Raw genomic sequence first — 144,179 nt, forward strand, 5'->3', positions numbered from 1 at the left:
AGGCTGCTATAAATATTTTTGTACGTGTGGGACCCTTTCCCATTTTTATGATCTCTTGGGGAAACATTGTTCAGCCATTCTTAATGAATACATTTCTTAATAATGTAAGTTCTTATTATAGAGCTTTGAATAGCTCTTACTCATAATAATATTAATAATAATAGCTCTTAATAATAAAAAGCTCTTAACCCAGGGGGTTATTTTTTATATCACATGTAAACTAAGAATAACTGACATACGTAACATGTTTAAGATTTTCAAGACACTTGACTTATTTCATGTGATCCTCATAACATCCCCCTTTTACTGACAAAAGAACTGAGTCAGAGAATTTAATTGATTTATTCATGTTCACATAAGTACCAAGTGTAAAGGACTTTGAACTTAGGATTTTCTTGATTCCAAATTGAGCGCTCTTAGCGCTATACCATAATGCACCTCAGATTTTAGACTATTCAGGTTTGATGGCACACACTTCTAAGCCTTCTATAGGAGAGGCTGAACCTGGAGATCTCTTTATCTCAGGAGTTCTGAGTTGCAATGGGTTAAGCTGATCAGGTGTCTAGTTTCTGCAATAATGTGGTAAATGCCAGAGAATAGGTAACCACCAGGTTGACTAAGAAGGCTCAGACTATCCCATAGCAGAAAACGGCGTGCATCAAATTTCCCATGCTGATCAGAGTGAGACTAGGGTGGCCTCTGCACTCACAGTCTAGTTCCAGGGGATACAGGGTGACCCACATTTCAAATAAAACAAAACAAAACCTCCCAAATAACTAGGGAAAGTCCTTAGCTCAATACAGAAAAAAAGCACATTCAATCTGTGGGTAAGAAATTAACACTAACAAAGAAATCCTCAAAAACCTTTCATAGCTTAAACACTCATTTAGAGAAAGAATTCAGTTGGATTATCTTATCTTTATACTGTATAAATTTGCAAGTGCATTATTTTCAATGTTGTCTCACTCAATAGAATTTAAACTCTTTCCAGACAGAGAAATCATCAACGTCTATATGCTTTTGAGTGATGGTTTGTAAATTTCTCAAGTATATCCAAACAGACAGATGCTGCCAACTTCTCAAAAATATAGCTGTGACTCTGTGGAGGCAATAGGTCTACCACCTTCTGTGTATATGATGTCCAAATTTTATTACTTCAGGAGACAGAAAACCAAAATGATTAAGTAACTAGTGTCCCCTCCAGGACTCTACTCCACTCACAAAATGCACCCTTACTCCAATCTTCCACTCCAGAAAAAAAAAAAAAGAGTGGCATAGCCTCTCCTTCAATTTTATATTTTACATGAATCAAGGTAATTCTCTGTAAATTAAAAAGTCACATGCATGCATCAGGGTCATGTGATGGAGTCCTACTGTGCTATAAGAAATGATGACAGAGGTGGCTTCAGAAAAATATGACAAGACCTGTAAGAGCTGATGCAAAGTGAAGTGAGAAAAGCAAGATTATTGTTCACAGTAATAGCAATGCTGTAATGGAAGACTTGGCTGCTCTGATCAACATAACGATGCAAGAAAATTTTAAAGGACTCATGATGAAAAAATGCTGTCCAACTCCAGAAAGAGAATTGATGAACTGAGTGTAAATTAAAGAATAATTTTCTCACTTTCTTTATCTTTCTTGCTTCTTTTTGAAATATATGGCAAATATGAAAATGTTTTGCATGATTTAACATGTTAAAAAAAGAGTAATTAAAAAGAGTGATTTTTGTTTATCTCTATAAATTTGAGATTGAGATTGAGAAGAGGACTTTAATTTATGGGAGGAGAGAGTTCTCCAGTTTACTACAAGGTGGGGGTTGCTTTAATTAAAGAGCCTATTTCTGCAATTTTAGTAGTTCCAGAGCACAACTACCAGACTATTTTTGAACCCAGAGAGATAAAAATTAATAAGAAGATAAGTCAGCACTGGGTGGGTTGCAAGTTTTGAGAATTATTTTTGAAAGGACCTGAGACACCCCACAATGCAAGCCTAAATACTACAAAGGCTGAGATACAGTTACAGCAAAAGAAGATGGTTTTAATGCATTTTTAGGGAATCAATCATCAAGAGAGTCAGAGAAGGCTTTTTGGAGAAAGTGACATCTGCAATGATCCATGGTTTACTATTATTTTTTTCTCCCAAACCTCCTCTACAAGATGCTAGTGATACAAAGACATGCAACTCTAAACAAAAAGCACTATGGGATAGCACTTACCATCAGTAAAGCTGATTAAAATAAGACTGATGCTTTGAAAATAATTATCGAAAGTGATGAAATACAGAACAAATTAGTAAAAAACAACAATGAATGATGAATATTCAACTTCCAAGATTAAATGAAAACAAAAGATCTCGCGAAGGATATCAAGCAAAAAAGACTTGTTTCATATTTGAATATTGTCCTTCTGAAAATTAATTTTTTCTCCTGGCATACTTAAGCAAATTGAAGGTGTTCTCTTGCATCTGAATAAAATATCATGTTTGTACTATGTTTTATTAGTCAATGCCTCGTTCCTACCTCAGTGTCCAGGTTAATATGACAGTTTTTGATCAAAAGTATTATGAAGGCAGAGAAAGTGCTTTATTCAAATACATGCCACAGTGTCAGCTGCCGAACAGGGCTATAATAGTAAGTACTACATAAAAAGTGCTAAGCCTTATTCACAATGGCTCTAGGTTTCAATTTCCTCACCTGTAAAACATCAGAGAGAAAGTGTTAGATTAGATCTTTAAGGTCCCTTCCAGCTTTAACAGCTTGATTCCATAAGGTAACATGATTTTAAATTAGAGAGCCTGGAGATGATCCTAAGAGTATGTCTCATATAACATTGCTAACCTCAGGTTTCTATGACATATATTCCTTTCTTTAATGCCTTTAACATGTGGTTTATAGACTTTCTTTTTGGTACCTATCATCCTTGGTGACTTCTAATATTCATATTGATGGCCCATCTTATACATTGGTCTCTCAGTTCTTTAAGCACCTCAACTCTCATGGCCTCCTTCTCTCATTCTCATTCTCAGGCATCTACATGGGATGACCACAGTGTAGACTTTACCAACATTTGGAAGTGCTCTACTTCCAAGAATGAAATTCCTCTCTCTTACTACAGTCTACTCTCCTTTCACCACTCTCACTGTTCCATTATTCCCTCTCATTCATTGATTCTCATCCTCTACTTTTTTCTTCTCCAAGTTCAACACCCTTGTTTAAGTTTTACTTCCTCCTTTCACAGTCTTGATCCTCTGGTGAGTCATTTCAATGACATACATTTCTCTACCCTTGAATCTACTTGCCTTCTTGATCTTTCAATATTTCTTTCTCCTTATTCACCAGTGCAGTATAATCCCTAGTCTGAAGGGGTATCTCCAGGCTTCCTGGTCTATATCTGGTCACTGGACCCAGATGGCTCCAGAGGAGAGAGACTGGTGACTTTGCACAGCTCTCCCTCACTTAAATTCAATTCGCTTGCAAATCATGGCATCACCTTTCTGATGTCATGGTCCTCTTGAAGAAAGAAGGACAAGAAAGTGAGTACTAGTAGCTGCCCCACTGGGGAATCAACTTCTTTCCTTCCTTCCTTTCTTCCTTCCTTCCTGCCTTCCTTCCACCTTTCCTTTCTTCCCTTTACTCCTTCTGTCCACATAGGGTGCTTTGCCCAAAGGAGTATAAATTTTGATTGCTCAAACTTTACAAGATATCTTGGGGTTTACAGGCTAGATTTCTTTCTTAAGGACCATGCCTTAAGCCAAAATCACTCTGGCTCTCATTTATTGACCAACAATAGGCCCCAGCCCAAACTTCATTTGATCATTATTTGGGCCTTGATGGCTCAGGGTGAGTGTAAATAGCAATTGTTTCTATTTTGGCCAGAAACTCTGAAAGTCTTACCCTACCAAATTATTTATGTTTTTTGACTCGGTAAAAGAGGCCATTCTCTGCCTCATTTCTTACCTAGTCTTAATCATTGAATGGGTGTTGCCTTAGTCAAACAGACCTGAGAAAGACCTTAGCTTAAAAAAGCTAAGGTTGTCTACTGCATCCAGGGCCATTTGGGGTTGTCCTAATCCATGTCTTGCCACTGAACCCTGATGGCTCCGGAGAAGAGAATGAGGCTGGTGACTTTGCACAGTCCTGCCTCACTTAAATCTAATTCACTTGAAAGTCAAGGCATCATCTTCCTGATGTCATGGTCCTCTTTGAGAACAAAGGACAAGCAACAACCCCAACCCCTGATCTATTATCTTCTTGGTTTAGAAAGACAGGAAACCTTATTGATTAGGTCCTAACTTCAACTAGAATCTTACCTCTACTCAGTAATCATGTTATTAATCTCCTAGCATAATGTTTTCTCTGTACTATTTTCTCCAGACCTTCTCCTCTCTCCTTAAGCCTCTAAATTCTCCCTGTTATTTTGGGAGATAAACCTCTTACCTTGTTGAGAAAACTTAAGCCATCCTTTGTGAATTTCCTTACCTATTCTCTTCCATAATCCTAAACCTCTTCAGATCTTCTTCTGCACACTTCTCCCTTCTCCCTTTGCCTGTCATCATCATCTCATCACCTTTCGGCTCCTCCAGGACCTCTTACTGTCAGTCTCCACAACCTCTTCCATCCCACCCATCTCTCTTCTTCAATCTCTCTCTTCTGGATTTCTCCCCAGGTTCCGTTCTCTCCTTCTATTTTCTCTCTATGCACCCTAACACTTGGCAATTTCATGCAGACCAATGGTTTCAATTACATCTAGGAGGATGACTCCCACATCTGTAATGCCAAATCTAACCTCTTCCCTGAGCTCTAGTCCCACATTTCTAACTTGTGGTTGGACATCTAGAGATCCTCCCCAGGATGTCCTGTCTGTACCTCAAACTTAATAATTTTCAAACAATTAATTGTTTTTCCTCCAAAAGCAGCTCCTTTTCCATTTGTGTTAATGATACCACCATCTTTCCAGTCCTTTAGCTAAAAACTTCAGAATCCTTGAATTTTTCTCTCTCTGTACCAGCCCAATCCATTAAGTGGCTAAACCAAATCCTATCAATTCTCTCTGACAACAGCTTTGTTCCTTCCCTCTTTTGTGGCTAATAGACTAGGTCAAAGTCTTATTTCTTCTAACCAGGGCTACTGTAATGCTCTCCTAATTGGTCTCCCTGTCTTCAATTTCCCGGTTCTAATTCATTCTTCACCCTAAGGTCTCTATAATCTTTCTAATGCATATAATCATGTCATTCTTCCACTCAAAAGCCTTTGGTGGCTACCTACTGCCTATTGAGTAAAATACAACTGGCATTCAAGGTCCTCTGCAAACATATCAAACTCAATACATCCAAAACAGAAATCATTATTTTTTCCCCAAGATCTACTGTTCAAAATTTCCCTACTTATATCAAGGGTATCATGATGTGTCCAGTCAATAAAGTTCACAACTTTGATTTTACAATTGGCTCCTCCTCCCCTACTCCACCAATCCGGTCAGTTCCCAAATCTTGTGGTTTCTGCTTCCACATTATCATTTGCATCCATTGCCATATGCCTAGTGACCCAGCCAGCACACATGTTTAGTCCATCATGATCCCTCACTTGGATTATTATAATGACCTCCTAATTCATCCAAAAAGTGATTTTGTAAAAGTGCAAATTTGACAATGTCACTCCTCTACTTAATCAACTCTATGATAAAATGTAAACTCCTCAGTTTTGCTTTTAAATGCCTCCAGAAACTAGTGTCAATCTACCTTTCCAATCTTATACATTATTCTCTTTTCTATTCTCTCTGGTTTAGCCAAACTGACCTTTCCTCTCTTCGCATGCAATACACCCATCTTCTATCTCCATACATTTATATTTATATTGGCTGTTCCCTCATTTCTGGAATTCATGCCCTTTTCACCTCTGTTTCTTAGGATCCCTTGTTTTCTTCAAAATTCATGTCAAGCACCACCTTCTATGGGAAGCCAACCTCCCTTCCCCCCTCAATCACCTTGTGTTTATTTTGTATACAATTATATAAGTACAAGTCTCCTCCAATGAAATATAATAAATATATTGAAAATAGGAAGTTCAATTTTTTTCTTTGCATCCCGCATTCCTAGCCTGGTCCATAGATACATAATAAATGCTTGTTGACTGATTTACTGAGATATCTTTTGGAATACTCTCTTTGCTCTATCAGTCAATCAACTAAGGGCCTAGTGTTAAGCACTGTGCTAAATACTGGAGGAGGAAGGCAAAAACAAAATAAAAAACTGGTCCCTGCTCTAAATGAGCTCATAGTCTAATGGTGAAGACAGAAAGGCTTCTTATAGGAGATGCGACTACAGTTGCGACTTAAAGGAAGCCAGGGAAGAAGTTAGGAGACAGAGATGAGGCAGGGAGGCATTCCAGGAGTGGGGAAATGGCCAAAATAGAGAGATCTTCCTCACTAAAAGTCCCTAACACCACTAATCATTTTAAAAGTTCCTTCTCGGGGATAGCCAAGTGGTGCAGTGAATAGAGTACCTTTCCTGCAGTCAGGAGGACCCAAGTTCAAAGCAGGTCTAGGACATTTGGCACTTACTAGCTGGGTGACCTTGGGCAAGTCACTTAATCACTCTTGCCTTGCCTTTCCCCCCTCCAAAAAAAATAAGTAAAAGTTCCTTCCCCAACAGATGAAATAAAGCCGTTTCTTCTTCAGTACTCCAGAACGCATGTGAGATCAGAGGGATGGTACACGAGGCTATCTCTTATGGACAGAAGCATTATTGATGACGTGGGAATATCACCAGGTAGTTCTTTCCAGTCCCTGGAGACCCCTCCATCACAATTTCAGCGCTGAGGAATTTATGTCTTATTCCACAAGCAATAGGGAGCCACTGAAAGTTTTTGGAGTGGAAGGAAGGTCAACGTCGGGATGCCCTTATCACTGGACCAATACGCAAGCAGTAGGGTGCAGAGGCTGAATTAGGGAGGTGGGTAAACCCGCAGAAAGAACAGATGGGGAGGGGGCTGCCCTTCCAGGAATAGGAAAATTCTTAGCCTCTGGTGTTGGGATTTACAGTTAAAGTGGCCCCAGGAGGGGAGGAGGGTGTACTCGGGCTAGGGAGAGGAAGGGAGGGAGGAAACCTGGGGAGATCAAGAGGTGGGAGTGGAAGAGCCAACTTGGCCCGGGGCTGATTGGCTGCGAGACCCAGCCCTCTCCTACTAGTTTAAAAGAGTTGGAGAAGCCAGAGCTCCGGCCGCCTGTGCCCAGGAGGAGGAGGAGTCGCGGACCCCAGTTTCTCCAGCTCCCCGGCTCTCTTGTGACCTACCTCCGCTTCCACTCTCACAGTTGCTTTTGAGTTTGCCGCCGAGAAGGAGGTAGGAGAGGAGGTAAAAAGTGGACGCGGCTCGGGGAGCCCAGTGTGCCATGCGCCGCGCCAGCCGAGACTACACCAAGTACCTGCGGGGTTCCGAGGAGATGGGCAGCGGCAGCTCCGGAGTCCCCCACGAGGGTCCCCTGCACCCCGCACCACCCCCCGTCCCGCCCCAGCCCCCACCCGCCTCTCGGTCCATCCTGGTAGCCTTCATGGTGTTGGGGCTGGGCCAGGTCGTCTGCAGCGTTGCCTTGTTTCTCTACTTCAAAACCCAGGTGAGTGAGTGACCGCTTGCGCCAGTGCGCCCAGATAGCGCTTCCCGGGGCCACTCGGACCCTCTGTTTCATTCCACCACCACCCCTCCTCCGATTCCCCAAGCGGCCCCGAAGAGGGGTTTGTTAAATCTCACCACTCCTCCCTTTTATGTTCTTTTTTCTACTACTGTGTCGGAATTTAACTTCCCTCTGAGCTCCACCTTTTCCTAATCTAGGTAGTGTTGGACAGAGGACAGAATTAAAGTGACTTCAAAGCCAGCTGTTGGCCACTGGCTTCCCCACGCTTGGAGCCTGAACCAGACGGCTCATCATTTCCCCATCATTTCTCCCCACACCACCTGTGTCCCAGGGCTTAGACTCACCTGGTTTGAAATCTCTTCCTCCCACCCGCCCCACTAATGGGAAGTTTTCCCACTCTTTGCCCCCTCCCCCCCCCACCCCCGCCCCGCTCCACCCCAAGAAGATAAGATCACCTCAGACTTTGATTTTATTGCCGTCTTGGAAAAAGCACCAACCCAAATCCACCTCGCCGAAGGGCTGGCCTCACCTCACAGCCTCCTGCTCCTCGCTGCCTCGGGCTTAGTGGGGATGACTCTATTTTGGGTATTGGGTTTTCTTTTCAGGCACTCCCTCATCTCAGGGTTCCATCCTGGGTACTCGACAAACAGCTGCCTAGCTGTATCTCGAAGCGGAAGTTTCAGTGGCGCATGAAGCGCCAGCAGGCACTTGAAAAATGGGTCTAAGTTTAGGGCTGGCATCTTGTGAAGTTTTGGTGTGTGCAGAATAGAAAAAAAAACAGCATCCCATTATCCTGGTTCCCTTACCCAAAGTGGATGTTCCTGGGTTTTCTCATGAGCCTTTGCATGCAATGGTTTCACTGGACAATACACATGGTTCCCCTCTGTGCCTTCCAGAGTGGAGGTGAACAGTGAAGGAGGAGAGATTTGTCCTTCCTAGAGGACAATTTTGCAAACCACAAAAATCTAGTAAATAGCCTCTTTTCCTCCTCCTCCCCCATCTGTGTGACCCAGGACAAATTGCTTAACTTCTCTGTGCTTCAGTTTCCTCATATGTAAAATGAAGGGTTTGGACCCCATGACCTCTGAGGTTCCTCCCAGCTCTAAATCTGGGATTTTGTGATGCAAACACTGCTCTATGGATCAGAACCGTAGGGAGATAGTAAAAAGGCATGGTTAAGGCTGTAACATTATGCTTTCTGGTGGTTTATGCTTTTAAGTCCTTGTTTTCTTGGAAATTGCAGTGCAGCTGGTTGGGATTCATTTAAATCCCCTTGTCTGCTACTCTCAACTCTTTCTCAGAGGAAGTGGGGGGCTGACTGTGCATTTCTTTATGGGAAAAGAAAGTTGAAGTCTGGCTTCTTTGGCTTTCAGGCTCCTAGAAAGGTGATTACCAAAGTAGGGTGCACTAATTTGGGGAACTCTGTGCTTTGCTGGAGATGAGTGGCAGAGTGTGTGTGTGTGTGTATATGTATGTGTGTGTGTATGTATGTATGTGTATGTGTGTACATATGGATGTATTCACAAGTGTGTAGGGTTGAAAAGAGGGCAGTAACTCTTGGTTTGTGGGATTTTTGTTGAGTGTTCATTGAATAGTCTGTCTGCAGAAATATTTTTTGATTGTCTCTTAAAGGGAAAGTAGTTATATATATGTATATATATATATAAAATTTTGACATTCAAAATAGCAATATTTAGAATGTAACAAATTTGTCACTTTATGTTGAGATAGGATGCTTTTCCTAAGGGGGGGGGAAGTCTAGTTTTAAAATAGTTTACTTGAAATGTAAGCAATTGATGCCTTGATTAAAATCATTTCATAGCACAGTAGCACAGTAACAACGTAACACATAACACTATAACAATTCATTCATTGACTGACACTACTGATGCATATATTGTCCTAATGCATCATTTAACAAACATTTATTGAACTCTTATCTGTATAGTAAGTGATGTTGGGAGGTAGAAGAAAAACACATGAACCTTGTTTATAGCAACCATATGGCACAAATTCTCTATGACAGTCTTGGTTTCATAGTAATAAAATGTACTTCTAAGGAATATTCTTTGTTCTGAGTTTTGGTTCAGTTAATTAGATGGTCCTTCTCCAACCTCAAAGAGCTTACGATGAAAGATAGTCTCTCTCTCAAGGTCCCTAAAATCGAATTCAAACAAAATAGAATAATATTCAGAAAATAGATGGAAAATACAAGCAAGATCATATAGAACTTTGAAACAAAAGTAAACAACCTGAAGGATCTTGCGTTGGTTCTGCAGAGTAAGCTGATTGAAGGTTTCTTGAGGTAAGACGCTAAAGTGGTTGCCACATAGGGGAGGGGGAAGTTGAGGGAAGACAGGAGAGTAAAGAGGAACTCAGAGGACCAGTTATAGCTGGCTTCTTTGTCAGGAACAGAGTAAGAGTGGGTTGAGCAGTAACAGGAAATAAACATGGCAAGGTGGGAGGAAAAGAGCTGGTGGTGTGCTGGTGTCACTGATTTTTTTTCCTAAGATAGTAAGTCAGATTAGAGATGGTTGGTGGTATGAAACTTCCAACTGAATGAGACATTGTTTAGTGTAAGAGGTAATGCCAGTAGAATTTAAAAAATAAGCAGGTTTATGTACTTTTCAAAATTCAAAAGTACTGGGGTAGCTAGGTGGCTCAGTGAGTAGATCACAGGCCCTGAACTCATGAAGACCTGAGTTGAAAATCTGACCTCAGACACTTGACACTAGCTGTGGGACCTTGGGCAAGTCATTTAACCCCAATTGTCTTTCCTTCTCTCCTCCAAAAAACAAACAAACACAAATTTAAAAGTATTGCTCTGAAAAGAATGATCCCCAAATCTTTTTCTATAGTGTGTACATCTGTTGGTGAGTCAATGCAGTTCAGCAAATGAATGTTTGAAAAGCACTTAGTATGTGCAAGAAAAGTCATAGGCTCTATGAATACAAAAATGAACAATAATACAGCCTCTGCCCTCAGAAAGCTTGCATTCTGTGTATGTGTGAGGAGATGGTCTGAGTGGTGAAATAACAAACACATGGACAAGTGAATACAAGGTCATTTGAGGAGGAAGGAAGTATCAGGGGATTTGGACAAGCCTGTTGGATGTGGCCTATTGGAGGTGGCTTATTGGTATAATGTTGAAAGGAGATAAAAACATAAATATAATATATAAACGTATATATTATATGTAATATATATATAAATTTTAAGAGGAACAGAGTAGGGGTAGTATATTTTAGCTTATATAAAACATTTATTTATATGATATTTATCAGAAACAACTAGTTTGTCAACTTGGCTCAAATATATACATATATATTTAAATTTTATTTTATTTTTCTCAATTACATATAAAACTTTTTAGCATTCATCTTTTTAAAATTTTGAATTCTGAATTCTCTCTTTCTTCTACCCCCCTCCTTGAGAAGGCAAGCAATTTGATATAGATTACAAATGTGAAGTCATGCAAAACATTTCCTTATCATACATGTTGCAAAAGAAAACACAGAGCAAAAACAAAACACGAAAAATTTAAAAAAGGTACACTTCTATCACTATTCAGACTTCCGATTGGCTGAAATACAAAGGGCATGGTTAAAGTAATGTTAAAAATAACTGGAAAAGTTGACTTCAGCCAACTTGTGGAGGGTCTTAATGTCAGATCAAGTACTTTTTATTTTATTCTAGGGGCAATAGGGAGTCACTGAAGATTCTTGAGCAGGGAAATGACATGACTAGACTTAAACATTAGGAAAATTATTTGGTCAGCTAAGTGGAAGATGGATCCAGGAAGGAAGAGACTCCAAGAGGTGTGAATGGAGAGGAGACAGATTGGAGACATAAGATTTGGCAACTGATTAGATATGGGAAGTAAGGGAAAGGAATAATACGGATAATTCCAAGGTTACCAACGTGTTACCAAGTAGTTGGTGATGCCCTCGATAAAAATCTAACAGTTTTTAATGTCAGTCATCCAATTCCTAGAGGAAAGATTTCCTAAATGTTATTGAGGACTTGGTTTTCCATTGTACTTTCATAGAAGAGTAAATATTCATCGAATACCACGAACATGAAGCTATGCTGCATCATAGTAACATTTTACAAAGTTCATCTCCTAGGGGAGAAAATGTTGGAAGCAACTCATTTAAGCAAATATATTATGGAATATGTTTGCAAGTACTTTACGTATCTATGTAGAATTTCTGTTTAAATATCAGTAAGCCTATGGCTAACATGAGACCTTCTGTGAGATTTTTGGAGGAGTTTTCTATAATATAGAATGCCAGAGCTGGAAAGAACCTTAGAGATCTCCAAGAAGTCCTTGTCCTTAATTTTATATTTAAGTAAATTGAAGTTCAGGGAGATGAAATCCCTTGGCCAACATTACAAAAGTAATAAATGGCACAACTAGACTTTAAATACTTCATGCCAATGAATATAATGCTGGGCCTGGAGTCAGGAAGACTCATCTTCATGAGTTCAAATCTGGTCTCAGACATTTATTAGCTATAGTGACTCTAGGAAAATCACTTAACCTCTCCTTGCCTCAGTTTCCTCAACTGAAGAATGAAGATAATAATAGTATCTGTCTCTCTGGGTTGTTGTGAGGATTAAATAAACTAATATTTGTAAAGCACTTAGCACAGTATTGAAACATAGTAGGTATCATATGGATGCTAGCTACCACTTCTACTACCATGGCTGCTGGTGCTGCTACTATTAAATTCATGTTTCCTTTTGAATTTGCATTGGAATGTGGCGCCACGTAAAAGATCAAGAATATATTAGTTTCCACTGAATTTGCTTGTTTTGTGGCTTAATTTGGCATTTCCAAATCCATGGGAGCATGTGAGTGGCTAGTGTTAGATAACACATATGTGATCATCAGTTATATGTTATAGACAATTCCTTTGCTCTTATATTTCATATTATAGTCATTCATGTGTGTGGTATGTTCAGTTACTGAATTGTATGTTGCATTGGGTACAGACCTTGTATTATTTAATTTTGTTCTGTATGCCAATGCAGAATGCTCTACATTTATGGTTAAGAGGACAATGAGGAGAAGGTACTGAGTGTTGGTATTGTGGGTTTGATGTTACTCAGTCATTTTCAGTTCATGTCCAACTCTTTGTGACCCCTTTTGAGGTTTTCTTGGCAGAGATATAGGTGTGGTTTCCCATTTCCTTCTCAAGTTCATGTTGCAGATAAAGAACGGAGGCAAGCAGGTTTAGGTGACTTGCTAGTAATTGTCTGGGGCCAAATTTGAACTCAGGTCTTCCGGACTCCAAGTCCAATGCTCTATCCACTGAGCCACCTAGCTGTCGCCTAGGCAAGCAGAGATTAAGATGAAAACATTCATATTTAACATTGCCTGGGCTCATACAGCTAGTAAGTGAGGCCAAATTTGAACTCAAAAAGGTGAGTATTCCTGACTCCAGACCCAGTGCTCTGTGCTCTTTGGCACCACTTAGATGCCCTGGGTTAAGAATCACAAAATAGAAGCATTTCAGAGTTGGAAAGGACCTTGGTGGCCATATAGCTCAATCCAAACTGAAAGGAACCCCTTCTTTAATATATCCAACCAATCATTATGTAGTCTCTTCCTGAAGATTTCCAACAAGGAAGAACTCAGTAGCTCATCAAGACCATTTTGGACAAGAAGCCTTCTCTGATTCAAGCCTAAATTTGCATGTTGGCAGTTTTCATTGAATTGGTTCTGGTTTTGCCCTCTAGAGGATGAGCAAAACAAAGTCACCTACACAACAGCTCTCTAAACCCTTGAAGAAAGTCCTTTTATCCCCTCTCAGTCTTATTTCCTCTTAGCTTCACATACCTGGTTCTTTCACCTTCTCCTGGTATAACTCGGACTCAGGGTCCTTTGCATCCTAGTTACCCTTGACTAGACCCTCTCCACTTCATCAGTCTTCCTGAACTGTGGAAGCACAATGGAGCACAATACTCTAGATGTGGTCTGATCAGAGGTCAAAGGGGTGTGAATTCACCCACCGGATGAGGATTCAGAGGAGGTGGGTTCAAATCACAGTTCTGTGGCTTATTGCCCTGTGACTTGGGCAAGTCAATTAATCTTTCTGGGACTCAGTTTCTTCATTGTAAAATGAGAGGGTTGAACTAGATGACCTCAGAAGACCCTCGTAAAGAGATCCCTGTGACCTCTTTGAAGCCTTTCCTCTCCTAATGCAGCCCAAGATGGCATTTGTTATGTCACACAACTGACTCAGAGTTTATAGGGATCTCCAAAGAAGAGCTGTTGAACATACTTTATAAATTGTCAGCCTTAGTTTGTTCATTTAAAGGAAACTTAAGACTTATTATCTCCTATTTTCTTCATATGAACGTGGTTTGAGTATACATTTCTTGAGAGTAGGGATTGTTTCATTATTTGTACCTCCAGTCCTAGGATAATGTTGACGCATAGTAGGTGCTTAATATGTGGGGCAGCTTGGTGGCACAATAGATAGAGCACTGACCCTGAACTCAGCAAAACTGGTCTTTTTGAATTCAAATCGAACCTCAAGCACTTCTTAGTTGTGTGACCCTGGGCACGTCCCTTAACCCTGTTTGCCTCAGTTTCCTCTTCTGTAAAATGAACTGGAGAAGGAAATGGCAAACCACTCTGGTATCCCATGAAAAGTCAGATATGACTAAAAACAACTCAACAATAATAACAAAGTAATAAGGGAGTGTTTATTGATTGATTGATTTGAATATTAAAAATGAATTAGATTTAATGGCTTTTGTGTTATTCCAATATCTAGAGAAAAGAAAGTGATGTGTAGTCATCCTCCACCACCATTCACAGGGAAAGATAAAGCTACAGTTAGATATTTGCTGTTCACTCTTATATATACAAAGGGATATAATTCTTTGCAAATGTTGCTTATAAGTGAACATGCTATTTCTAAACCTCCCGAAGTTTAATTGGCTGCTCAAATGGGGCTGAAACTTTTCCAAACACTCAAGCTTTTACCTTTTCAGCATTGTCCCTTGTAAGCACAAACCACAGGAGTGCTGTGAACTTACGTAGAGCTATCTGATGCAGGGGTGTGGGGGCTGCCTGTTTGAACTCACAGATAACGCAGTGGTAGAAATGTCAAGCATCCTGCCTCACTTAAACCTTTTGAGAGGAAGAAGAAAGCTTTGATGAAATATGAAAAGGTTAGCTCCTTTTATAGGAAATATGGAAAGAGGTCATTGTCATTTACATTTCAGTCAGTTATAGAAATAATTAAGATACCAAGCCATCTGATGCTGTGCCATGTCAAACACGATCAGATATAATTATTTGGTACTCACTAAACATTATGAGGTTTTTCAAATAATTTACCTGAAATAGCAAATGATCTATTCCTCACACAGAAATTGTATGTTTGACAGAAATCTATTAATTGATTACTGAGTAATTAAACATAGTCAGAAACATAGACTTGAAAAAATTGCTTTTTGTTGATTATCAGCCTTGTGACTCATCTACGTAGAGGCTTAAGGGCCAGAAGGGAGTGCTGCTGGGTGGCTAAGGCCTTCACTCAGCTTAGACCCTTTCTTTAGTGTAGTCATCCCAACTTAGAAGCATTGGAATGGAAGTCCTCCTCCAGACAAGCCTGCACTCTGTCTTCACCTTTATCTTCAGAATGGTAAAAGCTGCATAGGTGAGCTATAAAGCACTAGGGCAAAAAAGTTGTAGGTTGTGGTTTTTTTTTTTTTTCAAATAAAATTAAAGTCAATGTTCATGTCTAAAGTATTTTAATTCAATTCTGAAAACATTTGTTAGGTGCTTACTCTGTACAAGGCACTGAGTTTGGTATAGAATATCTGAATTTAAAAAAAAAAATCTCATGACAGTTCATTAATTTACCTTTTCCTTTGAATCTCTGTATCTGTACTTATAAGAAGGGGACTGCCCCCTTGTAATTTGACAATGCATCGGTCACCTTTGCTCCCTTCCCACATTTATATAAAAGGGAGATAGACGAAGGGAAGAATTCATAGGGGAAAGAAAGGAAGGAGGTATTGTTTGGATTTAGGTGTGGAAACAAAAATTTTAATGAAGAGAAAAGGAGGGAGTTTGTGGGAAAACAGGAAGCAAATTTTATTTCCACACTTTGATGGGGAGTTGTGACCTAGCATGGACAGGTTAGAGGTCAGAAACTAATGCCCAGGCCTAAGGAGCTGTGTGAGGAAGAGCCTATCAGAGGAGAACATGAAGTCACATGGCCAGGGGACTGTATCTCGGGAAATCCAAAGTTCAGAATTCTATAAGGGTCCTGTCTCATCCTGACCTTGTTATAGTCCTTCTGATAGCCATGCTGGAAGCTACCCATTCCTTCAGAGGAAGGAACGTAGGTCTTCCCTACTCTGAACTCCGTTTTTGATAAATTTTTCTTGATACCTTAAAAAAAAAAAAATCACATGATCCTTGAAATCCAGGAATTTACTGAGGGAGATTGTATCTGCCCATTTACTTTGAGACTCTAATAAAACTGTGAGCTCTGCTGAGGTACTCCCTCCAAAAAGGAAGATGCCTACAAATCCAGGGTGACTCTTGTTCATGTCGTCCCATCAGTCTGACACTGGTGGCTCATTGGATAAGCCAATGAACGAACATCATACCATGCATATTTTAAAATATCTGTAAATAGAAGAAATTAAATGTGTTTATAAGAATTATTTTATGCATAAGACCACAACATTATTGTTGTTGTACAGTCATTTTTGACTCTTTGCCACCCCATTTGGTTTTTTCTTGGCAAAGATACCAGAGTGGTTTGCCATTTCCTTCCCCATTTCATTTTACGGATACAGAAACTGAAGCAAACAGGGTTAAGTGACTTGCCCAGGGTCACACAACTAGAAAGTGTCTGAGGCCAGATTTGAACACAAGGAGAGAAGTCTTCCTTTTTTCAGGCCCAACATTCTATCCATTGTGCCACCTAGCTGCCCATTAGAGCATAGTATATATCTGTATCTATATCTATATTTATATGTATACCTATATCTGTATATATTCATATCTATATCTGTACATATATCTATTAGCTTATTTAGAATACTTTTCTTTCTTTTTCCCTCCCAAAAGTTATGGATGAAGACATTTTATTCTTTGGTACAGATTATAACTCACCCATGATTTTTTTTCCTCCTGTGTAACTTTTGTCCATATTCTTCCCTAGATACTCTACAGATGATCCACCCACTATGCTGGAAGGCTTTTTCTAAGCGCATCACTGACTATCCATTCGTTATCCATTATTTTAATCATATGACTAGCCCATCTCCTTGTCCCAACTATACATTTCCCCAATGAGCATCACTGGAAATATGCTAGAACTTACTTCCACTCTCCATATATCTTTTCATTATCTACCGAATCATCCTCAATGTTGATTCTTGTGTTATTGCTGAATTGTAACATCATTTACTTCCATCCAGCATCACCATAAGAGTGTTTGTGTTTCTCTACTTGAGTCTTTTCATGTGTGTTTTTTGCAGCATTAGTAACATTTTAAATAAGTACTGGCCCTAATATTAAACTTCCCTTAAAAAGAAAAGAGAAAGATGGCTAATTTGTCACATATATTAACCGGTATAAAATCCTTATATTGTAGTAATATCATGTACACAGTAGGCACCTAATTAATGTTGGTTGATTAATATTATGATCTGTTGTGGTCATTTCTTTCACTTGTAGTCATCAATAGATAGATTTCTGCTTTCATTTCCAGTGATATCCAAAATTACAAAACCATTGTAATGACCACCAAATATAAATCAATCCCCACTCCCCTTATCCTCCCAACCCTCAACTCCTCTTGGCTGATATGACATCTAAGTGTGATGCATAATCAGTGTTATTTGTTATTGCATTTGTGGGAACATATGCATTTTTCCTTCAAAGAGATTTACTATTAAGAGTTCCAACTATATTTGGAGATAGTCCCTTTGAAAAGAAAAAAGAAAAGCCTGTTCATTTACTTTATGTTACATTCTCAGCACGAATTAAATTTGACTAGTATATGAGAATGCACTACACACGTTGGCATCTGCCATGTTTGTGCGGTGGCACAGTTTCCAAAAATTATGCATGTCTCTATCTCTGACACTTTCCCCAGTGTCTGATGATATAACAACCTTTTGAATTTGTTGTCTAGGATATTTTTGTTGTTGTTGTTGTTGGGGGAGGGAGGGGATGTTATGAAACTAGAAAAAGCATTGGACTAAGTTAGGAGATCTGGGTCCTATTCCTGTCTCTGAGGATTGCTAGCTGACTATCTTTGCATAAGTCATTTCATTTCTCTCTGGGCTAAGTGGCCCAATGGATAGAGCTCTGGGCGTGGGGTCAGGAGGAAGACCTAAATTCAAATCTGGTTTCAGATACTTTGATAGCTGTTTAACCCCAAGTTAGTCATTTAACTTAGCAAGTTTATCCCAGTTTCCCTAACTATAGAATGGGGATAAAAATAGCACCTACCTCCCAGGGTTATTGAAAAGATCAAATGAGAGCATATTTGTAAAGTGCTTAGCACACTATCTCCACGTAGTGGTGCTTAATAAAGGCTTGTTTTTTCCCCTCCCTCTCTCCTTCCTTCATTCCTTTGTTCTTTTGTTCCTTCCTTCCTTCATTCCATCCTTTTAGACTAAGTTATCACTAATGTCCTCAGGTCCTATATTTTCTCACTCTTAAGTCACACCTCATAAACAAGCAGTTGTTATTTGTTAGTCAAAGAATTTCCTCTTGGGCAATCCTATATCTTCTGATTCATGTCAGTTATTTCAAATGAAACATGAGAAATAAATATTGATCTTACATCATTGCTTTCCATATTCATCTTTCTTGTTAGTTAATCTATTACAAATGGAGATAATTTTCATATTGGCAAAGTTTAGAGAAGAAAATACATATAAGTGGTTGAACATAGTTAGAAGCTTTCTAATTTAGACTTCAGTTTTGCAAAAACTTCCAAGAATCTCCCAAGCCATTACTGTTGGAATTAGCAAGGTAACCTTTTCCCAGGTGAGCATCTCCAGTCATCCTGATCTGTAGCTTGTCATTGGACCCAGATGACTCTGGAGGAGAAAGTGAAACTGGTGACTTTGCACAGCCCTCCCTTACTTAAATCCATTTCAGTTACAAGTCATGGCATCACTTTCTTGATGTCCCAGTCCTCTTCAAGAATGAAGGACAAACAACCGTCTTTTCCCAGGAACATAGGGTCATAGATTGAAAGCTGAAACAGACCTTCGAGGCCACTGAATACATTTCCTTCAAGAAGTTAAGTGACTTACCCAGGGCCATCACAAGAGCCAGTGTTTGAGGGAGAATTTAGACTTGTGCTTTCCTGACTCCAATTCCAGCATTCTATCACCTATACCACCTAGTTGCCTCTTTCCCCACTTGAACTCTACTATCAAAAGTTAGGAATTTAAAAGAGAAGTGTTCAGAATTCTTTGGAAGAAGAAAGCTATTGGCATCATCATCATCATCTCTTCAGTTTTCTCTTCATGTCTGTGATCATGCAATTTTCATTTTTAAGTTTCTAGATAAAGATGTTATGGATTTTCTCACTTTTCATAAAGAAATTTATTCTGGCAGCTTCTGGTAGAATTACTTGAGTTTATTGCCTCACACTTCTGGCAAGTGAACACGAGTAGTTTTGAAAAGCAATTGTTTATTCCCTCCTTTACTAATCTGTTTAGTCTAGTTTTTTTTTCTTCTTTCAACAACTATTTGAAAGGCAACATGGTGTGAATCGAAAGATTTGGGGAAACAGGGTTCATATCTTGCTTCTGTAACTTTCCATTGGTGGGATCTTGGACAGTTCCCCTTCTTACATCTCTGTTTCCCCCTTTGTAAAATGGAGAGAGTTGTTTTTGAAGCTGCCTCCTAAGTATAATCCCTTGATGTGGAGTCAGAAATTGTGGGTTAAACAGCTGGATCTGCTTTTTGCCATCTGGGTGACTCTGAGCAGGTCAGTTAAACTCTCTTGGCCCTCCTCTTTAAAAATGAGGTGTTGGACTCAATGACTTCTCAGGTCCTTCAAAACTCAAGGTCCTTCTCAACTCAGATCCTCAACTTCAATTTGTGATTCTGTGATCCTAAAATGATCTTTTCTCTTAAGGAAGTTCTATCCCATTTAATGAAAGCAACACTTTCTAGGAATAGTTTAATTTCTACAATTCTTACTGATTTCTAAACTTTTATTGAGCCACTGAAATCTGAAAATAAAATTTAAAGACAATAACTAGTACTTGACATGTAGTAGGTGTTTAGTAAATGTTTGTTGATTGATTGAATATTATCCTGTAACCATAACAAGTGGGCTTTCACTTATTTTCTTTAGGACTGAAACTTAAATCTGTATTGCCCTTGATTTTTTTTTTTGTTATAAAATGTTTGTTGAAAGCAAAACACCCTAGAAATTGTTTGACCTACTTCTTCAAATTTTACTATTTTTATTGATCCCAAACTCATACTGTCTTATTGCAATACACTGATAAAATTGCTTTTGAAAATTTTAGAGAAAATGTTGCTTTTTGGATTTTTTCAATTTGAATTTTCCAACATTTCTTTCTATATCAAATTCGTATCACTTCTTTAAAAAAATGAATTGATTCTACTAATATTCCCTATTAACTTCTTTTATTTAACTTGTGCACATCAATTTCTAATGTTTCATTCTTTCTAATGTAGAAGGTGCTTTTTTTCTGGGAATGGATGGTTAGATTTGGTGAGATTAAAGGATAGGGGCCTTTGAAATTACCATCATTGTTTGAAGATGTAAACACACCAGTTGTCTCCCCCTTTAGATAGTGGAGGACCTCTGCTTGACCAAGTGTGGGGAGAAAGTTGGTCTGGGTATTTGTGGCTTCATTTGCATCTCATTGAGAATAGCTGATTGAGGATCTGAGTAGCTTTTTGGAATATAAAAGGGAAGAGGTAGATCAAAGGGAAAGAGCAGCTGAGCCTGAACACAAATAAATACACTGAATCGGGACTTCTTGGTTAGGGGTAAAATCTTTAAACTTGCACAAAATCCCCTGGGAAATTGTTCCTCCTCAAAGTTAGCATCAGTAAAGAGGCAATAGAACCTCTCAGTTGAAAAGATGATAGCGGATGGGGGAAGTAGTGAGCTGGTAAGAGTTCCTAGACCTAGCCTCTTAGAAAAAAGAGAGGGGATTTCCTCAAAAACACCAACTTCTTGAAAATAGCTTGTTGGACATAAGAGGGTCAAGGACATGAACTCAGAGGTATAGGACCACAAAAGACAGAGCCACCGTGTGGAACAGCAGAACAAGACCTTACTCTCAACTACTACTAGGAATTTTGTGACCTCTGCAAGTCTAATTAGATAGGAGTTGACTAACAAAAAAATTTCCTCTTTGTAGTGTAGCACTTTCTCTAAATCTAAGGATTATATAATTCCCTGGAGAAAAGCAGGGCTCAGCAGATGACAAAGGATTATTTCTCTGTTGGTCTTATAGAATTTCTTTTCTTTGGGCTTCTAAACCATGGGGTTAACTATGAATCTAGAAGACTTTCATCTTGAAAAGCACAAAATAAAAACAGCTAGTGGCGATTTGATACCTAGTATAAATATAGTGGTTGTGAAGAGAGCATCTAACTGCTTATGAAAGATTCAAATGAAATCTCCCAGATGAACAAATCCATATATACTGAAAATATTGCCAAATGTGATTGCTGACTTAAAAGATTGTGGAGAATAGGTATAGGGAAAAGACTGAATATCTTGATTTAAACAAATAGGGGATGAATAGGGTACATAAGCTATAGTCTATTTAACTTGGCTGTAATTTAAGCAAAAATAGAGAACACATTGTTAGAGGGTTGATTACTAGATATTTAGAAAAACTGTGATTATAAAGAGGCAGAACAAGAATAGGCCATGCAAACTAGCCCTTTTTACTTTTTTATTATTATTTTTGGACAGTATTCCTAAACTGGTAGATCAGAGGAATGATGTAGATTTAGTTTGTTCAGATTTTAGCAAAGTATTTATTTGATAACATCATGTCAAAAATTATGGACAGATGTGGCAGAGATGGAGTTGGGCTTGTTTGAAAGACAGCTAAACTTTAAAAAGAGTCAAAAGTATTTCAATGTCTACTTTGAAAGAAGTCTCCAGTGTGTGCTCTAGAAATTTGTGCTTGACCTAGAGGATTTAGGATTTTTATCGATAGTTCAAATAAAGGCTTATAAAATTTTCAGAGGACCCAAAGGTGGGGGAGGGATAGTTAAGAAAGTGGACGATAGTAAGGTTTCCAAAAGATCTTGATATGTTGGGCTGACATATAAAACGGATGAAGGTGAAGTCTCATATTTGGCTTTAAAAATTGCTTCAAAAATTCAGGGTGGGGATTGCATGGTTTCAGTTCACATGGAAAAAAATATCTGGGGGTTTAATGGACTGCAATTGGAATACGAGTCAACAGTGTGAGATAGCAGGTAAAAAGTCAAATTCTAATGTTCCTGAGTTGTGTGGGGAGACTTAACTTCCTGGAATAAAAAGGTAATCATTTTATCGTACTGTGTTCTAGTCAGAACATACATGGAATATTATCTTCTTTCTGGGCACCACAGTTTAGGAAGGACATTCATTGGTGAGCAGGAGAGTTATGAGAGGAAGGCAATGAGGATTGTGAAAGGACTTGAGTTCACGCCTTATGAGAACTAGGGATGTTTGGCCTGGAGAGGACTAAGAGTCACATAGTAGCTGTCTCAGATATTTCAAAGAGTTAGATCTTTCTCTCCTCCTCCTCCTCCTCCTCCTCATCATCATCTTCTTTTTATTCATCTTCTTTATTGTCTTCATCTTCTTTGTCTTCTCCGTCTCTGTCTTTTGTTTTTCTCTGTCTTCCTTTAAATCCTTTGTGAATCATTTCTATTTTTGATGAGGTGAAATAAAGTCTGTGATCTCTATCCCCAGATATCACCCACATGGATGAAATCACAGACACATTTGAATATTTGACTAAGAAAAAATAAGCTGTTCACTGTAAGGGACATTGTTTGAGTGCTTGCTTGGGAGCTGAAGCAGAACTGTTCTTTGAGAAGACAGACAATTATATTCCCCTGTTTCTAGGGTAGAGCTCAGATCAGGTAAAAATAAAGCAGATTCTAAGATTCTCAAGGGAAAACTTTGATGGAGGGAGTAGGTGATGAATCAAAGAGTGACTTATGGGAAACCTCTAAGACTGAACTAGGTCTGTGTAAACCCAGATTCTGGGTGCTGGGCCATGGGTTATATTAGTGCAAAAAATAAAGCAAAACTAGAATGCACCTTGCATGCTCCACCACCTCCTCCATGTGTGTTTTGTTTTCTATAATCTTGAGCAGCAAATATGTTATGGCTTACTACATGTTGCCTTCACCCTACGTAGATATGGTATTTCCCTCTGATTGCTGCCTTGGTTATTATTAAGAGATAGCCTGAAGCTGTGAGAATATCTAATACAAGGAAAAGAAGAGGGCTTAAGTAGATATTTATGCCAAGGTTCTATAAACATGGAAGTTATACCAACAGCTCCCACTTGTTACTTGGAAGCACAGATCCTCTCCACCTCAACCGTATTCTTTACTAAGAAAATAGCAGAAATTACACAAACAAATATAGTTAGCTAGAGAGAAATAATAATAGCTAGCATTAAAATAGTGCTTTAAGATTTGCAAGGCACTTCACAAATATTATCTCATTTGCTCCTCTCAACAACCCTGGGAAGTAGGTGCTATTATTATCCCCATTTTCCAAATGAGGAAACTGAGGCAGACAGATTAAGTGACTTTCCCAGGGTCACAGAGCTTGTAAATCTGTCAGAGAACAGACGAGCTCAGGGCTTCCTGACCCCAGGTGTAACTTTCCATCTACTTTGCCATCTATTGACTTGTTACAAGGCTGGCACTCTATATGCTACTCTGTGAGGTCTCTTTGGTATGTCTAGCATGACCTCAATTCAATTCACCAAGCACACATTAACTAAACACCCTCTTTGGGCAAGGTATTGTGCTATATACTGGGAATACAAAGACAGGAACAAAGGTCTCTGCCTTCAAGGAGTTTATAGTCTAAGGTTGCCACATGGATACAGATAGTGAAATAGAAGAGGAGGTGAAAAATGAAAGAGCAGAGCATCAGAGAAGTCTTCCTGTAGGAAGCTTTTCCTTACCTTCTTTCAGAAAGATGCTAAGATTTCTCATATATGGAGATGAAGAAGGGAATTCATCTCAAGAACAGCAGAAAGTCTGTGAAAAGGCATGAAACCAAGAGCTGAGATCAGGACAGCAAGCGAGCCGTTTTGAGTGCTGAGCTTTGAACAAGTCAAGTAAAGAGAAATAGTATGAAAAAAATTGGCTGGAAATGTTGGATAGAGCTGGCTTGTGAAGAGATTTAACTGAGAAGCTTAGGGGTTTGCATTTTATCCTAAAGGCAATAATCAGTGAAAAAAATGTACCTTTTCCCCATTTCCATTTGCTAAGCAATTGATGAATCTATTCATGCTTTCAACCAATGTTTCTCAAATACCTATGGCCAAGGTCGTGTGTCAGATACTATGGGGGATACAAAGAATAAGACATGCTTCCTATCCTCATGAAACTTCCAGTCACTCTCCATTTTCTGGTAATATTAAAATCTTTAATTTTGTGGCAAAAGATATTTAAAGAATTTTACTTTTGCTCAACACTCTTTGTGAGTAGGCAATCACCCTTCAAACCGAAATAAAGCAACTTGAATTATATTGCAGCGGGTTTTTAATATGCTTCTGGGGAAATGGGACAGTTTGAAGGAAAGCCTTTGTTGTACCCAAGTAACACTTTGCTAAATATTAGAATAAATAACAGCCACTCTAACATCCTTTAAAATATTATTTCAGATGGACCCTAACAGGATTTCAGATGATGACACCTGTTGCTTTATAAAACTTTTCAAACTTCATGAAAACTCAGATTTGCAAGATACATCTCTGGAGGGTCAGGATGCAAAATTAATGTCTGATCCCTGTCGAAGAATCAAACAGGCCTTTCAAGGAGCATTGCAGAAGGTGAGTGTGCCCACCTCTCTCTGTTGAAGGGTCTTTGGGGGTAGTTTCCTTTTCCAGTCTTCAGATTTAAATCCATTCAAATATAGTTGACTTTGATGATCCTTTAAGAAAAAAAAAAATCACTTGTAAAAGAACCAAGAAGCACTTTTGTGTATAGATCAAGATAGAAACATACTGGTCAGCACCTTCGCAACCTCACAGAATCTGAGAATTGGAAGGATCTTCAGAGGGTGTCTATTCCAATCTCTGGCTAGATAAGAATCCCTTCTGTAAGAGATTCCACCAAGGGTCATTAAACGGTCTTCCAGTGAAGGAGAACTCCCTCCCTCCTGAGTGAGCACATTGCGCTTTTGGATGGCTTTCTTTCATAGGATGTTTTTTCTTGACATCAAACCCAAGTTGTTTCCTTGCCGCTTCCACCCCCTGTTCTTGGTTCTGCCTTCTGGGGCCAAGCAGAACTAGTTTAATTCCCCATTTCCTGTGATGACTCATCAAATACTTGATAGTCCCCAGATTAGTTCTGAGTGAATCCTCCCATCTCCCATCTCCCCTCTCACTGTTCCTCCCCTCCTTTCTTTTTCATTTCTTTTTATTATTAAGATGATGTATTTGAATTCATACTTGGAGGAAATGCATGTTGGTTTGTGGTGAGATGATGGGTCAATCTGCTGGCTTGAAATCAGTGACCCAGAAATCATTGTTCTATTTAATGACTTCATTTCCTTTACATAGATATACATTTTTTTCATAATAGATTTTTCTCCCTTTCCAGTGAAGATAATCATAGCCCACACTTAAAAGTCACTTTCAAAAAATTATTTTATTTTTAATTCATGGAACAAAACAGACATTTCCACAAGATAGTACAATAAAGTAGACGATTGCATGTGCAACTGCAAATCTACCAGGTTTAATTTGCTACTCCCTTCAAACATACAACAAAATTATCATGTAAACATCTTTTCTTTTTCATTTTTTCCCTTCCCCCCACCCTAGAGATGGCCACCATTAGACACAAATAGGTATACACACATATGCAAAATTATTCTATACATACCTCTATTTATCAGTTCTTTCTTTATTTGGTCTTTATGGTTAATTTGAGTATTTATTATAGTCAAATTAACTTTGTCACCCATAGTTGTTCTTTGAAATAATATTGCTGTTACTGTATACAATGTTACAAAAACAAGAAAAGATTTGCACACACACAAAAATTAAATGTCACTTTTTCGTTTACAAAATACTTTATAGCAGCCATGTGAGCTAGGTACTACAGATAAGGAAACTGAGGCATTACAGAATTGAGTGGGAAGAGGAGTTGAAGTGATTTACCAAAGGTTACTTGGCTAGAAGGTGCTGAATTCAGGATCTGAACCCAGGTCTTCAGACTTCATCTCCAATGAGAAGGTGATTAGGTGATCATTAAATGGTTAACAATTGGAGTAGAAAATGATAGAAGATGGGGAGGGAAAAGAAGAGAGAAAACTCAAGAAAAATCTTAGTTTCCTTTTCTTTTAAGAAAAGAAAATAGGGAGGAGTGTAAGGATTAGAAGGGAGGAAGAAAAGGCAAAGATTAATGACATCACCTCTATAGAATTGGAGCTATTGAGAAAAGTGGAAGCAATCATGGATAAGCAGGGTAGCCTTGAAATTTACATGTTGGATTTATTATATTTATAATAAATATTTGATATATTTATTGTATTTAATTTATATTTAAATATTTATTTTGAAAGATTTTAAATATTTTAAAGATAAAATATTTACCTTTAAAAATTATATTTATATAAACTGTATTTTTAAAAGATGAGCAGCTGCACAGACTTGAGATTAATAGTTTCACTATAACCCTCTTTATCTGCATATAGAAATGTCCCTCTTTTAGTGTTTTGGTTCAGAATAAAAATATTTTTTAGAAAAAAGTCATAGGATATTTTAATTTTATTGCTTTGTTTATTTTAACTTAACTTTAGAGATTGTTGCTCAGTGGACAGAGCACTGGGCCTGGAGTCAGGAAGATCTGAGTTCAAATCCAGGCTCAGATACTTACAAGTTGTGTGACTGTGGACAAGTCAATTAACCTCTGTCTGCCTCAGTTTCCTCATATGTAAGGTGGGGATAATCATAGAACCTACTTCATAGTGTGGTTGTGGATTATATAAGATTATCTTTGTCCTGTGTTTTTCAAACCTTGAAAGTGCTATATAAATGCTAGCTATGATGACGATGATGATAAGGAGGAAGAAAAAGCTCAGAGTGGCGAATAGACTGTTTATGGTCATGTAAAATGAATGACTTCTCTTATGCTTCTAGGAGCACAGTTAAGGAATTTTTCTCAACTGGGTCCTTGCTTCCCTTGACATTGTTTAGCTGTCTGATCAAAGAAAAAAAATTGTATGTACCTCAGTGAATAGGGGACCTATAGCAATATATCCCAGTCTTAATTTTGTGGATGTTCCTCCCACCCCCAAGATTTCTTCGGTTCGTTTCATCATGAAAGTATTCACAAGTCCTCCCAACAAAATGAATATTTAAAAATTCCATCAGTACTTTTGGTTGGGTGTACATGTTAGAAGGTTCGGAAGAAAGAATCAGAGTCAAAATCAAGTCAAGATATCTCTGCAACTCCAAAAAGCTTGGGTTTTATTGGTCTAGAATATCTAAGTGGAAAGGATATTGGTGGTGGAAACCAAAATTCTCAACCGCATGGGTATGTTGTGGTATTTTATTTATAGAGTTCTGTGCTAACCTGAAATTTCTGTTTTCATACTTGGAAAATCGATAAGACTCCAGCACATCAGCAAGCTGGTTGGCTCTGTGGTTCTTAACAAAAATTGTAACCTAACATTGGGAAATTGCAGGCATTTAGAGGGAAAAATCCCCTCTATAAAGTTAAAGAAGTCATTTGTTCCCCCTGCCACCCACTACAAAAAAGTCATTTTTCTGAAAAAATAAACCGCAAATATCAGTAACTTCCTTTCCAAGTTGTTGTTACACTACAGAAACATAATTCTCTCGTGGGAGGAGCTTGAATTTGCAAACAGTTTAATCTGGACGAAAGCTTAATTCACTGCATGATATTACTCAACTGTCTTTGCATTTATAGATGTATTCCATCTTTTGTCTAATTGGACAGTCTCTTTCAAAAGTCAATAGAACCCGTGAAATTCTAATTGTCTTCCAAAGTTTTGGCCATGCTGTCATTGGCTTTTCATGTAAATATTTTAAATTTCTTCCACATGCTCTTCCTGATGTCTTGTATCATTAGACTAAGTGAACTCAGGCACTTGGCTAGAGTAAATACAACAAATTCACCTCCCCCCTCAAAAAAAAAATAGGACAGTAGACAACATAGTCCTTGAATATTCTTCTAAGTCTCTTACCTGACACCCTTTAAATCTGAGTGTATTAACCATTTCTTATTTTCACAGTCACATTTTTAGGAGGTAAATCCCATGATAATATGCTCTGGTGACTTGCTTCTAAAATACATCAGTAAATCTTATTTATCGACATAATATATGACTGCTTCTGCCCTTTGTATTTCCAGTACCTCACACAAGTAGGGGCTTAATAAATGCTTGTTGACTTGATCTTAAGAAAGAGCATTCCTCCTGAAGCAGTTACTTTATTGATTGTTAAATAAAGGAGAGGTGAGTTATTAATTTTGGCAGTATGATACTCATATTGACTAGAATTTTGTTATTTCTTCGTGTTGGCTTTATTTACTATGCTCTGGGCCTCATTTTCCTTATCTGTAAAATGGGGATAATTATAGTAAATGCCTCAGAGGGTTGTCATCAGAGATAATGTACATAAATCCCTTTGTAAACCTAAAGGGTAGTATCAATCATTATTGATCATCATTAATTATTAGTAGGAGGAACCATCATCGTCATTTGTGGCAGCATTGCTTTTTTCATGTTCAGTTTAGTCATTTTTCAGTCATGGTAGATTCTCTATGATCCCTTTTTAGGTTTTCTTGGCCAAGATACCAGAGTGGATCACCATTTCCTTTTCTATGTAATTTTTTTTACAGATGAGGAAACTGAGACAAACAGAGTTAAGTGACTTGCCTAGGGTCACACAGTTAGTAAATGTCCAAGGCCGAATTTGAACTCAAGAAAGTGGGTCTTTTTGATTTCAAGTCCAATGCTCTATCCTCTGTGCCATCTAGCTGCCCCATGTAGACACCGGTAAATATATTAGGATGGATATAAGAGCTGTATCTGAGAGGCTTTAGGTTGTTCTCTCTCTTTCTCTGCTTGGACATGAAGATCATGAATGTTGACATTTGGAAACTCATTCAGTGGCCTACTTCAAGAGACTGGGCATGGAAAGGTTTCAACATTACCCTCTAAATGCATTTGTTGAACTCTAACTTGTACTTTGCACTGAAGAAAGTGACTTAACTAGACATGAGCCTTCTTTAATGGTCTACAAAGTAAGACACATAATGCTAGAGAAGGTAAACGGGCTGTTCGAGTAATGGAAGAAAAGTACTGAACTATTAATAAACATTACAGTACAACAGACTCAGTATATCACTCTACTTGGGGTTTTCACTGCAGTATCATGATTTAGGTGAAGTAAGGAGCTTCGTTTACTAATAACTGACATATTTCCAAGAGGTTGCACGATCATCCCGTGTTAGACCAGGATGCTGATTATGTGTTTCATCAAACATCCCTGTATTTATAAATACTATTAAAGATCAAATGCTAGCAAATAGCTAAAGTATGGAAGAACAATTAACAAATTCATTAACTGAGTTATTATTTAGAATTCTAGTGCCAAGGCCAGATATTTGTTTAAATAAGATATTTTATCTTCATCAATGCCATTTGTGTCCATGAGTCAAATCAATATAGATTTAAATTTCCATATAGCTTATATTTCAAAGTTTAGACCAGGGGTTTAGACTAAGATTCAGTGATTACTTTTAGGTGCTGTTGCATATAATCAGGTCTGGCTCTGAGAAGACTTATTAAATTGGCCAAATGTCTACTGTTAAGTTGGTTAAAAAAACTTCAGTTTCATCTGACCTCTCCCTCTTGTTCAGGGTCTCCCTCTTTCTCAGATCCCCTTATATGTTTTTCTCTTAGATGTCCAGTGCCCGTATGCTATCTTTTCACTATTTAGAGATCCCATTATTTTTTCCCACTCAGAGCCTTTCCCTCCCCAGTCCCCAGTATCAAATCATCTCTGTTCTATTTCCCATTTCTCCTCTTCCTTGCCAAGGGACTGACTAGTGATAAATTTGTATTAAGGTGTTAAAGGAGTATCCTTAAGAGGAAATTATGAGTCCTTAAAATATTGAATTATAAGAAAGGTAGAAGTGATAATGACTTGTTAATATGTAACATTTGCATTTAAACAGAGCCCTTTGGGAGACACAGTCTAATCCCTTCATTCAAAGGAATGGCTCTAGCACTAAGAATTTGAGGTGCTATAAGTCAGCGAGGAGAAATTTGGAACAGCAAGACTTTTAGATTCATTCAAATCATATTATTGGTAATAAAAGCATAAGGTCTGATATAACCGGCAAATGATTATTCTTTGCAAGATAAAGACGTTTCTCCAATTTGCTAATTATTCTTCCTTGGGTGGTATTGTTGCTAGTTCATTTATCATAACTAATAAATAACACGGGGCAGCTAGGTGGTACATGAATGGAGTGCCAAGCTGGGAAGCAGGAAGACTCATGTTCCTGAGTTTAAATCCAGCCTCAGATACTTACTAGCTACAAGACCCTGGGAAAGTCACTTCATCTTGTTTTTCTCAGTTCCTAAAATAGGCTATAGAAGGAGATGGCAAACTACCCTGATATCTTTGCCAAGAAAACCCAAATGGTGTCATCAAGAGTTAGACATGATTGAAGTGACTGTACAATACATAACAAGGGTAAATTCTTTTGTGGGGTCAAAGAACAAAGAGTGTGTGTGTGTGTGTGTGTGTGTGTGTGTGTGTGTGTGTGTGTGTGTGTGTGTGTACTTTGGAAATCTCCCAAATGGAAGGGCAACAGGAAAAAAAAAAACCATCTCCTTTCTTCAACCAAAAAGCTTGCTTGGAGGAGGTCCTTCAGTCAATCAACAAGCATTTGTTACCTAGTAGTGTGCTTTAAGGAGTTAGTGAACTAACTCAATTATGCCTAACATACTGCATTTGTGTTGGGGGATAGTTATTACGTTGCATGAAATTTTGCACAAATCTTACAAAATAAGATTTTTTCATTTAAGAAATCTAGAATATGCTCATACTATCAATAGCCACTACATAGCACTTTAACAAAACACTTTATCTCATTTAGTCCTTACAACTACCTTATGAGTTCGGCAATGTAAGTATTTTTATTCTTATTTTAGAAAGGAGAAAGCTGGGGATCCAAGAGGTTAAATCACTTACCCAAGATGATATTCCTACTAGGTAGAAGAGCCGAGACTCAGACCCAGTTCTTTCAATTCAATATGTGTTCTTGCTGCTAGTCTCCCACCCAGGGATATTCAGATCTGTGTCATCAGTTCTAAGGGTGGATATAAAAGTAATCCTTAAACATTAATTTGGGAATCTGAACATAGGACGGTTACCTCAGATGTGATGAAGGGATCAAACTGTTCGTTGGAAATGGATACTGAGCACAATTTTACATCGGATGTGTTCATGAAAGAGTGTTTATGTAGCACGTTTTTGTTCAGACAAGTAATACTGTTTTCTTTTTCTTTTGTGGTTGGATTTTCTTGGCTTTTTTTTCCCCTTTAGCACAGAACTCTACAAACCTCTTAGTGATCCAATCTTACCAACTGCAATTTATAAAGTCTATTATAACAGTCTATGACAATTAAAAAAAACCCAACCTAGTACATATCTGGCACCCAATGTATTAAGTTATTTCATTTTTCCCCCCTTGTTTCCAGCTTTTGGCAGTATTCCCAGGCCTTGCTGTGTTGGGAGTGAAACAGCCAGCTTGGGCTTGAGCTCAGGAATCCCTTGCACAGCAACAAGACCTCCCTCTTGCCCATTCTTACCCCTAGTCCTTATAAAAGACCATTTGTTTATTTGCTGAACAAATATGGAACATACAGGGCTGGTGATAAGGTCAGGATTATGAGTTTGCTGGCTAGAAGACTATTCCCACTAGTACTTAGAGTCTCAGGCAGTGAGTTGTAGTTTCCACATTGGGTAACACCATTGGGAAACAAACCCTTCTTGAAAGATGGCATCACAGAAATTTAAAAGGATGGTCTGTACAGGGGCCAGGATCTCAAAGTTGCTTAGCTCTCTGCATTGTAGAGAGCTATTAGATCCTTGATTAGTGAGGGTGGCATCTAGGGGGTGCCATATATTGTTCTCTGGTTAATGTCTGTCTGCCTTCATTTTCTCACCAGCAAAACTAGAATAATAGTAGTAGCTACCTGCCAGGGTTATTGTGAGGATCAAATGAGATACATGTGAAGTTCTTTATAAACCTTAAAGTGTTACATAAATTTTAGCCATCATAGTCTTTGGAACCTGAGGCTTGTTGGACTGACAATTCTTTTTACTTATAAAATTGAAGTCAAAGTGTGTACACGCACTAAAAAACTGCATTAGTTCATTTCACACTTAGATGCTTCCTAGTGTTACTACTGCTAAAAGCAGTGGGCACCATAACCTGAGTAGGCATTCCACCCATGTTTTTTCCAACTTTTGTTAACATTTTTGTCCTTGATAATGCCAGTCTAGACCTGCTAAGACCATGGTAGTCTGCATGGCCAAATGACAGTCATATAATAATGAATGATTGTGGAGTGTATCCACTATGGTAGGTAGGAGTTATATAAGTCTCCATATATTGAAGGCCCACTCCCAACTCAATGGCACCATTGTACTAAGTTGTATTGTCTCAGCCTGGTCCTTCAGTATCATTGGGTAGGTGGATTGGGGTAACTGTAGTAAATCTTCCCTCCTGGTCAGGTCTATCTAAGACCTTTATTAGAGGCTTAATAAGCCTCCAAAGTACTTAGAGGAGAACTTGGAGAAATTTCAGAGGGTCAAGTTATTACACAGTGAAACCTCACCTGGAGTTTTTTCTTTATTTCACTTTTAGGAGAAATAGGCAAATTAGAGGAGAGATCTAAACAAAACAGAGACATGAAACAAACCACACTACGAAAATCTCAAAGAACATTTGCTTTGGAGTCAAAGAACCTGGGTTCAAATTATTCCTCCTCTCACTTAACACCAGGAAGACCTAACCAAATAACAACCTGTTCAGGCCTCAGTTTTTAAATCTTTAAAACAAAGGGGTTGCACTATTGGGCTTTATCTCCTGAAACTTCTCAAGTTCTGCACAAGGATGACTGATGAACGTAGAATCTTAACCTTGAGAACTGGCAAGGTTTTCTGTCATCAAAAAAATATTCAGTAATATTCACCTATACCCTACTTGCTAAGTCAGGAACATGGACCAATATATTTTCCCAAGGCTTTTAGCAAAAGGAGTTGAAACACAAAGGATTTTCTGCTAAATCCTGAGTTAAGCTTTATGGTTTTATTATACAAAGGTTAAAGAAATTCTGGATATCACAGAGCAGAAAAAGATTTAGGATTGATTTAATGACAGCTTTTAATCTTAGAGATTCTCATAAGATTCCTTTTAGGCTTAGGTATTTAGAATCTCTATGTATTCTTTGAGAGTTACCTACATATTTTTGCCTTCAAAAATTCAAGTTTTGTTGGATTTGGGAGCTAGAAATAAAACTAGAAATTAAACAAGTAAAGCTTTTTTGGAAGCTCTTTATTTGCACTGATCACAGCATCTCAATCTCAACTCTTCTAAGAAATCTTTTCCCATTTAAGCAAACTTCAGAAGTGAATAAGAAATTAATTAAATTTTGGAAGGTATAAAATACTTTATACAGCTTGATTGCTTCTGTGATTCTAATGAATGGAACTTTTAGATTCAAACCATGTCTTATTTTCTATATGGTTAACATACAAACACATACACAAGTAAGGAAAAGAAAGCACTCATTTTTTGTTGTTGTTCTCTTAGAGCATGCATCCCAAGGAGGTTTCTTCTAAACCCACAAGGAAACTTGAGTTTCTGGGGCCCTGGTGTTCCCAAATCAAGGCATTAGTCATATAGTGGTTTTCTAATGGGATTTCATTGTCCTTTGCCATAACACTTTTGGGAACTGCAATTCAACCCCAATCATGCTTAGTTTTTTGTGAAAGCTGTCTTTATGGGAAAGCTGAAGCAAGGCCCACATTTTTTTCCCTACAAAGCATCTGCCACCTTATTGCCTTTTGCCTAACATCGTGGCTGGGTGGTGCCCTGCATCTCAGTCAAAGGCTGAGAAGACAGGAGCATGTGCAAAAGGGGTATGTTGTAGACACAGTCTTGTGTGGGCTTGTGTGTGTGTATGTGTGTGTGTGTGTATGTGTGTGTATGGGCAGGGGTACAGTCATCCTGATGCAAGAGGCCGTAATCCAGGGGAAAGGAAAGACATACTGAGTTAAGAATGTTGAAGGAAAATGGGGCACACAGACATGGGAAGCAGCCAAGGGTGTGCTGGTAAATGTTTCACAACCCTGCCTCCAAAGGCATGACACTTTCAAAATTAATTTGCGTTATGAACATCTTCTCCATCACTTTCTTTTGCCTAAAAGTAAACAAAACAAGCCCTCATTTGTAGCATTTGTCAATTTCTGAGCAGTTAGGTGGCACCGCAAGCTAGGTGGTGCAGTGGATAGAGTGCTGGTCCTGGAATCAGAAAGACTCATATTTCTGAGTTCAAATCTGCCCTCAGATTCTTACTAGCTGAGTGACTCTGGGCAAGTCACTTAAACCGGTTTGGCTCAGGTTCCTCATCTGTAAAAATGAACTGGAGAAAGAAATGGCAAACCGCTCCAGTATCTCTGCCAAGGAAACCCCAAATGAGGTCACAGTCAGACAGGACTAAAACAACTGAACAACGAGAGGTGTAAACGCTCACACTGAAAATTTAACAACCTGCTCTTCTGAGAGAGCTTGCTCCAGCATCCCCTCTAAGATCTCTTAGGTTATATGATATGTCACTAAGGGATGAGCCCATGTTCACTGATGGAATGGAATATTCTAATTGTGATTGATCCTAGAGAGGAGTGTAGTCTGTGAAGGGAATAGCTTATAACATTTGGAAACCAAATGTTCAATATAATAGAAAGGGCACTATTGGTCTAGGGAGTCAGGAGCTATGCATCGACCCAGCTCAACAATGAACTCACCATATGAAATGGGGCACACCATTTCAAACCATCAATATGCGTTAATTAAGGACCTGTGTGCCAGACACTGTTCAATTATCCTTCAGGTTTAATGCAGTTTGAGATGGTTTTGGGGATTCCAGAGTTCAGTGTGAAGAAGGATAGGGACACGAGGAGACAGAGGCAGCAAAGAGAAAGGACAGTTGGGAAGTTTTATTGAGGGGAAATATTTACAATAAGAAAGAATGAATCCATGGGGTTGATGGGACAGATGGAATTGGGCATGAGTTTTTATAGGGTTCTTAACTGGGTCCAGCAGGGTCAGGAACTGGGAGGAGGAAGCCCAAATCTGGGGACTGCTGTGGATTCAGGCTGGGGAATGTTGGCTAGCGGATACTTGAATTCCCTGCCATTCAGAAGAGGCTTTGACAGGGTGATTCAGGGGTTTGAGCCTCTCAGGGTGGGAAGGCTAATCCCTAGTCACTAGTCTTTAGCATTTATACAGGATATCCTATTATATGAGTTGTGTTAATGTACTTTTAAGCTATTAAAGCTTCAAACTGTACTAAGACTTTTGGGACACCTTGTATGGCACTCACATTCTCACAACAACCTTGGGAGGTGGAGGCTATTACTATTCTCATTTTACACATGGGTAAACTGAGGCTGAGAGAGGATCAGTGAGTCACCCAGGGTCACACAACTAGGTGAATGTCTTGAGGCCAGATTTGGATGCAGGTCTTCCTGACTCAAGTCCCATAATACATTAGTCTTTGTACCACGAAATTGCCTTCTCATTTTCCTGAAGTACTTCCACCTGTCTTATTCACTCCTCTTGGTTCTTAAATGGACTTCCTTAGTGCTGTGTGCAGGACCCTCCAACATACAGACCATTGAATGCCTGATAAGGAACTGATTATTTCTGGAGACCGTAGAAGAAGATGGATAATTAATAATGTTGGTTTCTGTCCTTAGTGTTTTCTAGTAAGGGTATCTTTGGGTGTTTCATGGCCACATGTGGCTACCTTAGAAATGTTAAGAACTAATTCTGGACTATGTTCCTATTCTGGGACACGGCGTTCTTGTCTCTAAGCGAGAATGATGTGTCTCTTTTTCTTTTGGAACAAGAATAAACCAGGTGCATTAGGATAGATTGCATGTCTTTGTTGGCCTAGATTCCGGGTGCAAAGAAACAGTCTTCAATAGAGTGAGATCCCTTAATTTGCACATTTAATTTATGTGGATTCAAATATATGTGCTCAGCAGAAAAGTGAAGAAATACAGAGAGGGGAGGGAGAAATACTGATAATATCTACCATTTGCATACCCCTTTAAAGTTTGCAAAGCATTTTACATATATTATTTTCTTGGAGCCTCACAACAATCCTGCAAGGTAGGTACTATTGTTTCCCTTTTACAAATAAGGAAACTTGTGAAAAAGTTTTAGTGACTTGCCTAAGGTTATGCAGCTAGTAAGAGTCTGAATTCATGGGTTTGGACTCCATAGACTCAGGATTTGAATTCAGGTCTTCCTGACTCCAAGTTTAATAGTGTACCACCTAGCTATCTCCGTTTAAACAATTAAATACCTATTTAAATAAGGCAGAAATTCCACCTGCCATTCCACTCAGTAAGTGTATATACCATAGGAATGAGTGAACATGAAAATGAGGACATGAAAGTTTTTCCCAACCCTCCATATGGCTATGCCCACCTCCAGTGGATCCTTGGAAATCTGAGAAGTGGAGGTGCCTTATTCCTAGGTCTCAAACCTATCTTTAGGCCATGTGACCCAGCCCTCACCCTCTAAGCTTAGAGCTAACCTTACCTGGAGTTTCAAATCCTGCTTATTAAGACTTCCTTCATGTACACTGTTCCAACGTGCCAGTGGCTGCTCAAGACCTTCTTCAGAGAGAAGGTAATTTGCAGGAGAGTTTTAAAATAATTTAAGCACAGAATTTAGAATCTAGCGCCCCCATGAATGATGCATATCCCCCATCATCCAAAGAACAATGGACTTGGAGAAAGAAGATGCCAGTTTGCATTCTGCTTCACTTTGTGTGTTAACTTCTCTGTGCCTCAGTTTCTTCATTGTGCTATAGGAACTGTGAGCTAGTGGATCAGAAGTGGTATATACAAAATACTTTGTAAATGGTAATTTTCCATAGATATTTTAGTTATTTCTATTGTTATGTACTGTACAGAATAACTGTAAAGAGAGCACTTTAGAAGCTGTAGAGCATTATAAATATGAAATATTTTTGGAACTTAGGAAGCTTTGATTGTCCTTCTGGTTCTTGCTTGTATTAGCTCTAGTTCTGTGACTTCAGGGAAGGTACTGCACTTCTCTGGACTTTGGTCTGCTCATCTATGGAATGAAGAAATTAGATCAGATAACTGCACTTCAGATTCAGATTATTGGTCCTATAATGATAGAATTGTTTATTTTTTGTTATGTGCTCTACATTCTCTAAAGTCAGCACCCCTACCTCATTTCTTTCTGGCTTCATGTGGCACATTATCACTTCTTTGTTATTGGTGTTCGATTATATCTGACTCTTCCTGATGCCGTGAGGAGTTTCCAAAGACACTGGAGTGGTTTGCCATTTCCTTCTCCGGTTCATTTTTACAGATGAGGAAACTGAGGTAAACAGGATTAAGTGACTTGCCCAGGGTAACACAGCTAATAAGTATCTGACGTCAGATTTGACCTCGGGAAGATGAGTCTTCCTGACTCCACTGCACGACTTAGCTTCTTTCTCAGAGCATAATTCTAGGGAGCCAGAAATTTTTCTTGTACGGTCACTCCCCGTTCAGTTAGCCATTCTGTCAGGGGGATATGGAGTCTAGAGAGCGGGGATAGACTTAGGTGCTAAGCTGCAGTTATTCTGCCTAGGCTTAAGATTAGTCTTTTTTAAAAAAAACATAGTAACTTAAGACATTTTTAAAAATTGGGCTCTTTATGAAGACTAATATTGCTGTCAAAAACCTACTTTATGAAAACTCAAGGGGACCTTTAACTGTAGCAGAAACTTCCTCATTTAAACAATGAAGGTTAAACAATAAAAACTAATTTTCTGTTCCCAGCTTGCCCATAACACTGCCAAGAATAGTGTTGTGCTACCTTATGAAAACAAGGCCATGATGTTCTTCAGCCCTTATATATGCATCAAACGTTTGTTTTTTAAGACACAATTTTAAATCAGCAACTTTCTAGCTGAGAAAATGGTACCTTTCATAAATGCATTCCAAGTATATAGCACATAGTCTGGAGTAATTCTTTACTAAACATGCTAATTTGTGTGCTGCTTCTCCAGCATACAGTCGAGAGTCCTTCGTGGAGGAGGCTACACTTAACTGCCCAAACAGCAGGTGTTGGTGGATCATCTTTAAAGCCCTAAGAGTCTTGGACATGTGGGGTGGAAGCAAGCAGTGAATCGTTCTAGGCCAGAGTGAGCTGTCTCAAAGTAACAAGGTGTGAGGGGCTAGAGGTGGGAGATACATCTGTGAACCCAGTGTATAGGGCAGAAAGATATCAGTGGTGGAATCCAAAGGACAAAATAGGAAAACACTGAGGCAAGCAAAAATGTAAGAAACCAACTTAAATAGAATTGAGTTTGTGAAAGAGTGAGTTCAAATTTGACTCAGTGTTATGACTGTGCCAACATCCTAGTGTTTGAAGACAACCTCAAGTCGTTTGATCTAAGTGAGCTTCAGTCCTATACAGTTCCCCACAGCTGCTAATTTTTCCCACAGGGCAAACAGCTATATTTGTGTAGTGCTGGAGGTTATGTAGATGTCAGATTCATTTTAGAAAGGGAAAAACTATTTTGAGAAGAACCTGGCCTTGTGCTGAGAGAATTCCTTAATGCTTTGTATTAAAATATAGAACTTTGATTAACAAATTTAATAATAGAGTTGTAACATCAGAAATGACTCACCTCAGGGAAAGGGGTGGGTCTGTCCTTTATATTATCAGAATCCTTTCCATAGATTTGTTTTTCTTGCATATATTTCTAAGGATATTCAGAACTCTCTTTTTTTTAAATCCAGGAATTTAGTACTCTTAATTTTCACTTTGAAAATAAAGATGTGTGTGTATATGTGTGTATATACATACACACACGTGTGTGTATACATATATTTATATATATATGTATATCAAGTATAGGATTAAAGCATACACTGATTACTTCAGGAAAAATTGAGTTCTGAGACAAATACAGAAGTATCTGGAAAATTGGTCCACCCAGTTAACTACTTTGAAGAGGATCTTACATCAAAGGCTCTGGAATTTCATCAGTGTGAGTGCTTGCTAACAATGCAGGTTGCATCCCATCATGGGGTATGTTTGAGGAACAGTCACTAATTCAATTTAACTACAGTGTAAATTAACTACATTCAGGTAAAGCAGCGGGAGATAAGGTTGTAAATGCTCATGCTGTGGTGGGTGTTGAATTTTAGAGCAGGAAGCCTATTTTTTGTTGTTGTTCAGTCATTTCAGCTATGTCCAACTCTTCATCACCCCCTTGGGGTTTCCTTGGCAAATGTACTGGAGCAATTTGTCATTTCTTTGTCCAGTGCATTTTACAGATGGGTAACTGAGGCAAACAGGGTTAAATGACTTTCCCAGGATCACACAGCTAATAAGTGTCTAGATTTGAACTCATAAAGATGAGTCTTTCTGATTCCCAGCCTAGTACTCTATCCGCAGTACTACCTAACTGCCCCGCAGTCTATTTTTACTTTATTCAATAGGAGATGGGGGACCCAAACAACATTTTTAAATTGGGGAAGAGACATGATTGGAAGGTAAAATATCAGCAGTTCGTGTGTAGTTTGGTTTGGAGAAAGGCTGAAGATGGGGAGACCAGTTGAGGAGGCTATTTTATTACAGCAGGAAAGAGGCAATGAGGTCTGGTTTACGTTGGTGTCAAAGGGAACATAAAAGATAATGAATGGCAAAGACATTAGTTACAAAGATCTGTCTGTGTTTGTCCTTTGTTTTCGAAGAAGACCGTGACACCAGAGAAATGATGACATGATTTGCACTTGAATTTGTTTTGAATGAGGGAGGGTTGTGCAGGTCACCAGCCTCACTTTCTCCTTCTGAGCCATCGAAGATACAAAGATACATTAGATACAAAGAATTGATGAGGCTTGGTGCCTGATTGGATATGAGAAAGACAAATGACTCATGATTCCAAGGTTTTGAGCCTCCATGACTAGGAAAGTTATGGAGTCAGAACAGTAAAGAGGAAAAGCTAGGAGTTTTTGGGAGGAGAAGTAACTAAGGAAGGAAGAATACGAATTCATTTTTGGACATGTACTTGAGATGCTAAGAAGAAATTTAAAGTTAAATAAAAACTTGCACTGGGTTTTTGTGAGGATCAAAAGATGTAACAAATACAAATCACTTTACAAACCCTAAAACTCTTAATGTATGTTATGAGGATGATGATGGTGATAGCATGCTGCTCCAGAACTCATGACAGAAATCAGGGCTGGAAACATGAATTTTGATGCCGTCTCCATAAGGTGATATTTGAAGTCACGTTGATGGATGAGAGCATTGAGGTAGAAAGTACAAGAAAGGAAGAGAAGACAGGTTAAGGAACAAGGAATGTCAAAATGAATGAGATGCTCTGGATCCTCACATGTTTCACAAAGATTGAGAAAGGTGAAGACTGAGAAGAAAACATTGGATTTGATGATTGGGTCATTTGTAACCTTCAAAAGCGCAGTGTCAACGAAATGTTTGGGGTGGAAGACAGATTTCAATGAACTGAGAAGTGAGTCAATGGTAATGAAGTAGAGTAGGCTGTTAAAGAAGCTTGATGTAGGAAGGGAGGTCAGAGATGGGAACATAACTTGGGGGAACAAGATGCAGGAAGGATTTTTTTAGGATAGGAGAAATCCAGGTTCTTCTGGAGGCAGTTTGGATTAGCCAGAGAGGGGCTGTTGCTAAATTTTGAGTGTGAGCATTTATACCTCAGAATTCAATAAATGTTACCTACAAATCAGAGCTCGGTTTATTGTTTTGTTGACTATCTAGACGAGAAAGGGATGTAGAAAATGTTAATGCAAATTAAACTCAGGTGTGTCAAATGTATATCTTTCCCTCTGAAGAGCTGGTTGTTAAATATTTACCAGCACACTCCTTTAGAAAACTGAACGTATTTGCAGTGAAAGGGGGAGGACAAGTAGAGAGGTAAGACTGAAAATGTAAATGAAAGAGTGAATGATTGATAGAATAAGCTTTCCAGTGGAATCAGAGGGCAAAGGATCAAAAGAGGGCCAGCGAGGACAAATGATTAGCCTCCAGTCATAAAATTGGTTAATGGTAAAGCCAGGACAGCTAGGTGGTGCAGTGGATAGAGAACCATCCCTGGAGTCAGGAGGACTTGAATTCAAATCTGGCCTCAGATACTTGACATTTACTAGCTGTGTGACCCTGAGTAAGTCATTTAACCCCATTGCCTTGTCAAAAAGTAAATGAATGAATAAATTGCTTGCATTCCTTCCAGTGTTATACAAATACTAGCTATCATTATTCCTCCACTTCTGAAGCATATATTCTCCCCAAAGCTTGGCTTGTTTGCTTATTTTTTAAAAATGGCAGCAGCACTGGGGATGTTTGCCGTAGCAGAAGAGGAATTGGGAAGTGTGGGAACCCAGTTCGTTTCATATTTGGGATATTTGCCTGATTTTTTTTCTCCTAAGTCAATGACTGTATGAAGAATTGACTGTTCATTTTCAGAAACAACCAATGTGTAACAGTCATATGCTAACAACGTTCAGTTGATTGGAAATCTTAATACACTAGGCTTGTCACAGGGTTGTAGAAGAATTAGGAATATGGCCTCATTAAGATGTTAAAATGAATGCATTGCATATGTTAACAAGTGGCTGCACCCTGTGATATATCTGGCAATTGGGGTGTTAAATCCTAATTCATCTAGCCAGATGTCCCTGCAGCTGCTACTGGTATTGCAGAGGGAGGCAGTCACCTGAGACCCCAGCTATGAGCTATGAGCTGGTGACAGTGGCTTCAGCAGCATCTGGTTATACAAATGCCTTTTTTGGGACTCTGATTGACAGGTACCAAATGGTTTGTGCATGTCCTGTGTCATCATGAGTGTGTTGGGATTTTTAGATAGATAAACCCAATTTTCAGACTGTAGGCCCTTGACCTTCTTAAGTCGGAAAGTCCCCCAGTTGTAGCTTAAACCTGTTTACTTTTATTTTGGATCTCTAGAACATAGTGAGAGCTTATTAAAATCAAGTGAATAATATTCACTGCTAAACTGGAAGAATGTCAGAATTCTGTTTTCAGACAGTGATGCAGCTGAGCTTGCAAAGGGAGCTTTACAATTTACTGTAAATGTTTAAATGTCCTGCTGCAAAGTTCTCAGTACTACTCAGAAGAAGGGAAGGTGTGTGGATAAACATTTTGCTCTATTTATATAGTATAACTTTTTTTTAATATAAGGCCTGCATGTATCCGTTGGGAACTCTTTCCTCTCCATCCCTTTCCCCACTGAAGGTACGCTCTTGATTCCCCTTGAAACTTAATTCATGTTAGGGTCTTACATCGATATGGTAAGTCCCTGGGAATGGTGGGCCACCAGGCTAAGGAGGAACAAGTCAGTCCAAGTTGGAAAAACAAAGCAGGTTCAGATTTCTCCATTGACCAGTACTGGGAGTAGCCTGTCAGTTGCTATTACTATATTTCCAAGCCAGGCTAAATAAGGAGACCTAGTGTTTTGTTTGTTTGTTTGTTTTTAAATCCCTGTGCATCTTTATATTGCACAACAATGTCCTCGGCCCTATTGGGCCTCATCAGTTCCTGTTCCATGTGTTAATGAAGGGTCCAAAAGTTTTCCTTCAAATTTCCATACAGTTGAACCATTCTAATCCAAATTATTTAGAACAGGAGACTGGCCATTTTTCATCCTATTTCATGGAGAATGAAGCCTAAGATTGGTGGATGTCAGATTAGAAATGAATCCATGAGAAGGGGCCAACAGTACTCAAGGACTTAGCTCTTTTGTGTCCTTATTTACTAGAGGAGAAACTGTAAAATCATAGGCATTTTATTGTGAGATGAAAAGTTAATGCATCATAAAGAGGAAAAAATATCAGTTACTCCTATACAAAATTTTCCTTGTCCCCCAACACTCGCTAACTCACGAGTATTTTGTTCGATTTTGGGGATGCAGGAGGGAAATGCATTTACAAAGCAGGAGAAGGCAGCTCATGCATGCCAAGGCCTTCTCGTAATATAGAACTGCCACAAGATGGCGGTGTGTCAGAGGAAGACTTGCATTTTTTGACTTGGCAATGTTTTCTTAGGTCTCCTGCCAAGACAGTATGGCTATTCGATTTTTAAAGGTTAAGTGGACAGTATCGTAGCTTAGTAAACCATAATTATGCTTATTTTTTAACAAATGGTATTTTCCTTCTCCTGCGGATGTTACTCGTCATGAAATTGAGCACATCGGCAATTCTCTCTATATGTAGTGTGTCATTCATTCCCATGAATTTGCTAAAGGAATTATAAATAATGACACCGAATTTCTTGGGAAGCTATTGGCTTCCTTGACAGTCACACCTGGACCAGGCTTAGTCTCTTGCATGTAATAGAATAGCTGGCAAGTAGATTGCAGTTGGGTGAAAATAGTTGGGAAGTCTTGTTTTCCTGGATGGTGGAGTGTTGTAGGCAGTTTAGCAATGGTAGTTATATAGGAGCCTTTGCCAACAAAGATGAGACACCAGGATGTGTTGTTTACTTGGCTTCCTCACCCTTTTCCTATGCTGGAAGCTATTTGATTTAAAGGCTACCTCCCCTACTTTATGCAAATCTACTGGAATTTGGTACTGGAAGAGTTCTGATCTGTAATTGTACTGGGTGTTTAAAAGAAATAAAAAAATAAGCTGACCAATTAAAAAAGTTATTCACAGCTGCATTGAAATAAGGAGGAATTAAAAGCAAATTTTTTTCTCTATCTGAATAATTTATTCATAAGGAAGGATGTTCTTTGTGGCATTTCCACCTTCTCTACCATATAAAATCATTGTACTTAAGTTGAATATTATTCATTCAAAGATACCTTCCAGAATTCGATGACAATACCCAAAATATAATTAAAAAAAAAAACCCCAGTGACTTCAAAGAGCCCTATGATTAAACCAGGGGCTGGTTCTTTACCTTTTTAAGATCATGGGTTCTTATGATGGTCTGCTGAAACCTACAGACCCCCCTTCTGAGAATCATGTTTTTAAAGGCATAAAATGAAATACATAAAATTACAAAGGAGACCAATTATATTGAAATATAATTATCAAAATATGGTTTTTTTAAAGTCCTCAGACCCCCAGTTAATAATCCCTGCCCTATCTGAAATCTTTTATAACTGTCCATTGTGACTACCACCTGTTTTTCTACTAGACTCAATACCAAGTGATAGAAATACAAATCCCTGCCCTTGGTGATCTACATGCTAACAGAATGAGCTTGATTTTAAAAGGAATATCTATATCCAAAGAAATAAAAAATATCAGGATGGAGATAGATAAAAGGAGGATGAGGCTTCTGCATTCATTCTTCCTCCTTTGTATTAATCATAATAGCTCACATTTTGGTGGCATTTGAAGTACTTTTCTCAAAGCAATCCTGGGTTGTTGGCAAGAATCTGCTGGTAAATGTTTAACAATCAGCTTTCTGGAATAATTGTACTTACAGCTTACTTTTAAGTTTCATATGCATTATTAATATTTTCTTCATCATTCTCTTAAGTGTAGACAATTAATAAAATAATAAATCAATCCCTAATTCATAGCTTTTCTCAATTTCTGTGGTGTAAATGCCCACACTGAAAATGTAGTAATTGACTCTTAGGATTGGGTTCCACCCATGTCCAGCTCACTCCTGGTCATAGGTACTATGTGTGACTTCTTTTAATAAAATGATGTATAGAAGCAGGGTGGTTTCTCATCATGCAATTTATTTAGCTATGAGCATGTGTGGATTTCAGATGTAGAACAGAATCGTATTTTATGATTATTGGTGTACGTGGGGTAATGGTCAGGAAACTGTCTCAATGGCGTCCTATTCTTCTTTGAAAGAGCCCAGATGGACAGCAAATCCAGCTGAGTGTTTGGCCTCTGGAAATCCTGGACAGTCATTTGTTCATTTTCTCTAGTCAGAAAAGTAGTTTGGGAAGTGAAGACTTGTTTGGTTTTCTCCTTTTAAAGCTGGTTCAGTTCACTTTCCTAAAAGTAGGTATAATTGGGCATTGATATTGAAATCCAATGATCAACAACCACAAGTTTTGAAAATGATATTGCAGACCTAATAAACTTTCAGTTCAGGGTTCTAAGTTTAAAAGCAACCTGGACCTCATTGATGTCAATACAAAGGTGCCCTAAGGGTCAAGTTACTCTTTCCCTGGTTTATTTTCTAACCTGAAGGTGTCTTAACATCTCTTCCCCTTATCTTGAAATACCACAAAACTTCCCCCTTATCCTGAACCGTAAAATTCCTTGTCTCCCCCCATTCTGGGTCATAAAATTTCCCCTGTCTCCCTTATCTTGTGTCATCCATCTTCCTCATCCTGTCCTGTCCCTAGATCTCCAACGCCCATTAGAAACCCTAAAAATTACATCATCATCCTACAGGCTGTATAGCTTTCTGTCTATTTAAGTCTGGTTCTTTTCCTATATGAGTGCCTTTGTTTAGCTCCTTGTTAAATCTCAGATCTACATGTTTTTTTGTCAATAAAGCTCCCGCTGGCTAAAAAGAAGGTCTAAGTGAATTCTTTCCAATCTGACCCAGCTCTCCCAACTCTGACCTTAACATCACTTTGTCCAGTAGTCACATTATTTCAGTCACTGGAGAGATCTGTGCAGTATCAGACTCCCATTTTCTAAGAACCACCATCTTTAGAGTTTAAAGACCAAAGTTTATAAATAAGTGTAAATATATATGCCTTTAGAAGTAGTAAGTAGATGGTCACCCACAGAGCCAAGCTCACTTCTTAGAGATGTTGTAGAAAAGTCTACTGAGGGGGGTACACTGGAGGGCCCTTCTAATTCTGGAATGTTATGATTTGAAGTTGGACCCTAATCCCTCTATTCTGTGCTGTTGAGGCTCTTGGGATTCATTTGTGCTGTTAGCTGAAGATGGACTCTTGTCACCATTCTGTAGTCCATAGACTGGGGGCTGCCCCAAACCATCGCTCTGGTTCTTTTCCCTGCATCCTGTTCCTGGGTGTGAACAAGTTCTGTCTGGCTACTTTGGGAGCATTCACTAACTAGAAAGATGTAGCTGTCGTCTTGCTGTACTTCATATGACTATGGAAATGTCGACTTGTAGGAAAAGGAATTGAAATTTAGGCATTCTGATCAGTAAAACTCAAGTTTTTTTCTTCTGCTTAGTCCCACCTACTGTTTGATTTCTCATCCCTAAGATTTAATGTCCAGCAACATATGAACCATAGCACATAATTATGTTCCAATAGCCTGTACCTGCAAAAATTTTGTCCAAAAAGCACAAATATAGTGGAATATTATAAAATATGAGAATTGTCCCCAACTCAGTAAAAAAGAGTCTTAGAAAAATGTTGGGAACATTCAGTGTTACCATCTGTTAAAGTGAGTGGGAGAGATTACCAAACTCATAAAGAAAGGATACAAGGGTAGATACTGGCAATATGTCAGTATAATCTCAGGTCATAGACATGTGGATATCTATGTTTTCAATAAAATTTCTCTATAGTGTTCTTGAGAGATAGATGCTTTTTTTAACATTCCTTTATAAAGTAATATAAGACCAGCTTTGCTTTATGATTCCTTAATTGATATTCTTAATCAAGCTGGAGTCATATATGTAATAAAACTTTAAATTGGTAAAAAAGTAAGGAGGAGACTTGACAGAAGCTTTGGGGAATTTCCATATAGAGAATCCCATATAGCTTAAGGTTTCATTAGGACATATTCAGTATAAGATAGTCCCATTCTGAAAGAAAAGAAAGTCTTTACAAAATTCACATTATGCTGTTAAACGGTTTACTTGAGCTGCAATGGATATTGCTTTTATTTTTTTTTTTTAGTAAACAAGCATTCATTTTCTTCCCCTCTCTCGCCTTTATCCTGCTAGTAAGAAGAAAGAAAAACAGAATTCTTATAACAAATATGCACACTCAAAAAATACCCAAAATCACCAAATTCCCACATTGTCTCTATCTATCTATCTATCTATCTATCTATCTATCTATCTATCTATCTATCTATCTATCTATCCACATACATATATATGTATATATGTGTGTATCTTTGTGTGTATATGTAGATACATGTATGTATGTGTGTATGCATACATATATACATACATATAGCTTTACCCTGAGTCTGTCACCTCTGTCAGAGGATAGGTAGCATGCTTCATCATTGGTCCCCTGGAATCCTATATGACTGGATGCCAATAACCATCTTCTGGTGGGACATTCATTACTTAGAGTTCTTAAGTTTCTCAAAGTTGTTTGTACAGTGTTGATACAACATAGATCATTCCCCGCGTCCAGCTCTGCTTAAGTTCATACAAGACTTCCCAGGTTTCTTTGAAGCTATCTATTCCATAGTTTCTTGTGGCACCATAGCATTTTGTTGCACTCCTATGCCACGTTCTCTATCACCACAAAAAAAGCTACTATTCCTATTTTCATACATATGGTTCTTTTATTTCTTTAATCTCTTTGAGTTATAAGCCTAGCAATAGTATTGTTGGCTCAATGCGTATACGTACTTTGGGGGTTATGGTATTAAATTGCTTCCTAGTATACCTGTATCAATTTATAGCTCAACTAAGATTGTATTGATATGCCTGTTTTTCTGCAGCCCGTTCAACCTCATTCATTTTCATTTTTTGGTAAAGTTTGTCAATCTGATTAATGTGAGGTAAAATCTCAGAGTCGCTATAATTTGCAGTTTTCTAATTGTTAGTGATTTGGAGCATTCCTTCATATGGTTTTTGATAGCTTGGATTTCTTCCCTTGAGAAGTACAGCATTTTCTGTCAGTTGGTGAATGGCTTTTATTCCTCCACATTTGAATCAGTTCTTTATATATCTTGGAAATGAGACTTTTATCATAAAAATTTGGTACACAGATTTTTTTCTCCACTTGCCTGTTTCTCCTTTAATTTTACATTGATTTCATTTGTACAGAAACTATTAAATTATGTATAATAAAAATTGTACATTTTATCTTCTGTGATCCTCTTGGTCCCTTATTTAATTTTGAACTCTTGCCTTAGTCATAGGTAATTTCATACTTGCTCCTCTAATTTATGATGTGACCTTGAAGCTTATCTTGACATATGGTATGACATGTTGGTCTATACTTAGTTTCTACAAAATTGCTTTTGTTTTCCTGGTAGTTTTTATCGAATACTGAATTCTTGTATCAATAGTTGGGGTCTTTGGGCTTACTGAATGCTAGTCTCCTATTTTTGTTTGCTTCTACATGTTGCAAATTTAATCAGATCCACGGATTAAACTCTCTAGCATTTAACCAGTACCAAATATTTAGATGATCACTGCATGGTAGTGCAATTTGACATCTAGTATTTCTAGGCCCCCTTTCTTCCCATTCTTTTCATTATTTTCCTTGAAATTCTTGACCTTTTGTTCTTTCAGATAATTTTTATCATTTTTCTACTTCTATAAAGTAATCCTTTAATAGTTTGATAATAATGTAGAGAGTATTGTCATTTTTATTATATTGGCTCAGCCTTTCCATGAGCAATTACTATTTCTTCAGTTATTTATGCCTGCCTTTATTTCCATAGTGTTTTATAGTTGTATTCATATATTTACATGTAGTTGTATATAACTATTCACATGAGGCAGCTAGGTAGTGTAGTGGATAGAACACCCAGACTAGAGTCAGGGAAGCTTGAATTCAAATCTAGCCTCAGATACTTGCTAGGTGTGTGACCCTGGGTAAGTTTCCTCATCTGTAAAATAGGAATAATAACAGCACCTACCTCACAGGGTTACCGTGAGGACCAAATGAGATAATATTTTAAAAGCACTTTGTAAACCTTAAAACTTTATATAAATGCTATTGTTTTTGTTATCTTTACTGTGTTATCTTGGTTAATAAATGATCTTACCTTAAGGGGGTACATAAAGTTTTCTAATTCCCCCTCTCCCCAACCTTGTCCATAGAAGTACTACTAAGGTGTGCTAGGTATTGAAATCTGTTATCTATCTATCCCCCCATTCGCTCTCGCTTTCTTTACACACACACACACACACACACACACACACACACACACACACACACACACACACACACACACACACACACACAAACACACACAATCTGGAGGTCATGAGGAGGGACCCCTTCTAGCCTGAAATTTAGTCAGTAACTTGAGACTACTGCTCTGTGTTTTTATCTGTTGGAAATCTGTCCACTAGCAACTAAACTTAAACCTCAGTTTCCTCATCTATACAATAAGAAAGTTGGAGTGGATGACCTCCCTTCCAGCATTATGATTTTATGACAGTCAGCTTTTCCTACCTCTGAGTTGTAAGGTGACAATTATTTTTCTATATGATTCCTCATGTTAAATATGAACTTAGAGGTTTTGTTTTTGTGTTTGGCCTTCATTGCTGAAGAAGACCATGCCATCAGAGAAATGATGACATGACTTGCACTTGACTTTGTTTTGAGTGAGGGAGGGCTGTGCAGGTCACCAGCCTCACTTCTCCTCCAGAGCCATCTGAATCCAGCGAGCGGATATTCATCAGGATGACTGGAGATGACCCAGGATGCACTGGGAGACCTTGACCCTTTTAGGCCAAGGTCTTTGCAGGTACTCACTTAGGGTGAGGCAACGCCCATTCATTGAATAGAACTGTTTAAGAAGTAGCCATGGCATGACCCCTTTAATGAGGCCAAGAAAAAGAAAGACATCAGGTTGGGAGGGCTCCTCCCCTCTCCTCTCTTCTCTTCCCCTCCCCTCCTCTTTTCTCCCCTCCCCTCCCCTCTCCTCTCTTTTCCCAAAACCTTAAACCTACAGCACTCTGAAGCTGGGATGCCAATGGGCCCCTGCCTACGGGCTCTTCTGGACCCTCCTGGCTTTTGAGTGATTATCAATAATAAGTGTTGCTTTTTCCCTCCCAGCCTGATGAACTTAGAGGTATCCAAGAGATGAAAGACCAGAGAGTCTAGCCTTCTGAATCTACCCAGCATGGAATATTCCACTGGACTTTTAAAGCACTTCCTAAACTTCTGTATGTGCTTCTGGAAAATGAAGTATCTAAAGACATATATTAAATATGGAATGATTTGATTTTTAATGGACTCCTAAGCTCAATGACCTCTCAAGGGTTATCTAATATGAAATATATAGATATGCATGAATTATGCCTAATTTCTAACTACACATGTAAGAGACATCATCAATTAAAGAAGATGCAAAATCAGTCCCCACAGAATTTCAGCAAGGACAAAAATGAGAGAATTGTAGGATTTAGTGCCCAGTGGGGGCTGAGGGAAGAAACTTAGGGACTGTAGTGTACCAGTAGAACTTGTTAAAGATCTGAGGAAAGGCTTAGATCCCAGATGGGAATGAATCTTTTGACCTTAATGGGATTGTGATTCATTTAAAACACCATACTGGGTTACTTAGGAAGACAGTGTGATTCCTCAAGAGGGATCTTTAAAATAGAATAGATTCTCATCTCTCTGGGTGACCTGTTATGTTCCTGCTCAAGGTCAAGGACATTTTTATTCCTTTTGATATCTTCCAGCTTTATAATTTTAGAGGATATAGTTATTGCTGATGCTTAGTAATGATGTTATGTTAGGATATTCTTTCTTAGAGAATTGCAAAACATTTGACTAAATGGTATATATCCCATCCTTTGAATGAATATCCTTGCTAATAATTGACATAAATTAACCATGCTGGTTTAATAGATAGTTGAACTAAGTCAAAGGAGATTAAGGACTCTCTCAAGATTATATAAAGCAGTTACCATTTAGGTCTGGATTCAAATGGGGACTAAATTTTCAGCTGCTCCCTGAAGGATTAAAACTGGTACTTTCAATGCACAAATCCAGTACTTAATGACTTGACTAGCAGGGCATCCAGAAAAGGTCTCTGAGTGGGTTAGATGAAGTAGCAGCCTTGAATTGAGATGCAAATACCTGTCCTCTTGGTGGACACCAGTTTACTTCCTTTCTCCAGCCTGCATTTCTAAACTTTTATTTGCAGCAATATTTGAAGTTAGTTATAGGCACTCTAAAAGCTCCCACACTTCTGTGTAGTACTTTTTAATGCACTGTGATTAAAAAGAAATTAACCACTCGTTGTTGACCATCATTCTCTTCTCTGTGGGCTGCGCATAACTGGTATACCAGTCATGTGCTCTAATGAAAAGGACATAAAAAGTATTCCCCCAAAGATTTAAGAGAACCACATATTCTGCGTAATTGTTATTTTCCTGTTTAATCTCCTCTCCATTTGTGTACCTGCTGACTATTTTTAATTATGCTTCAATTACCCCGTGTTTTATAAATAACATGGTTTTTTTTACCCTCTTATTAGCTTGGATAGTTTGCAATGCCCTGTGTTGGTATGCCAGCGTTGTATGGTTTCCTCAGAATAGCCAGGTAATTTTCTGTGGTGAATTTTTTTAAATCAACAGTACAAGTAGTCATCAAAATACAAGAACTTTATGCATCTAAAATAGTAGGACAGGAAAGAAACATTTCATCATTGTACACTTGCATTCTTGTATTCTGTCCACTTTATGCAAAAGATGATCATGTTCTGTCAAGTGAGCGTCCAAGATTGTGGTGAGGACGTCATGAGACAATGAAATTATATAAACACACTTCAAAGAGCTGTAAGACATTGTGCCAATGTAAAGTGTTGCTATTGCATTAAAATTTTGTGTTCTTTTCCTTTTAGGAACTAAAGCTTATGGTTAGGGCAGAAAATACAAGAGCAGAGAGAGGTGAGCACTGGCCAATATAAATATTTGACATCCTGATAGATTGATGTTCTTGGATCTAACCTGACTTCTTTCATCTCCAGCTATGATGGATCATCCTTTGTTGGATTTCTCCCGGAAAACTCAGCCGTTTGCTCATCTCACTATTAATGGCACCAATATTCCTTCAGGTAAGTTGTCTGGGCATCTAGCCAAAAAAGCATTTCAAAGACTTATCAACCATACTTAAAGCTCCCAACTGGTCACTAGATAACTCAAGCTCTTTGTCCCACCAAAGGAAAGATCATTTACTTTTAAGATGATGAACATTGAAACGCTCCCTAGAAATTGATTCTTACCTTTACCAGAATACATTTCCTTCGAGTTTTCATTTTTAGCCAGTAGTCAGACATATTGCTAACAGGTACTTATTGATACTGTTGTGATCCTTGAGTCTTCTGTACTCACTTAAACTAAAGTTCAGGCATTCCCATTGTTGAAGAGGGTAATAAATGTCTTTCAAGTGACTAGATTGTTGTTGACTTAGCTGTCTCTTGCAGTGGTCTTGCTGGAGTCATGGGAAGTAGGCTTCCAGCTAGTGAAAAACTCCCTGCCTTTCTTAAAAATGAACCAGTTACTTAGGAAGTCATCACTTTACGTTGCCATTCCTGCAGGCAATTTTTTACATGGTTTCCATAAGAAAGATTTAGTTTAAAAAACTGTAGTTTTTGGCAGCTATGTGATGCAATGGATAGAGCACCAGTCCTGGATTAAGGAGGACCTGAATTCAAATCCAGCCTAAGACAATTGACAGGCTATGTGACCCTGGGCAAGTCATTTAACCCTAATTGCTTTTAAAAAAATCCACAAATTCTCCTGATCAATTTTCTGAGAGATGAGAGGGTCATACCTGAGACATCAGCATAGAGAGCTCTTAGATTGGAATCTCCCTCCAGTGGTACAGATACTCAGTTAATTATGTCTTCTAGAGTTGTCTGGGGGACTGAGAGATTAAGGGAGTTTCCCACAGACCAAAAACTAGAAAATGTCAGAGGCAAGACTTGAACCAACCAGGATATTATATAAATATATAAATCTAGATGTTTTTCCATGATGTCATGTAATATCTAATAATAAGAGTGAGCCTTGGCTAGCTAATACCCTCAAGAAATGAGTTGTTTTACATGGCTACAATTTTCAGGTTAATGAGAATTTGTTCCTTTAATTACCAAAACTTCAAAAAATCCAATTTTGCATTGAAATCTTTATAAAATACATATTTTCTTGCTGTAATAAGTAAAATATACTGAATATCATTTAAGCTTTTCTTGGTGACAGGATCATAGTGATGAACATTATCATTACTCTATTAATGTACCATGACATCATCAGGCCTGTTGTTGTATATACTAAATGGCTTAATTTTTCTTTGCTTTTGGTACTTGTGCCTGTTTTTCTATCATAGTTTCAGCTTCCAACTTTCTCTGCTATCAGGAATAACCTTCTTCCTAGTTTTATTTTGTTGGCCCTCACTTTCAGTGGGTTTAGAAACCAGAAACCAGACTCATTAGAAATGTGCCCAAAATAAAAGTGTGGCAAATAGACTCTGAGTGAGGATTTGAAGTGTTCTCCTATCACTAAAGTACATGGGTTTTATTTAGCATGCACAGATCTTGTAACATCTGTTTTAAGTTGAGCTGAACCTTATTATCCTCTAGCTCTTGGATATTACCAGATAAATGAGGCTTCCAGACAGCTGTGTTACAACACTAAATATCTGGCTACTTTTGAGCCCAATGTTTCGACTCAATTTCTGAAAGCATGGTGACATAATTGGTGCAGGAAAGTTTTCTGTGAAATATTCTGGGATGAGATAATTTGGTAGCAGCCAATGGAATATTTTCTTTGAGGTAAACCTTGTGCAGTTTGTGGTAGAATATGAAAATAGGGTTCTTCAGGTTTCCATATGATCTCCTTACCAAGGAAACGGGACTTAAATATGTTTCATTAACATATTTTATCTTTAGTTTCTCTGCATCTCCAAAAAAACTATACTAATTTGCTCTAATGACTGAAAGACTACTTTGCATATTAGCACATTTTAAATGCAATCAAATTAATAATGAAGCATCACTGTGTACAGTAGGAAAATATTATTCTACATTTATCTTTTCAGGTTGTTTTAAGTAATCTGCGGTAAACCTTAGACTGGACGATATGCTGAAGTCTGTTTGTCAATAGCAAACATACTTTTAGCTATAAAAATCTCTCTACAGGCATCTTATATAAAATCATTGTTGAAAAAAGAGAGCAGAATGGTTGGATATTTGTGAGGTTTATTGAGTTTGACCTGAGTGAAATGAGTCAGTACACTTTACTATTTAGGAAAATAGGATTTGCTCTTCTGACATAGACCATTTCCCCAAGTCCACTTATTTTTTAGTTTCAACAGTGGTCAATAATCAACACTTCAGAGGAAGACAGCTACAAGTATTTTTATTAACTTCTTGGGGCAATGAGAGGCAATCTGGGGTAGTTGATAGTGTTGGACTTAGAATCAGGAACGCTAGGAGTTCGAATCTTCTCACTGATTCTTACTGGCTTTACCATTATAGGCAAATCACTGAACTTTTCTGAACCCTTAGAAACTCTACAATATTCTAAGTATGAGATGTACCATGATTTACATTAATGAAGGTAATTTCCATCTGAGGTATCCCTGGAGCTCCCTGGTCAACAAAATCAAGGTCCTTGATGATCTTCTGGGGCTATATTTTGCGTTATGTGCATAGCCTCTGCTATGCTACAAAGAGAAATGAGAACCCGGCTCACACAGCAATGTAGAAGTCTCAGGCTTCTGAGGGGGGCATACACATCACTTTGTCCATATAATATTCATTGCTTAATTTTGTTACTCAGGCTATTGATTTCCATTGGCATCATTTCATCTTGCTTTCAAATTTGCTACAGTCATGATGTTAGTGGTTGAGGTGAAGCATCAGTCAGTCCCCATTAGCACCAAGTTCCTTGGCCAGGCATTCCAAGTTCTCTCTGGCCTGGACCCCATTTATCTCTTCAACCACTATGCTCTCTGAAGCCACTTTTTCAGCCAGACTGATCTACTTAAAGTCCCTCTAGCTTGTATCCATTCTGATGGCTAGACCATCATTCTTACCCTTGGCCCAGCCTGGAATGCTCTCACTCCCATCCTTCTCTGCCTCTCCAAATTTCATGCATCCGTCTCAGTGAATCCTTTCCAGATGCTCCTATCCCTTGGTTATCTCCCCTGCATTTACCTAGAGCACTTGTTTAACATCAATGATATTTTATTAATTTATATTACAATGTAGTACAGTAGAAGGAACATTGGATTCACATTCACAAGTGAATTTTGCTACTTACTAGCATTGTGACCCTGGGTAATTCTTTTTAACCTTACCCAGGACCTCAGATTCTATATCTGTAAAGTGAGGATAATGTGACTTGCCCTGCCTACTTTATAGGGTTGTGGTGAGGGTCATATGTAAGCAGAGGAAAGTGCTTTGTAAAGTTAGACGTTGCTATAAAGTGAATGTGAGGGGGAATAAAACCAATTAACTTTTCCTATTTCTCTGTCCCAGTTGCCCAGCTGGATTTAAGTTCATTGAGGTTAAGATGCCTATTTTATCCCCACAGTATATTTGCAATATGTTATTGCTCTTCAGCCCTGTCCAACTCTTTGTGACCCTCTTTGGGGTTTTCTAGGTAAAGATACCAGAGTGGTTTGTCATTTCCTTTTCCTGCTCATTTTACAGATGAGGAAATTGAGGCAAACAAGGTGAAATGATACGCCTAGGGTCACTTAGCTAGTAAATGTTTGAGGCTGGAATTTGAACTCAGGAATATGAGTCCTCCTGACTCCAGGCTCAGGGCTCTATCCTTTGTATCACCTAGTACAGTACCTATGTAATATATATTGGTTGAATAAAGATAGAACTTTCTGTAGTCTTTGGGAAGAAAAGCTCCCATTAGTACATTGTAGGAATGTTGAGGCTCAATAATCACCTTTTGCCATCCCCACTTAACTCCCTTTTCCAAAGCCCTATAACTTAGATATTCTGGTCTGTCTTGATCTACCCTATACACAGAGAAACCAGCTTTTCCTTTAATGTTCCTAATGCCACTTGTGCATTTGACCTGGTGAAGCATCACAGAGGAGGGGACATGACATTCAACGTGGTTTGTTGTTATTCATATAAATAGTCTTATTGTATGTAGTATGTCATGTCAGAGTAAAGTCCTTCTCTACTCTTACAGCCATGATAAAGAAGGAACCCTGATTCTCAAAGGCTACATCAACAGAACCCAAGTTAAATGTCTACCAAGCCAGAAAGTCTGGTGATGAACTGTGTCTATTACCCAAGTGCCAAACTAGCTAAATTCTTGGTGGCTCATCACCAGAAGGCTAGGTAACCTATGACTATTTTTTCAGTCACAATTAAATAGACCATCTCTAAATATGGACAGTGAGAGGAACAGGGCACATCCTGTATTTGTCAAGGAAGCACTCACACTGATAAAATCACAGATCTTTTTAAGTAATAAAGAATGGCAGGCTTGATCCTAAGGGATGAGTTGAGTAGATGAGATGAAAGGAAGACTTCAGAGGAGTAAAATGTCATGAACTTCTTTCAGCTTCTTCAGGGCACTATGCTGCTATTTACAGTCCTGGAAGAGTGAAATATCCAGCAAGAAATGATGACTAGAGAAATTTTCACTCTCATTTAGCTATTTCACCTTGGGACCATGATTTTAAATAATGAGTTTGTGTCTGGAACATAAAGAGGTAGTCCTGACTAGGAAGTATTAATAAATCACTTCAGTGTGAATCAGTCCCTTTATGTGCTTTGTTTTCCTCACCCCTTCTCTCCCACTCACATTTTCCCTCACTCCAACCCCACCATAAATTCTTCTGATTCGGTAACAATGACAACTAGCATTTACATAGAGCTTTAGAATATAAATATAAAATGTGTTATATCTACAGGGGCATCCCATAAGTCTCATTTTAAGTTTTGATAGTTTAAAGCTTTACGAAGACTTTTGAAACACTCTGAATTATCTCATTTGAACCTCACAACCACCCAGTGATGTAGGTCCTATTGATATTGTAAGTATTTTATTAGAGTTGAGGAAATGGAGACTCAGAAGGATTAAGCGATTTATGCCTTGGTCACTCAGTAAACATCAAAGGTGAGATTAGAATACAGGTGATCCTGACTTGTAAGTCCAGCACTGCATTCCTACCTGACTTTTCTGTACCTTGTTCTTGGACATCACTGGACAACAGGACCAACAATTCATACTTAAATTTAAAGGTGGCTCCCTCCAGAGTCTCCCAGCCTGAAGGATGTCTGTGAAGGAATATTGATCTTACAAATATCTGAGTGGTTCTGTACCAGTCTGCAGAGCCAGTGAGGATGTGGAGCCAACAGGAAGTCATTGGGTTTATGGTGTTAGGCTTGGTGAACCTTTTGAACTAATTCAGATTCTATCTGAGATGACCTGATAGTTTTGAACCAACTCAAAAAGATGGTAAATCGTAATGGATGCCTTGGAACTGAAACTTAAGTCTAATTAAAATCTTTGGAGGGGGGAAGGCAGAAACCAAGAAGAACCAAGATGGTGGTATATAGGCAGCAACCCAACTGAACTCTCAATCACATTTCCTTTCAAACAACTTTAACTTCTCAAATCAAATTTTGGGTTGGAAGAGCCAATAATAGATCAGAATGAGATATTTTCCCAGTCTAAGATAACTTGGGAGATCAGCAGGAGAGGTCTATGACACCAGGGTGGGGACTAGACCAGAGTGGCATGACAGCAGGCAGCACTAGTAGCAGTTTCAGGCCTTGGAGGCAGCTATGACAGTGAAAGTAGCAGCTTTGGAATCCTAGAGATGATGGTAAGGCAGTCATACATTTGGTCAGAAAGAGATTACAGGGGGCCCTTTGCTGGCATTGGTTGCAGTTGACACTGATTGGAAAACATTGCCCATACACAGTTTTGAGTCACCATTCTAGGGTGAACAGGAACACTTTCAGGACTTCCAGGTATTTGTGATGAAAAGCCTGGAACTGAATAGAAAATTTGACATTCAAGCATAAGACTCAAGAGATGCATAAAAAATACAAGAATAAGCATAAAGGACTTACTAAACTGTTTACTTTCCTATTTGGGAAGATGATACATGTAACTCCTAAGAGCTTTATCATTAGCTGTTAAAAGGAGCTTACATGGACAGAGAGCATGAGTATGAGTTGATTATATTAGAATGATCTCCCCCCCAAAAAAATGAAGCGATGAGGAAGAGAGGTGTACTGGGAGAAGGGGAAAAGGTGAGGTAGAAGGGGGGACACCTTCCTCTCATAAAAGAGGTGTGGAAGGAAGAGCTTTAATGGTGGAGGGGAAAAATTGGGAAAAGTGGGCAATGCTTGAACCTCACTCATAAGAATTGGTTGAAAGAGGGAAGAATATATACACCCACTCAATTAGGTATAGAAATCTATTGTATTCAATGGAGAAATTGGAGGGGGAGGGGATAAGAGATATGGGCTGGACTATGAGGAAAAAGAGGGTAGATTAAGGGAGGCAGTGATCAGAAACAAAACAGACTTCTGATGAGAGACAGAGTTGAATAAAAAAGTGAGATGCAGGGAAATCACAGTTAGTAATCATAACTATCAAGGTGAATGGAATGAACCCATTGATAAAACAGAAGTGGATAGAGGAATGGATTAGAAACCAGAATCCAGTGATGTGTTGTTTAAAAGAGACACGCTTTAAACAGAAAGACACACACAGTTTTAATGACGAGCTGGAGCAGAATCTATCATGCTTCAATGAAGTAAAAAAGACAAAGGTAGCAATCATAATCTCAGACCAACAAAAACAAAAATAGACCTAATAAAAAAGATAATCAATGAACCTACATTTTGCTAAAAAGAAAATACCATAGAAAGTGAAGAAACATCAAAAAATTTTATAGCAAATTTCTCTGATAAACTTCTCATTTCTCAAATATATTGAGAACTGAGTCTAATTCATAAAAATAAGATCCATTTGCCAATTGATAAATGGTCAGTGGATATGAACAGGCAATTTTCATAAAAAGAAATCAAAGCTATCAGTACCATAAAAATAATCTCAATCACTATTGTCAAGAGAAATGCAAATTAAAAAAAAAACTCTAAGGTATTACCGTACAACCTATCAGAAGTGACAAGTACTGGAAGGGATTAGGGAAAATAGGTACACTAATAAGATGTTGGAGTTGTGAACCGATTCATCCATTCTGGAAAACAATTTGTAACTATTCCCAAAGGACTATAAAACTGTGCATATCTTTTGACCCAGTAATACCACTGCTAGGTCTGTATTCCAAAGAGATCAAAGAAAAAGGATTCATATGTACAAAAATATTTATAGCAGCTTTTTTTGTGATAGCAAAGAATTAAAAATTGAGGGAATACCTTATCAATTGGGTAAAGGCTGAACAGGTTGTGGTATTTGGTTGTCATGTAAATACTATTGTTCTCTAAGAAATGATGAGGGAGGTGATTTCAGAAAAAAATGTGCAAGACCTATATGAACTGATATGAAGTGAAGTGAAAACTGGGGATCATTGTGGACAGTCATAGCAAAGTTGTGATGATGATCAACTGTAAAAGACTTGGCTACTCTAATCCATAAAATAGTCCAAGATAAAGCCTCATGATGAAAAAATGCTCTCCACCTCCAGAGAGAGAACTGATGAAGTCTGAAGGAAAATTGAAGTATGATTTTTTCTCTTTATTTTTATTTTGCTTTTTGGTGAGATGTTGATATGGAGATATGTTTTTCATGATTTCACATATATAATTAATTGATGTCATTTTACTTGCCTTCTCAGTGAGTAGGAGGGAGAATTTACAACTCAAAATTTAAGAAGAAAAAAATTTAGAAAGAAATAATAAATTAAAAAAAAAAAGATTTAGTCTTCAGGTCTGTCCTTTCTCCCCTACTTCTCTACCCAAACTGTCTCAAGTTTATAGGATTGACTGGCAGGGAATAAGGAGATTCTAGTAGTCACAGAAATAGAACTTTCTGGCATTAACCTAAAAGATTGAGGAACTGATCTTATATTATCTATTTTGGCGATATAAATGACTATTTTAATTGAGCGGGAGAGAGATTATTTATGCAGATTTCCTAGGAGATGGAATAAAAGTTTAGATTTTGCACTGTGAACTAAAGGGAAGTCTGTTTTCTGCATTGAGCAGCATTTCATATAGTATAAAATCTTTCTTATTTGGCGTGGTGGGATTTAGTTGTTTTGCTTAATTAGTTCTGATTAATGTATGACTTTTTGGGGAGGAGGGTGATACAGATATGATGTTATTGTCATAGGCAACTCCCAGTAAGAAAATTTCCTCTTCTAATAAAAATTAACAAGTTCTATAAGTTATGTAGTCAGTGAGTTGCCTGGAGACACTCAAAGGTTTAGTGAGTTGTTCAGGGACACATTGTATGTGTCAGAGGCCATACTTGAACCTTGGCCTTCCTAACTCAGGCCAATTCCCTATACACAATGCCTTAAGAATTACTAAATGTGTTTGTTATTCATGAGTTATCAACTTGCAATGAATTTGAATATAATAAAAATAATCTGAATATAATTTTGTCCCTGATTTAGGAAGTATTTCAGACATTCTGTGAATATCAGTTATCATGATGTAAATAGAATTATGAAATTGTTCATTAGTATAGAGTTTGAACAATACTGAACACTAAATAATAATGGCTTTACCAATTTTTGCCACATAGGATTAAATGAATTGTTCTGATGAGCGATACTCTAAGTAGAAAGTGAATAAATGTGAAGGGTTCATATGACATTTAATAGAATCATAGAAATTTATGACACAATCCTTAGAAATCTAGTCTAATCTCTTCCTTTTGCACATATAGAAACTGAGGTCCAAAGACTAATGGTTTGTCCATTTTCATATAGTATATGAAATATAGTGTTTTAGAGACAGTGTTAGAGTCACATCCCCTGATTCCCAGTCAAGTACCATTCCTAATATTCCCCATTGCTTCTTGAGTGCTAAGTTAGTTTTTTCCTGTGTTGAACTGTAGGTCTCCATTATGAGTACAAGTTAAGTTTGAAAGGGGAAAAAAAGAGAAAAGAGAAAGGAGATTGTAGACAGCAACATACTCACTACTCCAACTCTTTCCTTAGAGCTATTGGAATCCAGTTTCTCCTTTCCTTTTTACACACCTCAAATACCTCTTCATGAATTGAAAGTGAAGGTTGAGACAGTTGAAATGTACAAGTAAATGAAACTGTCAATTCTGGTGCAAGTTAGGAGGTTCAATTCCATAATGCTTTGGAGTATTCATTGGTGATTTGCTCCCAAGCTCAAAGACCTGTTGAATTCTCAGAAAAGGAACTAGATTTTAATTGTTTTTCTCTCTTTTGCTCAGGCTCCAGAAAAGTGAATCTTTCTTCTTGGTACCATGACAGAGGTTGGGCAAATATATCAAATATGACTTTCAGCAATGGAAAACTAAGGGTCAACCAAGATGGCTTCTACTACCTCTATGCCAACATTTGTTTCAGACATCATGAAACTTCTGGTGGTCTGGCCACAGAATCTCTTCAGCTGATGGTGTATGTCACTAAGACCAATGTGAAAATCCAAAATTCTGATACTTTGATGAAAGGAGGAAGCACTAAATACTGGTCAAAAAAATCAGAGTTCCATTTTTACTCCATAAATGTAGGAGGATTTTTTAAACTGAGGTCTGGCGAAGAAATAAGTATCCAGGTATCCAACCCTTCCTTACTGGATCCCGCTCAAGATGCAACTTACTTCGGGGCTTTTAAAGTTCGAGATATAGATTGAACCTCAAGTTTTACTGGTAGTAATTATACATTTCTTAGGATGTGTGTTAATTTTTAAAAATATGTCAGAAAGATGTTTCATAGCTGTGTCAGACTACTAGGAGACATGACTTAGAGCCTTCTGAGCAGAATTTTACCCTTGGATGTGTGCATTTGACTCTGTGTGTACACATACAAAGGGAGTATCTGGACTCAAGATATATTCCAACATACAGGCTTTATTACACAATGGTTTATATATTTCGTAATAAATTCCTAGAATTAAACTGGAGTGTGGCATTTATGGTTACCTTCATGAAACGCTGCATTTGGGCTGTTAGAAGGGGCTACACTTGACGCCTTGTCTTGCTGCAGTTTCATGCCACTAGGAGGCCAAACCTGATAGGATTTTATCCTAATTACAAGAGGGGATCATCTGAAGAGTTGAGTTCTTTTGAATTGTTACATCATGCTAGAACCTGCAAATAATTTTTTTCTAAAGAGGAAAGAAAAAAATATGTATTTTTATATAATATCTAAAATTATATTTCAGATGTAATGTTTTGTGCAAAATATGTAAATTATATTTGTGCTATAGTATTTGATTCGAAATATTTAAAATGTCTTGCTGTTGGCATATTTAATGTTTTAAATGTACAGACATATTTAACTGGTGCACTTTGTTAATCCCCTGGGGAAAACTTGCAGCTAAAGGAAAGAAAGATTGTTTGCTAATAGCAAATGTAATATATTTCTTTGTTCTTTTTAACTTAATAGATTTTTCAGACTTGTCAAGTCTATGCAAAAATTAAATGAATTCCATGAATAACGAGTAGAATGTTGGTCACCAGGTGCCTTTCAAACCCAGAAGCTAATTGACTTTAGGAAACTGACATTGCCAAAACGAATACATAATGGGCCACTGAAATCTGTCAAGAGTATTTATGTAATTATTGAACAGGTGTTTTTTTCTACAAGTGCTGCAGATTGTGGATTTTGGATTTTTTTAAAGTGTAAAGTTATCAGAGGCATATTGGCCAAAGAAACCATCTTCAATTTAGTGTGGATAATTTTATACTATACAAAAAAAATTCCTTTTTTCTTTTGGTATAAAAATAAATTTATATGAAAAGATGCTTTGAGATGCTGTGGTTTCCTGTTATACGTGTTTTTCTTTGTGATCCTTTTCTCCTCATCATACCATTATATAGCTAATAGCTCTTCCCAAATTTTATTGGGAGAAATGTGGATGCAATTAAAAGTAAGGAGCAAAGTCCATTAAATTAATGAACCCTTGAATTCTGATAAAATAAATGATGAGATATTTGCATGTGTGTTGGTAATCACAAGTCAAAGAGGCTTTGCAAGTTAAAAAAAGGGGGACGTATACTTACACTGAAGACCAAAAATACTTAACACCAGGTCAGAGTACCCTCAGGGACAATCAGCAATTTGCCCAGTGACCTGTGGGATCACCTGCCATTTTTATACTTTTTTTTTCATTGTGGAGGAGGAAGCAATGAGGGCCTCATGGACTAGTATCATGGGAGTTTGCCTTTGGGAAGCTATTTAATGCTAGTGAACTAATTAAAGGCAATGATATAAGGAAATGAGCCACCTGATGAAGATCAGTTTGCAATAATTATGGTGTAACCTTAGCGCTAGCAGACATGGAGTCCTAATGGTAGTGACATGAAGGAAGATAAAAACAAATGCTATCAGAAAATATACTGAGTTTTGCCAAACCTAGAAGTAATGCCAAGATCCAAATTACACCTAAAATATATCCATCCAGTTTTATTGTTTTAAAAAATAAACTAGCCCTGTTCTTCAGAGAAGCTCAACATATGTTCATAGAAAATAAAACAATAAACTTCAAAATAAATCTGTGAGGTAGATTGGTCTAGTAAAAGCCACATGAGGGCAGGGATATTTTAGTTACTTTTGTCTGTGCATCCTAGAACAACCTTGCTGAATTGAGATGCTATAAAATTTTTCTTCCTGTAAAATGTAATGTAAATAAAATGTAATCTCCATGAGGGCACGGGCTAAGTTCATCATCATATCCCTGGTCCTTAACACAATGTATTTCATGTGTGTGTTCATCCTTCATTGCTGAAGAAGACTGTGCCATCAGAGAAATAATGACATGACTTGCACTTGACTTTTGAGTGAGGGAGGGCTGTGCAGGTCACCAGCCTCACTTCTCCTCCAGAGCCATCTGAATCCAGTGAGCAGATATTCATCAGGATGACTGGAGATGACCCAGGATGAGGCAACTGGGGTTAAGTGACTTGCCCAAGGTCACACAGCTAGTCAGTGTCAAGTGTCTGAGGTGAGATTTGAACTCAGGTGCTCCTGACTCCTGCACTGGTGCTCTATCCACTGCACCACCTAGCTGCCCCTTACAGTGTATTTCATATATTATATGATTAATAAATGCTTGTTAGATTGGATTGAAAATAGAAAGTTTTTTTTCCTTTCCAGCAATGATGCTTAGACAAGCCTGATCAGGGCATCTAAAGTGTTGCCTGCAACCCCATAATATTGGTTCCCCCCTTTCTTGTACCTATCGAAAATATCTTTGTTTTTCTTTCATTCAATTCTTTTTTTTTTATTTAACTTTTGACATTTATTTTCACAAAATTTTGGGTTACAAATTTTCTCCCCTTTTATCCCCTCCCCCCCCCAAACCCAAGCATTCTAATTGCCCCTGTGACCAATCTGCTCTCTCTTCTATCCTCCCTCTCTGCCCTTTTCTCCGTCTTCTCTTTTGCCTTGTAGGGCCAGATAGCTTTCTTTACCCCTTAACCTGTATTTCTTATTTCCTAGTGGTAAGAACATTACAGTTGATCCTAACACTTTGAGTTCCAACTTCTTTACCTCCCTCCCTTCCCACCCCTTCCCTTTGGAAGGCAAGCAATTCAATAAAGGCCAAATCTGTGTAGTTTTGCAAATGATTTCCATAATAGTTGTGTTGTATAGGACTAACTATATTTCCCTCCATCCTATCCTGTCCCCCATTACTTCTATTCTCTTATGATCTTTTCCCTCCCCATGAGTGTCGACCTCAGATTGCATTCTCCTCCCCATGCCCTCCCCTCTATCCTCCCCCCCACCCTGCTTGTGCCCTTGTCCCCCACTCTCCTGTATTGTGAGATAGGTTTTCCTATCAAAATGAGTGTGCATTTTATTCTTTCCTTTAGTGGAATGTGATGAGAGTAGACTTCATGTTTTTCTCTCGCCTCCCCTCTTTATCCCTCCACTAATAAGTCTTTTGCTTGCCTCTTTTATGAGAGATAATTTGCCCCATTCAATTTCTCCCTTTCTCCTCCCAATATTTCTCTCTCACTGCTTGATTTCATTTTTTTTTTAAGATATGATCCCATCCTCTTCAATTCACTCTGTGCACTCTGTCTCTATGTATGTGTGCGTGTGTGCATGTGTGTGTGTGTACTCCCACCCAGTGCCCAGATACTGAAATGTTTCAAGAGTTACAAATACTGTCTTTCCATGTAGGAATGTAAACAGTTCAACTTTAGTAGGTCCCTTATGACTTCTCTTTGCTGTTCACCTTTTCATGGTTCTCTTCATTCTTGTGTTTGAAAGTCAAATTTTCTTTTCAGCTCTGGTCTTTTCATCAAGAAAATTTGAAAATCCTCTGTTTCATTGAAAGACCATTTTTTTCTCTTGAAGTATTATACTCAGTTTTGCTGGGTAGGTGATTCTTTTAGTGCTAGTTCCTTTGACTTCTGGAATATCCTATTCCACTCCCTTCGATCCCTTAATGTAGAGGGTGCTAGATCTTGTGTTATCCTGATTGTATTTCCACAATACTTGAATTGTTTCTTTCTAGCTGCTTGCAATATTTTCTCTTTCACCTGGGAACTCTGGAATTTGGCCACAATGTTCCTAGGAGTTTCTCTTTTTGGATCTCTTTCATGTGGTGTTCTGTGGATTCCTTGAATATTTATTTTGCCCTCTGGTTCTAGAATCTCAGGGCAGTTTTCCTTGATAATTTCATGGAAGATAATGTCTAGGCTCTTCTTTTGATCATGGCTTTCAGGTAGTCCCAAAATTTTTACATTGTCTCTCCTGAATCTATTTTCCAGGTCAGTTGATTTTCCAATAAGATATTTCACATTATCTTCCATTTTTCCAATCTTCTTACTATGTTCTGTGATATCTGTCTTTCTCACAAAGTCCTTAGCGTCCATCTGTACCATTCTAGTTTTGACAGAACTATTTTCTTCAGTGAGCTTTTGAATCTCCTTTTCCATTTGGCTAATTCTGCTTTTGAAAGCATTCTTTTCCTCATTGGCTTTTTGAACCTCTTTTGCCAATTGAGTTAGGCTAGTTTTCAAGGTGTTAATTTCTTCAACATTTTTTTGGTTCTCCTTTAGCAGGGAACTGATCTGCTTTTCATGCTTTTCTTTCATCCCTCTCATTTCTCTTCCCAGTTTTTTCTCCACCTCTCTAACTTGATTTTCAAAATCCTTTTTGAGCTCTTCCATGGCCTGAGCCCATTGGGTGGGCTGGGACACAGAATCCTTGATTTCTGTGTCTTTGCCTGATGGTAAGAATTGTTCTTCCTCATCAGAAAGGAAGGGAGGAAATGTCTGGTCTCCAAGAAAGTAGCCTTCAATAGTTTTATTTCTTTTCCCTTTTCTGGGCATTCTCCCCAGCCAGTGACTTGTCCTCTGAATATTCTCCTCACTCCCACCTCACCTCCTGGTCCTCCCAGCCAGCGTTTGGGGACTGAGATTCAAATGCTACTTCCCACCTTAGGGCTTTTGGCGGGGGCAGGGCTGCTATTCAGTGTGAGAATTAAGTTCAGGTGGTCAGGTTGGGGCAGGGCCGCCTCTCAGGCTCTGTTCCCTCAGGGGGTTTATGTACAGACCTTCCACAATGGATCCAGGCTCCCGCCCGCTTGGGGAGCCCTGGTCTGCAGCCGCCTCTCAGCTTCTATCTCCCGGGGGGGCCCGAGCCATGGGGGCACCCCACTCCCCCCTCGACCCTCCAAAGAGACTCTCTCACCGACCCTCATCACCTGTGGGTGGCGGGACTTATGCCGCCGCTGGAGATCCCGTCCCTGAAGCCTGCTCGGATCTGTACCTCTCAGAGCCGCGGCTGCCGTAGGTCTGGGCTGGGCTCCACGTCTGCAGCGTGATGGACCTTTTGTGAGAGGTTTGCAGGTCCCTCTGTGGGTGGAGGGACCCGCGTGGCCGCTGGAGATCCCGTCCCCGAAGCCCGCTCGGATCTTTTCCTCTCTGTGCCGCAGCCGCGGCAGGGCTGCCCTCAGCTCCCAGTCCCGGCGCCCAGTCCGCAGCGTGAAGGACCCCCCGCAAGAGGTTTGCAGGTCTCTCTGGAACAGAAATCTCCCTCGCTCCAATATTCCGTGGCCTCTGGGTGCAGAATTCACTGTGAGTTGGTCCCCTCTAGCCGTTCTGTGGGTTGTGGGTTCGGAGCTATGTGTATGTGCATCTTTCTACTCCACCATCTTGGCTCCGCCCCCCTCATTCAATTCTTTCCTTCCTTTTGCAGATTTTCTTCCTCTTCTATCTTTTGTTTTATCCTTTCCTCAAAGGGCTGTTGTAAGAAAACATTTTGGAAGCTATTAAGCCCTGAGTAAAGGGGATTAGTATTCTCCCATGTCCATGCCTTAGGATCCTCATAGGCATGGATGAGCATTGCTTCTCCACACAAGGGGTCCTCAGGCTCAATGAGCTACCTCTGGGGAGACTCTTAAATAGGGTTCTGGCAAAAGCTGGAAACCAATTATCTAAGAAGTTTAGTGACAGTATCAATCATGTATAGGAGGAAGCCAGAAAATGAAAGCTTATTAAGTCTTGTGACAGAGAATTTTGTCTTTTCTTAGTATAGTGGAATGAGCATTGGGTCAGAAGTCAAAAGGCCTTGGATGACACTAGCTATGTGAGCTTGGGTAAGTCACAATTTTTATAGCTATAAAATGGGGATAATATCTACCTGCCCCAAGGTTATTGTGATGAAAGAGGTTTATAAAATGCTGTATCAATGTAAATTCTTGTCCTTGTTACTCTTCTACTTAAGAGATCTCTTCAGTTAAGCTCAATGAACATTTCTTGTCTTTGAACAGTGCCCATATCCACAGTGATGTGCTAAAAATACTGGCCTCTTTTTTCCTGAATAAGTTTCTAAAACATATGTATTCCATGCTGCTGAATCCTTTATGATTATGGAGAAAGTTCAGTCTTTTCTATTCCTTCTTTTTTTCTTCCTTCCTTCTTTTCTCTTTTTTCTTCCTTTTTTTCTTTCCCCTCCCTTCCTTCCTTCCCTTCTTCCTTCTTTCTTACAGTACAGAGTAACTTTTCCCTTCCTTCCTACAATACCTGTTCATTTCATAGCCATAGTACATGGGAGCTCCATTTCCCCAGTTCTGTAAGCTGTTATTGGACCATCTTTTGCCAAGTGTGTGTGTTGTATTGATACCTTTAGTTTGGCTTAAGATGTTAATTATTGGTCATATATTTACATTTCAATTTTATTTTTACATATGAAATTAAAATTCCTCCATATCACCAAGACTATTCCATTAGAAATACCAAGAGTCTCTAACCAGAACCACTAATATAAATGTTCTTACATTCACCAGAATCTGTCTTGTGTCATCGTAGGATTTTTAAATGTTTGATCTGACACCCAGACGTATATTCAAATCACACAAACACATACAAGTATACATAGTGATTTTTCTTTGAAAATTCAGATTGATATTCATCAAATACATAGAACCAAAACACATATTGATTACTTTGGAGAAATTTTAGCTCTAAACTAAACACATTAATTTACCAAATATTATCTTTGTATGGGGAATTTTAGCCCTAATACAAAATTCTAACCATATTTTTATACAAACACACATGCATTCAAAAACATAGAGAAGAGTTATATATCTTCCCAAAATTTTGATGTAGCATTTGACTGCATGTTACAGGCTACTAGAAATACCAATGTTACCAAGCATAGGGGGTGAACAGTGGAGAAAGACAAAGACAAAGAGGAGAGAGACTAAAATGAATAGACAAGTAGGGACAATTGGAAGCATTTATCTTCCAAAAACAGTGTCTTAGGTGAGTTAAAAGACAGAGAATATCTTGCCAGGAGTCTGGTAAATTATTTCAGCTGTGAAGATCTGCTTCTGACCATCGTCATTCATAGAGTAGTGGGCCGGGTGTGTTGGAACACCCAGCCCATACTTTATGTAGAACTATATTTCTGAGCCAGAGAGAGCAAGTATTTTCCAAAGAACCAGGGAAAAACAACAAGCTAAATTAGTGAGATCAATAAAACAATAGGGTAATATCTAGCCTTCCAAAAGTCACATTCTTTCATGATGTTGCTTCTTAGAAATTAGGCAGGAAGCAGAGAGGAAGAGGATAATCAAAATCCTATGGTTTCACTTCTCAATAGCCCATTGTTCTCCATTTGGTAATGGTGGTGAGGAGTTGATATTGCACTTTTTGCCTAGATTTAGGTTTCCTTAAATCATCAGCTTCGGAGTCGGGGCAAGGTATACTGTACCTGTTGAAATTTCAAAGTCAGCTGAGATCAGAGAAAACTATCTTACTATGTAGAGAAAGCAGTTTCTGTATTCAGAGGCTCATCAAGCTCAATTTGCAAGAAAACCCAGTGGCTGTCTGATTGGGCCTTCTCGTTTTAGAGATGAAGAAACCAAGATCCAGGAGGCTATGACTTGCTCATATTATGTACCTCGCATTAGAGATTGGAACTGGATGCAGGTCATCTGACTCCAGAACCAGTGACCTTTTGTTTCATGCTGCCTTTACTCCAATGATATTGCCCAAGTAACCATTCTTATACATTTACCCCACTGCTACCACCACCATGCATGCTCTATGAAGTAGCTAGAATTCAACAAGGCACCAGTTAGTTCACTGGCATCCTATCTGTTGTAGTTATGCAGCACATGTCAAGAACAGAGTTCTTTTCACTTTGGGTCCTATTAATCAATTATCCAGCTTTACTTCTCTGAAATTGAAGTATGTCTCCCTGTAGCTGCATTTATAAATGTTAATTAGCTATTGATTCACATTATTATGATTTAGTCTTGTGTCCATTTTTACAATCAACATTGTGTATACAGTGAGTGTTAGATTTCTGTTTTATGTCTGAAAAATCTATCTTGTCAGAGCTTGTTGATTAATAATGTTTCTAGGATACCCCTACTCTTCCTAATTCAATCCCCCTCCCTCTTTTCTTCTTCCTAATCACTCTGTACTCTGATAAATGATTTCTTTTTACAAGGCTATGACACAGTTCCTTATTGACCACATATTTTGGCTAACCATAGTATCAATCTTGTTGATATTATCCAAATGTTGCAGTTATGACATTGCTAATAGAGTTCAATATTCTTCTGAAGGAACCTAGACTGTTTTCCCTAGATGAATTTTAAGAAGCAGGATGTTGGGAGAGAGGGAGGGGATGAACTGAGCCAATTATTATCTAATGGGGTCCTATCTGCAGCAGTGAACAGTGGTAGCCCCAATAGAGGTTCCTTTAATGGGACTTATGGGGCATCAATAAATAAATTTTCCTTTTGAGTAAATGATTCTCAACTAAGTGGCTCAAAGCATAGACTGCTGGCCCTAGAATCAGGAAGACCCAAATTCAAAAGCAGCCTGGGCACTTATCCCTCAATGTCATTTCAATGCCTCAATTTCCTCAATGTAATATAGGAATAAAAATGACACCTATCTTACAAAGTTGTTGTGAGGATGAAATAAGGCATTTTTAAGTTACTTTAAATTTAAGTAACTTTAAATTACTAACTCATAGTAGGCTTTTAATAAATACTTGTTTCCTTCCTTCTGGGAACCATGAACTTTTATTTTCATATCTCCTCTTGGGGTTCTGTTAAAATTTATTTTTTTTCAAAAGCCTAGGCCTGGTTTAGATTCTTTCTCTCACACTATTCCATCCTATTCTAAGCTCTATTTCCTTTACATTTTTGCTAATTCTACTTCAGTCTCCTCTCCTCCTAGATACACAAACTAGTGCCTCATCTTATAGATTTGTGGCTATGGAGCTGGAAGAAACCTCAGATGCCAACTAGCCTAAACGATGGAGAAGTGGAGGTCCAGGAAGGTTAAGTGACTTGCCTAAAGTCACATAATCATGAGAGACAGAATGTGAACCCAGGTCTTCTGACTTCAAATCCAGTGTTCTTTCCTCCTCTATCACACCCTAAACAAAACAAAGACCATTTTTTTTTCCAGGTTGAATCTGATTTGGGGTTTGAAAGAGGGTATTGTCCCTGGAATCATTCAGAAAAGGGGTGGGAAAGGTGTTTGAGGACTGTGTAATTGGAAAATGATAGTAATGTTTAAAAATAACTAAAGAAAATAAAAAATTTTAGAAAGGAATTCAAAGTTGGGTAATTTTTTTTCTTTTAAATGAAAACCATGAAAATTATATTCTTTTTTTAATTTTATTTTTTCTTATTTATTCATTCATTCATTCATTCATTCATTCATTTAAAGTTTTCAACATTCATTTCCACAAAATTTTGAGTTCCAAATTTTCTCCCCATCTCTCCCCTCCCTCTACCCCAAAAACTCTTGTGTTCCAATTGCCCCTTCCACCAACGAGCCTCCCTACTAAGACCCTTCCCTTATCCCCATTTTCTCTCTTGTCCTGTAGGGCAAGATAAATTTCTATACCCCATTACCTGTATTTCCTATTTCCCAGTTGTATGCAAAAGCAATTCTCAATATTTGTTCCTAAAACTTTGAGTTCCAACTTTTCTTCATTCCTCCCTCCTCACCTATCCCCACTGAGAAGGCAAGCAATTCAATATAGGCTATATATGTGTAGTTTTGCAAATAACTTCCATAATAGTCATGTTGTGTAAGACTAACTACATTTCGTTCCAGCCTATCTTGTCCCCTATTTCTTCTATTCCCTCTTTTGACCTTGTCCCTCCCCAATTGCGCCCTCCTCCCATTGCTCTCCCTTCCATCATCCCCCCACCCTCCTTCTCCATTTCTCCCCTACTTTCCTTCAGTGTAAGATAGATTTTCATACCAAATTGAGTGTAGATGTTTTTCCTTCCTTGAGCCAAATGTGATGAGAGTGAGCTTCACTTTTTCCCTCACACTTTCTCCTTTTCCCCTCTATTGCAAAAGCTTTTTCTTACCTCTTCTATGAGAGATAGTTGCCGCATTCCATTTCTTCTTTGTCCTCCCAATATATTTCTCTTTCACCCCTTAATTTTATTTTTTTAGATATGATGCCTTCCTATTCAACTTACCCTGTGCTCTCTGTCTCTGTGTGTGTATGTGTGTGTGTGTAATCCCTCCAAACTACTCATATACTGAAAAAAGTCTCAAGAGTTAAAAATACTATCTTTCCATGTAGGAATGTAAACAGTTCAACTTTAGTAAGTCCCTTATGACTCCTCTTTCCTGTTTATCTTTTCATGCTTCTCTTCATTTTTGTGTTTGAAAGTCAAATTTTCTTTTCAGCTCTGGTCTTTTCATCAAGAATGCTTGAAAATCCTCTATTTCATTGAATGACCATTTTTCCCCCTGAAGTATTATACTCAGTTTTGCTGGGTAGGTGATTCTTGGCTTTAGTCCTACTTCCTTTGACTTCTGGAATATCATATTCCATGCCCTTCGATCCCTTAATGTAGAAGCTGCCTGATCCTGTGTTATCCTGATTGTATTTCTACATTACTCAAATTGTTTCTTTCCAGTTGCCTGCAATATTTTCTCCTTGATCTGGAATTTGGCTCTAATATTCCTAGGAGTTTCTCTTTTTGGATCTCTTTCAGGAGATGATCTGTGGATTCCTTGAATACTTATTTTGCCCTCTGGTTCTAGAATATCAGGGCAGCTTTCCTTGATAATTTCATAAAAGATGATGTCTAGGCTCTTTTTTTGATCATAGCTTTTAGGTAGTTCCATAAATTGTCTCTCTTGGATCTATTTTCCAGGTCAGTTGTTTTTCCAATGAGATATTTCACATTATCTTCAATTTTTTCATTCTTTTGGTTTTGTTTTGTAATTTCTCATAGTCATTTGCTTCCATCTGCTCCATTTTAATTTTTAAAGACCTATTTTCTTCAGTGAACTTTTGAACCTCCTTTTCCATTTGGCTAATTCTGCTTTTTAAAGCATTCTTCTCCTCATTGGCTCTTTGAACCTCTTTTGCCAATTGAGGTAGCCTATTTTTAAAGGTGTTATTTTCTACCGCATTTTCTTGGGTCTCCTTTAGCAATCTGTTGACCCACTTTTCATGCTTTTTTTGCATCTCTCTCATTTCTCTTCCCAATTTTTCCTCCACCTCTCTTACTTGATTTTCAAAGTCCTTTTTGAGCTCTTCCGTGGCCAGGAACCATTGCATATTTATTTTGGAGATTTTGGATGTAGAAGCCTTGACTTTTATCTCTTCCCCTGATGGTAAACATTGTAATTCCTCGCCTGAAAGAATGGGAGAGAATACCTGTTCACCAAGAAAGTCACCTTCTATAGTCTTATTTTTTTCCCTTTTTTAGGCATTTTCTCAACCAGTTACTTGACTTTTGGGTCCTTTGCCAAGAGTAGGATATACTCTGGGGACCTGTAAGTTCTCAGTTCCTCCAAGGTGGCACAATCAAGGCAGAGGAGTTAACTCCCCAGCCTGGCTCAGGCTGAGATTCAGATCAGCTGCTCAATTCCCCCAGGGACTTTAAGCTGAATGCTCCAATGATGGAATAATGGATGCCAGCTTCTGCCTGCTGTGGCCACCACAGCTGGTGCTGTCTGCCCACCACTGCTGCTGCCTGGGCCTGGGGCTAGTGAAGGACCCTGCTCCTTTGTCCCAGAGGTGAAAAAACCCTCTCACTGACCTTTGAAGTGTCTTTGTCACCTGTGGTTTGAGGCTTCCACCCCCAAGGCCTGTTCTGGCCCTGCTCCTCCTGATACTGCACGGCCAAAGCTGGGCTGTGTTCAGCTCTGTGTCCACTGTGGCAGACATTTTCTATCAGCCTTCCAGGACACCTTGGGCTGGAAATCTCATCCACTCCATCATTATGTGGTTTCTGATGCTTTAGAATTTGTTGAGAGTCTTTCTTTATAGGTATTTTATGACCTATGGGGGAAGAGCAAGAAGTTGTGTCTTTCTACTCTGCCATCTTGGCTCCACTGAAAAATTATATTCTTAAGAGCATCCCAATGAAAACTGTAAGTCCTGCTTATTTTGCATGGGTGAGAAGTGAGGATGGTCAAATTATTCAGCAAATAGGACAAAAGCTCTTCATGTAGCTTCTTCACCTCCTCTCATCTCTTCTCCTTCATTGTCTGTCTTACTTCTTACTCAAGGGTAACCTTACTTGGGATTTAAAATCAATCTATTCACTTAACATGGTAGATTTAAATGCTGAAAGAACTTAGGAATAGTCAATAAGAATTATTAACTTTTGAAACAACCCATCCCAGGGCCTAATGAAAGGTGAGTCAGCATGGAAGAGTGAGAATTGTGGAGAAGCTGCTTTTTTGGCACCTGGAGAACTGACAACCCCTTGTTGACTGCTCTCTACTATTTAAAAGCTTTGGTTAATGTCCAATTTGGAAACTGTTGTTGGCTAACGTGTTATAAAGTCAAGCAGAGAGTCAAGAACTTCCACCATCTTGTATTTCATTATACTTGATTTTTCCCCCTCTAAGTTTTCTCTTTCCCCCTACTTATGTTTACAAAAAAGATTTCCTGTCCCTCAACATGGGTTGAGTTCCAGACCAAGACCATGAAGAAGGTGGTGAGAATCATCACTGAAAAGTACTATACCTGCCTGGGCAATGACTTCTATACCAATAAGAGCATGTGCTTCTCCCATCCCCTGGGAGAAGTTGTGCAAGAAGATTGGGGAATATGTTACACATCTGATGAAGTGGATGCAGAGAGGCCCTGTGAGAGGTGTCTCCATCAAACTTCAGGGAGAAGAAAGAGAAAAAAGGGATAACTATGTCCCTGAGGTCTTTGCTTTGTTTCAGGAAATCATTGAAGTGGACCATGATACCAAAGAAATGCTGAAACTCTTGGACTTTGGCAGTTTGTCTAACCTGCAAGTTACCCAGACCACAGGTGGGATGAACAAAACACCAAGAGGAGATGTTTAATATTTTCTTTTGTCTTCTTTTCAATAAACATGGAAACCACTCCCCCACCAAAACAAAAGAAAAAAAAATTGATTTCCTACATTGGCTATTCAAAGGAATTTGGAAGAGTGAGATTGATTATGACCTTGGTGAGAAATGTTTCTACTAATTCTTCTCCCACTTCTACTCCTAAAATAAATTTCCCAGGGCTATTCAAAGGCATTCGGAAGAGTTGGATTAATTATAACTTTAGTGGGAAATATCCTTCCTATTTCTTAAAAAAAGGAGAGAGAGAGATTCAGGGTAGATTTTTTTTTTTTATTGTTGTTGTAAAGTTGACAGCTTCTACACCTTGCTTCTTGTCATCAACAAGGAATTAAACACAGCAGACAGAAACAATTTAATTGAAATGAATACTAAACATGCAAGCTGCCTGGGCAAAGACTGTGACTGCAAAGTATGGCTGCTCAACGAAGCATGATTTTTTTCATTTTTTCATTCTTTATTCATCCACTCATTCATTTACTTGTTTGTTTTATTTTTAAAGGCATATTGGAAAAGAATTCATACAGTTGGGCACATATTTTTGCCTGAGATTTAATTAAGCTTTGAGAGAAATGCTTATTTTTAAAATAAATTTTTGTCCATTTCAATCTAATAATGTGGCATGATTGCATGGTAATTTGACAGTGCTGACATGAATAGAGTGTTTATTGCCATGATAGGTGGTTATCCTCTGGACCAGACACAGGTACTATCTCAAGTGTGTCACCAAAGAACAGCTCCTCTAAGTTATGTCTGGCTGATTAATGAGACAGGCAAGTGAGATATGAACTAGCTCACTATGATCGATCTACCTTTCCTATCACTCTTATGGTGAATTCCTTTACAATTCTTAATTAATCATGAATATTAATGAAACCACATTATTAGTTATTCAGACAACCCACAACTTCAAGAGCTCAGTAAGACTCCTCAGTCAACAATGGACATTAAAAGGAATGTGTTTCCAAACTTAAGAGGTTGGATGTATTTCACAAAACTACGTAAGAATGATTATATGTTCCAGTCAGAGCTTCCAGAGAAAATAATTTCCCTTTCCACTATGGATAAGAATTTTAAATTGTCCAAAACACCAATTCTAATAAGTCCTGTCTACTTTGTCTTGGGTAGAAAGAACATGTGAGACACATATAACCTTTTCTTTTCTCCATGAACATTCAGAGTACGTATCATGTTCTTAGCAAAATTATGAATAATGACTTGCTTTTGGTAACTTTCCTTTCTTGCTGCCCCCAGTAGCCTTTGCTCATGCCAAACCCCCCTTCAGAGAATTTTCCCCCTACTTCCTACAGAACTACATTCTATTCAATCTTTATGACGCAGCTCAAATCTCACATCTTCTACTAAGCCTTCTGTGACTGCTGTAGATCCCATTCACTTTTCTATCTCTAAATTCACAGCACTTACTGTATGAACCACATCAGCTAACATATATATTCTAGTAGTATCTATATGGATATTAACTCTCAACAGTTTCCTCACTATTTCTAGCATTTTTATAATATCTTGCCTTTCCATTTGAATGGTAAGCTTCTAGAGAGCATGGATCATATTCTATATTTTTTTCATATTATGTTCCTGTTCCCCATAGGTCTTAACACAGTAGCTCACATGGTAGACACTCAGTAAATACTTACTAAATGGATGAATGAGTTTTGATTTTGTAGTCTTTGAGTAGCTGTCACACAAATATACTGCTTATTCTGCCAAGTCTCTCCCACCTGCTCATCATGCTAACTTCCCACTCATACAAGTCAAGAATTGATTATGTGGGAGCTGGACTTCTATGAACCCTGCAGGAGCCATGTGTCTCTCAGCTCAAGTAGCAGCATTCTATATGGTGTGGTAGAGGAAAGCACTGGGCTAAAAAGTTAGGAACTCTGGGGTCTAGTCTTAGTTCTACCTTTATCTAGCTTTGCATGCTTTCTCATCTGTAAAATGGGACCACTGACTTGAGAGGATTGTTATAGGAATGAAATATATAAATGGGCTTTGAAAATTGTAATGTATTTTGCAAATATAAGGTACGATTATCATTATTATTATTCAGCACCAGGCTAGAATGTCTCTAAGCCATGTGGACAACAGTGGGGGCAGGGAATAATAATAACTCATATTTATACAATGCTTCAAGCTTTGAAAAGTGCTTTCTTCATCACTCCCTACTTCATTCATTTATACTAGCCTGGGGCTGCCTTTTTCTGTCTGACTATGAACAGTGATCATTGCAGGCCTAAAGGATTGGAGGGTCTTGTTGAGGTCAATTCATACTCTGGTCTCTATAGCAACACAGATACTCAAATCAATTTTACTTTTTATTTGAAATTTTAAATGGTTTTGCTCCTAGTCAAGTTCCAGTCTGGCATTCAGGAGACTAGGATCATCAATTCCAACCTTTCCTTTTTTAAAGTAGAAAAGGAAAAGGCAGAGGGGAAGTACATTTTAATAATAGTTGCAATGGATCACTTTCTTTTTATTTCCTGGAGGCAAAATAAAAATGTCCTTAACATGAAAATGAATTAGGATCTCAGGGTCAAATCCATCTTGTTCTACATCTTTCCAGAGCACTTTTATTCTTTCTCTTTGCCTACCCACTGGAACTGCTTTAAATCATTAAAAAGAATCTTAGGGAAATTTTAGAATCCAGAAGGATATAAAGAAAAGAAGGAAGTTGAATGAGAGTGTGGCAGAAGTTAGATCTGGAGTCAATAACAAACAATTATGAACATCATACCAAGTACTTGGTGGGTTTTTTTTAAGCTTAGATTAAGATACAATCCAAGTCCTCAAAGTTTAGTAAGAGGAAAAAGATACCAACACAAATGGTTGTAATACTCATTATTGCATGATAAGTGACATAATGTTTCCATTCATAGATCTTAGTCATTTCATGGGCTAGTCTGTCTGGTGGTAAACTACTGTCATTTACATTTAATAAGTCCAGTGATATATAATTATTTTCCTCTTTTACTATTGTGCTATGAATTGGCATCTGTTCAGGAAATATTTCTGTAAAAATTTAACCTGTTTATCGTACAGTCTGAGGACATCTATCAGTTTTCTTCCTCCTTTTTGATAAGAAAATGTTATTCTTCCTATAGATGCCTTGGGGTAATGGACCTTGTGGTTCTTAATATTCTATGTATTTTTCCTAAATCTACTTTTATCCGTTTTGCTAAAGGTATTCAAGTTAAGACTGGTATTGTAAAGGTATTAATTCTCTTCGTATTGAATTTTGACTTCAGGATATCAGTAAATCCTTTGACACATAGAGCTAATCCTTTGCCCTTCATAGCTTGGGGTTAATGTATTTTACCTGGAGAAGATATTATGTGATATTTAGAAGCTTTATGTTTTGCCCATTGATTTTATTTGAACTACTGAATGTTTTCAGTGTCTTTTGAAAAAAAATTATTCACATTGTGAGTTTTATATTGAATCCAAATGACATTTTGATAATATTGGAGAGATTTTGTTTTTGATGGAACCATACAATACGTCATCGATCTATACCAAATGATTAACATAATGTTTTGATGTTCTTCTTACTTTGGTTTGCAAGCTGTGCTAAGTTCTATTTTAAGTTATACAGAATCATGAAAGGCTTAGGCTGTCCCCCTGAAAAAATTCTGTACTTCAATACAGTTATTGTGTTAGTAGTATTTTCAAATAGAGAACAGTTCTCTACATAAAAATCAATTGCTGCAGTGTTGCCACCATGTACATGAATAAGCCATGAGTGCAGAACTGAGTCTACAACTTTATACTAATGACTAACAGCATTATGCATGTTAAGGTGCTTTTCAGCAGGCTTACTCAATAGTTATCATCAATAATAAGTTGCAATTTACATCCCTGAGAATATTTGTTCCCCTTTTTTGATCTTCATCCAGTACATCGCTTCTTTTATTTAAAAAAAAATGTTGGCGGGTGAAACAAGATGTATATTCTTTGAACAGATGACACAACCATATAATTGTCTCATATTTGAATATGTCATTGGTATTTCCATCTTTTGTTAATAGGTATGTGATAACTTCTTTTGAGAAAGATGGGATTTGTTTTGTGTGTGAAATGAAGCTGATGAAGCATTTTGATAGAAATTCATTTGCTACTTTACAGCATTAATGTCAATAATTATCAATTGTCTCTGGACCTCCTATTTTCAAGTTTTGCAAAAACCCTAGTTGCGTTCAGTTATCTTCCTGTAAAATTCCTGTTGTATTAAGAGCATCAAAACTACTTACTTTACATTCATCCAGATTGTGTTTTCAATGGACATGGTATCTTTATAACCATAAATATTTTCATATCTTCCTTCTTCAGGGATTCTTTCATCTAATTTCTTTACTTCTCAAGTTTGTATAGTAAAGTTTTTGGTTGAAGTTAAATTGTTTATTTTGTTCTTTGTGCTATGCTGACCCCTTATTTACTTTATTTTTAAATGACATCCAACATAAAAGAATAGGAAGGATAGTATATTTTTTATGGAAAAGAAAAGCTAGATTTAAGATTTCTCTTTCAGTTGTTGATTGAAGGAGGCTTTTTGATTGATTATATACAAAAGAGACCATAATAAGATTATGAGAGAAATAAAATATCTAGAAAGAGTTAAGAAAAGAAAGATTGTATTTTCATCTAAGGAAGATCAGGCACTGCTTCTTGGAGGAGAAACAGGCATTATAACTGAATCTTGAAGGACAGGTAGGATTTCATGAAACAGAGAAGACACCCATGGCTGATGTGCCAAGCATTGCCATTGTGGATCAGGCTTTGCTAATATGTCTTGGGAGTTAAAGGAATTTTTTCCCTTTTTTGTGAGCCACTCCCCTGGAAATAGAGATAATGGCCCACGAGCCATTCTATGCAGTGTGCTGAAAACAAAGAGGTAGTTGGAAATAAGATAAGAGGAAGGACAGATGACCAATGTCTATTGGTCCCACTGGGAATTTGTCATCTCAGTCCAACCAGGAAAGGGGAGGTAGGGATGGAGCCTGGGAGCACAATACCAGAATCAGGGATCAACATTCTGGTAGGGAACTTTGCACTTAGAATGATTCTTTCTCTGTGAAAAGCCAGGGAGGCCAGGCCTGGGGAAAAGAGCAAATCACTGTGCCCTCTCTTATGTAGGGGACCCAGACACAGAGGACTGGTGGTGTTAACAAGAAAGATCAATGAAGTACATCAATAAGCTGATCCCTGGCAAAAGAGCGGAATGGCCTATCATGGAATCAAATGGTAAGCAAAGATAGATGAATAGGAGAATGTTGGTTACATATGAAATACACCCACCAAAGGAATTTGGCTGTAGTGTATGCATGGAGAATAGAAGGTGCTTAATAAACACGAATGAAATTCAATTAAATGCAAAATTCATCTTGCTAGATCATGCCTTCCAAACTCTAGCATGGCCTCATGTTCTGATATCACCCTCATTTGAATGTGGGAGTGGATGAAAGAGCCTAGTAAAAGAAAAGATGGAAATATGCCATATCATCTGGCCCTTCAACTCAAACCAGAGTTATGCACGTTTTATCTTTGATTCCTTGGTCCCTAGACAGTGCCTGGCATATAGACTCACTCAACCCTGGGCAAGTCACTTAATGCCCTCTAAGTTCCCTTCTAGCCCTAAATCTATGATCCTATAATATTTGTTGACTATTTACTGAATGATTCACGGTACCAGAATATCCAAACAATTAATATCTTCCTGAATTTAAGGAATGTATAAGATCTGATCAACTTCTGTTTGTCCAATCCTGCCTGGACCCCTGGTTACTTTGCTTTTAACCTCGTGCTGTTTATCTTTTTGTCACTCCCTGGTTTGTGCCTTTCTCTGAGGGTGGGGCACAGCAGAGGAGAAATAGGAATTAGGCATTTCCTGTGAGAAAGATTTTTAAAAATATGGGCAGAAGGTTTCTTTTTTTTTAATTGCTTGTGGCTGACAAAGTACCCAGTTTACTCCCCACCCCACTATCCTCCACTCACCCCTTCCTCCTTACACAAAAAAGCAGAAGTTGGATTTACTCTCATTCCAGGCAATAATCCCTCAAGAAAGCCATTATCTAGTTCTCATGGAATTTTATCATCCGTTTGGGATTAAACAAGGGGAGTTAATGTCCAGTCTCTGGGCAGAACCAGCCTTAAAAGTAGGGGGTGGATGGTGGAGGAAAGAGAAAGTGGATATTGAATTGCTGAAAAGGGGAGGGGTGCACCCACAGAAAAGGGAGGAGAGATATTGGGGATACTGAGGACATACTTCTGACTTCATGATTATTCAGGAGGTTGGCGCTCATTCAGTGACACATAATTGCTTCACCTTTCTTAATACTCAGTTGCAAAGTTTCAGTGTTTCAACGTAAAAAAGACCCTGACTCCCCTGCTTAGAAGGGGTACGATTTAATCTATCTTTGGTCAAGTTTTGTTGAATTGGAGAAGTATCTCTGAGGCATTGTTTCATTCACTATATTTGTATATTTGGATCCACAGATCCAAATATCACACAGTGCTTAGTATACAAGTGCTTAATACATACTTATTCCCTTTTCTTTCTTTAGTAGGTGATTAATAAAAGCTTGTTGATTGATTGATCTCAAGTCACTAGTCCCTAGATCCCTCTCCTTTCCTTTCAAAGGAAGGAAAATATGACAAAGTCCTCCTTCCCCCATCATTTAGCACTCAGCTTTTGCTACTGGAAGGATGTGATTGCCGCTGTCCTCTTTCTCCTGGTTTTGAAGTGCAAATGCACTTAATAAAAACATGGTGATAATAACAACAACCATCCTGAGCTCCTCAGAGGCCTCAGACAGCCCAGAGGATGAAGAGAATGAAGCTCAGTAAAGCCCACAACTAGACTGAAGCTGGAAGTCAAATGAGGATAGAGGCAGCAATTCTCCTAATTGCCTCCAGCATCAAAACCTCAACAAGAACCAGAACAATGCTGGCAATACCTTCTCTGCTCTTTTTCCCAAGGAGTACTGTCAGCCTGGTAGATCCTTCCATAGCGAAACCTTTAGGTGGTAATCTACCGACAGCTGAGTGACCTTCACCTGAGCTTTTCTAACTGGGTTTATCTGAATTAAAAGTTATGTAATATATTTGGGTTGACTTTACAGCTAGAATTCTGCACCATCCTCATTCTCATCATTGTCCATTCAGTCAAAACCTTCCCTAACTTTATCTAGCTATTTATCAACTTTCTGAGAGCACAGGAGACAGAAATTCTGGTCTATAATTCTTGGGCTTTTTATTTTACATCCCAAGCTTGTCTTGAATGTTTAGAGGTCATAACTTTATGACCAAAAACACCAGACCTCAAATCATGTAGTGTTTCTGGCTATCTAAGCATCCAGATTGGATCAGTTGCATGACCGATCCCAATGACTTTGTAGAAATTGGCCATTAAGATGACAGAAAAACTTTCAACAAAAGAACAATCAATTTGGGGACAGTATATTGACACGGTCACAGTGCCAACCTGGCGCATTTACCCTTATGACCCCTATTGCACACACACACACACACACACACACACACACACACACACACACACACACATTAGTTAGGACCAGGGACAGACCAGAACTAGCTCATGCTAGCTCTCAAAAGCCAGTTTTTAAATTTTCAGTGAGAGCATTTATATCTTGGAAATAGCAAAACAGCAAATAACCAATCAGGAATGGATTTATTGTTTTGTTGGTTGTCTAGCCTTTAGAATGTGATGGGCAAATGTTAATAATTTAGATTAAACCAGTTGTTGATCTTTTTTTATTTTAAAAAATTTCTTACTTATTTTTAACTTATGGAATAAAACAGGCATTTCTGTAACATAATGTGTTAGTGTGTGTCTGTCTGTCTGTCTGTCATGATTGCACATAGATTGCTAATCTATTATGTACAACTTGTTATTCCTTTTAAATACAGAATAAAATTATCATGTTTTATCAAGCATTTACCAGCACACTGCTGCATAGGAGCACAGATAGAAGAAAATATTAGTAAGTGGAAGAGTCTGTTAGAACCTTTCATAATACAACAGGAAGATTTTTTTTTTTTTTAGAACAACTGATGTGTCTCCGTGCTTCCCCTATCTTACCTATATGAAGTTAATGTTTTTATTCCCAAGTGCAAGACTTTACATTTACCCCTATTGCATTTCATCTTCTTACAGTCAGCTCAAATCCCAACTTTGTATCATCTGCAAACTTGATGAGAATATCATCTACACCATTATTTAAGTCTGGGATAAAAATGTTAAAAACCAGAAGACCAAGTACAGATTTCCGAGGCACTCCACTGTAGACATCTTTTCACACTGATGCAGAACCATTAACTACTCTTTTAGTCCAGTCATTCAACTGGTTTGGAATACATCTGATCGTATCATCACCTAATTCGCATCTTTCTGTCTTCTCCACAACAATAGTGTGAGATACTTTATCAAAACCTTCATGAAAATCAAAGTAAATTGTGTCTACACTATTGTCCTCATCTACTACTCTTAAGAATCCTGTCAAACAAGATTTTCCAAGGGCTTTCTTGGCTATGCAAAGATATTCAAATCATCTCTGCCCTCATTCTTGGAAGTTGTCCTGAGTGTGGTCAGTTATCCTTCCCCAATTCCAACTTCCTTATCCCTAATCCTTTCTCAGGGACTTGAACTCCATCCAGTGGCATTTACATCTCTTCAGTGACTCTTCATGTATTCCTTCTGATCTCCTTATCTCAAATGATTACAATCAGCGGCCTCCCCACCTTCTCCCTGCCCTCCACCTGGCACCTTCATCTCAGCTCCTCCACTAGTCTCTGGGCAAAGATAACACTGGTCTCATCGGGCTGTATTCCCCTCATTCTCTGACTCTGACTCTGAAACTGTGGCAAATTTTCTGCAGAAGAAACTCAGGTGGAGTTCTCAGCTGTTGAGTTAATTGATGTTATTCTCCCACTGATCTCCTTTTTTGATTAAAAAATGTCTGACAAGTACAGCAGATAAACAAATCTTAGTAGTAGTTATGGAAGACTGAGGCCTCTGGGTCCAATGCCACAAAAAATACATACTGTCTTTGTCCTAAAAACCTTTGGTGTTACACAAAGAACTAGGGCCATATTCTCCCTGTCTGCATCCCTGGAAGCTCATTCTATGAATCAGGGTCTTTTTCTAATCCAGCGATTTGGGATGTTTCTCTAAATCACAAAGACGTTCTTGATGTGTTACAATATTTGAAATTTCCTCATTATTATTTAACATTGAGGGTGGAGAGAGAAGATAGGATGTCTGGATGTATGTTTCTGTGTAGATATGAAATGTGAATAGAAGTGGAGGGCAGATAGTGGATTTATGTAAATAGACGATCATAGAAGAGATGATGCCTCCCTTGTATGTCTCAGAAAATTCACAGGTGTATGGGGTTATGATTTCACTGAGGTACCAGTTGAAGAAAATATTAGGAGGTCTAAGAAGTCAATGAAATGTCCCCAAATGTCTCATTACCACATATCGACTTAGATATAGAAACCTCATGACCATTCTCAGGACTCCAATAGCGGGCTTGGTCTTAAGTGTGAGAGAAAACTGAATGGTATTAATGGTCACTTGCCCTCTGAGTATTTATTCATTCTAAAGGAGCATACTCTAAATCAGGGCTTCCAAACCTGAGATCTGTAAACTTAAAAAAAGAAAATTTCGAAAGCTTTATTTCAGTATAATTGGTTTCTTTTCTAATTCTATATCTCTTATTTTATATATTTAAAGACATGATTCTGAGAAGGGGTTCACAGACTTCACCAGACTGCCAAAGGGATCCATGGCACAAAAAATATTAAGAATTCCTGTTCCAAGCAATCATCTAATGACTGAAGGACTGATAAATGAATACTATGAATAAAAATGTATGGAATGTTAATAATATATATTATATACACACATATACACAACACACATATATGCAACTATATATACCTGTGAATATACACTTATGCATGCATATTTATAGTAAATATACACCCTTATTCATGACCGATTTTATCAAAGAATTTTAGCTATTAGGGGATAGTTTAAAGCAGGTATTCTTAACATTGTGTATTATAGACTTCTTTAGCAATCTGGTGCAGCCTATAGATTCCTTCTCAGAATTACACTTTTGCATGAATAAAGTACGTGGGATGACAAAAGAAGCCTCTTTCTATTAAATTGATTATCCTCTCTATCAACTGTCTATGTGATAGTTATTCAGTTTAAAGGTCAATGCATCCCCTAGTAGAGTAATGAGAATTAGAATAATTAAAAGAAAAATAGCTGACATTTATATAGTTCCTTACATTTTACCAAATGCTTTTCACATAATATCCCATTTATCCTCATGATATACCTACACCCCTGTGAGGCAGGTGTTATTATTATCCCCATTTTCCAAAAAAGGGCACTGAGACTAAGAGGTTAAGTGATTTACCCAGTGTCACACAGCTCTTAATTAGGTGAGATTCCAGACCAGGTTTTCTTTACTCCAAGTCTAATGCTCTACTTATTAGGAAGTAGGTGTGTCTAACACCCTATGTCTGTATCAATCATTTGGCACTTAGCATATATTGTACCTTATTTTATGGGGGGGGTGGTGTACATTTTTTTTAATCTCACTTACTGGAAGATAAGTTCCTAGGTGTCAGGCATCCTGCCTTACAAATAATTTCTTTGTAGATTTCATGTAGAAAAGTGGATAGGGTGCAGGACTCAAGTTAGGAAATTTTGCTGTAAATACTATCTCAGTTGCTTATTAGCTGATTGGCCCAAGGCAGGTCAGTCAGTCAACAAACATTTATTAAACATCAGGCACTGTGCTAACTGATGGGGATATAATATGGTCAAAGATAGTCCCTACTCTTAAAAAACTCATAATTTAATGGAAGAGATAACTTGGAAAAAATGTGTGCTAACAAGATATATACAGGATAAATTGTAGGTAATTAATAGAGTGAAAGCATTAGCAGAAATGGGGATCACGAAAGGCTTCTTATAAAAGATAAGGTTTTAGCCACAACTTGAAGAAAGTCAAAGAAGCCAGAAAGTAGCAATGAGGAAGGAATGTATTCCAGATGCGGGGAACAATCAGAAAAAATTCCCAGAGCCTAGAGATGGAGTGTCAAATTCAAGAAACAGCAAAGAGACCATTATCACTGGATTTTTGACTGGATCATTGAGAGTATGGAGGGGAATAAAGTATAAAAAGATTGGAAATGGGTCTGGAAAGGCTTTATCTTTAATTTTTGTAATTCTTTCCTTTTTTGGTTTTAAAAAGGTAACATCACTCTGCCAAAACAAAGTGAACAAGATCCAGTCACAAGGAGTTAAATACAGGTCCAAGGAACAGTGCTCACAAGAGGAAACAATGTGGAGGACACTTGGGAAAGACTAAGCTGCATAAGTTCCCATGAACTTCCTTAACATAGCCAGGTCCTGACCTTTTTTCTCTTTTCTCTCTGCTCTTTGTGAAGATGGGGTGATGATTGAGAACTGTTGAAGTGAGTTCCTGCTCTGTATGACAGAGGTCAAGGAAGTGAATGTGGAGAAAAGCTTCAAAGGAAATGGGTCAAGTATTAACTTAATACCTGGGTCACATGCTACAAGTGTCCTATGGTTAACTGCAAAATCACCTTTGGTTTAGAATTTCTGCACACTGTTAAATAGAGTGGGTTTCTAACCAAAGTGCACTTTTGCACAAGAATTTATTTCTGCCTAATCACAGGACTAGATGGAATCTGGATTGTTCTTATTTCCTTCCTCACTATTCCTAGTTTCTTCATAAAGTCTCTTCTTCAATCAATGATTTCCCCTACTGCCAAAGCCTCCATTCACAGAATAACTAAGACTGAACAGGGCAGCACAGGATTTCATCTAAGGCCAAATCCTCATCAATTCAACTTTCTTTTCCTTTCCTCCAATATAGTATTCCATTCAAACCCATTCTGGCCACTGAAAAGCTTAGTCCATATAACTTCTCTTATTCTTTTAATTCTATATCTGCCCAGTACAGGAAAATGAGCTTACATAATTAAAATAACCATGATTTGTAAATGATTAAACTTTAGTAATATATTTCTAAACAGAATGGGCTGATTCCTATATATAGTGCCTGTGCAGAGTCACCCACCATGATAGGGCATTGAGTTTTCTCCATAATTGAGGGAGGAAGGGGAAATAGGCAACTTGCTTCTAACCCAAAACCACAGTTTCACTAGCTCAAAATATTTCACTGTCAATATAGTCCTGGTTGAAATTGTATGTATGTAGTTGTATTGTATGTAGCTTTTCCTTGAAAATTTAAAACTTATGGAAATGAATGTTGAAAATTGAAAATTAATTTATAAAAAAAGTTATTAAAAAAATTCCTAAGACACTGTCAATTTGGAATGTAGATGCTGGGCAGAGAGCAACTCAGTTCACACTAAAAACAAAAATCAACCAAAAAACTCCAAGTGCAGTGCAAACGGAGAGGTGTAGAAAGGCGGCTCCTGTTTGGGTATGTAGAATCATGGCCCCTTGACTCTGACCTGGACTGGGAGTAGCCACAGCTGGTGCTTCTTTCTGGATAAACTCTGATACAGGAAGTTTCACCCTCACCTTAACGGAATTTGGAGTCATCCAGTCTACACAGGGCGTATTCCATATCTTCCTTGTGGAGGCCCTCAGGGGTCCCCATTCCATCTTTCCGCACATCTGCATAACGCACATCCACAGCTTCTCACACAGTATCCTTCAAATCCTGCCAGTTGCCTGGAGGAGGAAGACCTGAGACAAGAATCTGAAATTCAGATCTTCTGGATGATGGTCCAGTCCTCCCACAGGATTTCTGGGTAACTCCACATAAAGCCAGCACCTACCGTAATGCTGTATCGTCTGCATCCCTGGGATTTTCAAAGCATTTCTTGAACTTGATGTCCATGATGTACTTGTCCTCCAGGTGTTTCCCCAACTCGGACTCTATCCTGGAGGTGGATTCCTATTGCCTCCAGAAACAAATACAAAATGCTGTTTGGCATTCAAAGCTCTTCATAACCTAGTCCTCTCCTACCTTTCCAGTCTTCTTACACTTTGCCCTTCAACACATACCCTTTGATACAGTGACATTGGCTTGAGGGCTGTTCCACAAGTAAGACCCTCTAGCTCTCTGCACTGGGGATTCTCTACAGCTGTCCCCAACCCCTCATCCACTCCAGCTATTAGTACAGACTGCCTTTGCCTTTTTTTTTGTATCCACGTTTAGTTTAGTGCCTGGACCATATTTGTTCCCTGAATTATAGTTTTATTGAATTGAAAGACATCTGAGCTTTAGCAAAGTCACGTTGATAGCTGTATGGAGACAGACTTATGACAGGGAAACCAACTAGAAAGTTATTATAATTCAGGCAGGTTAAGTCACTTAACCTATCCGAACTTCAATTTCCTCATCTGTAAAATGGGGACTATAATAGCACCTATCTCAAAGAATTGGTGTACAGGTTAAGTGATTACATTTAAAGAATGCATTTCAAGAAATATATTAATGTTTCCAATACTGAACTCAATTGTATCTGTGATATTATCCATGTGCATTCTTTCTCCAGTGACACAGACAAAGAAGATATAATGGCCCATCCTAGGTGATTCTTGTCCATGCCTTTTTATGTTAATGGCAGTTGTCCTTTGCTCTTTCTCACCATTTGAAAGATGCTAGAGGTATGGTACACACAAGCTTTCTGTCACCATATGTCCTTTGCTCTGACCGCTTGAACAGTCCATTTTCTTTTTTATCCACACCCATATTTCTATGATAAAATACATCGTATATCTTCCATAATTCTTGGTCTTTAGCAAGGTACTTGTAACCTGCTTGCATCCCCATGTTTCTCTTCCTTAATTTCAACTCATTGGAGATTCTACTGTTTTAGAATTCATGGCAATATAGAAGTATTGTTATTATTTGGATCTCCCCCCTCCTTATCCCACCCTTTGCACTGGCACAGTGCTGCATGTATGGTAGGTATGCTAGATTTCTATTGATGATGAAGGCAAATTTGCCCAAGATTTGACGTCCACTCTTATTCTTGGGGAAAATCGTTTCTCATTCCAGGACAATGATTGTAGTGGCTTAGAACTTTGCAAAGTGCTTTACATATGTTATTCTGCTGCATCTTCACAATAAAACTGTTATCTCATATCATTTTACAAATGATGAAACTGAAACTGAGAGTGTAAATGACTTGCCTGGGCTCACATGGCTATAATGTCTGAAGCAGGATTCGAAATTTCTGATTCCAACTTTAGCACTTTTGCTACTACCTAGCTACATCCAAAGTGATTCCAAGTTCAGGGACTTTAACTTTCTTATCCAACTGAAATTGCAAGTAGTCAGTAGCCCAAGATGGCATTCTGGCCTTGCAGCATCCATTTTTTCATCAAGACTTCTGAAGTTTCACAAGGATGTCATGGACTGTCACCTCCATCATCCTTATCATCAGCAAGAAATACTTAGGTGCCTTTCTGCCCAGTGAGCTGTATCAGGATACATATAGTACAGAGAATGTTAAACAGGCCAAGACTTTGCCATTGCAAAATTCAGAATCTAAAAGTCTGATGAACAAATGTATAAAAGTAAACAGCAGGAAACAGATGGAGTACCAGCTGTGGTCCAAAGTCAGGTTTTTATTTTTATTTTTAAATATAGTCACAATATATGCAAACAAAAGGGCAGGCTTATTTTGTCAGGAAGAGAACAATGCCTTTTGCAACATTTGGACAGGATGAGGTTTTGGGGTTGTTTTGTTTGGTTTTTTTTGTGGCAGCGGGGGGAGTTCTCTACCTGACTTTATCCTAAACCACCTCTTCTGAAGGGCCCTCATCCTCAGCTGGTGCTGAGATGGCCACGGTATTGTGTTTGTCCTTTGCTCTCAAAGAGGACCATGACATCAAGATGACATGGCCATGGTACCAAGTGAGCTAAATAGACAAAGCCCTTACCTGCAGTTAGCCAAGGAGGGACAACATGGAGCCAGCCAAAATCAAAGAACATACGGTATAGACCACGGGTGGGGAACCTGTGGCCTCGAGGTCATATGTGGCCCCTCAAGCGGAGCTCTTTGTCTGAATCTAAACTTCACAGAACAAATCGCCTTAATAAAAGAATTTGTTCTGTAAAGCTTGGACTCAGTCAAAAAGCCACACCCATATGGTCTCCACCCCTGGTATAAACAAGTAAGCTGATATTGATGATGGGCACAGGTTAAATCAGCAAATAACAGAATAACTCCTTCAGGGAAAAAAGAGGAAGAGTCATAATGTGCAGTGGTGGAGGATTTGCTAGCAATGGATGAATGATTCAATATAAGATTGGCCAGCCAACTAGATTAGAAAGGATTTAGAGGAGAATATAGTTACATCAGAATTTTTTGTCTTTGAAGAGTAACTTTAAAACATAGAACCCATCATAATGTTCTGATTCAAGACCACCCACTATCTCCATCCCTGTGCTCATTTCTTACGCTATTCTTGAAAAAGCTGTCTTTTCCAAAGTCTTTGCTTTCCAAAGGGAAATTTTGATGTCTGGCCTTCCCTTTCAGCCAATCAGTCAACAAGCATGAACAATGACTATGCTCAGCGAGCATGGGGATACAGCGAAGCTTTCACAGATCCCAAAAGACATATGCAGGATGGAGGATGCAGGTCAGTAGACTTGAAAAGAATTTGGTGTGATTTGGAGGGACTTTATAAAGGGTGAAACCAAGAAGATCCTGGTCGATTTAACAAGGTTAAAGGGTGAGGTCTCCTTGGCCATCCCTACTGATAATATGTTTGGGAGCTTGGCCTCTCTCATATCCTTGAGGTATGAAGGACATCCTCACTGGGAGGACTTGTGGACTCCCGGAATTGGGTCTTTCAGAGATGGCTGACTAAGCTGTGGCTTTTGTAGAACTATTCTACATCCTTATATTTAACTTTTAAAAGATAGCAGACAGATCCAAGAGAAAACTGAGTTGGAATTAGAAACCAGAGAGACAGAGTTGACAACAGAGAATGAATCAAAAGCCAAGTTTAACTCGAATTTGAGTCCCTGGAAAGGAAGAGTCTGTTTACCCACTAAACCCTACCCAGAAAAACCCAAGAGATAGCAGCCAAAGAGAAGCAGCAATAGGAATTCTTGATCCCAGAGACAGAGAGTGGTAATGACATGGTGGAGAGGTTTCCAAAAAGCAAACCACGTAGCCCTAGAATAAGACAGAATCACATGGGCCAAGAAGTGGTAGCACATAGTGGAAGCTGGGGCATGACAAAGATTCCTAGATCCAGTCCTCAGAAAGAGAAGGAAGATTCCAGCAGAACCTTTGAGTTCCTGAACAAAAAAGAAGAGTAAGCATAAAAGCCCAGAGCTAGAGGAAAAGCAAAGGACAGAACCATGATAAGGAGAAGCAAATCTAGACCTCACCCTAATAACAATATTACATAATACAGTATTATGTGATATGATATAAAATAAAATAATAGCATTATATGATATGATAGAACAGAATGGAAACAATATCACTCTTAGTGTGCTTTAAAGTCTGTAGAACCCTTCATAAATGGTATCTTCTTCGAGCCTTACAATAACCCTATGAGGTAGGTGCTATTATTATCTTTATTTTACAGATAAAGAAATTATGGATGATAGAAGATAAATGACTTGCTCAGTGTGACATATCTAGTGAGAGTCTGAGGCAGGATTTTAAATTCTGGTCTTCCTGCTTCCAAGTCCAACACTCAATCCACTATGACTCTTAGTTATGGACTCATGGGGGAGGAAAGGAGTTGATTCTAGCAACTCCAAGTATGCCTCTTTTTGGGGGAAATGTAACCATAAGATGATAACACCATAAATCTAGGACTCCATAGGTCAGTAGGGGAAGTGGGAATGACAGGACAGAGAAGAGTTGTCTTAACTGATTGTGGGCTTCTCTGAGTCCTTCTAAGTTTTGTAATTTCTGTGGGGTAATTTCTGTAATTTCTATAATAATAAACAGTATATACTGTTAACCCTGAGTGATCACATGTGGAATGTCAGAATTATTTTTACTTTTTCTATAGAGACCTAAATATGAGCCTAAATCTGATATTTGCAGGGAAAATCCCAAGTAGGAGCATGTTACAGAATCACAGAATCTTAGAATTGACTGGGACCTTACTTGCCATGTATCTCAATTTATATCTGTAAAGGAATCTCCACTGTAACATACCCAACAAGTAGTAATCTGACTTCTAGTTGAAACCCTTCAATGAAAGGGAACCTACCACCCCCTCAGAAAGTCTGTTTTGCTAATGGGTTAGCTCTAATATCAGGAATGTCAATTGATGACAATTATCCCTGACATCCAGCCTAAATTTTAGGACAGTTAGGTGGCACAGTGGATATAGTGTCTATCCTATAGTCAAGAAGACTCATCTTCCTGAGTTCAGCTCTAGCCTCAGAGGCTTACTGGCTATGTGACGCTGGGCAAGTCACTTCTCCCTGTTTGCCTCAATTTCCTCATCTGTAAAATGAGCTGGAGAAGGAAATGGCAACTCAGTCCAGTATCTTTGTCAAGAAAAGTCCAAATGGGGTCATGAAGAGTTGGATACAACTGAAAAGACTAAATATATAACAGCCTAAATTTGTCTCTTTGCAACTTCTACACATTGTTTCTGACTGGATATTGGATTTCTGTTCTCTCTATAGCCAAATAATATTAATCTAATCCTTCTTCTACATAACAGCTCTTCAAATAGTTGAACATAGCTTTCATGTCTCTTCAACTCTTCTCCAGGCTAAGCACCCCCTATTCTTTTAATTGGTGCTATGACATGGCCTCAAGATTCTTTACCATCATGGATACTTTCCACTGAATTCTTTACAATTATCCAGTAGCATCCCTTCTGAACTGTGATTTTCAGAACTGAACACAATACTCCAGATTTAGTTTGACCAGATGAGAATACAAGAAGATTATCCAAGATTAAATCCTCTTATTCCTGAAAAGTATGCTTTTCTCTAATGCAGAGTGCATTAGCTTTTTTGATTACCATATTATCCTTCTAACTCATATTGAAACCACTAAACTCTCCCAGATTTTAATGACAAGCTGCTGTCTAAGCAAGCCTCTCCCAAGCTGTATTTGTGATTTTTCGAGCCCAAGTGTAAAGTTTCATATTTATTCTTAATAAATTCCACCTTATTAGAGTCAGCCCAGTAGTCTAGCTTGTCAGTTTCATTTTGGATCCAGACTCTGTCATCCATTGTATTAAACTATCCCTTCCAGCTTGATACTAACTCAAAATTAGATAAGCATGATATCGAATCCTTTTTATAGCACATAATTGTGTACAGAAGGTTCTGATAATTTTTTCTTTGGTTTGCTCTCTACTGAGATTACAACTCAGGTTGGTTTGTTTTTTTTTTTAGTTTTGAAAATTTGATTTGGCTCCCTCTTTTGATCAGATTAATTAAAGGCTTATTCATTTTTGTTTGTCATTTTAAACAATAGACTTTTATCTTTGTCATTTTTATACTTTAAAAACTTCTCCTCTAATTTCCAGATGTTCTCTTCTGTGATTTTAGGTTTATTTATTGACTCCCTCATGTGAATGTATGGCTTTTTTTTTTCCTGTCTTCCCTCTAGCAGAGGGCGCTTCTTAAACTAGAGCCAAAATGCAATTTACAGGATAGAAAATCCAATCAAAATATAATGAGTAGAGTCAGGAAGACTCATCTTCCTGAGTTCAAATCTGGCCTCAGACACTTATTATCTGTGTGACCCTGGGCAAGTTATTTAATCCTGTTTGCCTCAGTTTCCTTATCTGTTAAATGAACTGGAAAAGGAAATGGCAAACCCCTCCAGTATCTTTGCCAAGAAAATCCTAAATTCGATCCCAAAGAGTTAGACATAACTGAAATGATTGTAAAACAACAACAAAATACAATACATTTCCTTGAGAATCTGAGATCTGGGAGTCCTCTCTTCAGGAGACAAGCAACCTCTAAACAATGAGTCCAGAACACACCAAGAGAACAGATAAAGGACTGGAATTGGTGAAGGTAGACAGCTCCTTAGCCTTGCACTGCCTGGCTAGCTGCTAGATGATAACTAAATTTATTGCATTTACCATATGCCAGGTGCTGTGCTCTTACTTCATTTGATCGTCACAACAGCCTTGGGAGGTAGTACTATTATTATACCCATTTTACAGATGAGAAAATTAAGGCAAATAGAGGTTAAGTGACTCACCAGTGGTTACACAGCTAGTTAATATCAGAGGCTGGATTTGAACTCAGGTCTTCCTGACTCAAGGACTAGTGCTCCATCCACTGCATTGCAGAGCTGCCCCTAATAAATATTTTCAGAGTTTCCCTCCTCCTTCCCTACCATACCCTCATGACTGCTTTAGCTCATCCTAGATATTTTGTTAAATTGTTTCATAGTCATTCTCTTCTACATAGTTATTTTTTCTAGGAATTTTTTTCTTCGACTTGCTCATTTTCCAGTATGCCATCATTAAGTCTCCATTTCAGTCTGTATCTTTTTCTTGTGTTTCTTGTGTTAAATTACAATTTTTATTGTGATATGGTCTATAAATAATGCATCCATTATTTCTGATTTTTTACATTTAGTTACGATTTCTCTGATTTTTGACACATGATTGAGTTTTATAAAGGTACCACAAGATAATTAGAAATGTGTATTTTCTCTAATGTTACCATTTATAAGATCCCATAAATATTTTAGTTCTACCTTCTCCAGCAGCACATTAGTTTTTCATTTCCTTTTTATATTTCTGCTAAGTTGTCCAGTTCTGAGAAACAAACATTAAAATCAAATAAAATTGTTGCATTACTAGTCATATTTGTTTAGATTCCGTGTTATTTGGCATATAGATGCATGTATACATATATCCAGACCTATATGAATATGGTATTGATATTGGCTCATTGCCTATGTGTCCTTTAAAAATAACATATTTTTCCTACTTATCTCTTTTCAACATTGTTAACTTTTATTTTTGCTAATGGAGTGATTGCAGCACCTACTTTTTTTGTAATCACCCAGTACATAGCAAAGTTTCTTCTGGCCTCTCACTTCCATTCTATATATGTTTGAAGTTTTCATGTGTGTTTCTTGTATACAACAAATTGGTGGGTTTTATTTCTTATCCATTCTGTCACTCTTGTTTTCCTGATTTGCAGAATCCGTTCACATTTTGAGTTATGATTATCAAGGTTATGCTTTCTTCCATTTATTTCATTTCTATTGATTTTTATCTCCCACTTTTAAATCAGTGTATTGTTGTCATGATTAGTTTTGCTTCTACTCCATCATGGTCACGCTCAGGGATCTCTGACAAGTGATATAAACAGGGCTATTTTGATTCTCTTACCTACAAAGCAATACTGAGGTCAGAGAAGATATTAATAAGGTCAGGCTCCTTAGATGATGCTGTAAAATAATGAAGATAACTAAAATGTTTTAATGATGAAGCTTGGCCTTTAGGGAGTCAACTATGAGATTCCTGTGTACTGGAGTTGGCTGTTGGTACTTGGTTTGACCTCCCTGAGACAGCTCCAGTATGTCCCTTGAGCTGAGTAGTGAGCCAGTGACTTGTATGCCAGTCTAGAAATCATACTGTGAAAGAAAAAACTTCTCAAATATGGTCCTCAGTTCTTTCATCAATAATTTCAGCTTTAGCCCTGACAGACACAATTAGACTAGCAGTAAGTACAGCTTTCCAGGAAAGCTAGATCTGGTTCAAGCAGTAATAAATCATTCAGAAGCACAAGGGAGCTTGGTTTTCTTCTCAGATTCTGGTCTCAAATCATCTCGTACTACATGCCCCCAAACTGGCATATTTTAGCTGACTCCAGAAAAGCATAATATATCAGAAAGTCAATTTGCCTGTAACCTGCACCCAGTGATGAAATCTGTGCCTCTTACCACTCTCATTTGAGGCCTGAAGGAAAAAAATAAATGTTAACGGAAAATGAAATAACATAAAGATCATCCAAGCAAGAGAATTCCTCTTCTTATAGCCTCCATCCCCCATAGGTCAGTTATCTCCCTCCATGTTCCTACCATTCACAGCAGAAAGACCACAGATTGCAGTTCTTTATGGTCTGGTACTTCTAGTTTTACCCTTCTTGTTCACCAGCAAAGAATATAAATTTAAGAGATATAGGAATTGTGGTCTGTTAGCAAAACCTTTATAATGTCTAGATGGGGACTAGCTACTTTGTGGATTTTCTGTGACCAGTTTCAAAGCCCAGAATGGTTTTCTTCCACTGCTTGCTAGTTATTTATTATGCTTAAAAAAAAAATAAAATGAAATATTACAGTGGCTTTGCTTGTACATTGTTGCCATTTCTGAATATACCTGCCACCTTGTGGATTGAAACCTTACTTGTAACAGAAACACCATTCAGCAAAGACAACTGATGCAGTCACCATTATCAGCTAGGTCTTACAGTGGATAGAGTGCTGGACTTGAAGGTGGGGCAGACCTGAGTTTAAATCCAGCCCCAGATAGTTCCCAGCTATGTGACCTTGGGTAAGTCACTTAAACCTCAATCTGCCTCAATTTTCTCATCTGCAAAATGGGAATAATAATAGCGTTGATCTCCCAGGGTTGTCGTGAAGATAAAGTGAGATAATATTTGTAAAGCCCTTTGCAGACCTTAAATACTAACTTGTTGTAGTTACAATAGTCATAATTATTATTATTCAATCTGACAATGTATACAGGGTTCAACTTCTGTAATCCTTTTCTTCTCTGAAGAGAAGAGAGAAGGAAATACACTATATGCTTCTATAGCTCCTCTCTATTAGTAGATGTGTACTCAGAGAGGACAAGCAAATTCTAATTTTAAGTAAAGCATAATTGAAGAAATAATATGACCAACAACAGATAGAACAGCTGATCTGGTCTTGAGTACAGGAACACTTGGGTTCAAATAATGTTGATCACACTTTCTGGTTATGAGACCATGGACTAGTCATTCAACCTCCCAGTGCCCTTGTCAACTTTCTAAGATCTAATATACAAATAACTTGCTGATCTGCATCTGTCAATGGACTGTTCATACTAGAAATTCCAAATTTCTCTCATGAAAAGAAAAAAATGATTTAAAGAACAATAAAAATGCAGTTCAAATTTCAGACAAAAATGATTTGGAGACAATCTGTGTTGATGTTCCCTTTATTAACTGGAATCATTAAATGCTGACTCCATGTCGTCATGGGGTATTTGGAAGGGTGGAGACAAGGAAGCACTTTTGTCATGTAGAATAGCAATTGTGGAATACTTCTTGAAACAGTGTTAATTATGATATGAGAGCCCTCATTCACTTGCAGACTAGGTACTATAGGTGATTAGATATGCTTGGGAAAGAGCTGGAGATATCCCCTGACAACCTCCTTTAATCCCAGTACCTAGGTGAAGAAGTATCATTGCAGAAAACACCTTTCTCCTAAAGTGTTGTTGTTTTTGTGTTCGTCCTTCATTTTTAGAGAAGACCATACCATCAGAGAAATGATGACATGACTTGCACTTGACTTTGTTCTGAGGGAGGGCTGTGCAAGGTCACCAGCCTCCCTTTCTCCTCCTGAGCCGTCTGGGTGCAGTGACCAGATATTCATCAGGATGGCTGGGGACAGCCCAGGATGTAATGAGAGACTGTACTCTCCTGATCTTTTGGGATACAAATATCCTCTAATTTCTTTACCATCCTTCTCAGTATAAATGACCTACAAATCTGATGAGCTATTTTTGCTTTAATCCACACATCAATGATTAAAATGTTGATTAAAACCAAAGACAGATTTTTATGACAGGCACCCTTGTCTTCACTCCACCCTTTTTTTGCATCTTTTCTCTTCTTGGGATCAACTAAGCTTCTCTACCAAAGTGAATGTCCTTCTCTAGTGCCTAACCCACTACCTCCTCAGGAGAAAGTCTATTGAACCTAATGTGTTTTTTGCTATAAGGATTTGGTCTCCCCTGCTGGGTTAATGTTCAGCTGGGTCTATGTGAGACCCATGATGTACTTTGTCTATCTCATTTACTTCTTATGAAAATGCTTCCAAGCTCGCCTTTGAGCAATCCCAGATTTTCCTCTGGCCAGATCTCTCTGTCTCTCTTTCTTCTCCTTTCTTACCCCCTCCCATTCTCAATCTCTTTTTTTTGTCTTGGTTTCTGTCTCTATTGTTTCTCCCATTTTCCCCTCTCCCTCCCCCCAGTCTCTTTGTTTTGTCTTAGTCTTTGTCTTCTCTCTGTTTCTATTTCTCTTGTCTTTGTCTCTGTGTGTCTTCCTGTCCTGGTCTCTCTCTCTCCCTCTCTTCCATCTCTCAGTAATCCAGGAAAGTAAGGTCTTCACCTCTTGGGACCTCAATTTACTCATCTGTAATAGCCATGTAGTGGCAACAATGGGGATACTCAGGGAGAGAGAAATGTTCCCCTGGAGATAAGTGTGCCTCTGCCAAGGCAAAATGTGCAAAGGAACAAATGCCAATCTACATTTCCTAGTTATCATGTTATTTGAAGCTGTGCAGATGAGCTCAGAGTCTCAGGGTGTCTGTTTTCTGATAAATATAAAGTATTGTTAAAAAAAAATCCTTCAGGGCTTTGACTGATCCATTAGCATAGGAGGTACACTCAGACTTTGGGGATGTTAAATGCACCTTTGCGGGAGACAGAATTAAGCAGATCTGAGTCCAAGACTGATTCCCTGAAGGGGTAATAGAGCTCACTCCGTACAGCTATCAGTGTTTCTCAATGCCAATGTTCAAGACACGGCACTGAGAAAATTAGGTGCAGTTTGCCTTTTAACTAGGTCACACTTTCCATTCAGGCTATTTCCTGACTTGTCTTAAGAAAATATGCACCATAGTGCAAAATCTGGTCAACCTTTATAGTGAAGTCCTCCTACTAATAATGAACTTATCCTTTTAAAATAGAAGTTATTCATAACTTTAATTTTTATATCCAAATATATCCCTCTTAACTTTTCTATCCAGAGAGTTATCCCTTGAGGCAAGGAATTTACAGAGAAAATTTAAACAAAACAGTTTAACAAAACTAGTCCAACCATCAAACAAGTCTGAACAGCATATGCAGTATTCCACACCCATACACCCCCACCACTGCAACGAGGTAGGCAGTACCATTTTCTCTTTTCTTCTTTGGGGTCAAGCTTGACCCATCAGAATTACACAGTGTTCAGATTTTGTTATTTGTTCTTTACATTTTCATTTTAAAAACATCTTTAAAATTCTTTGGAATTTTGAGCAGCATTTCTTAAGGACCAGGAAGCTGAAAAAGAAGTTTTCAATCAATTAATCATTTATCTAGCCTTCGCTATATATCAGGCACTGTGCTAAGTCTTGGGATACAAAGAGAAAGCAAGAACAACTGCTGACTTCAAGGACCTTACATTTTAGTGAGGGAGGCAACATATATAAATCAGAAGAGAGAAAGAGAGAGAGACAGAGACAGAGACAGAGAGACACAGCAAGAGACAGACAGAGACAGAGAGACAGAGAAACAGCAAGAGAGACAGAGACAGAGATAAAGAGACACAGCAAGAGACAGACAGAGATAGAGAGAGACAGAGAGAAAGAGAGAGTTCAGATCATGGGGAAATCATATTAGAGGATATTGTACTAGTATTTGGGAAAATAGAAAAGGCCTCCTGGAGGTGATAGTCTTAAAAGAAGCCAGAAATTCTAAGAGGCAAAGGTTAGGAACACTGGAAGCAATCAAGTGTCAATAAAGAGATGGAAGATGGAGTCTCATCTATGATGAAGAGGAAGTAGGCCAATAGGACTGGACCATTGAATTTGTGAAAGAGTGTAGAATGTAAGAAGATAGGAAAGAGAGGAAGGGGCAAAACTATAAACATCTGTCTCTGACTGTCTACTTCCTATATCCTCTTCTCCTGAAAAGTAAACTCTCTGCATAACTCCAGTGCTAGGAGCTGCTCATTCATTTGGTTCCATGGGGCTACTGATTCTTTTCCCTTATGTATAATCATCACTCCAGCACAGTTTATGAAGAAAAGGAAAATTGCTGTTTGTGAGCAAGAAAGAAAAATAACTGCTACTTTCTTTATCTCATATTTACTAGAAAATATCCAAAGAATATACAGCTCATAGGATCTCTGAGTGGGAAACATCTGAGAGATCATTTTGTCTAGCTCAAGCTCCCTTCAAGACTACTGCCTACAAGAAGCTTTCCTTGATTACCCCACTTGTAAAAGGTCTGTCCCTGAAATATGGATTTACCAGCATGTATATGTTACTGCATGCACTTACATGCTCTTATGGGCTACCTATTTTATCCTCCCAGTAGAATGTAGGCTCCTTGGGGGCAGTCATATATGTTTTTCATTATGTTCCCAGCACATAGCAGATGAATAATGGACACTTAGTAAACTGAATTTAATGGAATTGAGCTAGAGGTCCTCCTTATTGCACAGATTCTTCCAGCAATATCCTCTGCTTGGGAATCTCTTTTAATCTGCCATATCAGCACAGAAACTTATGTAGATTATAAGCTGAAAGAAACCAATCACCTTATTTTACAGAAGAGGAAATTGAGGCCCTGGAGCAGTTAAGTGATTTCCTTAAGGTTATAAAATGACTTGGTGTCAGAGCCAGGAATTAAGTGGTACAGTGGAAGGAGCATTGGATTTTGAATTAGTTGGTCTGTGTTCAAATCCTGACTTTTCCCTTTACTTCCTTTGTGACTTTAGGTAAGTCATTTTATCTCTTGTGGCTTCCATTTTCTCATGTGTCAAATGAGAGGATTGATGAACTAAGTTGGTATTGTTGTCCCTTCCAACTCTGAAAAGGCATTAAGAGAAAGTGGCATCATCAGTAAAATTCATGACCAAAAAAAGATGAACCAGTCACATAGGAAAAGTGAGAGATAACTAATGGACAGTCTACATGTTCCATTGATGCTTGTCATCTGTCTATTAGTATCTATTCAATATTAAGAGGATGGCTTCGAGCTCCATGGATGATACATGAGATGGTATGGGCAAGATCTGTGCAAGATGGATAGATATGCATGGGTAATGTTGTATATCATCGGTGGGATTATCCATTGAATCTCAATGATGAGATTGCAGATCCATCAGTTTCCATGTGAATTGACACCTAGCTCATTTGGATTCAATGGGAAATGTATGTCATTAGGAGAGCCATAATTATACAAGTTTTTGTTTCTTTGTTTTGTTTTTTGAGTATAATGTAATGGAAAGAGTTTTAATTTGAATGAGGAAAGACCCAACTTTAAATTCAGGTTCTGGTACTTATTAGTTGCATGACCTAGAGCCTCAGTTCTGCCTTCCAAAAATAGAAATGACAATATGCGCACCACCCACCTCACAGGGTGGTTTTAAGGAAAGTACTTTTTTAGAAATTTATGGTTGCAAAAAAGTGAGTTGGTTGCTATGATGGTTGTCATTGTTCATCACACAGCTGTGTTCATATCAGTTCTCAGTAAGGGTGTGGGGAATAGCTAATGATTTTCACTTCTGTCTTCTTTTCTCTTCTCCTTTCCAAAACAGGCAGGAGCTCCTTTCTCTCTTTCTGATGGTGAACAAGCATGATTTGACAATTCTCATGCTGACTCAATCACCAACAGACAGAGGACCTAGGAGGCAGAGGAGGAAAAAAAGGCGTCTGATGAAAGGTTTAGAGATTCTTTGCCCTCATTAAAAACCTGGCTCTCCATCAGTATCCAGCAGCTAGGGAAAAATCTAACTTCTCAGTTTTTGGCTCCCAATTCTTATTTCCATGGAAACATATTCAATCTGCGAAAACAACTGAAGTGTTCTAATAGATCCCTACCAAATGACTAAGGGAGGCTTCCTTCCTGTTAATCTATATTATCTGTATTTCCAGGGAGAACCGAGAGTGAAAAATGTCGTCCAGCAAGCAATGGGAGGCAGGAATTTGCTCTCTTAGCTGGCCAAGAATGGGTAGCATCAATTTCCAATTATTTTCCAATTTTCAGCAATGACCGAAAACAAAATGTCTACCCAAGAGGGAGTATAATATAATGAAAGACTCTTCTACCCAGGAAATTGGGACTTGGATGCTAGCTCAGACATTTCCTTGCTGTGTGATCCTAAATAAGTCACCTCAGGGTCTGTGAGCCACAGCTTCTTAATTCATAAAAAGAAAGTAGTAATGCTCAGAGTGTTGTTGCGAGAAAATCGAAAGCCTCACGTAAAGACAAGTGATTTATTTAAACTTCCTAATTTACTTCTGAGTCATCAATAAGAGGCACTGACACCTCATTATCATTATCAATGAAATTTATTCAACAGCATTGTGGTGCTGCTTAATATAAATATTAATCATCTGCTAATTTATGAGGTGCAGCAACAAAGTGTCCGGGAACTTTGAGGGAAAAAAAAGATTCCTGTGGGCTAGGGTGGTTAGGAAAGCTTTCGTGAAGAGATACTTAAAATTTCCTGAATCAATGATGTTCTGTCATTGTAGAATAATAGTTCATAGTCATATAGCACCTCTCTCCACAACAATGACATATGATGGGAAGGTATATAATTTGTGATCTAGACTGGTGGTGTTAAACTTAAGTAGAAACAGGCAACTAATCTGTATATATACATCTCTGCAGGCCACATTTGACTTATTGTTTAAAATGTAATGCTATCTATGTTTTGTTGTATTTTGTTTATTTTGTTATATATTTCCCAATTATATTTTAATCTAGTTCAGGCTCTATATGGTAGTGTTGACACTTATGGTCTGGACCACAGCTTAGGAGCAGTCCCAGGGACTTCTCACGCATTTCTTTGATCTGGGCTTATACCTAGGATCTATACTAGAAACAATAGTACATAGCTCATGCCTAGTTCTCTAAGGAAATGATAAAATAGCTGTCAGTTCCCATGCAAGCACTGAGATTAACAAGATATCAAATATATGGTAGGTTATTTTTCCCTGATCACAAAAACAAAACATGAAAGACTTGTGTTGGAGCCTATAAATAGCCAAGACTTTTCTTCTCTCTCTGATGAACTCCACCTTCCCCAGGGACCTATAGCATTCTCTAAATTTATGCTTTGATTTTAGGGTTGAGTTTCCTTCCTGCTTCCCTGCTCCCTTCAATTAAAGAGGAAAGTACTTGGTGTTGCTAGAGGGTCAAACCCTTCCCCTAGATTTGGTGGCTAATGGTAGTAGTAGGGGTCTCAAAGGCTGGATTTTAGTTCCACATCAAGGCTGTCACTTGTTATTTCTTAGCTCTAGCTCCTACTTGTTCCAAGACTTCCTTTGGTTGGTCCAGGAGCTCCTCATTCAGGAATTCCTCTCACGTTCAGAAGCATTGCTACAAAAAAACCTCTTTCCTCTAGAAATGACCCTGCTACCATCTGAAGGGAGACCTTTTCTCCTGGGACCATATGGCTTCCCCTTAGGTACTGTGGAGTCAGGCCCACAGACTTCCCTACATGTGTTAGACCATGTTTGATTTTTCTATCTCAGCTGTGGTTATCTTATTATTTTTTTCCTTTTTAAAGACAAGAATAAGTGTGTGGTTCAGATATATACTAGCCAAAATTCAATCAATGAACATTAATGCGATATTTGTGGTTGGTCCTTTGTTTTTGTAAGAGAGCCAAGGATATCACAGGTGATGTCTTGACTTGTGTGTGAATTAAATTTAAGTGAGGCAGAGTTTCACAAAGTCATCAACCTTACTCTCTTTTCCTGAGTCATCAAAGTCCAGGGGCAGGACAAAGCTCAAGATGACTGGCAATGGGTCAGGATGCAGTGGCTGATCTCAGTGTCTTCAATGCCTGACCAAGCTCTAAATGCTCCATAGCTATTCTTTCAGTTGCCCTCATGACCTCTGAAACAAAGAGTTTCCTCATCTGCCCATTCTGACAGGTGAAGTCTTCGCATAGACATCCCTCTAATTTACCTGTGGGTCTGAGGTCTATTGGTAAACCTCAACCTGGTTTGGCCAGTCTGTTGAGACAGTTTCACTGGGGTGTGGCTGCTGTGCATGTTACAGCTTTTTGGATTCCCAAGTGAGAGTTGGGTAAAAAGGTAGACACCAAAGATGGATGAGCAACTCTGAAAAAGACTTGATGAGCCTTCACACCAGAAGTGCTAATTTTCTCTGAACACTGTATATACACCATTAATGTGGCATTAAGGGGCCACATTACTACCTAGGGCAGGGTACTCAATCAACAAACTTTTATTAAGTACCTACTGTATGTCAGGTACTGTGGTAGATTCTGGGAGTAAAAAAAAAAAATTCTTGCCCTTAAGGGGCTGACATTGGTGGAGTAGAGTGGAATGGAAAAAAATGTTTACACATATCAATGGTGGTATATGCAAATTTTAGAGGGTGTGGGGAAAAACTGAGGAGGAGATACAGGGATGGGGATAGAAAGTAGAATTGGATTTGAGCTTTGAAGGAAGCTAAGGATTCTAAGAGGCGAAGGTAAAGAAGGAGTGTATTCCAGGCACAGAGGACAGCCAATGTAAGTGTGTGAGACTAAAGGTCTGTGTGAAAGACAGCAAATAAGCCAGCTTGTCTGGACCATAGAGGGACTGATGGGAAAACATATGTAATGGGTCTGAAAATGCAAACATGAGCTAGATTATGAAGGAATTAAAAAAAAACAAAACAAATGGGGTAATTTATATTTTTTTTTTCCAGGAGACAATTGAGAGTCAAAGAATCTTCTTGAGTAAGGGAGTGACTTGTTTATCACTGAGCTTTAGAAATATACTTGGGGAGATATGCTGAGTATGAATTGGAAAACAGAAACACGATGGGAAGGGAAATGAATTAGAATGCTGTTGCAACAGCATGGGTAAATGGTAGGTCTTTGGTAGGCTTTGTGATGAAACATCACAAAATTCCCAAATATGATGTCAAGGGAAAGTTTATGCTCTTTAGGAGAAGACATTTTCAACAAAATACTCTTCACCACCTTGTCACCATTGACCTGTCTCCTCCTAGTCACACTCTTTCCTCATTAGGTGGTACAAATATTATCATCATTCCCATTTTAGAGAGGAGGAAACTAAGGTTCAGAGAAGTCAATCAATCAACATGCATTTATTAAGTACCTACTGTATGTCAGTTGCTATGCTAGGTGCTGTGAGCACAAACATAAAAGAAAAAACTCTTCCTTCAAGGGGCTTACATCTTAAGAGATTATATAATGTGTACCTATATAGATATGTATAAAACACATACTCAACAGATACGCAGTAATTTTGAGGGGGATAGGGGCACTGGCAACCAAAAGGAGCAGGAAGGGCCTCATGCAGAAGGTAGCTCTTGAGTGCATTCTAGACATCCAGGACAACCAGGGCAAAGTCACAGAGATAGGACATGGAGAATCAAGTGAGGGAAATTAAGGTCAGTTAGGTTGGACTGCAGAATGTATGACGGAGAGGAGTATGTAGTAAGACTGAAAAAGGAAGGAAGAGGTTGGAAAGATATGATGGCAACACGAATAATTATTATAATATTATAATACATTAATATTATATATAAAATACATGTATTATTAATATGTTAATATTATCATATAATAATAATTATTGCTACCATAAATATTTATGTAATGGTTTAAGGTTTGAAAAATACTTTGTAAATATCATCTCATTTGATCCTCACAACAACCCTTGGAGGCAGGTGCTAATAATACCTTCATTTTATAGATGAGGAAACTGAGACAGACAGGTTACTACAGTATGGGATCGTGGAGTGAAAGAAGTATCTGAGGCTAGAACTGAACTCAGGTCTTCTTGACAAAGGGCCCACTGTGCCGTTTAGCTGTCTCCAAGTTAAACGAAGTTAAAGAGCTTATCAGGATCCAAACTCAAGATTAATGCACAGTGTACTCTACTGTATCACTCTTTAGGCTATATCACTCACATGGATATAAATACAAAAATTTAATCCACTAAACAACTGTTAAATACCTACTATGTACTAGGCATTGTACAGATCATGCTCTGGGGAAGCAGAAAAATGTAGGTAACAAGTCATTGATCAAACGAACTCCTATGTGTAAACAAAGTGTGCTCTATCTGGCCACCTTGGAGCTGAGTGTTAAATTTTCAGTGTAAGCTTTTATACCTCAGAAATCAACAATCACTATATATCAGTGCTTGATTTATTGTTTTGTTGCTTGTATGGACTTAAGAAAGTGTAAATCATACAGTTTAAACTTAAAAGTGTATGTGCATACATTTCTCCTAACCCTCGCCCCAGTCTGGTTGTTAAACATTTCCCAGGAGCGTACCCCTGTATTGCTCTACAAACATTCCTCGAGCTCAGCAGCACAGTAGAAGGCTTAGGGAGTGAAGGCATCGCCAGAAGGTAAGCCTGGTGACTATGGGTTAATGATGATGATGATTAATATTAAAGATGATAATGACTGCCATTTATGCAGTTCTTTAGGTTTGTAAATTGCTTTACATACATCATCCCATTTGATTTTTACAAGTTGTTTGTGAAACATTTTGCAAATCTTATGGTACTGTCATAGACGGATATCGCTAGGCTTGGTGTTAGACTATTCATCTCTGGCAGTCAGGAGCCCTCTTCATTTTTTCTAATTTGCTCAGTCAAGTGCCAGTTTCCCGTTGTATATGTCCTGCTAATTGGTGTTAATGGTGATGTCCCAACTGGTAAAATAAAATAAGGATAGCCAGCATTTGTATAGCAATTTAAGGTTTACAATGTGCTTTGTGTATGTTGCTCACTTCATTTTCATAATGTCCCTTAAGGTAAAATTATTCCTGGTTTCCAGATGTGGAAACTGACGTTTGAAGTATTTAAGTGAAGTGATTATTACCTCACCACTCTTAAGTGAGTGAGAGTATTACAGGAGAGGATTGGAACCGTAGCCTCTACTTAGTCCCAACCTACCAGTCTTTATACCACACTACAATATTTCATCTTGAATGAAGATGAGGTACCAAGAGGCCTAAAACAGGGAAACAGTTAAAGAGGATGTCCTGATTAAATTCTAACTAGAAGAAAGATTCTCCCTAGATGGTGAGGGGCTCAAGCTGCTTCCATTTATGGGCAATATTGTGGCATTGATCTCTGGGGCATTACAAGATCTCTACGAGATCCATGGCCACTTCTATGAGCTTGACCTATTGATCCAGCTAAATATACCCAGGTGGACCAAAAATGCTTGTGGTTAAGATCATGGCATGCAGTTGGATGGGCATACCATTGACTGAGTCCATCAGTATCTATAACTTGCTTCACAGATATCTCATTTGATCCTTACAACAACCCTGTAAGGTAGGTACTATTATTATCATACTTACTTTACAGTTGAGGAAACTGAGGCAGAGAGATTTAAGTGACTTGTCCAGAGTTACAAAGCTAGTAAATATCTGAGGCCAGATTTAAACTCAAGTTTTCCTGGTTCCGGTCCAGTGCCTTATCTACAATGCTATTTTCTTACCTGTAGACACTTTAAACATTAAAATGAGGAATTCTCATTTTGTCCTAGAGACAATAGGAAGCCACTGGAGTTGACTGAGTAGGGGAGTCAAATGACCACATCAGAGTTTAAGGAAAATGATAGTAAATGTAAAAAACAGTAAAAAAAAAAAAATGATAGTGGTAGTATGTAGAATGGATTAGACTGAGAATAGACTTGACACACAGCAATAAGAAGGCTACTGCAATAAGCAAGCGAGGGGTCATGAGGGCCCCAACAGAGGTGGCAGCCATGTGGGTGGAGAGAAGAGGTCAGCTCCAAGGGATGCTGTGAAGGTAGAAATGGCAAGATTCAGAGAGACTGGATCCAAGAGGTGAGGGAGTGCGAAAAGAATAGGATAATACTGAGGTTATTAAGTTGGGAGACTAGTAGGATGAACGTTTCTTTGACAGAAATAAGCAAGTGTGGAAGAAAAAGAGGTTTTGGGGAGAAAAGATAACAAGTTCAGTTTTTGACATGTTGAGTTTGAAATGTCTGTGGGATGTTCTGTTTTAAATGTCAAACAGACAGTGATGTGAAATTAAATTTTAGAGGACAGACTAGGTCTTCCTTCCTTCTTCCCTTCTTCCCTTCTGTTCTTTTTTCTTTCCTTCCCTTTCTCCTTTCTTCCCTTCTTTGCTTCCTCCCTCCCTCTCTCATTTCTTCCTTCCTTCCTCCTTCATTTTTTCCTCCTTTCTCTCCTTCCCTCCCACCTTCCTTCCTTCCTTCCTTCCTTCCTTCCTTCCTTCCTTCCTTCCTTCCTTCCTTCCTTCCTTCCTTCCTTTTACCAGCAGGAAGGGAAAAGGTGGGAGGAGAAAAATGCTTTATAATTGAAAAACATTTTAATTTTAAAATAAAAAAAGGATCTGGTTTCTAGTTCCAGATGTAACATAGAATTGCTCTGTTTCCCTGGGGCAATATATATTTCTCAAGTTTCTTCATCTGTAAAACCAATATAATAACAATACTTTGCTTAAAGGGAAGCTTTGAACGCCTCTGCTGCTTTGATGGGTTGGTAATCTCATCCCTTGTATATCCTCCCCATGGCACAGATCCTGAACGGCCCCCACCCCTAAGAAAAACAAACAAATAAACCTTTCTTATCTTGATTTTCTATAGCTGTGCCATAATGGATCTATTCAATGTTCCGAAAGCCATTCTCTGTCTTCTGATATGTTGTAGATATTAGTACATTACTCCAGCTGTTTAAATTTGACTTCTCACTCCCACTACAAGGTTCCCCTTTTGGTTGCACTTGTCCTTTGAGTCTTTTAATGTGCTTCTCTTGAGTAAACGATCAGTTAGATGCTGTTGTCTGCCTTGACCCAGGAGGCACCTTCCAACTGTCTTTTGGATCACCTGTAATTCCAAAACCCTTACAAAGGCCGAAAGCATAGGAATGAAAGGAGTCCAGGTCCTATGTTATATACATTCTCTAGCAAAGAATTCATTGAACTAGAAAGCTCTTCTAAGAACACAGGTGCAAGCTGCCTCACCAAGTAAAAACAGAGCATGGGAGGCCCCCATCAATACTCAGTAGGGAACCCTTCCACAGGATGAATGCAGCCCCATTTTCCATGGCTAGATTCTTTGATCCCAAATCTCCTTGCCTCCGTTCTAGGGATCAGAGCTGGTTAGAAGAGTTCTGACTGATTGTGGTGATCCAGGATGTAGTTAACAAAACAGAGAAATTGAAAGTATCTCTCAACATCACACCATCAGGCCCCAGTTGTTATATTTGGGAAATAACCCCAGGCATGTGCTATCATAACTGCTTGTTGTTAAGAAGAAGTTCACAGAAATGTTTGGGGAAACAAATCTGCATTCTGTGCAGGGTGGAGGCTGCAAATGAAAGTGATAACAATTTATTTTGGAGTTTGCTCTTTAATTCTGATGGATTTTCTAACCCAACAGTCCCAAGCTCAGCAGCTGGTTGGCAAACACTCTGTACCTGGCTGAATCAATCCCACTACTGCCTACTGTGCAGTAAATAATATGTCTTGGTTAGTACAGTAAAGAATCCTCTATTTGTGATCACAGAGTGATGGGCCCAACTTGCATGTTACTGCAAATATTCAAATGAAATGAAAGGATGGGGAAAATCGAAGCAATAAATCACACAGGAGGTGGGCCCCTGCTCATATGCATGGATTTTTATTGATCTCAACAAGGGAGGTGCAGCCGTGGACCAAAGACCAATATACCAGGACTTAGCACAAAATGGGAAAATCATTGAGGAATCACATTATTGATTAATTACAATTATGGACCTGACCTGAGCTCTGCAATGTTCTGTGCATAGGCAGGAAAGCAGGCAGGCAGTGGTTAGACAATAGCTTAATTAATGTACAGTGGTGTCATAAGGCATACTGTAGAGTTAATGAAATTATGCTCTAGGGGAGCAGTAACAAGCAGCAGCTAGTACATGATGTTTGGGGAATATAGAAAAAAAGAAAAAAAAACAATGACAATATCCTTTCCCCAATCTTTCTTAAAAGACATTCCTGAAATCAGAGGGAAGCAGGATTTGGGGATAGAGGAGTTTGTTCATTAGGAGTCAAAGAGAAAAAAAGAGAAAAATTACTCCCTGGAAGAGAGAGAAACTGTTTTATTTTGGGTAGATTTGGTAAGCTGCCTTCTTCCAACTGAGTTCTTGGAAAAATTTCCTCAACAAAAATGTCTAAAGAACCATGAAGAGAATCATTCTGAAGAAATCACAAGTGTCCAAAAGATAGAGGGAGAAACTCCTTTTTCCTTTAACTATTCAACTATTAGAGGCTGAATTTTGTGATGGAAAGATATGGCATCAAAACCTTTGATCTGTTGGGCAAGTCCTTTCAGGTTAACCTCAGTTTCTCATCTGTAAAATGGGTATAATACCTGTACCTCACAGAAATGCTGTGAGACTGTAATGAAATCAATCAGTTAGTGTTCAATGCTTCATAAACTTTGAGGTGCTATGTAAATGTCACAACATTATTAAGGTAAACAGTGCTGCTCTTTCTGTTATCGTCTCTAGTTTTTTCTTGCTGGGTGTAACAGGGATGCTTCCTAAGTATTTTGACTACTTTCCACAGGAAAGTCAGCAATATCCTTACTGACCACTGAAAATTGATTTAGCTGATATGGCCAAACCCACCCAGGATGCATGTAAGCCAAGATAATAAACCAAGGGACTAAGTATTAACCTCTTTTTAGACTTTTGCTAGAATGGTACCATTCAGGTGAAATTCTCTAAATCACTGTCCCTTATTCTTAGGCAAATTTTTGGGCAAATAAGAAAGTTCTCTCCCTTTACTGGTCCTACAGAAAACAGAATTATCTTACATGGGTACCATGCTGGCTCTTTGTCTAAAATTCCATATAAGTTTGAGCCTCAATGCTTTTGACTGTAATGTGGATTATCCCTTCTCAAATCCCTATCCCCACCCCTACTGCATGCTACCCACTATGGACTTGGAGGCTACACACTGAGACGATCTCCACATTAGATGTTCTCCTCCTTTTGTGAGTAGCAATACAGTTTGTTCAAAGCTCTCTCTTTGCCAATGTCATCCTTTGTATGGATTTCCTTACATGACAGTCCTATTTGAAATTCCTTGAGTAATCTGGCCAGATGCAAATTTTTTCTAATGGACTATCTACCCTTGTTTCAAATAAACAGATTATGAACTAAAAAAAAAAAAAAAAAAAAAGGAAAAGGAGGGTAGAAATGGATGCCAGAAGTTAATTAACATATTCTAGAACTGAAAATATTTAAATTTCCAACCAGTAATGTGAATTGGTAAAACTCAGTGTCTTTTTGTGTATGTATGATGCAGAAATTACAAAAAAAATTGTTTTCTTTTATTCTTATGTGGTAAAACTGAAACTAAAGGGGATACCCATCAATGAAGGAATGGTAATAGAATACCACCGTGTTGTAAGAAATGATGAAGGGGAAAGCTTCAGAGAAACCTGGGAGGACTTGTACAAACTGATTCAGAAGGAAGTGAGAAGCAAGAGATGAATTAATTCTGTAACAATAACATTGTAAAGAGAAATATCTTGAAAAGATATAAGAACCCTGATTGGAGCAATGATTGATCTTAATTCCAGAGGAATGATGATGAAACATACTACCCACCTCTTGGCAGAGAGTGATGTACTGGGTGTTAAATGAGGCATATTTTTTTTTTAAAGAAAGCCAATGAGGGAATTTCTTTTGCTTGAATATGTACATACTTCTTACAAGGGTCTCACTTTTCTTTTTGTTTTTCTAATGGGGAGGGGTGTGGGAGAAAGAGAAAACTGACTGATTAATTGGAAAATTTAATTTAATTAAGAAAGAAAGTTATTTGGAAATATGGATATTTAAAGGGGTCATTGATTGGGAGACTACCTTGTAGCATTTCCTTTTTTGGATCAGTATTAATGACATGCATTCTCCTATGGGATATAATGTAGTTTCATGGTCGCAGGGGAAGAATTTGAAAAGGTTCTGACATTTAACAAGGAATCCTAATTTTCATTTTAAAAACCACTATGCTTTAATCAGAATGCCAAGTCTGAAGTGCAGGCAGAGTCATGAACTCTCTTTCCTCTCCTCTCCCTAACTCCTGTCTTTATTTGTCTGCTACATATTCTCCCATTTAGCTGTAATAATCTACCATTCCCCATCTGCTATAGAGGCAGTCAGTCACTTGTAGAAAGCAAGTTCATTTATATGTGTCTTTTCAATAGGACAAGGGAAAACATAGACTCTATTGTATGTTGAAATCATCACATATAACACACAAGTCCTGGACATAAGATACAGTTTTATGACTGTAGACACTCTTATTTGAATCTCTACCTGAGAATTTCCTCTCCTAAACTGAAGGTCCAGACCAACTAGATTTGAAATGTATACAGTAAATAACTGCCTCAGAGACATAACTTAGTGTGTGGAGGAAATCTTTTCTCTACCAAATAAAATTTACATAGAAAAAAAGGAGTATAAATGCTAAACATTCCTAATTTTCTGTGGTGTTTCCCTTCAGGAAATAGTTCTCAGATAAAGGAATAAGTGCTTTGTGTAAATGTTCTGTGTAAATTTAATTTATTCTTATTCCAACAAGAGTAAATACTTAATTTATGTATCTGTTTAATGGTTATTCATTTGTCTTTATACCCATGTTATCTGAGTCACTGGAAATTTCATTGAAAATATCTAGAAAGTAGGAATCAATAGTGTGTCAAAATAGTTACCTAATAAGATATTTTTTACTATGCTGATTGGACACTAGGAAGAATTGAAGGGGCGTTGAACCAGTGATGGAATCTACTTACCAATCAGTCTTTGATGTGAATAAGATTAGGAACCATATCCCCAAGAGATCATAAAAATGGGAAAGGGTCCCACATGTACAAAAATATTTATAGCAGCACTCTATGTAGTTGCCAAAAACTGGAAGTTAAGGGGATGTCCATCAATTGGGGAATGGCTGAATAAATTATGGTATATGAATGTAATGGAGTACTATTGTGCCATAAGAAATGATGAACAAGAAGACTTCAGAGAGGCCTGGAAGGACTTATATGACCTGATGCTGAGTGAAAGGAGCAGAACCAGGAGAACTTTGTGCACAGCAACGACCACAGTGTGCGAGAGTTTTTTCTGGTAGACTTGGAATTTTGTAATAATGCAAGAACTTCTTATAAAAAAAAAATCCCAATGGTGGTTCTCAAGGCAAAATGCCTTCCACACTCAGAGAAAGAAATATGGAAGTCATTCACAAAATGTAGCAGATCATGTTTGTGTATGTGTATGTGTTTGTGTATCATGTTTTGATTTGTTATATGATTTCTTTCAATTATTCTAGTCTGACTACATAGCATGACTATAGTGAAAATATACTCAATAGGAAAGTATATGTAGAATCTATACAGAATTGTATGCAGTCGTGGGGAGGGAGGGGGGTAGTGGGGGGTAGGTGGGGGGGATAAAATCTCAATTGTATGGCAGTGATTGTTAAACATCAAAAAAAAAATAATGACTAAAAAAAAAAATAAGATTAGGAACCTTTAGTCTTACTAGTAGAAGGGTTCTCTCTGAAATAAATGAATGTGACACTGTCACATCATATTCCACCCTAATTAACACTCATTAGCATACTGATGTTACATCTTCACCAAGTCACTGAATGCTGGATATGTATGAAAATATGCGCCTTAGCAATCTCCAGCAATAATACGTTCTTTCATTTTTACTATGAAGGAAGGTTATTGGGGAAGGGTACTAGAGATGTCCCTCTGGGAATTATTGTATTAATTAATGGTATTTCAGCCTTAGAGTAAGCAATTTTAGTGAGACATGAGAATGTTTCGAGATAGAATTTAGAACTAAGTGAGTTACTAATGAGATAAAGGGAAGTAGCAAGATTGGTAGCCATGTTAGGAAAGACAGGGGAGAAGCTATAAGAGAGTATGAAGAACCTTAGCCCAAACTAGGACCAGGTAAAAGAAGATTTGTTCCAGGATACTGACATTCTTACCTTTGAGCTACATACTTCCTACATGGGAGGGTGAGCTTCCCTCACTAGAGACCACTGTCCCTCACATTGTAGTTCTCTGGCAGCTCACATGGCCATGTGATGCAGGTGGAAAGGACATAGTCCCTAGAGTCAGATAGCCTAGGTTCAAATCTCATCTCTGATATTCACTATATTTCCAACCTTGGGCAAGGCATTGCTTGAACCTGTTTTCCCATCTGGAAAATGAGGAGATTGGACTAGATTATTTCCAAGATTCCCTCCAGTTCCAGAGCTGTGATATTTTCCTGGGATTCCTAGGCTACCATCCCTACAAGTTCATTACTATGGTACTAACCTTGCCAGGCTTGCCTTTCCCCATTCATAAGGCAGATAAAGACCAGATACTTATCTGAAAGATAGACCACTTTTCTCTTAACTTCATAACAGTCGTTATGTCTTTTGCTTTGCTTTTTGGCTGTGCTGTCACCATATCCCTTTTCCTGACTTTTTCCCAGACATAAAATGTCTAGATATAGCTTTATAAAGAATGAAGTTTTTTCCCCCTCTAAGCTTGTGGTGAACTTGTTTCTGCAAATGGAGAAGAGAATGGAGCTGTAAGAAGTTGAGGTTTTATTTATCCTGAATGACCTTAAGACAAGCTGTTTTCTTTCTGTGTGTGGTTTTGTGTGTATGTGTATGTGTGTGTGTGTGTGTGTGTGTGTGTGTGTGTGTGTGTGTTTCTTGTCATCTTGAAATCTGATATGAACAGCAATCAGTGGAGGGATGTGAAAGAGGGGAAAGTGGATGCTGCCTGTCTCCTAGGGAGGTTGGCTCTGAAGGAAAATGTCTCTAACGTACTTTGAGCACAATAAATTCATGGTAGTGTTCTTGACTAGTGTCCTTCAGGTGACTAAAGAAAAATGATGGTGCCAATCACACCCTTCTGCCAACCCCATCTTGTGCTTTCATTGGCTTTCTCCCAGACCAAGAGGTGAAAGAGTTCATCTCAGTACAAAGTCCTGTCGTTCACATTATGTCTCCCTTCCATCCTCCCACACTCCCACTGCCATATGCATTTTTAGTCTTTGATTCTCCATTCTGGTAAACTCTCTTTTTAAATGTATTTTTCATATCCTTCCTTTAATCTAGGTTTTTATATTTCCTTTACAATACATTGCACTGACTCCTACTCCCAGTTCCTTTCTTTGCCTATCAAAGGACTCTTATTTTCTCAAGAATCACAGATGGAAGGAAAGGAAAGGGGAAAACATATCTTTTAAATTTGCTTTATATGGAACATATGCAAACAGATGCTTCTTAAATGCCCATGAGAAAGGCAATTGGCCCATACACTTCTGAGATGCATGCGGGCTATCCTACGGGCTTGGAATGTACTCCTTCCTCATTTCTGCCTCTTGGAGACTTTTGCTTCAAAGCACAGCTCAGGTATCACTTCCTACTCATGGCCTTCTCAGTTCTGGTTTTTCATGCTGTCCTTCAACACCCTGGGCAAAGATTCACTTGCATATATTTTGCATTTATTTACTTGTTTGTAAATTGTCTGTGTCTCTCAGTAGAACTTCGGCTCTCTAATATTAGGGGTGGTTTTGTAGTTGTCTCTAACTCCAGGCTCAGTTCTAGTTATTTGTATTAGACTCTCCTTATTGGTGGAGCATAAGAGCTCACTGGCATTAAGCATAGAAATAAACATTTTCTTCTCCAGTGAGGAGATTCTTGTGCAAATGTTCAAGTTTGAACTCTCGGCTACATCTCTCTGGCCTCAGTAAGAAGCTCAGTGCATTGTACTGAGCAGACATTTGTTATGGTTGTGTTTGTCCTTCATTCCTGAAGAGGACCATGACATCAAGATGATGACGTGACTTGCACTTGACTTTGATTTGAGTGAAGAAGGACTGTGCAAGGTCACCAGCCTCCCTTTCTTCTCTTGAGCTGTCTCAGTCCAGTGGTCTGATATTCATCAGGAAGACTGGAGATGGCCCAGGAGGCAATGTTGAGACCCTGGCCCTTTCAGGCTTAGGTCATTATCACAATCTTACTTTGGGTGAGATACACCATTCAATGAATAGACTTCTTTAAGTTACTCAAGGGATGGTCCCTTTAATCAACAAAAAACCAAAAAAACACAAAACTGCCGGGGAGGACCTTCAGGTTTCCTGGGTAAAAGAGAAACGATTACTATTTAGTGATTACATCCACTCTGTGCTAGGTGGGTGGGGCCTTGTTGTCCAGTCTGTGAACTCCAGAGTGAATTGGGTTTAAGGTTTGATCCTTGAGCAAGAAATGTGGCCAGTAAACCCAGGGGGAAAAAAGGTAGTTTTTTGCCATGAAGTTTAGCTTCCCCTGGGCAGAACACAAGAGGGGACGGAAGGGAAAAGGCCAGAAGGGGAAGGAAGGGGAGACATTTATTGAATGAATGAATGAATGAATGAATGAATGAATGAATGAATGAATGAACGAACGAACCCCTTTGCTCGAAGACCAATAAATCAATCTTTCCTTTTCATCTGGGATGAATACATTTCTATCTCCTGATTTTTCTACCCCAGTTTGGAATATCATGATTGAAATTTAGAGACTTACAGTGCTAACTCTTCTGTCACTATGCAGGCCATATATACTGACTCCTGAGCCAGATACACGTCGCCTGGATTTGGGAACAAGCCTCTACTGGAAAGAATATTCTAAGTTACTCAGAAAAATCAGTCAAACCAATGGTCACGGTGGCCTTTCCCACCGAGACATGAACAAGGAAATGCGAATGCAGTATTCCAGACAAATTCAGCAGGTGCACGTTCCTGGCTATTTTTAACCTCAGGGCCTTAAGTTTCTCATGAGTTATAGAAAGCTTGCCTTCCCTGCTGATTTACTAATGATAAACACAGTATCTAGCTGCCATCTGTGATGGATGCCAGGGTGCGCTGCGTCCCCAGACCCTCATCGAGATTTATTGGTTGGCCGTGCATGGAATGTGAGCAGTGGCCGGAAGAGGGCACTGTTTGTTTATCTTTCTGTGGGGCTTAATTGTTTCCACTGCCCTTTGCTGGCACATTAATGAACTAAATTAAGACGGAGCTGAGATATTGTACTCTGAGATAAGTCACAAATCAAGCTGCCATTGCGTTAGAGACTCTTTCAAAGTCTTCATTTCTGTTTTCCAGCAAATGAATATGGGCTAGGCTGTTAAATGTTATAACTGTAATGCCAGCAAATCTTTTACTTATTAAATCCATTATTTTTTTATTTTTCTCTTAAAGGGGATTCTGGAGCCAAATTTTCAGACATCTCGGATTCCCAGAACAATACGGGTAATTCATACCTATTCGGTGTTCAGCCTTGGGCACAGAGATTTTCAATATAAGTACAACTGACATACATAGATACTCTTTATGTCCGCAGAGCCCTGTCGTTTGACAAGCAAGGGATGATGTCGCTTTAATGGCTATTTAAAAGCACAGTTCCATGCATTTGTATGGATTTTCAAAGGATGAATGCCCTGGATGGATTTTCAGGAGAGCAAAGAAGAAAACAAGGTACTGCAGCTGTGGAGGGAGCTGAGAGCCATTACTCTCCAGTTAGTCTGAGGCAGGAAGAACAAGGAGACCTCAGGCACTCACTACATTTCCCATTCTGTCCCCTTTGGAAGCCCTTGTCTGGGTCCACTTACCCACCTGCTCTCTCCTTTGGATCATACTCAGGCTAGAATGAGGAACTTGAGCAACAGAATGGTTCCCACTGAAGAGGGCTGTCAGTTAGGTGTTGAGAAGGCTCTCGGGTTCTCATGGGTCTAGGTAAAAGCTAGGAGGGATTTCTTGGTTCAGGAGCCAGAGTGAACGTGCAGTTTTGCAGAATGCACAGCCCTAATAGAAAAAAGGGGGGAGAAAAACCCATTTTGTTATGAATAAATGAATTTTAATGTAAGTATCTGGATTTCAGTTTCTCCATATGCATATTGGGATAGATCACATCTTAACCTTTTTTAATTTCATGCACCTCTATGATACATGATAATCTGATGAAACCAATGGAGTCTCTGGCAGAATAATGTTTTTAAACACATAAAACAAAACACAAATGATTATATAGGAAACATTAAATTCAAATAGCTACCAAAATATATTTTTTATGTAAAATATACATCTATATTTACATCTTTATCTGCATCTATAACTACATCTTCATCTCTATCTCTATCTATCCACCTACATTTATCTCTACCTCTATGTTCATGAACCCCTAGTTAAGAAACTGTAGACTAGATGATCTCAATGCAGCGCAGTTCACCGTGGACCTTATATTGTCCTGGGTGATACACCACTCAAAACAAAGTCACGTGCAAGTTATGTCATCACTTCTCTCAAGGCATGACCTTCTTTGGCAATGAAGGACAAATACAACGGTAACAACACCATTTACATGACTAAGTAAATTCAATAGGTATAATTTATGAAGGGAAAGAGCAACGGAAAATAGGGTAATTTGGAGACACTTGTCTCATGAGGCACCTAAGCAGAGCCTGGAAGAAAGTTATGGATTCTTTTCTTTCTAATTTTTAATTTTTAGTTTTCAACATTCATGTCCAAAGTTTTTAATTTTCTCAGGTTCCCTCTCCTCCCTCCTCCTCAAGATGGTGTTAAATCCAACATAGGTTCTACATATATATTCTTATTAAATATAGTTTCACATTAGTCATGTTGTATAGAAGAATTAGAACATAGGGGAGGAACCAAGAGAAAGGAAAAACAAAAATGAATAAATAGTATGCTTTGATCTGCATGAAAGCTATGAATTCTTAACAGCAACTAGGTGGTGCAATGGGCAGAGTGCTGGACTTGGAATCAAAAGACCTGAGTTTAGCCTCAGCTGCACACTAGCTATATATTCCTGGGCAAGTCAGCCTCAGTTTCCTCTTCTGTGAAAAAGAGATCATAAGAGCAATGCCTCTCAGGGTTGTTGCTGTCAAGATAAAATGAGAGAATGTTTATAAAGAGCTTTTCAAACCTTAAAGTGCTATGTAAATGCCAGTATTACTATTAGAGGCAGAGATGAGGAAGGATTATATAATATAGTGCTATGTAATACATATAAAATAACATTGTTATTGTCATCATTTTTTTTTGTTGTTGTTATTGTTCTAAGAGGTCGAGGCGAAGAAGGCCTAAGGAATGGTTGATTGTCTCTATGACTGGAATGGAGAGTGTGTGGAGAAGTATTTGGGAAAGAGACATAGAAGGATAGAGCTAGCATTGGAAGGACTTTAAATGCCAAGCTAAGATTCTAGAGCCAATAAGAAACCACTGATGATCTTTACGCAGGGATGTGCCATATTCTGATCTGAGTTTGGGAAAGGTTATCTTGGTAGATGTGTGGAGGATAGAAGAATTGGAGAGGGGAGAGACCACAGCCTTCACAATAGTCCATATGGACATACATTAAGGAGAATGAAAAGTTGGGTGGTTGCTGTGTGAGTGTAAGAAAAGAATGGACACGAGATCGATTGGGAAGGAGAACTGACAAAACTTGACCGTTGACTGGATATTGGCGGTGAGGGAGAAGATGAAGACTATGATGCGGTATTAGGAGGACCTTTCACAGCAGACAGCCTCTCTTTTCTCAGGAAACAGGAAGTGAGGGCCGCTGTGAGTGGACGTTGGAAACTTGAAGAGAAGGTTCAGAACAGCTGCTGTGGGGAGCGCAGTGGTAAAAGAATCAAATATTTGTCATGCAGTGACAATGAAGACCCAGATGTGATTAGATAATAAACATTGGTAGCGAAAACAACAACTCTATTTAGCAGCAGTACACTATAAGTGGAAAATATGGATGGTGGGAGAAGGTGACCCCATTTTGGCAGGGCAGGAGAAAGATAGGGAAGAGGACAAAGGGTTCAAGGATAGAGGATAGTTTGTATTTGAACTTCTTAACTCTAGGGTCACAAATGTGAAGGGAAAAAAGTGAACCAGGAAGGTTGGAGTGACTGGAGGTCATGGTAAAGATGCTGAATAACTTTACAAAAGTGAAGCAGAGATGACAGGTCAACTTTAAGTTCTAAAATTTAAGAAAAGTTTCTTTTTTAAGAATCTTAGGTTCTAAAACTGCTTAAAATCTACCGGCCAGGATGGGTCTCCAGGTCACAGAATTTACAGTGACTTGTCAATAAAATGGCTTCATAGCAAAGTTTGGAAGAAAATCTTTCTAGCCACTGCTAGATGTCTTCTTTGTTCTGAGATTTCATATAATCCTAGTATTTAGAGCTGGAAGGTGCTTTGGTGATCATCTGTCTAACCCTTCCTAGGGAACTAGGTGGCATTATGGGTAAGGATCTGGGTTTGTAGTGGGGAAGACCTGAGACTGAATCCTGTTTCAGACACTTACTAGTTATGGATCTCTAAGTAAGTCACTTCACCTTTCAGCCTCAGTTTTCTTATCTGTAAGATAGGCATGATAATAATACCTCTATCACAGAACTGTTGTGAGGATTAAATAAGATAATATATTAAATTGCTTTGGAGAAATGAGACTGTAGGAATGATCATCATTATTATTATTTTGTGGATGAGGAAATTGGCCCAGAGAGGGAAAGTAACAAGAGCTAAATTACTGTTTATTCAAATGTTGACTCTAAAGAATAGGAAATTAGGCAAGATATATTATCAAGTATTACTGTTAAGGGATGGATTAAGGCAGAGGACATAATCAGGTCAAGAATCCAGGAATGGGAGAAAAAATGAGGCAAGTCTGGAAGTGAAGTATAAAATCCTTCCCTGAAAGTATCTGAAAGGTCATGGTTAAGGTAAAGTCTAGATGCAGGAGTTTGTAACCTGAGATCCATATTTTTAATATTTTGATAACTGAATTTCAGTGTCATCAGTTCCCTTTGTAATTCTGTGTATTTTATTTTATACCTTTAAAAACATTCTGAGAAAGGCTCCATGGACTTCACTAGGCTGCCAAAGAGGTCCATATAAAAAAAAAGCTAAGAATCCTGGTCTCGAGCAGTGAAAAATGTGGCTAGTTAGAGTAGAGTGGAGGAGTGATGGGAAAAGAAACTGCATCTATATCTCCCCGGTGACAAGTCATCAGGCAGTTGGACTTATATGTCAGGTTGGACTTACCCAAAAAGTTCTGAAGAAAATTAAAGATGGTCATACCAACAGAACTTCAGCTACTGAGATAACAAGGGAAGAACCAAAGATCAGGTAAGGCATCAGTCTGAGTGCAGAAGTGACCTAGGGGGTAGATGGCATGAACATCTGAAAAGGAGAGAGGACAGAGAAAGGTCTGAGAGACATGGACCAATTTTGTCCCATGGAAATCCCTTTCTTTTCTATTAATTGCTGCAAAATAGAGCAAAGATGCCCCTTACACTTGTCAGAATTAGAAGGTGACATCCCAACTGCCCAGGATGACATCTGGCAAAGAATGCTTAGACATTCAGTGCCCATGTGATGATGATGTTTTTCCCCATGTCAAGAAGGATGAAAAAGTTTGATTCTGAGACCCAAATTGCATCTCCTTTAATTCCTAGAATTTCTTTGGGCATTGCCTAAACACAATGGGTAGGCTTGAAGTTAAGTAACTAAAATACATTGAAATTCTGAGGTTAGAGACTTGCTTACATATTAAAAAGTTTTAGGTTACCTGAGACATGGAGGAACCCTGGATGTTTATTTTGTGTCATGTTTATTTCAATATATCCAGTTGTTTTAATTTTTCATCCTGATTATAGAGAATTCTATACTTCTAAGCCGTATTTGAGTGACTGCCTTATTTGTGAGATTGTGTTCTATTGAAATGCAGCATGGAAGAGGGCAGAGTTTTCCAACTGGCTGAGCACTCACTACAAACCATAATATAAAGCCACTTAATTGGATAAATTTACACAAATAACTCCCTAAACAAATGAGACAAGTGCTGCTACCCATAAAAAGGGAGAGGCAGCTAATTATCCTCGAACTTGTTGGTTATCCCAGAATGTCTAAATAATAACTATAGGGATTACCATGAAATTGACCACACATGACTCTTATCACCAGATAAAAGTGTCTAGCCCATGACCCAGAGCATTTTCTGGTGGTTAGAGTAGGAAGGGCAGTTGTACACACACATAGATGCCTTAGGTCACATTGGGACAATGAGTTAAAAATAGACCAACTGTCAGGGACCAAAAAGCAGGTAGGTACCAGAGAGTAAGTTATAATGGTAAAACCAGAAACTAAACAAGCCTCTAAACTAAAACCAGAAACTAAACAATTCACAGAACAGGAAGTCAGGAACCAAAACTTCTTGACAAAATAAAAAGTCTTCTTAATGGGTGTTACTAATTCATTTCTGGCTATATATAGATATAGTTATAAATATAGATGAATACATACGTGTATATGGTGTTTATATAACATATACAAGTTATATGTGCATGTGTATTATGTGTGCAGATACATGTATTGGAAATATTTAATGTAATAGAAGAAAACAAAAACAAAAACACTATAATGCTAAATGTGAATGGATTAAACTCCTCAATAAAAAGGAAAAATAACTTAAAAAAATAGATCAGAAGACAAAATCCAACAATTTACTAAATATAAGTAACTTGTTTAAAATAAATAGAGACTGGGCAAAAATGAAAAAAATCTATTATACTATGGAAAACTCTAAGAAAGCAATAGTTGCAAACATGGTCTGAAAGAAAGCAATGATAAAAACTAAAAATATCAAAGAGTTTGCTGTCACTATTAGAAGTAGGTCTTCATGTTTTAAAATCTTTCCTAGAAAAAATGGGAACAATAGCCATTCAAACCAGAACACATAAACAAGTTATTACTTAATCAGACAGCACTGTGGTCTTTTTCTTCCTCATCTTTGTGGTCTTCTTCCATTTTTTCCTCATCCTCACTGTCAAGAGTCTGAGGGATAACTTGATTGCCCACAAATACATATGTGTTAATTCTGTTTAACTCTCTTCCTTTTTCTTTCGGGAGGAGCCTTCTGAGAAATACTCTTGGCTTGCATCTCATCATTTACGAAGTTTCTAAGTGTTCGCTGAATATAAATCCTAGCCAAGTCTTGTAGATTCCTGAGAGCACATGGGGGTAATCCCACTGAATCTGGTTTACTATTGTCATTCCTATTTGGTTGTATTAATGGAGCAAACGAAACAGCAAGGATGTTTTTACTTTCCCAAGTATTCTGTCCAGTTTGCATAATTTGAGTTAACTGATCTTCTCTAGGCATGACTAGAATACCTCCCACTTTCATTAATATTTTCATGTAGTTTTCATGATTTCTCTGGACACCAGCTCCACAATAAATCTGGCCATACTAATGGCTATCAGATGCTATCTCAAGGCAGTTACCAACCACAAATGCTGGTTCACAGAACTCAAATTTATCAGAGCTATCACTATTTTTGATGAAGCTCTCAAGTTTTTCCTTGGTATATTCCGCCACATCTGAATGAAGCTCAATTCCATGATTTATTCCAAAAGGACCTAAAATTAAGCCCACCATTGTACTCAAATATCCGGTTCCATTTCCCAGGTTAAGAAAAGACAATCCTGGTTGAAGTTTCAGTGCCTCCATTACTTCAGAAGGAATACAAGGTGCTGATAAATGAATGTTTCCATGCTTCCGAGCTAAGTCTTTATAAGCACTGTCCCTGTACCCTTCCAAATCCCCTCGATCAATAGCTCTGAATGCTTGCTCCACTCTTTCAGTACGAATGTAGTGAGCTTCTTTTAGGTTGTCAATTAAATCATCATTGTCTTCCCCAGCACTCACAGCTCCTCCCATGATGATATTCAAATTAAATCAATAATTTGAAAAACATTAGCAGAATATGTCCAAAGAGCCTACGTAAAGAGACTTGATTGTTTCTTTCAACAAAGCATTAAATTTCAAAAAGAATTAATCCTCATTTCTCTGTCTGCATTCCTTCATTCTCTTGGGCAGAAACAATGACAATCTTTCCATCTTCCCTGTTCTATATCATTTGTTCTTTCTTCCTCACTTCCATCCAAACTTGATAACCTTAATGCTGGAAGGTGGGTCCAAAAGTACCTTTCACTCTAATTCCAGCATTTGAGCATGCACTTCTTTTACTCCCTTGCTTGACCTTTACATATTTTCTTCTTGTCCCTTCCTAAGCCCCATTCAGCTGTTGGATTTTCTTCTTTTCCACTCTAAGAAATCTTGCGTTACTTCCTAATAGCCTCTGCCCCTGGCTCCTCCAGCTGGCCCCAAATGGGTAGAGAAAATAAAAATTTGAAAATATCAGTAGCTACTGCACATAAATAATAGCAAAACTGAGAGCTTAAATTGAATTGGAATCTTTAAAAATATAAAATATAAAAACTATCATATCAAGAAGTAAGACTCTTAAACATTGCAATTTGTGAAGAAAAAATGAACAAGCCATAAGTTAAATGCCAAAGGTGGGGAGGAGGATCCTTTGCACATGAATCCATATGAAAATTCTGTCATTTAAAGGCTAATTCACATGTCATGGTCTTCTTCGAAAATGAAGGAGGAACACGGACAATTCTTACTTGTGCTACAATACCTATTATCAGAGAAGATACTCTTTTGTACTCCTTTATGACACAAATTTGACCTCCAAATTGAAGAGAAATAAAAGAGAAAAAGAGAATTGTGGATAAGTTTCATAAATGGATATTGATGCACACATTTTAAATCAAATCTTTGCAAGGAGTCTATAGCAATATAGCAAAAAAAAAAAAATCGTTGTGATCAAGTTGGATTAAAACCAGAGATAGAAGAATAGTTCAGCATTAGGAAAATAATCTGCAAATAGTCATATAAAATGTATGTTTATAATAATGTATATATAGTACATATAATGTATAGATTATATATACAAATAAGAATTAAATTATTTAAATAGATGCAGAAAATCTTTGACAAACTGCAGTAGCACTCACTTATGTTAAAAAAAACTTTGGAGGTTTAGGTCTTCTATAATATGGTCAAAAACATACCATAGAAAGGTCACAAAATTAGCAAATTTCATTACATAAAATTTAAAAGCTTTTACACAATAAAAGTAGAAACTGTAGAATGAACAAATATATTTGATCAAATATTACTATTAAACATTTGCTGTCCAAGATATATAGAAAATTGAAGTGGTCAATATATTTGAATAAGCAGTTTTCAAAAGGAGAGTGATAAATTATAAGTAACCATTGCAAAATATGCACCAAATTAAAATAGTAAGAGAAATGAAAATTAAAATAACTGAGATTTTGGTTTTTATCCTGATAATTGACAGATAAAGAATGAAAACAATTAAATATTGGAGGGGCTGTGAAACAAATATATGCATTAATAAATCATTGGTGGTGCTTTGAAGTGTTCTAACTTATCTGAATGTCACCTTAGATTTATGTAAGAAAGTGGACTCAATTTTCCAGATTTTTAACCCAAAGATCCTACTGTTTGGTATATACCTCTAAATAATCAAAAACAAAGGCCCAAAATATTCATAGTAACTCTCTTGTAGTAGTAAAGAACTAGAAATAAAGTGAGTATCAACTAAATGAAAGAAAAAAATTGTGGTGTATGAATATGATGGATTGTTATTACAGGGGAAGAAATCATGAAAATGAAGATTCAGAGAAACATCAGAAGATTTGAATGAATTAATGCATAGTAAAATAAATGGAACTAAAAGAACAGCATGTACAAAGACCTCAATGTGAATGAAAAGATCATTAAAAGAAAGCCAAATTCTAAGTAAATGGAAAACTGTGTATTCTAGAGGATACATCATGAAAAATACTTCCTCTCCTTACAATGGAAAGGTAAGCCACTACTAGTGCGGGTTGTTGTATATGTTGTCAGATGTGTTCGATATGCTGCTGAGATTTTTTCTTAACTATTTTTATTTGTTACAAGTCAGGGTTCAACCTAGAGAGGAGCAGGGTGGTCTTTTCCCCCAAATCAATGTGACATAAGGATAAAATGAATCAATGAAACATTTTTCTAAAGGACAATTGAAAAAATGATGTTGTAGCATTGCTTATAATGCTGTTGTTAAGAAATATTAATTAAGGCAATATCCTTTGAGATATATGCATTATGAGCAATGCTATGACATCATTTTTCCAATTGTCCTTTAAAACTTTTTCACTGATATACCCCACTCCCCTCTAGTGGTTTCAGAGACATGAGTTAATACCGAGTGGATATGTATTCACTTAAAAATGAACACCATCCAAACAGAATTTTCCTCTATTACATTTTATATTGTCCTTGCTGAAAGATGGCATGGAGGTCAATAACCCCATAGAGACTCTGGTACTTTGGAGTAGACATGAGAAATGCTTGTTTAATTAAATCAAGTACTCTGGTGAACTCAAGCATATTTTGAAAAGACTTGATTTCAGATGGAATGATAATAGCTAGCATTTATCTTAAATTTACTAAATAATTCATGTATGCTATTTCATTTGATCCTTGAGATATTAGAAATTCAAACAAAATAATGAAGGTATTTAGAAATGTAGCATTACATAAGGGTAAAATATGTGATAAATGAATATTCAACCTCACTTTCGACTTTTTCTCATCATCTCCCAATATTTGGGTTCTAGTTTCGGTTATGCCACTAAGTGACTGGGTGACATTGAGAAAGTAACTTCCCCTATGTAAGTGTAGTATATGTATCTGTATTATGCAGTATCTAAATTGTGCAGTGAACCAGATATTCTCAGATGTCTCATCAACTTGGAATGTGTATGTATTTAATATGTAAACTTTCTCCTAGTATGCTTTCACTGATCTGTGAAGTGATTATTCACTTCAAGAAAAGGAGGATAGGAGCGGGGAGGTTATCCCTGGCAAATGTCTACCACTGTGCTGGCTGCTGGCCAGGAAAGTGCTGCCATTTGGTGTAGATTTGGGACATATAAACTAATATTAATATCAATTAGAGATAATGTAATTAGAAAGTAATACAAGGATGAAAAGTCATAATCCAAAACCTACATAGAAGTGACTTCTGGTACATTAGCCATGTTGCAGCTTGTCTCCATCATCGGGGATAACTGAGAGGTCATAGAATCCATAGACTGGATTTATGCTAGAATGGACTTTAGAAAATGTTCAGTCTGAACCTCTCATTGTCAAGATGAGAAAAGTGAGGCACAGAGAGGTTATATGATTTGCCCAGGGCCACACAGTTGATATATGTATGAGGTGGGACTTTAAGCCGGGTTCATCCTGTCTTTAAGACCAGACCCCTAGCCTTTACACCATCATTCCTGTACACAGATTGCCTATAAAATCTTTATCCAGTGCACGGTTAAGAAGAGCATTGCACAGGTGTGCAATGAGACTGTCAGTACTCTCATGGTGTAATTTGGGAGACCTCACTCTAGTAGCTTTTTTAGCCCTTTACATTCGCCTGTCAATTGGTGTCATGGACGCAAGATACCCCAACATATGAAGTACTGAATAAAGGCACCTGATAATTATTAACCCATTTGTTGCACCTCCATAGATAGCATGCTTTAAATTTTGGAGATTGGTTTAGAGAAGTGAAACATCAAAACTTCAGGCCATGGACAAATTTCACGGCATCTTTATTCTTTTCTTTGTTGAAATCAGCTGCCCTCACCTCTGGGATTGCACAGATCATAAACATTTTATAGTCTTCCGCCAAGTCAGCCAAGAGAAAAGGCTCCCATCTCAACTCCACGAATAAAGGTCAGCCAAAGGACGAAGCAGATTCATCCTACCCCTCTCTTTTCTCCCTCGTCCACCCTTCAAATAATGATAAAAGATCATTTAGAGGTATAGATTTAGAGGTGGAAGCAGTAGGTAATCCCTTCTCACTCTAACAGGCATTACTCTAGAACCCTTGGGAAGTCAGAAAACCTGTAAGCATCACTAACACTTATTACAAATAGAACTTATTCTCTATATAAGAGAAAAACTGGGACATTATTTTGCATTTTTCTGTTTGAATAATTGATCTGAGGATGCTGGTACTTTTCTCTCCAGATGATTGACTTGTAAGACTTGGTCTGTGGACCTGGAGGCAGCTAGTGGTGAGGTGGATAGAGTGCTGGGTCTGGAGTTAAGAAGATCTGAGTTTCAATATGACCTCGGATACTTACTAGCTGTGTGACCCTGGACAAGTCACTGATTCAGATTCTAACCCAAAGTCTCACAGGTTATAAATAGGAAAGCCATAATTTGAATTTAGGTTCTCTTACTCTAAAACTCTTGTCTTCTTTCTTCTATACCAGTCTACCTTTTATCACACTCCCCCACCAGCTGTGGGGTGCCCATAGTGTACAGAATTCTAGACCTGAAGTCAAGATCTGAGTTCAAATGCAGCTGTGGACACTTACTAGCTGTGTGACCCTGGACAAGTCACTTAGCCTCTGTTTTTCTTAATTTCTTAATCTGGGGATAATAATAGATTCCAAGGAGTACTGAGGATCAAATGAGATACTAGTGGTAAAACACTTAGACTCATGCCTGGCATACAGTAGGTACTTTATAAATGTTAGCTATTATTATTTTTATACTTGCCTTATTTCCCCCCAGTAGATCATATGTTCTTTCAAGGTAGTTACAATATGGTTTCATTTTATCTTCATAGCCTTAGAACAATGTCATATAGTCCTTGTGACAGACAGAATATTTGCCATCTGAGGATCAGCCTTGCTCAGTTTGGAAGACCAAGTTGGACAGAAGTTGATGATTATTTTCTGTTATATCATCTCTTAGAACCCATGATGGATCTGGAAGGAATACCCTCACTACTACAATTATAGATCCCTAAAGGTTTTAAGAAGGTTACTCAGTAAAGGGCCTTGCATATAGTAGGTCCTCAATTAAATTGATTGACATTAACATCTTAGAATACTATTACTCCTATAGAGTACCTGACATTTCCTAGGAACTGATGGGTAATCTACCCACCCCTTTTTTTTCCAAGGGAGGAAAGAGCAGCAGTGATCTCCTACTCTTAGAAATTCTGCTTAGTGATTAGACACCTTCTTGTTCTTGTTCATCTTTCCTTTTCAAAGAGGACAAATGACATCACAGGATGATGTCTTAGCTTCTGTGTAAATGGGATTTAAGTGAGGCAGGGTTGCACAAAGTTGTCAGTCTTACTCTCTTCCACAGTCATAGAAGTCCAATGGCAAGATAAAAATCAAGATGGTTGGCAATGTCCAGGATCCATAACATCTTTGATGTCTGACTAAGCTCTAAGCATCTTGCTTTAGCCACCTTTAATGGCTGTCAGAACAAATTATTCTCATCTGCCCATTCTTCCAGGGAAAGTCTTCACACACTTAGGAGAGATATTCCCAGAACTTTCCAATAGGTTTGAAGCCAATCAGTTACCCTCATCCCGGTTTACACCATCTGCTGAGATGGTTTTACCAGAGTGTGGTCACTGCACATGCTACAGCTTCTTGGAGGCAAAGGTAAGAGTTGGATGACAGGTGGATACCAAATGTAGATGAGTAGCCCTGAAAAGATCTCAGGAAGCCCTCATACCAGAGTCCTAAATACTTGTCCTCCCTAAATACCCCCATACACTTTAGAATTTCTTTCATAGAGCTTTTTGGAAATCATTGAACCCTCTGTACATGGGTAAGAATATAACTGCTATGGATTATATTTCAGAGAAGGGTCTTTTTGTCTATATATATATGTATTGACAGATGGTCTATTAGCTCTGTTGAAACACAAATAAAACTACCTTTATGTTCTTAGACTTTTCTATTTGTAAGTCATAGAATTTTAGATTTGGAAGGTGCCTCAATGGTCATCTAGTTTAAGCTATGTCCTGCTCCTGCCTCCTCCCTACCAAATACTTCCCCTTTCCACAAACCCAACAAATGGCAGAGGTCTCTTAAAGACAAGAAATCAGGGAATCTCACTATCTCTTTTGCAGCCCATTCTAGTCTTGTTGAATCAAATTGTCATGCAATTTTCCCTGACCTCAAACCCAGATTAGGTTCCTTTCAATCACCTCATCTTCTTCCTGATTCTTTCTCTGGAGACCAAAACGAACCACTCTAATACCTCTTCCTCATGAAATCCCTATGGATATTCAAGACAGCTCTCTCATCCCCTAGGAGCCTTTGCTTGATTGGCTAAACATTCCAAGTTCTTTCACCTGATGTTCATATGGCATTGTCTCAAAGCCTTGCAACATTCTGGTTGCTTTCCTCTAGACATTCTCCAGTTAATCTATCCCAAACTGCAGCACATAAAACTGAATACAATACTCCAGATGAGATCTGACTAGAAGGGGGTACAGTAACACCATTATCTGCATATTCCTGGAAGCTGTCTATTTCAAGTTAGCCCCAAATTGTATCAACTTCGGGGAGGCGGCATGCTGTTGAATCTTACTAAGTTTAATTACTAAAATCTACTAAATCTCCAGAAATATTTTAGACGAACTGCTGCCTATGTTAAGGCCTCACTGTTCAAAAATGCTACTTTTTTCGGTTATTTTTCAGTTATCTCCGACTCTTCTTGGTCTTCTTGGGGGGTTTTCTTGGCAAAGAAACAGGAGTGTTTGCCATTTCCTTCTCCAGCTCATTTTACAGATGAGGAAACTGAGGCAAGCAGGGTTGAGTGACTTTTCCAGGGTCATACAGCTAATAAATGTCTGAGGCTGGATTTGAACTCTTGAAGATGACTCTTCCTGACTCCAGGCCTGGCATTATATCCACGGCACCACTTATCTATCCTCTATTGCTATTAAATGAATTCACTTTTCCTAGTTTGCCTGAATTCCCTCATAGAATTGGACAAAATTTCAGAATGGTGGTTGGAGGACTTTCAGAAATCTCTGAGAAATCAAGGACAATAGAAGTACCAAAGAGAAACAATGAATAAACATGATCCTAGATTTCACAAGTGGAAGAAGGTGGAGTTTTCTTAATTATAGATGATGAATTTTATATCTATCTCTGGAAAAATTACAGAATGATAATAAAATAGATGGTTTGTGAGTGCTTAGAAATGGAAGATATCGTCATTGGGAGCCAGCATAGGTTCCCTAGGAATGTCACGTCCATCAAACCACATTCTTTTTTTTTTTTTAACAAGCTTACTAGTTAGTTAGGAGGTCCAGAGGAATGCAGTATATACAGTATATGTGAGAAATGCACTTGACAAAGTCTTATACAAAATCCTTGATGGAGAAATGTGAACTGTTTAGGTATAGTTGCAACTGGTTGAAAGAATTTTGTTGAATGGAAATAATGGAGATGGCTCTATCCTTGGGCCTGTCCTATTAAAAAAATTGCTATCAATGACTTGACTGTGTATTTGGATGGTGTATTTATCAAATTTGGAGATTGTCATTGCAAATATACTGAAAAGGAGAATTAATGTAGTGGATAACAGAATCAGGATCCTGCAATGTCCCAACAGATGAAACAAACACAAAGGAAATTTCTTAAAAATAAATATAAACTTCTACTTTTAGGTCCAAGTGTACTAAACAATTCAGGATTGAAAAAAACACAAATATAACTAAATATGTCACATGAGGAGGGAGAAAGAGTGATATTCATTTACTACGAACAGAAAATGAGTCAATTTGGTGCAGCTTTCTCCAAAAGCTGATGTGATCATTGATACATAAATGGAAATATAAGGGAAGGAATAGTCCCACTGTATTCTTGAATGGTTAGAGCACATCTAGAATATTGTATTTCATGCTGGACACCACATTATAAGTTGAATCCAGAGGAGAGCAACAGATTCTCCTTTTTGCTTCTCTTCATACGTAACAGTGAACGCTTCATCTCTATACCCTTTGCACAGGCTGAATGAAGGAATGAAATGAGTGAATGAATGAAAAAGCACAATATATCTAGTAATTGTCATAAGCACTGGCGATACAAATATTAGCAAACATGACAATTCCTCTTCCTGCTTCGCCATGTTAGCCAATCTGATAAGTGTAATGTGATACCTCAGAGTTGTTTTGATTTGCATCTCTCTAATCAATAGTGATTTAGAACATTTTTTTATATGACTATAGGTAACTTTAATTTCTTCCTCTGAAAACTGCCTGTTCATATCCTTTGACCATTTATCAATTGGGAAATGGCTTGTATTCTTGCAAATTTGACTCAGTTCTCTATATATTTTAGAAATGAGGTCTTTATCACAGACACTAGTTGCAAAAATTCTTTCCCAGTTTTCTGCTTGCCTCCTAATTTTGGTTGCATTGGATTTGTTTGTGCAAAAACTTTTCAATTTAATGTTATCAAAATTATTCATTTTGCATTTCATAATGCTCTCTATCTCTTGTTTGCTCATAGATTTCTCTATTCTCCATAAATCTGACAAATATACTATTCCTTGCTCCCCTAATTTGTTTATAGTATCAGCCTTTATAACTAGATCATGTATCCATTTTGACTTTATTCTTGTGTACAGTGTCAGGCATTGGTCTATGCCCAGTTTCTGCCACACTATTTTCCAGTTTTCCCAGCAGTTTTTGTCAGACAGTGAGTTCTTATCCCAGAAGCTGGGGTCCTTGGGCTTATCAAACAGTAGAATGCCATATTCATTGATTACTGCATCTTGTGTACCTAACCTATTACACTGATCTACCCCTCTATTTCTTAGCCAGTACCAAGTGGTTTTGATGATTAGCATGACAGTTCCTGGCATCATGGATCTTATATTCTAATAGTGGAAGATAACATATAAAGAATAGGCAGATAAGGAAGATGGTGGCAGGATGTTTTGGACATGTCTGGGAAGTAATATGTTGCCTTGGTTCTGGGCAAGACAAAATGAAAACTCAATTATATGAATCTAGGGTCTAGGGGTTAAATATGAGTTTGATGGGAGGAAATGAGAAGAATGGCCAGACTATAGGTGGTGTGGTTTTTAAATGTCTGAGAAATAGTGTGCTGACAGGCTTGTTTGCCCATGTCTAGAGTGTATTCCCTCCTTCCACACTTTAACATCAATTGTCTAGTTTTCTTCAAATTTCAGCTCAAATGCCACTTCCTACATTAGACATTCTCCTATACCTCTAACTGCTTCTGTCTTCCACCCAAATTACCTTGTATTTGTTCTCCATATTGTCATAGTTGAGTCATTTTAGTCATGCCTGTCTTTGTGATCCCATTTGTTTGTTTGTTTTGGGGAGGAGGAGCTGGGGAGAAAGACACTGGAGTGATCTGCCATTTCCTCCTTCAGCTCATTTTACAGATGAGGAACTGATGCAAACAGGGTTAAATGACTTTTCCAGGGTTACACAGCTAGTAAATGTCTAAGCCTGGATTTGAACTCAAGAAGATGAGTCTTCCTGATCCCTCAGCCAGCACTCTATCCACCATGCCACCTGGCTGCCCCCATCTTCCATATACATTTTGTATGTATTATATACATACATATATACACACATATATGTGTATATGTAAATATAAATGTGTGTGTGTATACTTACCTGCCAACTAATATTTAGTAAGTGCACATACTATGTTCCAGGCATTATGCTAAGCACTCGAGCTACAAAGAAAGACAAAAGATATCCCATTTTCAAGGATCTTACAGTCTTTGTATTGTTTCCTCCAATAGAATATAAGCTCTTTGAGGGTAGGAATTGTTTTATTGCTGTCTTTTTGTACATAGCAGCTAGCACAGTGCTTGGCATATAGGACACATTTAATAAATGCTTGTTGATCAACTAACCAGGATGATGAAGGGACTTACAATCATTGAGGCTCAAAGGAATAAAAAATAATGAAGAATAAGAACCTGATCACTATCTTCAGATAGCCTCAGTTCTTTCCTATAGAATAATGAATAAAAAAAGATATTTATTAAGTACTTCCTATATACCATGAATTGTGCTAAATGCTGGGGATAGAAACACAAAAGTAAGACAGTTATTGCTTTCAAGGATCTTATATTCTAATGGGAGAAGACAAGAAAAAGAGGAGGAGGGAGAAGGTATGCATGGTCAAAAATGGCCTGACACAATATGTTGACCTGGGTCTGGTCAAGATAAAGTGGAAAAATATCCATATCAGAGCCAGGGCTGGGTCCAAGGTTCTAGAAGGAGGGTTTTGAGGAGTCTGAGGAAGATGGCTGGAAAATGAGGCCACATAGTTGGAAGTTTAAGGAGGCAGATTTGGGTTTCCTATAAAGAAGACCTTCATGATATTTTGTGAAAATGGAATGCTACCTCCCAAGGTAATGAATGACCTACATCACTGGAGCTATTCCCATGAAGGGTAGATGACAGTAACCAGGGATATTATAGAAATCGGGAAGCTGAACTAAAATGACCCTTCAAATCCCTTTCAGGTTTAAGATTCTCTGATTCTCTGATCTCTGTTCTCAATTTCCTCCTGTGTGAACACCTGCCAACCTCCCAGCAAGGATGTGAAAATGCTGCAGGATGCCCTGAGCATTGTGAGAGAAGAGATACTTTCTAACAATAGGGGATTAATAAATGAGTGACTGCATTGCTTCTTCCTGTAGTTATTTACCAAATTATATACAGGAATTGCTTATCCTTCCAGCAAAATCACTTCTAGAAGCTTCTTCAATCATCCCTGCCAGCACTAAACCCTATTTTTTTTTTAGGACAATTCATTGGATCATAGAAAGAATGCTGGAGAGGACCTTAGAGAATGCCCATTTTGTGCCTCCTCACTTGATAGGTGACTGGATTGAGGCCCAGAAAAGTTTAATGACCTGCACAAAGTCACACAGGTAGTCAGTTGCAGAGACTCTCGGAGTCTTTTCCCTTTTACTCTATTGTCTTCCACTGGATAGTGGTTTACAGAAGGAAAAGAATCTCAGTTGGCAATATCAGATCAGGGAACAGAGGAGGGACAGGCAAACTAAACCGAACCACTCCTACAGAGAGCCTCCAAGTGATTTTACTGTTCAGCAGCCAGTATATGGTGGTTTATAACCATCTCTGCTGGGGTCAGGCCATCAGCCCCTCTCAGGAGCTCATGCTCCTTTGTCTGCAATTTCTTAAGATGTCTTTTTTTTTTTAAGATTACCTTGGAGTAAGGATAACTATCATCCATTTGTGCCTGATCATTTCCTCAGTGTAACACCTGGCTGCTGGTATAACAAAGCTGAAGCTGTGAATAGAATGCAGCTGACTTCATATTTACTTCCCTCTATAGTTTTCCCTTTTCAAACCTTCTCCCACCCACATCTCCCATCCCCTTCCTCTCTGGCTCCCATTACAGCCTTTCCTTCTTTAGTCAATAAAGCCAAATGTGACTGTAAAAATGACATCTCAGTGTTCATCTGTATCCCCCATCAATGACATCCATATCACAAGGAGTCTGTCTGCTCCATAGATCAAAATGATTTCTCCTTTCCCCCACCCTTAGCTGCTAGGACCATTCTTATCACTGGGAATCAAATGTGCACCTTGAGTTCATATATCATCATTACCTACAATACAAATTCTGAAATCAAAGCAAGCCTGGCAATTTTATTGATGCACACAGCAGAACAGAGCCCGGGTCACCCTGAATCAGTTACATTGGCTTTGCCTGGCTGACAACAATGTCCACATTGCTGTCAGAATAACCAGAGGAAAGATGACTTGGCAAGTTGGATGCAGAAGGGTAACTTGTCAGTGCCAGGAGTGGGATTCTGAGCATGACCAGTCAGATTTAGGGAAATGGATAGGGGAAAAGTTTCTTCTGAAAGTATGTTTCCCTCCAGGGACCAAGTAGTGACAGAAACACAATGGATTGTAGGGAAAACATTGGTGGACAGCAATAGAGAGACCCTGTGTCCAGGCTCCATTCTCTGGCACTTGTGATCTATATGTCCTTGATCTACATGTCTCTTTCTTTACTTTTAGGCCTCAGCATCTTCACCCATAAAATGATGGGGATTGCTTGCTTGATTTCTAAGATTCTCACTAGATCTGGTACTTTTGATGTGATACTTTGGATGTGAATTTGTTCTCAAGGCCAATTTTCTCAAAATATACACATTATTCAGCAGGTAAGTGCCCGACTTGCAGTAAATCCTGACTATAGACCCTTACTAGCCATTTGACGGACCCTTGAAAAAATCACTTAGTCTCTAAAATAAGGTAATGCTAGCACCTACCTTATAGGACTTTGTGAGGATCACAGGAAATAACATATGTAAAGCTTTCTGCAAAACTGAAGCTCTCTATAAATGCTTTGTTGGTGAGTCATGTCTGACTCTTCATGACCCTATGGACCATATGTTGTCTATGGAGTTTTCTTAGCAAAGATACTAGAGCAGTTTACCATTGCTTTCTCTGGTGGATTAAGCCGTTAACTTGACCAGGGTCACACAATTAGTAAGCGTCTGAGGACAGATTTCAATTCAGGTCTTTCTTACTCCAGGTCCAGCTCTCTATCCATTGAGTCACTTAGCTGCCTTCTATATAGATGCTAGCTGATTTTATTATTATATTAAGTTTAAATACTAGAACTTAAATACACAATACGAAAAGAAAAAGAAATATTCTAAACACTAATAGAAAATAAGAAAAGAAAAAAAAGCATTGCCATGTACACAGCAGAATGTAAGAGTTTTCAAAATATACAAGAATAAATTTCAAAGAAGCCCATACAATAAGTACTATACATTGTGTTCAGAACTGTTCATCTCTTCTTTGCTTCCTTGTAAGTTTTCTTCTGTTCTCTGCTGTGCACTTTTTACTTTGTTCTTGTTTTCCTCTTATTTTATTTTTACCTGCAATTTCCTTATTGTGGAGAGTTTTCTTTGTCAAAGTATGTGGTAGCCCTTGTATGACTGAACAGATAAGTTTGTGGGAGCTGCATATGATGTATAGAAGTAAAGCTCAGGGTCACATAGCCAGTAAAGGATGTTCTAGACCAGTGGCTTCAAACTCAAATTAAAAAGGATCCCTGAAGGATACATATTGACTAAAAACCTACAAATTCATATTATATATGTTGTACTATATTTTTGGTTATTTTGCTGAACAGTTCTCAATTATATTGTAATCTGGTTCTTGACACATTCACTGTTGCTTGTGGTCTTTGAGTTTGATACCTCTGGTCTAGGCTTCTCAATACTCTAAATAGTTTACTCCTTAGTAAAGACTCTTGATTGATTAAGATTCCATCAGAGGCACTTGATTATACCAAAACAAAAAGAGCAAAAGATCCTACTTTGCTTGCCCTTACAGCCTGGAGTCAGGAATATTTGCCTTTACACTAAAAGGCTTGCCTTCTTCACTTCTGCTTTTTGGAACTCTAAATCTCCTTAAGGTATTATTCAAATGTCACTTCTTTTAAGAGGACTTTCTTTCCTAATTTCTCCAGTTGTTCATATATCTCTCCTTCATCATGGATTAATTTTGTATCTATTCCGAATTTAATCTCCTCTTAAGACATAAACTCTGTGAAGGAGAGATTATCTCTTTTGTGTCTGAATTTCCAATATCTACCACAGTCCCTGATATATAGTAAATGCTAATCAGGGCTTTCCTATTCATTTCACTGTTTTGAGTCAGCCAATGAGTCAAAAAGCATTTATTAAGTGCCCACTGTGTGCCAGATACTACTAGGCTCTGAGGATACTAAAAAGAAAAAAGTCCCTACTCTCAAAATCACAGTCTAATGGGAGAGCCAACAAGCAAACATGTATGTACAAACAAGATTTATATGCACACACACACACATGTGTGTATGTGTATCAGAAGTAATTAGTTAGAGGAAAAGCATCACCATTAAGAGGAAGTCAGGTAAGACTTCTTATAGAAGTTGGGATTTTAATGGCACCCAAAAGAAACCAGGACATAGAGATGAAGAGGAAGAGTATTTCAGTCATGGGGGACAGCCTGTGAAAATGCAGTCATCAGAAGGATTGTCTTATGGAAGGAAGTATAAAGAGGTCACTGTCATTAGATGGCAGAATATGTGATAAGACCAGAAATGTAGAAGGGAATCAGGTTATAAAGGGTTTTGAAAAATAAAAGTACTTAGAGAAAACCAAGAATATCCATTTATCAGGGCTTCTTTTGGACAGTATAGTCTAGTAGCCTTTGTAACTACAGATGTCTGCAACAGACTGAAAAGGCCAATGGACCAACATCAAATTATTGGATTTAGAGCTTGAAGGTCATTGGAGATCATCTAGCCCAATCCCCTTATCTTACACATAAGGAAACTGAAGCCTAGTGGGATGAAGTTATTTGATCAAGATCACATAGTCAATAAGACAGGGTTTTTTGCCTCTTTTTTAATGTTTAGCTATTTATTTTTAGTTTTCAACATTAATTTCCACAAAATTTTGAGTTCCAAATTTTCTCCCCATCACTCCCCTCCCCCCGCCCCATGACACTGTGCTTTCTGGTTACCTCTTTCCCCAATCTGCCCTCCCTTCTATCACACCCCTCCCTTCCCTTATCTCCATCTTCTCTCTTTTCTTGTAGTACAAGATAGATACCCCATTACTTGTATTTCTTATATCTCAATTGCATGCAAGAACAATTCTCAACATTTGTTCCTAAAACTTTGAGTTCCAACTTATCTCCCTTCCTCCCTCCCCACCCATCCCCACTGAGAAGGCAAACAATTCAATATAGGCTATATGTGTAACTTTGCAAAAGACTTTCATAATAGTCATGTTGTGTAAAACTAGCTATATTTCCCTCCATCCTATCCTGCCCCCATTAATTTTATTCTCTCTTTTGATCTTGTCTCTCCTCAAAAGTGTTTACTTCTAATTACTCCCTCCTCCCATTTACCCTCCCTTTTATCATCCTCCCCACCACACTTATCCCTTTCTCTCCTACTTTCCTGTAGTGTAAGATAGATTTTCATAAATTGACTGAGCATGTTATTCCTTCCTTAAGTCAAATGTGATGAGTGTAAGCTGCCCTTTTTCCTTCTCACCTCTTCCCTCTTCCCCTCCATTAAAAATCTTTTTCATGCCTCTTTTATGAGAGATAGTTTGCCCCATTCCATTTTTCCCTTTCTACTCCCAATATATTCCTCTCTCACCCCTTCATTTTATTTTTTTAGATATCATCCCTTCCTATTCAACTTACCTTGTACCTTCTGTCTATATATGTGTGTATAATCCCTAAAACTACCCAAATACTGAGAAAGTTCCAAGAGTTACAAATATGATCTTTCCATGTAGGAATGTAAACAGTTCAACTTTAGTAAGTCCCTAAGGATTTCTTTTTACCATTTACCTTTTCATGCTTCTCTTGACTCTTATGTTTGAAAGTCAAATTTTCTATTGAGCTCTGATCTTTTCATCAAGAATGTTTGAAAGTCCTCTATTTCATTGAATAATCATTTTTTCCCCTGAGGTATTATACTCAGTTTTGCTGGGTAGGTAATTCTTGGTTTTAATCCTAGTTCTTTTGACTTCTGGAATATCATATTCCACGCCCTTCAATCCCTTAATGTAGAAGCTGGTAGGGGGGCGGAGCCAAGATGGAGGAGTAGAAAGATGCATATACGCTACCTCCGAACCCACTGCCCATAAAACACCTGTGAAAAAAAGAACCATGGGCGAATTCTGGAGCAGCAGAAGCCACAGAACGGAGCAGATGAGATTTCTGCTCCAGAGAGCCTGAAAACCTCTCTCAAAAGGTCCCTCACTCCCCGGACCCGGAGCAGAGCCCAACCCTGCCTCGGCGGCACAACGCTGAAAGGAGCAGATCCGAGCAGGCTTCAGGGACAGAATCTCCAGCAGCCATGCGGGTCCCTCCACCCACAGGTGACAAGGGTCGGTGAGAGGGTCTCTTTGGCAGGTCGAGAGGGGAGTGGGGTGCCCCCATAACTCAGGCCCCCTCGGGAGGCAGCAGCGGAGGTGGGAGCAGACCAGGGCTCCCCAAGCAGGCAGGAGCCTGGATCCATTGTTGAAGGTCTCTGCATAAACCCCCTGAGGGAACTGAGCCCGAGAGGCGGCCCTGCCCCCACCTGAGCACCTGAACTTAATCTCACACTGAATAGCAGCCCTGCCCCTGCCCAAAGCCCTGAGGCTGGGAAGCAGCATTTGAATCTCAGACCCCAAGTGCTGGCTGGGCGGATCTGGAGGCGAGGTGGGGGTGGACCAGACACTCAGAAGTCAAGTCACTGGCTGGGAAAATGCCCAGAAAAGGGAAAAAAATAAGACTATAGAAGGTTACTTTCTTGGTGAACAGGCATTTCCTCCCTTCCTTTCTGATGAGGAAGAACAACGCTTACCATCAGGGAAAAACGCAGAAGTCAAGGCTTCTGTATCCCAGCCCACTCAATGGGCTCAGACCATGGAAGAGCTCAAAAAGGATTTTGAAAATCAAGTTAGAGAGGTGAAGGAAAAACTGGGAAGAGAAATGAGTGACATGCAAGCAAAGCATGAAAAACAAGTAAACACCCTGCTAAAGGAGACCCAAAAAAATGCTGAAGAAAATAACACCTTGAAAAATAGGCTAACTCAATTGGCAAAAGAGGTTCAAAAAGCCAGTGAGGAGAAGAATGATTTCAAAAGCAGAATTAGCCAAATGGAAAAGGAGATTCAAAAGCTCACTGAAGAAAATAGTTCTTTCAAAATTAGAATGGCACAGACGGAGGCTAATGACTTTATGACAAACCAAGAAATCACAAAACAAAACCAAAAGAATGAAAAAATGGAAGATAATGTGAAATATCTCATTGGAAAAACAACTGACCTGGAAAATAGATCCAGGAGAGACAATTTAAAAATTATGGGCCTACCTGAAAGCCATGATCAAAAAAAGAGCCTAGACATCATCTTTCATGAAATTATCAAGGAAAACTGCCCTGAGATTCTAGAATCAGAGGGCAAAATAAGTATTCAAGGAATCCACAGATCACTGCCTGAAAGAGATCCAAAAAAGAGAAACTCCTAGGAACATTGTGGCCAAGTTCCAGAGTTCCCAGGTCAAGGAGAAAATATTGCAAGCAGCTAGAAAGAAACAAGTCAAGTATTGTGGAAATACAATCAGGATAACACAACATCTAGCAGCTTCTACATTAAGGGATCGAAGGGCATGGAATAGGATATTCCAGAAGTCAAAGGAACTAGCACTAAAAGAATCACCTACCCAGCAAAACTGAGTATAATACTTCAGGGGAAAAATTGGTCTTTCAATGAAATAGAGGACTTTCAAGCATTCTTGATGAAAAGACCAGAGCTGAAAAGAAAATTTGACTTTCAAACACAAGAATGAAGAGAAGCATGAAAAGGTGAACAGCAAAGAGAAGTCATAAGGGACTTTACTAAAGTTGAACTGTTTACATTCCTACGTGGAAAGACAATATTTGTAACTCTTGAAACTATTCAGTATCTGGGTAGTGGGTGGGATTACACACACACACATGCACATGCACACGCACACACACATAGAGACAGAGTGCACAGAGTGAATTGAAGAGGATGGGATCATATCTTAAAAAAATGAAATCAAGCAGTGAGAGAGAAATATATTGGGAGGAGAAAGGGAGAAATGGAATGGGGCAAATTATCTCTCATAAAAGAGGCAAGCAAAAGACTTATTAGTGGAGGGATAAAGAGGGGAGGTGAGAGAAAAACATGAAGTTTACTCTCATCACATTCCACTAAAGGAAGAAATAAAATGCACACTCATTTTGGCATGAAAACCTATCTTACAATATAGGAAAGTGGGGGATAAGGGGATAAGCAGGATGGGGGGAATGATGAAAGGGAGAGCATGGGGAGGAGGGAGCAATTTGAGGTCAACACTCATGGGAAGGGACAGGATCAAAAGAGAGAATAGAAGTAATGGGGGACAGGATAAGATGGAGGGAAATATAATTAGTTCTTACACAACACTACTATTATGGAAGTCATTTGCAAAACTACACAGATTTGGTCTATATTGAATTGCTTGCCTTCCAAAGGGAAGGGGTGGGGAGGGAGGGAGGAAGAGAAGTTGGAACTCAAAGTTTTAGGAATAACTGTCGAGTACTGTTCTTGTCACTAGGAAATAAGAAGTACAGGTAAAGGGGTATAGGATGGAGACAAGGGCAGAGAGGGATGATAGAAGAGAAGGCAGATTGGCAGACAGGGGCAATTAGAAGGTTCAGTGTTTTGGGGTAGGGGGTAGGGGACAAAAGGGGAGAAAATTTGGAACTCAAAATTTTGTGAAAATGAATGTTAAAAGTTAAATGAATAAATAAATAAATTTAAAAAAAAGAAGAAGCTACTAGATCTTGTGTTATCCTGATTGTATTTCCACAATACTCAAATTGTTTCTTTCTAATTGCTTGCAATACTTTCTCCTTGACCTGGGAATTTTGGGATTTGATTACAATATTCCCAGGAGTTTCTCTTTTTTGGATCTCTTTCAGGCAGTGATCTGTGGATTCCTTGAATACTTATTTTGCCCTCTGATTCTAGAATCTCAGGGCAGTTTTCCTTGATAATTTCATGAAAGATGATGTCTAGGCTCTTTTTTTGATCATGGCTTTCAGGTAGTCCCATAATTTTTAAATTCTCTCCTGAATCTATTTTCCATGTCAGTTGTTTTTCCAATGAGATATTTCACATTGCCTTCTATTTTTTTATTCTTTTGGTTTTGTTTTGTTATTTCTTCGTTTCTCATGAAGTCATTAGCTTCATCTGCTGCGTTCTAATTTTAAAGAACTATTTTCTTCAGTGAGCTTTTGAACCTCCTTTTCCATTTGGCTAATTCTGCTTTTTAAAGCATTCTTCTCCTCATTGGTTTTTTGGAACTCTTTTGCCATTTGTGTTAGTCTATTTTAAGGGTATTATTTTCTTCAACATTTTTTGAGTTTCCTTTAGCAAGGTGTTGACCTGCTTTTCATGATTTTCTTGCATTGCTCTCATTTCTCTTCCCAATTTTTCTTCCACCTCTCTTACTTGATTTTCAAAATCATTTTTGAGCTCTTCCATGACCTCAGTCCATGGAATGTTTATTTTGGAGGTTTTTGGATGCAGAAGCCTTGATTTTTATGTTTTTGTCTAATGGTATGCATTGATCTTCCTTATCTGAAAGGATGGAAGAAAATACCTGTTCACCTAGAAGGCAACCTTCTACATTTTTATTTTTTCTCCCTTTTTCAGGCATTTTCCCAGCCAGTTACTTGATTTTGAGTCCTTTGTCAAGGGGAGGATATATTCTAGGGACCTGTAAGTTCTCAGTTCCTCCAAGGTGGTACAATCAAGGGAGAGGAGCTTACTCCTCTCTTGGCCTGAGCTCTTGTCTGGGAGCTACCCCAAGCTTTTCTGCCCAGGATCTGTGAGTAGAATTCCCTGTCCAGAGCCCCTACCAGCTCTACTACGTCAGCACTCCTCCTCACCCTAGGACTGCCATTCAGGGCTGAGATTCAGATTAGTGGTTCAATTCCCCCAGGGTCTTTTAGGGGGAGGGTTCCAAAAATGGACCCGGCTGCTGCAGTGGCTGCTGCAGGCAGGGCCAGACAGTGCTCTCCTCTCACCCAGGTAAAAGAGCTTTCTCACTGACCTTTGAAGCTCTCTTTGGTGTTTGTGGGTTGAGGGCTCTGAGAACCACAGCTGCTGTCGGGGATTTCCCCCCTGAGGCCTGTCTCTGCCACGCTGCTCACATCAAGGCTAGGCTGCACTCCACTCTGCTCCCATGTGATAGACCTTTCCTGTCAGCCTTCCAGGCTGTCTTGGGCTGGAAATCTCTTTCACTCTGTTGTTTTGTGGCTTCTGCAGCTCTAGAATTTGTTTAGAGTCATTTTTTACAGGCATTTTATGGACTATGGGGGAGAGCTTTTACAGGTCCATCCTTCTACTCCACATAGTCAATAAGTAGAAAAATCAAGATTTGATCCTAAGTATGTTAGATTTTAGATTTCAAGAACTTTCACTCAGTTGATTTACATACAAGGTACACTGAATAATATTAAAAAAATGTAGATATATTCATAAAATAGATATAAGAAAGCATGTGTGCACCAATTTGCTATGACCTGATGTGTCTTTCTTTGGCTTAGGTAAATGACTTCACATGTGATTATTGCCAGGAAGCCAACTGTATCTAGAACTTGCTCAATTACTTGCTAGTCCACAGATGTTCGG

The 144,179-nt window shown here is 38.3% G+C and overlaps 1 protein-coding gene and 2 pseudogenes across 1 annotated transcript; 2 read left to right on the forward strand and 1 right to left on the reverse strand.

Annotated features, from left to right (window-relative positions):
• The first annotated feature begins 7,183 nt into the window (after window positions 1-7,183).
• TNFSF11 (TNF superfamily member 11) lies at window positions 7,184-62,998 on the forward strand. The gene is made up of 5 exons (XM_072617145.1): window positions 7,184-7,608; window positions 24,541-24,708; window positions 51,928-51,973; window positions 52,054-52,140; window positions 61,457-62,998. The coding sequence occupies exons 1-5, from the start codon at window positions 7,387-7,389 to the stop codon at window positions 61,876-61,878; spliced, it is 945 nt and encodes a 314-aa protein (XP_072473246.1). The 5' UTR covers window positions 7,184-7,386; the 3' UTR covers window positions 61,879-62,998.
• Window positions 62,999-74,592: 11,594 nt separating this feature from the next.
• On the forward strand, window positions 74,593-75,022 carry LOC140512367 (small ribosomal subunit protein eS17-like; annotated as a pseudogene).
• Window positions 75,023-123,043: 48,021 nt separating this feature from the next.
• Window positions 123,044-123,968, reverse strand: LOC140511475 (protein-L-isoaspartate O-methyltransferase domain-containing protein 1-like; annotated as a pseudogene).
• Window positions 123,969-144,179: the final 20,211 nt, after the last annotated feature.

This window comes from Notamacropus eugenii, chromosome 6 (assembly GCF_028372415.1).
Source record: "Notamacropus eugenii isolate mMacEug1 chromosome 6, mMacEug1.pri_v2, whole genome shotgun sequence".
NCBI classification, from domain to species: domain Eukaryota; kingdom Metazoa; phylum Chordata; class Mammalia; order Diprotodontia; family Macropodidae; genus Notamacropus; species Notamacropus eugenii.

Excerpts from the sequence above, each read along its gene's own strand:
- TNFSF11 (XM_072617145.1), top strand. The coding sequence starts at position 7,387 with ATGCGCCGCGCCAGCCGAGACTACACCAAGTACCTGCGGGGTTCCGAG. Across the intron at positions 7,609-24,540 it reads TTCTCTACTTCAAAACCCAG|ATGGACCCTAACAGGATTTC; the intron begins GTGAGTGAGTGA and ends ATATTATTTCAG. Across the intron at positions 51,974-52,053 it reads AAATACAAGAGCAGAGAGAG|CTATGATGGATCATCCTTTG; the intron begins GTGAGCACTGGC and ends TTTCATCTCCAG.